Consider the following 144179-nt stretch of genomic DNA (forward strand, 5'->3'; position numbering starts at 1 on the left):
GCGTTGTCACCATCGGGTAAGTCCATGGGGCATTGCTATGGAGTGATCCTATGAAGAAGTGTTATGTGGTGACACTATGGGGCAGTGCTATGGGGCAGCACCCTGGAAAGATGATATGGGGTGATGCTATGGGGAAGAACAATGGGAGTACACTATGGGACAGTGGATTGGTGTGACCCTGTGGGGTGACACTATGGCTGCCTAATCAGAATGAAGAGAAGGACAAGGCATTCTATGAGCAGCTTCTAGAAGTTGCACGATCGCCAACACTCGTTCTCATGGGAGACTTTAACTTCCCTGATATATGTTGGAAATATAATGCAGCACAGAGGAAGCAGTCCAAGAGGTTTCTAGAGTGTGTGGAAGATAGCCTCCTTATACAGCTGGTACGAGAGCCTATCAGGAGTGGTGCCCTTCTAGACCTGCTCTTCACTAACAGAGAAGGACTGGTGGGAGCTGTGAAGGTTGGGGAGTGTCTTGGGCACAAAGCGACCATGAAATTGTAGAATTCTTTATTCTTGGAGATGTCAGAAGGGTGAGTGGCAAAACTGCTATCTTGAACTTCCAGAGGGTGGACTTCGACCTGTTCAGGATGCTTGTTGCAGGGGTCCCTTGGGAGTCACTCCTTAAGGGTAAAGGTGTGCAGGAAGCCTGGACACTCCTCAAGATGGAAATCTTAAAGGCACAAGAACAGGCTGTTCCTGAGTGCTGTAAGGTGAGCCATAGGGGAAGAAGAACGATGTGGATGAACAAGAAACTATTGTTGAGACTCCAGAAGAAAAACAGAGTCTATATCCTCTGGAACAAGGGACAGGCTACTTGGGGAGATTACAAGGAAGTTGCTAAGGTATACAGGGAGGAAGTTAGGAAGGCAAAAGCCCAACTTGAACTCAGATTTGTCACTGCAGTAAAAGAGAATAAGAAATCCTTTTATAAGTATATCAAAGGTAAGAGAAGAACCAGGGAGTATTTTCATCCTTTACTTGATGCAGCAGGGAATGTGAGCACTGAGGATAAGGAGAAGGCTGAGGTCCTCAACACCTTCTTTACATCTGCCTTTAAGAGGCAGATCAGTTATCCTCAGGGCACTTTACACCCTGATCTGGAAGTCTGGGATGCTACGCAGAATACACCCCCAGTGATTCAGGAGGAGACAGTTAGATACCTCCTCCTTCATCTGGACTGTCACAAGTCCATGGGACCGGACGGGCTTCATCCTAGGGTGCTGAGGGAACTGGTAGGGGTGATTGCCGTGTCCCTTTTTGCCATCTACCAGTGTTCCTGGTTGTCTGGAGAAGTCCCAGAGGATTGGAGGCTTGCCAATGTGATTTCTATCTAGAAGAAGGGCCGTAAAGAGGATCTGGGGAACTACATACCTGTTAACCTGACTGGAAGGGAGGGCACAGAGAGTGGTGGTGAATGGTGCTAAAGCCAGCTGGCAACCAGTCATGAGTGGCGTTCCACATACATGACCTGGATGAGGGCATTGAGTGTACCCTCAATAAGTTTGCAGATGACACCAAGTTGGCTGGAAGTGTCAATCTGCCTGGGGGTAGCGAGGCCCTACAGAGGGAGCTGTACAGACTGGATAGCTGGGCTGGAGCCAATGGGATGAGGTTCACCGAGGCCAAATGCTGGATCCTGCACTTTGGTGCTTTTTCCTGAAATCACAGAATCACAGAATCACCAAGGTTGGAAAAGACCTTCAAGATCATCCAGTCCAACCATCCACCTATCACCAATAGTTCTCACTAAACCATATCCCTCAACACAACATCCAAACATTCCTTGAACACCTCCAGAGTTGGTGACTCCACCACCTCCCTGGGCAGCCCCTTCCAGTGCCTGACCACTCTTTCAGAAAAGTAGTATTTCCTAACGTCCAGCCTGAATCTCCCCTGGCACTGCTTGAAGCCATTCCCTCTAGACCTATCACTAGTTACACGAGAGAAGACGCCGACTCCCAGCTCACTGCAACCTCCCTTCAGGTAGTTATAGAGAGCAATAAGGTCTCCCCTGAGCTTCCTCTTCTCCAGACTGAAAATCCCAGCTCCTTCAGCTGCTCCTCATAAGGCCTGTGCTCCAGACCCCTCACAAACTTTGTTGCCCTTCTCTGGACACGCTCCAGGGCCTCAATGTCTTTCTTGCAATGAGTGGCCCAAAACTGGACACAGTACTTGAGGTGCAGCCTCACCAGGGCTGAGAATAGGGGGACAATCACTTCCCTGTTCCTGCTGGCAACACCGTTCCTGATGCAAGCTAGGATGCCACTGGCCTTCTTGTCCACCTGGGCACACTGCTGGCTCATGTTCAGCCGAGCATCAATCAATACCCCCAGGTCCATTTCCTCTACACAGTCCTCCAGCCACACCGCCCCAAGCCTGTAGCGTCACCTGGGATTATTGTGGCCAAAGTGCAGGAATTGGCATTTGGCCTTATTGAACCTCATCCCATTGGCTTCAGCCCAGCTATCCAGTCTGTCCAGATTCCTCTGTAGGGCCTCGCTAACCCCAGGCAGATCCACACTTCCAGCCAACTTGGTGTCATCTGCAAACTTACTGAGGGTACATTCAGTGCCCTATCCAGGTCATCAATAAAGATATTGAAGAGGACAGGCCCCAGCGCTGACCCCTGTGGGGTAATGCTATATTGCTGTGCTATGGGGTGATGCTATTTGGTGAAGCTATGGAGCAACATTTTGTGGCTGCATTATGGGGCAGCGCTATGGAGTGTTCTTATGGGGTGACACTGTGAAGCAGTTCTATGGGTTGATACTATGGGGTGATGGCATGGACCAGAGCTATTTGGCAATGGTATGAAGTGATGCTATGGAAAAAGGTATTAGGGTAGCAGTACTGTGCAGCAGTCATACTAGACAGTGCTATGCAACAGTGCTATGGGGTGACACTATGAGGCGATGCCACGGGCCAGCGCTATGGGGCAGTGCTATGGGGTGACGCTATGGGGTGACATTCCAGGCAGCTCTCTGGAGCAGTATCTGAGTTGACATTATGGGGTGACGTTGTGAGGTAGTGCTATGGGGTGAAACTATGAGGCAGCTCTCTAGGGCATCTCTACAGGATGACAAAATAGGCCAGTACTATATCCTAAGTCTCTGTACCTCATCTTTAAGTTCCACCACTAGGCTGAGTAGCTCGTCCACCTGCTCACACCTCACACAAGAGGAGTCCCTGCCACTCTCCCCAGGCAACAGCAGGCTCAGACACTCCCTGCAGCCAGAGACCTGAACAGCAACATTTCTTAGCAAGCTCCTCGTCTGGGTTGCTACGGTCTTCTTAGAATACGTCCGCTGTCTAGTGGGGACCGTGTTTCAGCCTGTGGTCGCAGGGACTGCCAAGGAAAGCCGGTCTCCTGAGCAAGGAGGGACCAAAGCTTACAATTCTCACCACTAGACCCACCTCCCACACGCACAAATGTAGCACCCTATGGGAAGTGTGAGTTGTGCTCACTTACTGAACCTCCCCTTTCTCAGTAAGCAGAAACAATGGTTACTCACCTGGTGTGTTTCATGGGTGAAAGCTAGCTTCCATCCTCTTTGAAGCTATTTGAAGTTCATTATCAGGTGTGAAGGTTAAGGGCGGATGTTTAAACCGTGCTGCTAATGTGCCAGCTCCACCCCTGGTGACTCAGGAGTCTGTCCACAAGCTGCCAGCTCCCAGCACAAGTGCAGTGCTGTTGCTAGCCTCAAAAAAGCCTTAAAAAGAGCTTTTCGGTTGGCCTTTTTACTCCAGATCCCTTGCCAGTGCAGACTTACCTGCAAACTTACCTAATGGGATGCATTATAGGGCAACACGATGGTGTAACGCTGTGGGGTGATGCTTTGGGGGAATGCTATGGGAAGAAATATTGGGGTTACGGTGTGGGGCAGCACTATGGGATCACTCTATGGGGTAAGGCTTTGGGGCAGCTTCATGAGATCCACCTGGGAGTGCTGAGGGAAGTGGCGGAGGTGACGGCCAAACTGCTCTCCAAAATCTGTCAGCACTCTTGGTCAGCTGGAGAGGTCTCGGAAGATGGAAGAGCTGCCAATGCGATACCATCTCCAGGAAGGGCTGTTAGGATGATCTGAGAACTGCAGGCTGTCAGCCTGAGCATGGTGTCAGGTAAGGTTATGGAGCAGATTGTCCTGAGGAGATTGCACAGCGTGTGTGGGGCAGCCAGGGTAAGTGAAGGGCAGGGCCTGCCTCACCAACCTGATCTTCTTCTGTGATGGAGGGACTGCCTGGGGGTGAGGGAAAGGCTGCTGATGCGGTCTGCCTTAATTACAGCAGAACCTTCCACACTGTATGCCACGGTGTGCTCCTGGAGAAGCTGCAGCCCATGGGGGGTCGTCAGCTGGATTTAACTCCATTTACCACCACTCTCTGGGCCCGGCCTTCCAGCCAATTCCTTATCCAGACAAGAGTGTACCTGTCCAAGGCACAGGCTGCCAGCTTCTGCAGGAGAACACTGTGGGAGACAGTGCCAAAGGCCTTGCCAAAGTCTAGATAGACTATATCAACAGCCTTTCCCTCATCTACGAGATGGGTCACTAGATCATAGAAGGAGATCAGATTGGTCGAGCAGGACCTGCCCTTCGTGAACCCATGCTGACTAGGCCTGATCCCACGGTTGTCCCGCACATGCCGCGTGATCTCCCTCAAGACAATCTGCTCCATAACCTTCCCTTGTACTGAGGTCAGGCTAACAGGCCTGTAGTTCCCCACATCCTTCTTACAACCCTTCTTGTGACTAGATGGGAGTCACGTTGGCAAGCCTCCAGTCTTCTGGGATCTCACCAGTCAACAAGGAGCGCTGATAGATAATGGAAAGCGGCTCAGCTATCACCTCTGCCAGTTCCCTCAGCACTCTTGGGTGAATCTCATTTGGCCCATGGACTTGTGAAAGTCCAGCTGGAGTAGTAGGTCTCTGACTGCATCCTCCTGAATCACGGAGGGTTCTGTCCACACTGCAGCTGAGACTACCAGGTCAGAGAGTGGAGTTCCCTGTGGATAACTGATTGGACCTTTAAAGACAGACGTAAACAAGGCATTCAGAACCTCTGCGTTGTCCTTATCCTCAGTGGTCACATTCCCAGCCTCACCCAGTAAAGAATGAAGATTCTCCTTAGTCCTCCTCTTACCACTGATGCATTTGTGAAAGAGTTTCTTGTTCCTTTTTACCCCAGCGGCCAGACTGAGTTCAAGCTGGGCTTTTGCCTTTCTGATTTTCTCTCTACACATCTTAACAACTTCTCTGTACTCTCTTGGAGTCGCCCGTCCCTTCTTCTACAGGAGGTAGATTCTCTTTTTCTCCCGGAGCCTCAAGAATAGCTCCCTATTCATCCACGCTGGTCTTCTTCCCCACCAGCTCATTTTGTGGCTCAGGCGGACAGCCAGCTCCTGCGCCTTTATGACTTCCTTCTTGAAGAGTGACCAGCCATCATGGACCCCTTTACTCTCTAAGACTGAAACCCAGGGGACTCTCCCTACTAGTCTTCTGAATAATTCAAAGTCCTCCCTCCAGAAGTCCACGGTAGCAGTTTTGCTGTTCCCCCTCCTGGCTCCACCAAGAATCGAGAACTCAACCATTTAATGGTCACTCTGTCCAAGACAGCCCCTGACCTCCACACTTCCCACCAGACCTTATCTGTTTGTGAACAGCAGGTCTAGAGGGGCAGCTTCTTTTGTAGGCTCTCTCACCAGCTGCATCAGAAAGTTATCCTCCATACACTCCAGAAACCTAGACTGCTTCTTCTGCGCTGTGTTGTATTCCCAGCATATATCAGGGAAGTTGAATTCCCTCATGAAGACGAGGGCTGGTGATCACGCAGCTTCCGCCAGCTGCTCATAGAACACCTCATCTGTCTCTTCATGGTGGTTTCGCAGTCTGTAGCAGATGCCCACCAGGAAGTCTGCCTTGTCAGCAGTCTCATACTTTGGCCACAATAACCCCAGGCAATGCTACAAGCTTGGGGCAAAGTGTCTGGAAGACTGCGTAAAGGAAATGGACCTGGGGTATTGATTGATGCTCGGCTGAACATGAGCCAAGCAGTGTGCCCAAGAGGACAAGAAGGCCAGTGGCATCCTGGCTTGGATCAGGAGCGGTGTTGCCAGCAGGAACAGAGAAGTGATTGTCCCCCTGTACTTGGCTCTGGTGAGGCCGCATCTCGAGTATTGTGTCCAGTTTTGGGCCCCTCACTGCAAGAAAGACATCAAGGTCTTGGAGCGTGTCCAGAGAAGGGCAACAAAGCTGGTGAGGGGTCTGGAGCACAGACCTCATGTTATGGGACAATGCTATGGCGCAGTGCTATGGAGTGATGTTATGGGATGACACTATAGGGCAGTTCTGTGGAGTGCTGTTATGGGGTGACACTCCAGTAGTGGTCTGGGGCAGTGCTGTGGGTTGGCATTTATGGGGTGATGTTAAGGGGCAGCACTAGGGGTGAAATTATGGGGCAATGCTATGGGTCAGTTGGGATGACACTACAGGGCAACACTATGGGGCAGTGCTATGTGGAGATGCTATGGGGTGACGCCACAGGCTAGAGCTATTTGGCAACAGTATGGTGTGATGCTATTGGGCAGCAAAATGGGAAGAGATATTGGGGTGGCGTTGTGGAGCAGCACTATGGGGCAGAGCTCCAGGAAGTTGATATGGCGTGATTTTATGGGGCATAACCACGGGATGACACTATGGGACAGTACTATGGGGTGATGCTACAGGGCAGCGTTTTGTTGTGACCCTATGGGGTGACACTACGGAGCAGCACCATGGGGTGAAGTTGTGGGGCAGCACTATGGGGTGATACTATGGAGAGATGCTACGGAGCAGTTCTATGGGGTGACACTACAGAGCAGCACCGTGGGGTTACCTTATAGGGTGATGCTATGAGGCGACACTATGGGGTGACAATGTGGGGCAGTGCTGTGGGGCAGTACTTATGAGCCAGTGCTACGGGACACTGCATTGGGACACTGCTATGGGGCAGCACTATATTGTTTTACTATGATATCACCATTGGGTGATTCAGTGGGACAGTGCTATAGGGCAATGCTATGGAATGATTCTATGGGGTGGCAGTATGGGGCGACACTGTGGGGACAGCGTTATAGGGTGACATTATGGGGCAGTGATATGAAGCAATGCTAGGGGGTGATTCTATGGGGTGACGCTATAGGGCAGCGGTATTCATTTATCCTATCTGGGGACTCTGTGGGGCAGTGCAATGGGGTGATGTTATGGATGGATGATACGGGGCAGTGATGTGGAGCAGTGCTGTGAGGTGATGCTATATTGCTGTGCTATGGGGTGATGCTATTTGGTGAGGCTATGTGGCTGCATTTTGGGGCAGCGCTATGGAGTGATCTTATGGGGTGACACTGGGAAGCAGTTCTATGGGTTGATACTATGGGGTGATGGCATGGACCAGAGCTATTTGGCAATGGTATGAGGTGATGCTATGGAAAAAGATATTAGGGTGACTCCATGGGGCAGCAATACTGTGCAGCAGTCATACTAGACAGTGCTATGCAACAGTGCTATGGGGTGACACTATGAGGCGATGCCACGGGCCAGCGCTATGGGGCAGTGCTATGGGGTGACGCTATGGGGTGACATTCCAGGCAGCTCTCTGGAGCAGTATCTGAGTTGACATTATGGGGTGACGTTGTGAGGTAGTGCTATGGGGTGAAACTATGAGGCAGCTCTCTAGGGCATCTCTACAGGATGACAAAATAGGCCAGTGCTATGTGAAGATGCTATGGGGTGAGGGCCCTAGGCCAGATCCATTTAGCAACTCTATGGGGTGATGCTGTGGGATAGTGGTATTGGGACGCATTATAGGGCAACACGATGGTGTAATGCTGTGGAGTGATGCTTTGGGGGAATGCTATGGGAAGAAATATTGGGGTTACGGTGTGAGGCAGCACTATGGGATCACTCTATGGGGTAAGGCTTTGGGGCAGCATCATGAGATCCACCTGGGAGTGCTGAGGGAAGTGGCGGAGGTGATGGCCAAACTGCTCTCCAAAATCTGTCAGCACTCTTGGTCAGCTGGAGAGGTCCCAGAAGATGGAATAGTTGCCAATGTGATCCCATCTCCAGGAAAGGCCGTAAGGAGTATCCGGGAACTGCAGGCTGTCAGCGTGAGCACGGGGCCAGGTAAGGTTATGGAGCAGATCATCCTAAGGAGATCGCACAGCGTGTGTGGGACAGCCAGGGGATCAGGAACAGCCAGCATGGGTTGGTGAAGGGCAGGGCCTGCCTGACCAACCTGATCTTGCTGATCCCACAGCAAGTTTGCTGATGATACGATGTTGGGAGGATTGGCTGACACGCCTGAAGGCTGTGCTGCCATTCAGGAAGACGTGGACAGGCTGGAGAGCAGGGCAGTAAGAAACAAGATGAGGTTTAACAAAAGCAAGTGTAGAGTCTTGCATCTAGGAAGGAATAATTGCATGCACCGGTATAGGCTGCTGGAGAGGAGCTCTGCAGAGAGGGATCTGTGTGTACTGGTTGATGACAGGTTGGCCATGAGCCAGCACTGTGCCCTCGTGGCCAAAAAGGCCAACGGCATTCTGGAGTGCATTAAAAAGAGCGTGGCCAGAAGGTCGAGGGAGGTGATCCTCCCCCTCTACTCTGCCCTGGTAAGGCCTCATCTGGAGTACTGTGTCCAGTTCTGGGCTCCCAGCACAAAAAAGACAGGGATCTCTTGGAAAGAGTCCAGCGGAGGGCCACAAAGATGGTGAAGGGCCTGGAGCATCTCCCCTATGAAGAAAGGCTGAGTGAACTGGGTCTGTTTAGCCTTGAGAAAAGAAGACTGAGTGGGAACCTGATCCAGATCAATAAATATCAAAGGTGTGGGGGCAGAGTGGCGAGGCCAGACTCTTTTCAGTAGTATGTGGAGACAGGACAGGGGGAAATGGCCAGAAACTGAAGCATAGGAAGTTCTGCCCAAATGTGCGCAAGAACTTCTTTATGGTGAGGGTGACGGAGCACTGGAACAGGCTGCCCAGGGAGGTTGTGGAGTCTCCAAGACCCGCCTGGACGCCTACCTGTGTAACCTGGAGTAGGGAACCTGCGTTGGCAGGAGGGTTGGACTCGATGATCTCTGGAGGTCCCTTCCAACCCCTACGATTCTGTGATTCTGTGATTCTTCTGTGATGGAGGGACCGCCTGGGGGTGAGGGAAAGGCTGCTGATGTGGTCTGCCTTAACTGCAGCAGAGCCTTCCACACTGTGTGCCACGGTGTGCTCCTGGAGAAGCTGCATCCCATGGCCTGCACAGCTGCACTGTGTGCTGGGAAAGCAACTGGCTGGAGGGCCGGACTCAGAGAGGGAAGGGATCGTCCTGCTGTGCTCAGTTCTGGTGAGGCCGCACCTCGAGTACCGTGTTCAGTTTTGGGCCCCCCACTACAAGAAAGACATGGAGGACCTGGACCGTATCCAGAGAAGGGCAATGAAGCTGTGAGGGGTCTGGAGCACAGGTCTTATGGGGAGCGGCTGAGGGAGCTGGGGTTGTTCAGTCTGGAGAAGAGGAGGCTCGGGGGAGACCTCATCGCTGTCTATAACTGTCTGAAAGGAGGTTGTGGTGAGGTGAGGGTTGGCCTCTTCTCTCATGTAACAGTGATAGAACTGTGGGGAATGGCCTCAAGATGCGCCAGGGGAGATTCAGGCTGAATGTCTGGAAATGCTGCTTTTCTGAAAGAGTGGTCAGGCGTTGCAATGGGCTGCCCAGGGAGGTGGTGGAGTCACCAACCCTGGAGGTGTTCAAGGAACGTTTGGACGCTGTGCTGAGGGATGTGGTGTGGAGGTGAAGCGCTGCTGGAGCTGCTGCTCACCAGTGTGGAGGAGATCATTAATGGCATCAGGTTTGGAGGCAGCCTGGGCTGCAGTGACTGCCCTGGTTGAGTTTGTGATCTCAAGGGATGTGGGCCTGGCAAAGCCTGGGGTCAGGACCCTGAACGTCAGAAGAGAGAAAGAGAACTTCAGGCTGCTTAAGGAGTTGTTGGCAAAGATCTCCTGGGATGCTGTCCTTAGAGACAGAGATGCTGAGGAATGCTGGCTGCTCTCGAAGGGTGCCTTTCTGAGAGCACAAGAGCTCTCCATCCCTCTGAATATGAAAGCGGGCAGAGGAGGCAGGAAACTGGCATGGCTTAGCAAGGATCCTGCTGGGCAAGCTGAGGGCAAAGAAAGGTGCATACAGGTTTTGAAAACAAGGGTGTGTCACCTGGGAAGAATAGGGATGCCATCTGGACTTGCAGGCATGGGATCAGGAAAGCCAGGTGAGGTCCTGGGTGACTGGAGGAAGGGTCACTCCCATTTATAAGAAAGGGAGCAAGGAGGTCCCGGGGAACTATGGGCTGGTGAGTCTCACCTCTGTGCCTGGAAAGATCATGGAACAGATCATCCTGTATGATGTGCTTTAACGTCTTTATCAATTACATCGATGATGGAATGAGTGCACCGTCAGCAAGTTTGCTGATGGCACCAAGCTGAGCGGTGTGGTTGACACAGTGGAAGGAAGGGATGCCATTCAGAGGGACCTCATCAGACTCAAAAGGTGGGCTGGGGTGAATCTAATGAGGTTCAACATAGCAAAGTGCAAGGTTTGCACTTGGGCCAGAGAAATTACAGGCAAATATACAGACTGGGAGGAGAAATTCTTCAGGGTAGCCCTGCAGAGAAGGACTTAGAGGTCCTGGGAGTCCTGGTGGATGAGAAACTGAACATGAGCCAGCAGTGTGCTCTTGCAGCCCAGAAGGGAAGGAAAGGGAAAGGAAGACCTGGGAACTACAGGCCAGTAAGCTTCACCTCTGTGCCTGGGAAGGTCATGGAGCAGGTCCTTCTCCGCAGGGCTGCTCTCAAGGAGATCTTCCCCCAGTTTGTATAAATACCTGGGATTGCCCCAATCCAAGTGCAACCCTGCACTTGGCCTCATTAGGTTCTCATGGGCCCACTTCTCCAGTCTGTCCAGGTCCCTCTGGATGGCCTCCCTTCCCTCCAGTGTATCGACTGCACCGCTCAGTTTGGTGTCATCCGCAAACTTGCTCAGGGTGTACTCCATGCTATTGTCTGTGTCATTGATGAAGATGTTGAAGAGCTCCGGTCCCAAGATTGACCCTTGAGGGACACCGCTTGTGACCAGCCTCCACCCTGACACAGAACCACTGATCACAACCCTTTGGCTGTGTCCAGCCAGCCAATTCCTAATCCATAGAACAGTTCATCCTTCAAATCCACACCTCTGCAATTTAGGAACTATGACAAAGGCTTTGCAGAAGTGCAGGTAGATGACATCCATTGCCCTTCCCCTGTCCACCGAAGCTGTCACTCCATCATAGAAGGCCACCAGATTGGTCAGGCAAGGTCCGCCCTTGGTGAAGCCATGCTGGCTATGTTGAATCACCTCTTTATCTCGTATGTGCCTTAACATAGCTTCTAGGAGGATCTGCTAAACAATCTTCCTAGGCTCAGAGGTGAGGCTCACAGGCCTGTAGTTTCCTGGGTCCTCCTGTCTTCCTCTCTTAAAAATGGGAGTAACATTTCCCTTTTTCCAGACACCAGGACTTCACCAGACAGCCGTGATTTTTCAAATATGGAGAGCGGCTCAGCAACCACATCAGCCATCTTTCTCAGAACACTAGGATGGATATCATCCGGCCCCATGGACTTATACACGTTCAATTTCATGAGGAGGACCTGGACTTGCTCCACTGTTACAGTGGGACAGAAACCAGTCCCCACACTCTCATCTAGAGGCTCATGGTCCTGGCAGACACAGGAAGACTTGACCACCCGTGAAGACTGAGGCAAAGCACTCATTGAGTACCTCAGCTTTTTCTATGTCTGAGGAAGCTAGCTCCCTATTACCTTTCATTAGAGGGGTAACACTCTCCTTCGCCTGTCTCCTCCTGCCTATGTACCTGTAGAACCCCTTCTTGTTATCTTTCACGTCCTTTGCCAAGTTCAGCTCCATCTGCGCCTTGGCTTTCCTAATCCTGTCTCTACACACATGGGCAACAGCTCTGTATTCTTCCCAGCCTACACAACCCTGCTTCCACTTTCTGTACATTTCCCTCTTTTCCCTCAGTTTAAGCTGCAGGTCCTTGCACAGCCACAGCGCCTGCCTCCCCAGCTTGACTTCTTCTGCTGGGGGATGGAGAGCCGTTGCGCCCTCAGAAGGCTGTCCTTAAAGAGCTCTCAGCTCTGTTCTCTGTCCATGCCCTTAAGGACAGTTTCCAGGGGATCCCACTCAGCAGTTCCTTGAGCAGCCAAAGTTTGTTCTCCTGAAGTACAGGGTCCCCGCATTCTTTAAGATCACAAACTCCACCAAGGCATGGTCATTACAGTCCAGGCTGCATCCAATCTTAACCTTCTATTGCTCTCCTCTGCATTAGTGAGCACCAGGTCCACTAAGGCTTCACCTTGGGTTGGTCCATCTATTACCTGGATCAGGAAGTTGTCCTCGACAGACTCCAGAAATCTCCTGGATTGTCTGCGATCCACCATGCCACTATTCCAGCAGATATCTGGGGGACTGTGAGACAGCAGATGGTCCCCCACTGCTTGAGAAGCATCTTCCCCGCACCCTTCCTGCAGGGATGGCAGTGTATGACTCCACCAATCAATCCCCTTCCCACAGTCCCGGATGCTCCTCAGCCTTTCTACTTCCTTCTTTAGCTCTACCACCAGGCTGAGCAGATCATCCACTTGCTCACACCACACACAGCTGGTATCCCGGCTGCCGTCCTGTACCAGCAGCGACAGGGCCAGGCATTCTCTGCAGTCTGTGACCTGAACTGCGGCAAGGACATTCATGCTTTCAGTCTGAGTCTCCACATCCCTTTTAGCATGCGGTGATCATGGCTGCACCTCGGTGTGTCCACAGAGCAAAGACCTGTTAAGTGACCTGTTAAATGCTAAGTTCCCTCCTACATGGCAAGGTGCCCTGCCCTGCCTGCTCGCTGATCTGCTCGGGGTTTGCCCTGAAGATCACTCGCTTCACAGTGCCCTACGGTTTCTCCGCATTTGAACGGCCAACGTGATCCTCACACTCTAACCCCCTCTTCACTCCCTGAGGCTTTTTCTAGGCAGGGGGCGTGGATGAAGAGCCGTTGCCCTGGCAAGGCGCACTTCACGTCAGCCGCTCTCGCGAGAGCTGCCGGGCTGCTCTGTTATCTCGGCGTTCCCCGGATGAAGGAAGTGACTGAAACCGGCCTGTACCTCACTGTCAGTCGCTGCTGTTCTGGCAGGGACAGCTCTGAAGCAGCGAGCCTCGGCGATCAAGCTGAGGAGAGGCTTGATCAGAGGAGGTACATTCTCCTTGATAGTTCTCTTCTGACTAATGTACCTGTAGAATGTCTTACTGTTTTACACCTCACCAGGTGCATTTCCACCTGAACTCTGGCTTTCCTGATCCCATCTCTATACATCTGGACAGCATCCCTGTCTTCTTCCCAGGCCACCTGTGCCTCCTTCCACTGCGTGTACATTCCCTTCACATCAGTTTGACCAGCAGGCCCTTGCTCAGCCATGACAACTTCCTGCTTCTTCTGCTTCAGTTCTTATGCTGGAGGATAGAGAGCTCTTGTGCTCTAAAAAAGAGGTCCCCTGTAGTTAAGAAGGTAAGTCCTTCTTAATGCTGTCCTGTACACGGTGTTTTCTCTTTACAATGTCTTTTTTTTCTTATTTTCGGAATAAAACCAGATGATTTCTTAATAGATAAAGCAAACGTAATCCAGACATAAACAATATTCTACATTATGCCAGCTCAGTATACACTGTCAGCTGTTTTCAATAATGTTTGAAGTGATAAGTTTAAGAAATTGTCAAGAACAATGCTCCAGAATTTCAGATGTGAGTAACGAGCTTTGAACTAGTACACTGGCACTGCAAATCTTTTCACTTCATGAGGCTCTTCTTGTTCAACATGACATCACACTTGCTGAGAAACAAACTCTTCTTCTTCTTTCAAATTCTGACACAGTCACAGAGCTGAGGTTGGAAGGTGAAGCTTTTGAGGAGCACTGTAATTTACCATAGTGTCAATTCTGTGCTCTAAATTAAGGGTTACAGTGACAGTAACTATTGAGAAAATTAAGATGCTGGCATGGGAAGTCTTCTTTCTACTGTGGCAGAGTATTAAAATTTCTCAGTATAAGTATTTAGCATTAATAGATAAGTTTCAAGCATCAAAGTAGATGCAGAAATTGAAAGAGCATGTTAGAACATGAACTTATGCACTGAGCAGATAGTGCTGTATTCTGGGTTTGAGTGGAAGTTTTCACTTCAGTTTTCTTTCAGGGAATGGTTACTAATTCACAATCACATAGATGAAATGTGCTATATATTATTACTTAATTGAGTGGTGTACTATCAGACTAACGAGGGGGCTTTGGGTTTCATTTCAACCAAATTCAGTCTTGCTTCTCCAAAAGGGATTTGCTCCTTTAGGTATTATATGAAGGAGAATAAGCTCTAAAACACTAAGATATTTATGCCTATCTGTACATCTCTCATAGGTCTGTTAGTCAGTTGCTTTTGTAATGCTACCTTGGGTGGGACTCTTTCTCTGAAGGAGGTCTTTTCTCAAAGCAGGCCCAAGCAATAATTTTGCCATCAAGCCAAAAAGAAGCAAAGTTAAGAAAGATATTTGGTTAGTACAAAGTAAAATTTAATTTCAGACATTTTTTCTTTAATGAAACATTATATTGTTATTGAAATATATTACATTAGCATAAAAATAGCTTTTGAATGAGACTATCAGTATTAGTAATCATATATATATACTTCATAGTAGTTTATTTATTCAGCTGAGGCAATGCAGACAAAAATAATTGTGAATAAATATTTTGTTTACTGCACTATTAAATTATTTTTATTTAATTAATTATTATTATTATTATTTCTGGACCATCAAGACTTGTTTTAGGCTTAATATATTTAAATTAAACCTTTCTCAGTTGCTTTAGAATTCATGTCCTACATACTGCAACAGAATTTCTGGGCTGTCTTTGTGTGTGACTCCTTCTGAAACAGTAGCTCTTGAAACTCAGGAGACAGCTCTGAGGAGAACTTGGTATATGGGCTTGTATGTTTTCTGCTTTAATAATTTAGTTACTCTTTTTGGAGGCACCAGAAGGGAAAGTTTTTCTGTTATAGATTGGTTTTGACATGTATAGAACTCATCACACCCATATTCATGCTTCTATTTTTTTTCTCATTTGTGTTCGCACAGAAGTAGATTGTGAACCTAAGTAGGTAGTCAGACACATAAAATCCAGACTGAAGTCTGAGCAGCTCTCTGGCTTCCTTTTTTTTTTCCATCAGTAAATTTAAATATTTCCTTCTAGAGGGTCCTGTTTTAATCATAGGAAAAGGACAGAAACTACTTTGGTGAGAAACTGAGAGGAGATCTTACAGTGATGCCATGATGATTTCAACAATTGAGTTTTTCAATTCCACATCATTTTTTGCTGACCAGAACTGTGAATAATATCTTAGTTTTAAGGATTTCATCAAAAAAATCAAATGGAGTTTCCTTTTACTGCAAGTAAAAGATGCTTTTTATCCTCCCTGCTCACTTTTTTTTTTCGGAAAGATCAATAGCAACATGTTGCTGGCAAACCTCACTATTTAACTATTTTTTTAATTACTATAATGTGATTTCACTGGTTTTAGAAATGTTTAAATATTTCCAAAACTATCAGGAAGAAGAATTGGTTGCCAGCAGGGAGAGGGAGGTGATTGTCCCCCTCTACTCAGCTCTTGTGAGGCCCCATCTGGAGTACTGCGTCCAGGCCTGGGACCCCCAGTACAGGAAGGATGTGGAGCTCTTGGAGCAGGTCCAAAGGAGGGCTGCTAAGATGGTCAGAGGACTGGAGCATCTCTCCTATGAGGAAAGATTGAGGGAACTGGGCTTATTTAGCTTGGGGAAGAGAAGGCTCCAAGGAGACGTCACTGCAGCCTTCCAGTACTTCAAAGGAGCATATAAACAGGAAGGGGAATGGCTGTTTACATGAGTGGAGAGTGACAGGACAAGGAGGAATGGTTTCAAACTGAGATAGGGGAGGTTTATGTTAGATAGATAGGAGGAAGTTTTTCAGACAGAGGGTGGTGACGCACTAGAACAGATTGGCCAGGGAGGTTGTGGACACCTTATCCCTGGAGGCATTGAAGGCCAGGCTGGATGCGGCTCTGGGCAGCCTGGTCTGGTGGTTGGTGACCCTGCACATAGTAGGGGGGTGGAAACTAGGTGATCATTGTGGTCCTTTTCAACCCAGGCCATTCTATGATTCTGTGAAGAGGAATATAAACTCCGTAATCAGAGTTTAGTTTTGTCTTATCTGTCTTGTCTTCTCTATCTGGTCCATGTTTTGCATCCTTACCAAAACTGAATATGTCCCATTACTTAGTCATATACAAAGTACTTATCAGAATAATAGAATGTCCTACACCTAATATAGTTGGTAGCACAATTTGTACTGCAGCTTTAGTTTGTATTTATGCTGTAACAATTACTTATTTTACGTTTTGCCATAACAGTGTTATATTGCTCCTATACACACCATAACTGTAAAACATACTGTGCTTCTGCATTCATTTAAAGAGCAACTACTTGATAAGTACAAAGTAATTAAGCAATAAGACATGACAGGCAGTGCATTTCTGGGGAATTATTGCACTTCTTAGATGCCTTGAAAGATATGAGGCTAAAGGTTGAGTGACTTCAGTCACCTGAGAAGTGGAATAACCTCCCAGAAATGCATTGCTTACTGTGGTTTATTGCTATTATGAAATGGAAATTGTGAAATCAAAATAAGAGGAAAAGATTAGATCTGTGCATTTATGGAGGATTACTTATAGAGGTATGACATCACTGTCAGCTCTATATGGGTCCAGAGAGTTCTTAAAGCCATTTCAGAATTAGCACGTGAACAACAGGGCTCATCTGAAACTGCTACTTCAGCAGTCTTCATTATCATCTTTACCTAGACTGGCCCCCCAACATTTCCCTACAAAATCATTTCTGTATTCTCAGTACAGATTTGTCTCTGATACTAATCACACTACCTCAGGGGGTGTGGTTACTCTGAAATAATCATACCCCCTGGAGGATTAGAGGCATTTGGTTGCTTCCTTGCCTTGTAACACCCCAAGATCATTATCTCATGATAATCACATCTCCTGGAGTTGCCTTATTGCTTAAGTGTAACACTAAATTTTAATTACAATGAAATAGAGCTCTTTTGGTAGTTTGTACAACATCCTGTGTGCACAAAGCCAGATGGAAGTAATGCCTGGATTTTACTGTAATAGCATGTGGCGGGTTTGTGCTCCAGTGCAATAAATGATTATGTTTTTGATAAGAAAATTATTCCAAACTGAATCTACAGGACACTAGTATCCAATGTAAGATGGGCTTTTAATATTGTTTTGATTTGTTGCAAATTTAATTCCAATTAGAAACATACAGTGAAGAAATAAACTGATAACTTTCTACATCTCTTAAAGTAGACACACTTGCTACTGAATTGCACTCTGAGTTTGCTGTATATGGGGAGTATAATGCTCATTTTTTTGGACATTTCAAACAGTCGTCAGTGAAAAAATGATGTCTGCTTTGAAAATTAAGATCAAATATGATCCAGAATTTCTGTTTCTTTCAAAAGATTCAAAAAAAAAAAAAAAAAAAAAAAAAGAACATACCAAATTCATGCGAGAAATGCATTTCTCATTTTTAACTCTTTTCAGCTCTGAAGTTGAAAATACCATTACAGGGCCCATCTTACCAGAGGTTTCTTGAGAAAAGGTTGATTTTGTAAAGACATTTACATTTTACAGTTCACCAAAGAAGGGAAACTGTTAACAATAATTTTACTTAAGAAATTAAATATATGTATTTATTAAATAGTTTTGGTTGTTCCCACAGCAAGATCTTACAGATCTACAGATCTTAAAACACTTCCTGCATTGGGTAGAGAAGTTATCATATTTTATACTTACCAGATCTTCTACAAGACATTATACTTGGAGGTATTAAAAATGCACTTCTCCAAATCAAATAGATGAAAATATATAACATATGCGGAAGTCCAATAATTTAAACAACCACTACAACAAAAAGAAAACATACAAAATAAAAAATACCACATATGTTGGACTACATAGTGCAACTGAAAGCATCACACTTATAAATGATTCTGCACTGTTTTGATCCCAATTAGAACTACAATTGTGTCTTGAGGCACTTACGGATACATTTGCTGTTCATTCTTAGTGAAGTTCTTGCCATAACACTGCACTACTGAGTGCTTTCAGTGCTTTAAGAGTTCTTATTCTTCTATTATTCTTTTTTAGACATTTACATCAAAGACAATAATACAAAATTGTTTGTGAGGATAATCAGACTCCATGATCACAATTTTCATGTTTTATTTTGTTGATTTATCTTTCTGCACTGCAGCTTCAATAATTAAATGTTAACGCTGCACTTAGCACTTGAAGCTGCATGTACTATCATGTTTATTGTTCTTAGCATAACCTTTATTTCATTATTAAATCAGTGTGAAAATAAGAAGCTATTCTCTGCTATGATCACAGTTTAGGTGTGGAGTTCTTAGTTAATTGCTTATAATATAAAGTTTCAGACAGGTTACTCTGCCTCAGCAAATCTCCCTGCTAATCAATTTCTTTTGTCCCACCCAATGGCACTTTCTTGGAAATCAGTGACCATTTTCTGACAGACTAGTTAGAAATTGATTTTATGAAGATAATAAGCTTCTACATGGTCTGTTAAATGAGTGGCTCTCAAAGAAAGGAGACCTGATTGGTGTTCTCCATCAGGAAATGAGGAAATGTTTCATAATAAGGAAAAAAAAACCTAACAAAATATCATTTTGTAGTAGACCTCCCAGGACTGCTATGTGAGAGAAGTTACAAGTTAAATTGAATTAGTTTTGGTTTCATTAAATATCATTCTATTGGAATTATTTTTTTAACACGTTTTCAATGTGAGAGTCTAAGTCTTTCCTCATATGTCATGATTTTCTCATTGAAATCAGTAACTCATTTCAGGAACAGTTAGTTTTAACCTATTGGAAGAGAGACTTGTTTTCACTACAGCTGTGGGAGTGTGGAAAAACAGGAAAATCTGATCAATCCTTCTGATAAAAAATTAGATTGATTCTACAGTATAGGACAATGAAATTTAATTAGCTTTCTTCTGTGCTGAAGTTTGCGGTTCTGAGAAGGATCATTATATTGTCATAGTATTGATGATGAATTGCTTAATAGAGACTAGAGAGAGTTACTTTGGATACCCTGTTCAGGATCACAACAACAACAACAACAACAACAATAATAATAATGATGGTGAGGATGATGATGTAGCATTAGGAAACCAAATTATTAACTGTTGCACAAAGTAGCTATATTGTGAATATTTCACCTTTACCAAAGCTTCTTATCTTGTTCTGCTCTTGCGCATAGGTCAAATTATGCACTGCTTTGTGCTAGTTTGACAAGAACTAATGTGGATACTTAAATATTTTAAAGGCTGCACATTTCAGAATGATAAAATACTCAACTGCTTTTCCTTTCCTGTTGAATTTGTGGTTAATGGTAAAATAGTATATATATATATTTTTTCTATTGGTAATTTAACAACATACACTAAAAATCTTTTGAGGAAAATCAAAAGAGAGAAAATGTTTAAATAAGGCCACGTAATAACACTTTCTAACTACAGTTAGTTTTTATTCAGCCATAAAATCTATCTTTCATATAGAAACTCACTTACATGTCTTACTTCAGTGAAGGTTATTTGTAGACTGAAGGTCTTTTCTTGTCAAGATATGATGAATACCATGTGTGAAGACAGAAGAGCATCAGGACCTGTATTAGCCGGAAAACCCACTGATCTGTGAATAACCTAAAAAAGAAAACCTGAAGATTAGCAACGTCGCTTTTAAGAATGATCCATCAAATTCAACAAGCAGATTCACAGAGATGAATCATCTAGTTCCTTTTATTCCAACAATACAGTAAAGGTTATTCCCTCTCCTTACAAATAGAAGTTCCAAAATGAAGAGAATAGAGATTTGCAAGTCTTTTTCAGTCATAAGGCAATGATTATACATTTTTTGTTTGGTGTGCTTTTTAAAAATTTATTTATTTTTCAAATGAAAATATAGATATGGGTTAACCTACCCAGTACACAGCTAAGCAATTGTCAGCATCCATTTGGACACACTATTTCCGATGCATAAAAAGATGGTGATAGATGGATGTTAAGAATTTTTTTTTTCAGTTTCTTTAATTGATATGAAGATATAAATAAATTTAAGTATGGATATAATATAGATCTCTGTACATGCAACAGTATCCTCTGTTTGTACTTACTGAGGATCACAGAATCACAGAATTGTAGGGGTTGGAAGGAACCTCTGAAGATCATCTAGTCCAAATTACTGCTAAAATACGCTACTCTGAAAGTCCCTTCCAACTCTTATATTTACAAACTGGGAGATGCGACACTGGAGAACAGCCCCTCTGAAAGGGATCTGGGAGTCTTGGTCAACAGCACATTGGATGCGAGTCAACTGTGTGCCCAAGCAGCAGGAAGGCCAAAGGTATCCTAAGGTTCATCAAACATGGGATTGCTGGAAGAAAGTGATCGTCCCAGTCTACACTGCACTGGTGCAGCCTCACTTGAATACTGTGTGCAGTTTTGGGCATCACAGTACAAAAAGGACATAAAACTATTAGGGAGTGACCTAAGAAGGGCTACAAAGACAATGAAGGGTCTGGAGGAGACGCATGAAAAGCAACTGAAGTTAGTTCAAGCCAGAGCAGAGGAGACTAAGGAGAGGCCTCATAGCAGCCTATAGCTCCTAATTAGGGTAGTGGAGGGGCAGAGCTGAGCTCTGGTCTGTGTGATAGCAACAGGGCCCGAGGGAACGGCATGGAGCTGTGTCAGGGGAGGGGCAGCTGGGGGTTGGGGACAGGGTTTGCACCAGAGGGTGGTTAGGCTCCCCAGGACAGTGGTCATGGCTGCATGCTGCAGGAATTCAGAAAGTGCCTGGACAGTGCTCTCAGACATGTGGTCTGATTGTTGGGTTGTTTTCTGTGGAGCCAGGAGCTGGTCCTTGTGGGCCCCTTCCAGTTCAGGATATTCTGTGGTTCTATTAGTCTTTGTAACTAAAAAAAACTGGAAAGGAGGGAAATTCCAGTGATTGTAACAAGTTTAAAAAATGAAAAGGCCTTGAAATATATGCTGCATGGTCATATGTGAATGTAGAAGATGCTGTCAATAGTGCCCAAATGCAGGACTGCAGCAAAGTGAAGAACTTGAATTTGGCAGTGAAAGTCTATCTGCATCATTGATTTGAACTTTAGTTTAAACAGACACCCCTTCAATTTAATTTCCCATTCTCATGATGTTAAAGCAAGCTTGCTACTAAATAAAATGGAGTTAAAGAGACATGTTGCTTGATATAGCAAAACAATGAAACAATTTAATTAGGTGATAATGTTTCTGGCACTGGAGTATACACAGCAATAAACTGCCTTTGCAGTTGATTAAATGCTGAAGTGAAGCAGAGCGTGAAATCTTTCTCCCAGGATTGAGCTGCCTCTGGATCTTCCCATTATCTCTGGATCTCCCCACTCTTGCAAGGCAGTGGAGCTCGCTAATGATGCTCTTGTGATTCTCATGTACAGGTGTTGAGAGTGAAGCTTTCAGGGATCCTGGAGATCAGCAATTGCTTTATCTATTTGATTTTTTACATCACTATGTTCCTATAGGCAGTTCCCAAAGAGACTTCTCATTCACTGGTTCCCTTCCTAATGCTTTCATATGCAATGCAGTGAAGGTATAGTAATACATCCTGGGAGATACAGGCACCCAAAAGAACATATGCCCAGTGACAGGTTCTGTCCTACAAATTCTAAATTCTAGGCAAGAGTTTGGTTCCTTAACTTCCTCTACTTTTATTATTGGTAAACAAACGCAGAATAGCTTTAAACTGCTTTTGGAATGAGAAAAACAACTGAAATTTTAAGAATGGAAAGCTGCTCTCCTTCTTCATTCTGTTTCTGAAACAGAACTGCGTTTTATGATAACCTGGACTACAGATGATTACAGAGGATTTTGATGACCACTGTTATAAAGCTCTTCAAGACTACTCCAAATTATCTTTTTTACTCTGTGGAAACCTCCACTTATTTCTCATAACATAAGTTATATAAAACAAAACCAAAATTCCAATTTGTTTTGGTACATAAGAAGTTGAAATAACATTTGTATTGGACAGTATCCATTTCTCCCCCCAACTTCTATATCCTTTTCCAGAGGTCCTCTCTTTTGTCAGTACATTATTATGGTGTAGAAACATTTTGTAATAGAACACAATGAAAAAAATATTCTCAACTGTAATTCTGAAGAAAATATTTCCTAATGAAGATCATTTAAATTTCCTGTTTGAACTCCTGTGGATGGCTGCATTTCCTCAGAATTTTGCAATTTGCTATTAAAATACTCAGCTGAAAACTTCACTTCCAAGAAATGTCCTTGGTTCGGCCATTACATAATTCAGTACTTTTGAATACTTCTGGGAAGCTCTGAAGTTAAATTTTTATATTTAAAAGTCTAATTGCTGAGTTCCTAGGTGAGCTTTTTAAATGCAAATTCAGTACATCAACTACCTCTATTCCTCTTTCATTCCCATGATCATCAAATCAAGCACCCTTCTGTCAGTCCAGGCTTCCTTCAGATTTGTGACCTGAACTGAAATCTTAACAGCTCTTCCAACAATTAAATCTCTGACAAAAGCTTGTATTTCTTCACCACAGAATGGCATGTTCAACAAAATGGCATCCCTGGGGCCCAATCTCCATCTTTAAACAAAAACAGTTCTGGTTCTCTGGAGACATTATATTTATTGAATGTAAATGTCATAATAGCTTGACAGGTGTTCAAGCTTGTCTGAATTTTGCGATCTGAAGCTCTAGTGTCCTACTGCTGCCCCACAATTAATCTTATTGTCTTCATGGGGTCCCAGGGTCTATCTGCCCAGATAACAAGGGGCAAAATGACCTGTCAGTTAAGCTTAGAAAAGTGCTAAATCCTGGAAGAGCACTTAAATCCAGCACTTAAAAGGACCTTCTGTACGGAATTGCCTTCCCTACATCTCAACACTTTCCCTAGATAAGATGATGGAGAAAGGGCAAGAGAAAAATCAAAAAACAAACTTAATAACACCTTCCCATCCAGAGGCTATGATTTATAACAAGATTTTGAGAACATTCTGAACCTATTTCATGATGAATTACAGTATACCTTTACAAGTGACTGCTAAACCAGGAGTTCATGACGGTACTACTTGTGTTACTCTCATACCACTCCTTGTTCTGCCACTAAAATTTAAAATGTGATACATACAAAATAGATCTATAAATTTATATAGTAACTATCCCAACAAATGCAAACTCATTCTTAGTAACCATAAAATTACCTTCTGTTATCTATCACCCAGTGAATTATAGTTTCATCACTTACAACAGCCAGCAAAACTGAATAACGCTGCCTGCCTACTCACTATTTCACTGTTATATTCAGTGCAAGTGCTGCAGCTTGCAGAAAAAAAGAATAAACAACAAAAAAATTAAAGTTGAATATATGGTGTGGTAAATAACAGTTGTGTTACCAGCTCTGCACTGAATGCAATTTTTTAAAGTCAGTGTCTATTTCTTTAGCTTTTAAGTTGAATCACAAATAAATCAGTATAATTTTGGTCTCTAGATATGCCAACTGGGTTTTCACATTTAAGGAGCATTCCTTTGTCAAATTACTTTTATTAAACACTGAAACTGAATAAAATACACAAACCATATAGGTTTTAAATGGATACAAATTGATACAACTGTTTATGTGACAGTGCTGGAAAGGATAATCTCAGTGTCAATAATAAACCTTTCCCTTTAGTTCCTACTGTCGGGTAAGCTTCTCTACTATCGTTGCCTGAAGTGGAGGCTGTTCACTGTCATTATGGCATAACTTCTTGCCATCACAAGTGAGTGCCAAAGCCATAAAAAACCCGCTTCGTTTTCTTTAGGCTGACATTTTGGTCATGAGAAGTCTCACACTCCCATTAACAGAAGTAAGTACACTGCTTTGTGGTTTTTCTGGCCCATCACAGATAAGTGTTAGAGATATGAAAACTGAAACATCAAAGGAAGGTGTAATTAACATGCGCAGATAAAAATTACAGATGGAAGACATTCACTAATTTCATGTATGTTTGAAATTTTGATTGCCTGCTCATGAACAGAAAAGGCCAAATTCATCATCTGCATTATTTTTCACTCACTTGCTCAGCTCAGGTAGGAGCATGAATGCTGCACGTTACTAGGATATGAGCTGGTACAACAGAGAGCCCAGCAGTGGATCTAGAGTTTCTAGTCCTGCCTTCAAACAGCTTTTCTTCAAGAAAAAGGAAAAACATACTGGCATTTGGCTCTTAGAGTCTGCATTCTCAACATACATTTTATCTAGATTCTATTCCTTGGAGTATCTACTGTAATCTTGTTTTTCTCTAAAATGTGATAATAAACATTTCAAGCTGAATTTAATGATATATCTAGAGCTTATTCATTCAGTGTGTGATAAGAACCTTGCCTGCTATTCCAAATTTGCAAATAGAGCTTGACATCAGTCAGAAATCTAGGTCTTTCAACGTTAACATTTGAAAATTGTGAGCTGCCTGCTGTAGAGCTTTGATGATACGGTCTTATAAACAAATAAACTGGGAGGTCAAGCTGCCAGTGCCTCATATACAAAGAAGAACAAGAACGTGCTGTCTGAATAAAACTAAAAGTAATGTTAACTGATCTACTACAAAGCACCAGGAATAATTTAGCATTTTAACCAAGCAATTGAAAGAGCAGATGAATACTTTTGCTACACAATAGAGGGCTTAGATGTTTGGGCAATGAACTTCCATAATCCATACTTCTTTTCATTTTAATATTCATGTTTATTATCCAAATAGCCTTTTCTTATAATTTAGCAAAGCTCATTAATAAAACTTGAGACAAGCTCAAAGGACAGAATAAAATTCTCTCTGACATTAAGATAAAATGCCCATTACCAACCCTATTCTGATTGTTTGCTGTAATGTAGACGACTTGTATTTACTGCACAGAATTTGGCCTCTCCTTTCAAGACTGCATATCTTTGCTTTATTATGGTCATTCCTTACTTGTTTCTTCTTGCTTGATAAATCCAAATCTCTCTTCCCCCTCACTTTTTGTATCTTTTCATTATCCTTGCCTCAGTGTCATCCCTTTTATGCTTACATACATTCAATGTTACTGCTTTGTTGTTTGTGAGGTTTTTGTTTCTTAGTATTTATTTTTATTTTTAGAAAGAGAAAAGGAAAATTGAAAGGGCAAAAATTTGTTTTCAAAACTACTTCCAAATATTTTCTTGTCACCTGGCATGTTTTTACATCCTTTTGGTTTGTGTGGGGTTACTGTTTCTTGATAGTCAAGATAATTAAGCATGAAAATTCTGTGAAACATGAACTGGGCTGTTCTAATGAAGGACACGTGCAATGTCTCCACAGTAATATAGTAGCAATAGGTAATTAATTCTGAACTTGAACAACATAGTATCTGTAGCATTTGGACAAATCAGTTGTCACGATTTTATGTTTTTTGTTACCAGTATTCCACATCATAACATCACATAAAGCACTGGGAGCACTGGAAGGGCAGAGCAAGTCCGAGATCATCTCATGAGACTGAATGTGTACAAGTCTATTGGGCTGGATGGCATGCATCCCAGGATTCTGAAGGAGCTGGCTGAGATGGTTGCCAAGTCGCTCTCCATCATATTTGATGATTGAAAAGTCGTGGCTGTCAGGTAAGGTCCTGGGTGACTGGGGGAAGGGTCACATCACTTCCATTTACAAGAAGGGGAGCAAGGAGGACCCAGGGAATTAAAGGCTGGCGAGTCTCACCTCTGTACCTGGGAAGATCATGGAACAGATCCTCCAGGACAACATGCTTGATCACATGAAGAATGAGCATGTGAGCTGAGACAGCCAGCACAGCTTCACCAGGGGAAGGTCATGCTTAACCAATCTGGTGGCCTTCTATGATGGAGTGACAGCATTGGTGGACAAAGGGAAGGCGACTGATGTCACTTACCTGGACTTGAGCAAGGCCTTTTACATGGTTTCCCACCACATCTGTATCTCCAAATTGGAGGGATGTGGATTTAATGGATGGCCCACTTGATGGATAATAGATTGGTTGAAAAGCCACAGACAGAGAGTGGTGATCGATGGCTCTATGTCCAGGTGGAGGCTGGTAATGAGTACTGTCCCCCAGTGGTCTGTCTTGGGACTGATGCTCTTTAACATCTTTATCAATGACATCGATGACGGAATCGAGTGCACTGTCAGCAAGTTTGCTGATGGCACCAAGCTGAGTGGTGCTGGTGACACGGTGGAAGGAAGGGATGCCATTCAGAGGGACCTCATCAGACTCAAAAGGTGGGCCGGGGTGAATCTAATGAGGTTCAACATAGCAAAGTGCAAGGTTTTGCACTTGGGCTGGAAAAATCCCAGGCAAATATATAGACTGGGAGGAGAAATCCACAAGTAGCCCTGCAGAGAAGGACCTGGATGTTCCGATGGATGAAAAACTGAGCATGAGCCAGCAGTGTGCTCTTGCAGCTCAGAAAGCAAATGGCATCCTGGGCTCCATCAGAAGAGGGGTGGTCAGCAGGGACAGGGAGGTGATTGTCCCTCTCTACTCTGTCCTTGTGAGGCCCCATCTGGAGTACTGCATCTAGGTCTGGGGGCCCAGTACAAGAAAGGGAGCTGTTGGAGAGTGTCTGGAGGGGGCCATAAAGATGATCAGGAGACTGGAGCACCTCCCCTGCAAAGACAGGCTGAGAGAGCTAGGCTTGTTCAGCCTGGAGAAAAGGCTGTGGGGTGATCTCACTGCAGCCTTTCCGTACCTAAAAGGAGCCTACAAACAGGAGGGGAGTCAACTCTTTGAAAGGGTAGATGACAGCAGGACAAGGGGAAATGGTTTTAAGTTGAGGGAGGGAAGATTTAGGTTGGATGTCAGGGGGAAGTTCTTTACAGAGAGAGTGGTGAGGTGGTGGAACAGGCTGCCCAGAGAGGTTGTGGATGCCACTGACCCAGTTGTTGTGGTTTTGTGATTTTTTTTGTTGTTGGCAGTATTCCACATCAGAACATCATGTGGACCAGTGGGAGTTAATGAGTTAGTGTTCTGCTTCTGTTTACTGCCTTTTATGGGCACTTTGATTATCCTGATGGGAGGGGAGGGAGCGGCATATCTGGAGGACCTGGCGGGAAGAGGAAGTGGGGCGGAGCTCCAGACAGGGCCCGTGTGGCTGCCTCTCTCCCACTGGCCCCAGCTCTGCAGTCTCAGCTCGCTGGGCGGAAAAGCACTTGCTTTCCCTCGCACTGTTGTGGTTTGACTCCTACTGTGGGTACTTTTGTCCCTCTCATTTTGTTTGTTTTGGTTAAATTCAGTAAATTACCGTTTGTCCTCGGATGGTTGCCATTGTGTTTTCTCTTAGTTGAAACTATCTGCTAGCTCTCTGCCCTCCCCCTCTCCCAGAGCGTGCGGCCTGGGGCCGGCCGGGTCCGTGGCAAACCATTAGTACCCCTTCCTTTTTTTTCCTTCACCCCTTTGTCTCTCTCTCTTTTTTTTTTTTTTTCTTCTTTTTTTCCCGGGGCCTGTGCCCCCCTGTCGCGGACTTATATCTAGAGATAACCCTGTGACACCAGTCGTTTCCCCAGGTGCTCAATCTGGTTCAGTCTGGGACTTAACAGTTACCATATATTATCAATACAGCACTTTACACAGAGTCACCTGAGATACTGTCAGTATTAAAAACAGTTACAGAATCAAATAAATTGGGAAAACTAGGAAACAAGGAAGAAGCAAACACAAGAACCATTTGTTTTCTGCGTCTAGTTGGGCCAGCATCAGTGCCTTGCTATTGAGCTGAGCAGTTGTTTTCCGAGGGAGCATCTCAGTAACTGACAGGAATGAAATATTCTTTTCAACAGACCAATCTCCAGTGTTATTTACAGATTATTCATCACATTGCAGATAGAAGACAGGTTTTCAGAGGGAATCAATTAGGGTAGAGTCTTTAACAAAATTATAGTTGTAACAATGGCAAAACTGAAACTGCTGAAATCTTTTTTTTTTTTTTTTTTTTTTGTTCCTTAGATCATACTGGTGTCCATGGGAAAACAAGCAAAGAAAGCATTATAATGTCTCAAAAATATTAGAGGAATATAAAATGTAAAACTCTTCTTAGATGATTGCTATTTGAAAAAATTACCTTATACAAAACCAGGTAATTAATTATAGAATCATGGAATTGCAGAATTGCTCAGGTTGGAAAAGACCCTAAAGATCGTCAAGTCAAACCACAACCTAACCATACCATCCTAACTAACAGCCCTCCACTAAATCATGTCCCTGAGCATCACATCCAAACAGTTTTTAAACACGTCCAGGGATGGTGACTCAACCACCTCCCTGGGGAGCCTATTCCAGTGCTTAACAACCCTTTCTGTAAAGAAGTGTTTCCTGATATCCAATGTAAACTTAATCTGGCACAACTTGAGGCCATGATGTTATTTAATGATACAAAGGATCTCAGAAATGTAACAAAACCCCCTTTCCAGTTATGTAAAGTTGTTGAAATTTTCACATATTAACAACATTTTTAAGAAAATGAATGCTTCAGATAGCTTAAGAGCTGTCACTCTAATTGTAAGAATACTGAATCAGGTTAGACCAAATTCAAATTAATACCAAGGCAATTGTAAGATACTCAAAGGCATTTGTAAGATACTCAAAGTCATGATCTTTTCCAGTATTTCCCCAAAAAGCAATTTTCCTTTAAGTAAAAATGTTAACTAGCATTTTTGGATGTTATGTATTTTCTCTTTCAAAGTGTGAATATATCTTGCACTTAATGACATTGACTGAAACTTGTAAGGAATTAACACTTTAAACAAGAGCCTCAGAGGTGGGTGTTGCTGAGGGGTACATATGGCTGTTAGCATTCCAGTTCTGTAAATTAACATTAGTGTGGAGAAGAGAAGGCTGCAGGGTGTACTCATTGCAGCCTCCCAGTACCTAAAGGGAACCTACAAAAAGGAGGGGAGTCAACTCTTTACAAGGGTGGTTAACTGCAGGACAAGGGGAAATGGTTTTAAGTTGTGGAAGGAAAGATTTAGGTTGGATGTCAGGGGGAAGTTCTTTACAGGGAGTGGTGAGGTGCTGGAATAGGCTGCCCAGAGAGATTGTGGATGCCCCGTTCCTGGAAGTGTTCAGGGCCAGGTTGGATAGGGCCCTGGGCAGCCTGGTCTAGTATTAGATATGGAGGTTGGCAGTCCTGCATGAGGCAGAGGGTTGGAGCTTGATGATCCTTGAGGTCCCTCCCGACCTAGGCCATTCTGTGATTCTATGATTCTATGAACATACTTCTTATGGTTAAATCTTTCAAGCTAAGATGGAATTTATTAAAAACCAAGTTCTTCGCTTTTGTCAGAGACTTTAAGGACTGTGCCTGCTGAATACTCATCCAAATATTCAGAGAAGAAATTGTCCTACCTATTGGAAAATAAAGAAGATTTTTAAGCATCAAGTGGTCTGCATATTTAGCTCTGAAAAATAATGCCTCCTATTTATTTCTGTGGAAACTCCAATAGATAAAAAGAGCACAATAATACAGTATGATATTGCAAAAATTGCAGCTAAAAACACACTATCTTTCAAGACAGTTATTGCCATTACCTATGCATTTTTTACACTTGTAAAAATCTGTACCATCAGAGATTACCTAGTGTTTCAGAGCACCGTTGTTAGTAAAATGTTGCTGTAGTGGAATTCCAAGGTCACAGCCTGAACCAATGCTCCAGTGAGCTATGTGAATATGTGAGTGCCTGGAGCGGGCGGGGGGGGTTGTCTAGAGCCACCCCTTCTGTCTCCACCATACTTCCCGTGGCATCTGAGTCTGTGCAGGTCCCCCTTTTCCCCTGCCCTTCTCTCCTGCAGCGCAATGGTCCGAACGGGGGAGGGGGTCTCGTTCCTCAGCTTGTCCCTTTCTCCAAACTGTTACCGGGAGAGGTGAATTAATTCCTCTTTAATATTTTTTCATATAGCACCTATTTCTCAAATAAAGGCTCTGTCACTGTCTTTGTTTGCTCTGCAGTTGCCTACACAGTCCGTCTTTCATCAGTCTGAACAGATGGAAATCAGAAGGCATCAAATCCAGAGTATCTGGTGAATATGGTAGGACAGTCAAGCCAAGATTGGCAGTCTGCTCCATGATCTTCTAGCTGGTATGGGACCTGGTGTTATCGTGTTGCAAGAGAAAGGTTGTCTTCTCTGGCCTGACCCTGGATGTTGGAGACTTCAGCTCAGTGTTGTGATGTAGCAGTCAGAGTAGCTGATTTGCCCGGGTTCCAGGAAATTGAGAGGGATCACTGTCTCAGAAGGAAGTGCACATCACTATATCAACTCAGCATTGCATCTTTTCTTCAATGGGGAATTTGCATGTCACCACTCCATAGACTGTTTTGATTTCAGCTCATAGTGGTGATACCAGGTCTCATCACCAGTAATGATGCAATACCCGAAGTTGTCACTTTCAGCCTCATATTGGTTCAACAGATTTTCAAAAGCTTGCATGTGATGTTCTTTATGTTCCTGAGTGAGCGTCTATGGGACCCACCTGGCACAAACTTTATGTTATTCCAGTGTTGCCACCATTGTTTCCAATTCACGGAAGATGATACTCAGTCCTGTTCATAGTTTCTGGGTCATAATCCATCAATTTTTTGTGAATAACTTAATTGAGACATTCTTCATTCCATAGTACGGCAGTTGTGCATGGTCATCTGGTTGTTGCCAGTGCTGAAATGCACCACCCACTGCCTCACTGTGCTCAAATCCACTGTTTGGTCTCCATTGTTCAGTGAGTGTCAACCAATGCCAATGGGTGCAGTCTGCATGGAGGAATTCAGTGACACACCTTTGCTTCGTATGTATTTCCATGTCTGATGCCATTTTGTGAGATTATCCCTCTGCTGCCATCTGTCGCATGGCAACAAAATGTAACAGAACATTGATGGGAAGGTCCAACATCTATTGACACATCACCAACATCCACTCTGACATTGTGGGCCAACATAATAAAATAGGAGACATTACTTTCAGGGAAACCCTCATAAATATTAAACAGCTTCATTGAACAGAGTTGTGCCTCCATTTTAAGTTAATCAATCCAAATAGTCTTAATAGGCCTTGATATATTTTCCATTCATTTCACCATTGTTTTCTGACCATGTGTTCTACAAAATTATATTAGGAAAAGGAGAGATATTATTGCAGAGAATTACAGTTTTATCTGTATTAATAATAATAAAAACAAATGAACCTCTTGCACAAAACATATCGGTACAGTAATATTCTTTCACCTTTCAAAATACTTGCTGAAATACTCCTTGCTGCATCATAATCTCAAAGTCATGTGCAGGTATGCAACTGTGCTGTACTTAGCAATATACATAGAAATCATCTTGTGTCACTGCTCTGACCCAAACTCTGGTCTTTTTCAGGTCACATGCAAAATAAGATAGAATTCAATTGAATGATATTCTCCAGTATTCAAAATCAATAAAGATGCTTGCAATATCTAGTTAATATCTAAGACTATGTAAAGACAGATACACTTGAAGTGTATCTGTAATGCAAAAACTTTAACTAATTACAAGTGCTATCACAGTGTAGCTGAAAGGTAAATTTTGTGAGTTAGTGTTTTTGTTTGAGAAAAACTTCTGGTTTAGTTCTGTGTAAGTACACATTATATTTTATCTTTTGATTAATCTTTCTCAACCTACCTTCATCTGTCTGTCTGTTGTTTTGTCCACTTCGAGCTTTTGAGGAAATGACCAATATTTTACCTGCAGCTTTGCGAATGGGACCCAAGCTAGCTTTGATCCTTTTGAATAAAAATAAGATTAATACCAAATGTGAACCATATTTTCAGATGAATAAGTAACACTCAATAGCATCACTGAAAACAGATGACGAAGAGCACCACCCATTTTGTACCTCCCTTGTTTCCCAGCAGGAAAAACCCGAAGATGACCAGCAAACCAACTCTGCTTTATGGTGCATGCAAATCTCCAGATAAATGCATGTTACTGAATTGGATGCTGTGTATGTGTTAATAGTGTAACATATCACAGACACAGTAATTTCCTTAAAGAACTGATGTAGTGTTTAATGTAACTGAAGAATGCCCTTTTAATGCTATAGCAATACTGGAGATCCCATGACAAACATCTGCCAGCCTAACAAATTTCAGGCATGCATGAGAATGATGAAAAATCTTCAAAAAAACATATGCTTTCCAGTGAAGTGTCAAAGGTCTTTTGTAAGTCAGTGTATCTTAGTAAAAGAGGAAAGTTTTAATCAGGAACTGAACTGAATCATCTCTTAATGATGTTATTTGATTTTTGTGTCTCACCTTGTCCTTAAGCTTGCTTTTTCAGAACTATGTCAATATCCTCCAACGGTACAACACGTCAGTATCTGTTATTCTGGCATAATTTCTGATACATTGATGCTTATCAGTGTAGTCATGTAAGGCTCATCTTCCAAAGGGAAACAACTGAAAGATCATAGTATCATATTTCACAGTGGAGTGGCTGTCATCACAATATATCATGCGCGTGCGCAAAGGTCATGCTGTAAATCTGTTTTATTAGGGCCAAATTCTTATTGCCCCAGAACAGAGAAGAAAGCAGTACATGAGGGAATCACTAATGTTACAGAAGGCAAAGAAGTCACTCCCCACAAGCTATGTAACACGGCCATTGCTCCCTCTTGCTATATATTTGTACCATATTGTCACGGAAATGTCTAGATAATTGTGCCCGTGACAGGGGGCAGCAGGCCCGTAGGTCCCCTGGCCCAAAAATGGGAAGGGAAAAGGGCATGGGTAGGGGAGCTGGCCCCAGAAACAGAATGGCATCAACGGTCTAAGAAGGAAAACTTAATTTTACTAAATATGATATCGAAATGCAAGATAACACAATATAATACAATATCATTGAAATTGAGGCTAATAAATAAAATGAGAGAGAGAGCATCCGAAACTTAAAAGCCTACTTTGAACTGAAGGCACACGGCTGGGGAGCACACACACACACACACACACTCCAGGCAGCGAGCGAGAGGGAGCCAGAGAATGAGATCCCATGATCTCCTCCCATGGCTTATTTTCCTCTCTGAATGTGAAGTGACGTGGGATATGTAGTTCTTCTCTTCTGAGAACCAAGCATCAGGAAAGTTGTCAGTCCATGGAACTGGAGTATTAACTCTTTAATTGTGCTTTACATGATGTTATGATGCGGAATACTGATAACAAAATTATAAAACCATGACACGTATAAAAGAAAAAAAGAATTTTCTTATAGACTCTCATCTCCATAGAACCTCTTGTTCTGTGAAATATAAATCCATTCAAAGGTAGAACACTTTTAAAGTATGTTCTGCTTTCAGTACAGTTTATCTCCTTTTCTCATCTACAATTTCTCTAGTCAGTACCATCTAAGTGCTGGGTAAGATAAATATTTCTATTAAGAGGAAGTTGTTAAAATGATAAAAATTTATTCAAGCAGTAATTTTGATGCTCTTTCCCTCTCTGCTTGTGGATGTAGGTCTGCAAGACAAAGCACAGATTTCCATGTTTCTTCTCCGTTATTTTACAGACTATATATTTATATTTAGTAACTGTGGTTGCAAGCATCTTAAAGATAATGTTAATATTCTTCTCCATTCTTTTCCAGACTCTGCTGCTTGCTTGAGTCAAATATCCAGTTTTCAAATTTATTTATAAACATCTGACAGCTGACCTATTTCTGTAATGAAGGGAGCTAGTCTTTAGACTCGCTATTAGGAAGATATTCTTTACTGTGAGGGTGGTGAGACACTAGAACAGGTTGCCCAGAGAGGCTGTGGATGCTTCCTTCCTGGAAGCATTCAAGGCCAGGCTGGATGGGGCTATGAGCAACCTGGTTTAGAGGGAGGTGTCCCTGCCTATAGCAGGGGGGTTGGAACTAGATGGTCTTAAAGGTCCCTTCCAACTCAAACCAACCTGTGCTTCTAGGATTCTATATGACACTAATGAACGTTTCAGAGATAATTTTGCAGTCAGAGTCTAGAGCAGGCATTATCAGAGATAATCATTTTGTTATTTCTCACTTTGTGCTCCTGTTAGCTGATGTCACCAGTGGGACTTGAATGGACTGTTACTCAGGCATTGTTCTTCAGTAAGGCATTTGAATCACAGTCACATATCCATAATCTCGTTTTCCCATTGGTCAAACTTAAAAGAGGTTGAGAGCCCTTTGACTTAGGTATTTCTGTAATGACTGTTAAAATCAATTCCAGCATTAAAGTCTAAGAATGAACAATACATTGAGTGGAAAATTGATTAAATGGTCAAAGAACAGCCCTATGTGGCCTCGTTTGCTTTTTCAATTAGTGCAGATGTCACAAGTAGTCCAGGTGGCCCTCCAGCCTTCACAAAAATTGTCCTTGAAGCTTTGTGTTTTTTTCTGAGGCTTTCTTTTTGAAGAAAGATGATTTTGCATTGGAATTATCCGTTCTGTATATTTTCTTACTCCAGATTTGCAAGAAAGTAAGAATTCAGTAACATAAAATGTGAATTGCATTTTAAATGGTAAAAAAATGAACATGTATACTTCTGAAGGATTTGATTTTTTTATTATTGATGAACTCCATCTTAGTTTGTTTCTGTTCTTTGGGAATGATAGTTCATGCATGTATTTTCTAGAAAACAGCTGACAAGGAGATAGCTGATGGCTGCAGCTGTCTCAAATTGCTTCTGACCAGACTTCCTGGGTCTGCAGGTGAAGAAATGATGGGAACATGTTTGAATTCATTTAGGAGATCTCCAGTAAGTCATGTGATTAAGGCACTTAACTGGAATTTAGAAGATCTGAGTGTAATTCCAATCCCAGTTCTGCTACAGGCATACTATTTGATGCTGAGAAAGTCATCCTGGAGAGATTTCTCATGAGCTTTTAGCACCGGCCTAACTCTGCTCCCATTGACTTCTACATAAAAAGAGTTCCCAGCATATGTCATGACATGGCATATCATGGCTATATTGGTAACCTCTCACTGTGTTGTTTCTTAGAAACTAAAGGTAAATTAGGATGAATAATAAATTCCTATTTCATTACTTTAAATAAAAATTATGGGGATTGCATTAATTTCAGTGTGCAAATATGTAGGAGAAACATAGGAGACTGTAACCTTAGCAGTGCTATTTCTCTCTGCAGTTTCTGATTGCCATGTAACATTCATAACCACAAACACTGACATTGTCTGTTCATTTTAGCTATGCAAATAATTTAGTTATAACAGACAATAAGTTTCTTTTAAAATACTTTAATGTTTTACTAATCTAATGTTCCATGGTCAATTTTTTTTTTTTTTCATTTTGCCTTGTAGCCTAAATTTCCCTTGATACTTGTAATTATATTTGATTGTGATTATAGTGCAACATGCTGTATTTCTCAACCAGCTGACAATGAAGTAGAATTTCTATCTAATGTATTATTAAATGTAAAAATAAAGACACATTAAGATCTCTTATTTATTTCATTATTTTTGCAAATTCAGAAATCAACTGCTTGATTAAACTTAATGCATTTGAAAATATATAGTTTATAACGTGTATGAAAGTCTGCAGCCATAGTTGGGTCCCTCATTATGTTGTTATAATTACCAGCCAAGTTGCTGTAAGTCAACCTGTGCACGGACTGAATTTCTGCCATAATATTTGTTACAACAGAAAAGTACCTAATGGATTAAGTGGTTGGCCTTTCAAAAGATAGTGCTCTGCTTACAAACGAAGCCATGGTAAAATACTTCAAGAGCTTCCTACAAAATAATCAGATAATTCTTCAGTTTTTCACAGTTTTTCACAATGTTGTTTCTGAAGGGATATGATTTGTATCAAAGGCTGGATTTGTGTTTGGCCAGAGATTTTCTTCTAGGTGATTATTGTTACTTCTCATTTCATGGAAAGATGTGGAAGGTAACATTTCTCCTTCAGTAGATTAAGTTTTATTCCACTCTGGATAGTCTTTGTCTGAAAGAATGTAATGCATTTCACATTTACTAGCAATGCACATTTACAGTAAATCCTGACCTTTCTTTTTTGGAGATGTTGTCCTGTGGGAGATTAATGCATTTGGGTCTGATTCTTTATATTTGGGGAAAAATAAATAGAATTAGGGAAAAAAAAAAAAAAAGAAAAGAAAAAAAAAAAAGGCTTATTTGTGAATTATTTTGATCCTAGCATTGAATATCCATAAAATCACAGAATGGTCTGGACTGGAAGGGATGTTTAAGAAGAGCATGTAGTTCCAACCCCCCTGCAGGGGGGGAAGGGACACCTTCCTCTAGACCAGGTTGCTCAAAGCCCCATCCAGCCTGGCCTTGAATGCCTCCAGGGAAGAGGCATCTACAGCCTTTCTGGGCAACCTGTTCCAGTGCGTCATAACCCGCACAGTAAAGAATTTCTTCCTAGTATCTAGTCTAAATCTACCCTCTTCCAGTTTAAAGCCACTTTCCCTCATCCTATTGCTACCTGCCCTTATAGAAGGTCCTTCCCCAGCTTTCCTGTAGGCCCCCTTCAGGTACTGGCAGGTTGCTAAAGGGTCCCCCTGGGGCCTTCTTTTCTCCAGTCTGAAGATCCCAACTCTTTCAGCCTGTCCCTATAGGAGAGTTGCTCTAGCTCACTCACCATCTTTGTGGCCTTCTCCTGGACCCACTCCAACTCCTTAGTTATTACTGTTTTCCATAGGAAACTATTGTTGGTAATGAGTAGGCTAATTTTTTTCTGATGCTGAATGGAACTGTTTTTTTTTAACATCACTACAACGGTCATCTTTTCCAGTAAACTCTCTGATGGATCAACCAGTGCAATTCTTCGGGGATATGAAACTCCTGGGACTAAGACCTGGAATACTTGATCCTTACTGATGGGTGATAGGGATAGTTTATGAGTAGTGGAAACTCTAACCAGAATATTTAGTTCTGGTGCTAACGTCTTTCCTTGATTTCTATCGTAAGGTGAAAAGCTATTGCATGAGATCGCTCATGATGCTATGGCTAATAAACATTCAAAGTTAACCATAAATGAAATAAAAACACAGTTTCTGTTCATAGGGTTAACACATGATTTTGAGTCCTACAAGTATGATTTCAACTTTCTTCAACTGTGCAGAAAAACTCCAGATTTTACAGGAGATTGTGTACAGAGGGCATATCAGAAAAAATTGCAGTATGGTGGCCAAGTGAACACTTTTCTCTGTCCCAGTTCCTAACTAAGATTAGCCAGAAAGTAATCAGTCATTACTGGAGTCTTGAGATAAGCTGATCATCTGATATGCAGACAAATTATTTTTTTTTCCTTCCGTCTCAGTGTGCTGGTGACATCCTGTTGTGGTATTCACTGGGATTCCTGCCCTCAGTGATTTTCAGGTTGGTACAGACTGCTTTTCAGACTGACACAATGACTAGAAGGTTGGATTAGTGCTTACATGTTCAATAGTACATTGCCATCAGCAAACTCGGCCACCTTGCAATCCACTTACTCTTCCAAATGATGAAAAAAATACATTAACTCAATTGTAGTGCTAACCCCTGAGACACGCAGTTATTAATATATCTATTCTTTGAGGTTATAACTATTTATTTCCTATCATTTAATCACTTTTTAATCCATGACAAGCCTTTGCCCCTTACTTCATTGTTATTTATTATCTTTAATATTCTTTTATGAGAGACCTTTTCTAAAGCTTTTTGAAATCCAAGTAAATTATGTCCACTGGGTCACGTTCATCTACTGGCTTATTAATATTTTCAGAACTTTCTAATGCATTAGTGAGGCACAATTTTCTGTTACAGAAAGCTTGTTGTTTTTTCTCTTGCCAATATATAATTTCCCAAATGTTCCACTATTTTTTGTCTACTTGATTTTCAGTCACTGTAACAAATGATAATTCTCAAGATCTCCCCTAAATACTTTTAAAAATATAAGAAAGATGCTGACAATGTCCAGGTTCTCCGGAAATGCTGTGATTATTAAAGATGCAGTGTGATTTGTTTTTAAGCTGCTCAGAGGGTCAAATATTTTTTGAAGAATTTTCACTTTCAAAAAAAATCAGTGTATCTTCTCATAAAAATAGCAAGGAGAAGGAGCTTTCTCAAGTTATTTCTTTCACGGTGCTGAAATATTTATAGCTTCTAGGATAATTCAGACAATTCTTGCACTTTCTATCTTTATTTCTTTAGTAATAAATGTCAAGAAATCTAATTTTCATCTATGTATATCTTATTTCTAATTGATGAAAAGACAGGAAAAGGATGATTCTTGAAATCTTAGATTTAAACTGAGATTAGAAGACTTTGTAAACCTTTTTCACGAAGCACAGTTTTACTACTTGATCCCTTCCAAGAGATCAAGTGTCTTTGTCTCTTAAGGCCCTGTCTCCTATGAGAGATAGAGAGAGCAAAACTGTTCTAGGTCAGCCACATTAACCCATTCCTTTGTGGAGTCTTGTGTAAAAAAACACTGGTTAAAGAGGGAAAGAAACAGGAGAGCTTATGATGTTTTGTTTACCTGAGGAAGGCGTATTTCAGGAAGGGAAGACTATTTGATTCCAGTAGGGTCCAGAGAGAAAAGGGGTTAGAAGGACTGAGAAACAATATCCAAATAGTATATTTGCAGGTAGGTCAAACAAGAAGTTGATGAGAAGGGATTCACTGATTCCAGAAAGATGTTCTGTCTCACCAGTGATGGAATATAGTAAATGCAGAGTTCCTCCTCTCTCCTTATCCCTGAAAGTAGAGATCAGACAGTGATCAGAATAACTGGGACAGAATAACACAGAGTTATGGACAGTGCATGGCCAGTAGACCTACAAAAAATTTGTCCTCTTCTTCGTAGATGGAAAGGACTTATGATTCCTGCCATAAAGATGTTCTCAGTCTGACTCAGAAAAGTCATAGATAAAAAACTGCTGTTAATTAATAGTAATTGGGAAAAAGTGAAAGGATAATTCGTTCTCCAAGCATACTTACAGGGTGAAGCCAGAGCAAGATGCTGGAGCTACCTGGAACAAGAAGCTATAATTCATTCAGAAGCTTCCCCAGCCATTATTTTACTGGGACTAAAGTGTTACAGACCAAGGTAGAATGTATGGATTGCTCTGGCTAGAATATATGACTGATAGGTGGGAATTTGGGCCTTCTCTCAGCAGTATGAATCACAGAATGAATCACAGTACTCTGTTGACAATATAGCTACAACAGCCTACAGAACTGGAGTTTTGATTTAGCTGCCAAATTTCATGATTATGATATTTTTTTAGTTAGCTATCTGGTTTTGATCATGGAATTACCAGATTTCTCTGGTTTAAGTCTTATAAGGCTTTCAGGCACTGATAAGCAAATATAGATGAAAAACTTACACTGTGAGTATTTTTCCTTCCCGGAGATCTTCAAACATCGACTGGGTGTGGTCCTGGGCAATCAGCTTTAGATGGCCTTGCTTGAGCAGAGGCCTGGACCAGATGGTCTCCAGATGTCCCTTCCAACCTCAGTCTTTCTGTGGCCATGTCCAAAAAGTCATGTGGTAAGGACCAGCTATAGTGTCAATGCAGCAAAAATAGATGTGCCCAGAGAGTGCACACAGCGGAATATTGCCATGATAATTAAAATGATTTGTACATGCTCTGGAAACTTAGATGGTATTGTAGTTAACTATGGTGAGTATAAATTACAGATTTTGAATATTTCAAAATGTTGCAGGAGAAGTAACAACAGGAAAAGATACTCATTTGACTGGAAGAGTCTATGAATTGCAGTGTTTTTATGGTATTTCTTTGATTGTTTTTTTTTTTTTTTTTGTTGGTCTACGTGTGTCTGTTTGTATGTGTGCTTGTTTGTTTATTTGTTTTGAAACTGAAAAAGTACCAAACAATATAGGTAATTCGTTTGATTTCTTGTAAACCTCAATAAAGCTGCACATTCTGTTGAGGTCATACTCATTTGGATTGAAACATATAGTATAGTTTGTTTCCAGAGCTCCCATCCCTTTATCAAAACAACTTGAACTGATTTCATAACTTGCATGATGTCTGAACAATTCACATGTCTATACCCATGTCAGAACAGACTGTAGCAAAAAGCAGAGTTGGTTTCTATGACATATTATTTTAGTGACTGTCCCTATCAAAAGGCATTTGGGATCAGAGTAAATGATTGCATTTGGCAACTGGCTGACTACAACTTAATAAAACTGGTACTAATAGAAAGAATGTTTATTCAATTTGTCTTTTTAGGAGTGTGGCCTTATGCCACTTGAACAATATCAAATCCCCGAAGCCTGAGGATTTTAAAATGGTGATGGACAGGAATTCAACAACATGCAAGGCATGGTTCCCTAAGAGGTGAAAATTATAGTTGTATGTTGGGTTTGCTGCCAATAGAGCAAGAGAGTTTCTGAAAACAAGTTTTTAAAATTAGTCTTCTGTTGTTGTTGTTGGAAAGCTATGAAGAACCATTCATTAAAGGCAACAAAAAGTAAAAATTTCCTATGCTAATTGAAATCTTTCTCAATTTTATTTTTGGCCTATTTTCAGCATGTTCTGCTTTCTTAGAACAGAATCTTTTTATCAGGTTTGTAATTTTTATTATCTAGTAAATCTATAACTTAATTATATTTGATATAGCATTGCCAAATATGCAGAAATCATGAGTAAAACTTCCTGAATTCATTTTTATTTTGCTTTTTTTTTTTTTTTTTTTTTTTAATAACTTGTTTGACTTCTACCATTTAGTTTTAGGAAATGTTCTAATTTTTTCTGCTTAGTTATCAGGACTGGGAACACTGGAAACATGATATTTTTAATGAAAGTTAATAGCCTCTTAGCATAAATCTAGGTACTAGGTCTTTAAGAAAAGCATCAAATATCATGAGACTAATAATAAAATTGCAAGAGCTGGCAATATTGTTATCTGAAAATGAGTTAAGATTTCGTATTCTGCCAGAACAATAGTCATTTGTCTCCAATTTATCAGTAGCCTTTTAACTTTTACAGTTATGTCAGAGGTGTGGAAACATTTATTTTTATTTCTTACCTACAATTTACTTGTCTCTCTCTTAACGATGTTGTCTGGGTCTTCAGGCAAAGTATTACACATCAACTTGTCATTAAGTCACAGTTTTGAAATAGGACTCTTTATCAGTGTACCCACTGATAATTAAAGAATTAAAGAAAAATGCCAGTCCTCCCTTCCAAAGAAGATTTTTTTCCTTCTACTTGTTTTTCCCCCTTTCTCTCTTTCTTTTTAGTTTTTCTGCTGCTCACTCACTTTCCTCAGTCATTATTGTCCAACAGTTTTGAAAACAGAAAGAAAAATGACAGGAAAATATGTTTAAATGCTAGCCCAAGTGAAAAGAAAGTTGCTGGTATTCTTCCTTATATATCCAGGACAAATTTGTACTCTGCTAAGCTGGTTTATACAGGGTATATGAAGATATTACAATTAGTCAAGAATATTTCTCTTACCATGCTGGTAACTGTCAAAATGTAAGAACTATAGACCCAAGGTTTCAGATTTGTAATTTGTTATATGCACTACTGAAGTGCACGTGCACCTCACAAAACATTACTATTACTAAGTAAGCATCTGTATGCTTAAAGACTAAAGATTATATGTTTTACAGGAGACTATAAGCAGAGCTGACATGACTTGCTTTAGCCAGGACAGCAAAATGGAATTTGGCTGTGTCAGAAATGAGAGGCTGAACTTGTCCTGGTGCTCAGGAAATGGAGAGGGACAGGGATGTACAATGAAAAGATAATGATGAGGTAGAAAACCATAGCCTAACTTATTTTGTACTGTGCTCTTACTCCTGCTCTGACAATCACAGAATTGCTCAGGTTGGAAAAGACCTCAAAGATTATTGAGTCCAACCACAACCTAACCATTCTATACTAACTCTAACAACCCTCCACTAAATCATGTCCCTGAGCACCACATGTCCCTGAGCACCACATCCAAATTTTTTAATCACATTCAGGAATGGTGACTCAATCACCTCCCTGAGGAGCCTATTCCAGTGCTTAACAACCCTTTCTGTAAAGAAGTTTTTCCTGATATCCAACCCAAACTTCCCCTGGCATAACTTGCCATTTCCCCTCATCCTGTCACCTGTCACCAGTGAGAAGAGACCAACCCTGTTCTTGCTATAAGCACCTTTCAGGTATTTGAAGAGAGCAATAAGGTCTCCCCTCAGCCTCCTCTTCCCTAGAATAAACAGCCCCAGTTCCTTTAGTGACTCTTAACAAAACTAAAGTTTATTACCAGACAACAGACTAAAAAGTCATAAGAAACATTGCAAAAATATCTTGCATATTGAATGTAGAGTGGAAATCACTTCCTAATGTCATTTTTCTTCCTATTGACATTCTCTGTATATACCAGAAAGCAGTGTCACAATTGAGTAGACCTTTGAGGTACACAAGTACAGTTACTATTCATTTAAGAAGGAAACTTGCTTAGGTGCTGGATATTAGAAGCCTAGATTATTACTGCTTGGTTTTAATTCTATACTTTTTATAACACGTGAGATTAATAACATTCTTGGTTTTACTGCATACTGAAAAGACCTTCCTCCATTAAAACCACTAACAGTTCAAACATAAAGTTGGAAGTCAGATTCAGACATCATTTAAAATCTCTTGCAAATCCTGTGAAACCTCTGCTACAGATTTTCAGCACGCTGAAAAGAACATTTGCAACTGTTTTACTACAGATCAATGTGAAAAATTAATTAAAATATCTTTGAATTAGTAAAGAATATATAGCCTTCAGATTTTTGATTAATAAAATGGTAAAGTGGTAAGTCAGGTATATTCTGTATCATGAATATGTTCCAAGACTCATCTACTTTACTAGGTTATGCTTTCCATTTCTATTTTCAGTTTGAGTAGAAAACTATGTACAAGAAGACAATGCCAAAGAGCAGAATACAAGCACAGAGGTTCCTTTCACATCTTCCTGGTTATTTCTTCCCCTGCCATACTAATTTTCAATTGTTCAGATCACAAATTATTTGAGTCAGGTGCCAATAATTTTATATATAAGTATATATTTTATTTTATATGCATTACGTATTGGTTGCTCTGAAAGTAATGCCTCCTGTTTATTTCCATGGAAGCTACACCAGCTACAAAGAGCACAAGAACACTATTACACTATTTGGCAGAACAAATTCTCAATAACACTACTTTTCAACATAGTCACTGCAATAGTTATGCATTTTGACCACTGATGAATGGAAACCTGCATACACGCTTGTTAAAATCTGCATGGCCATCCTGAACGTGGCTTGTCTTTCACCCTTCTGTTGCCACTGCTGAAATGCACCACCCATTGCCTCACGATCTCCCATCCACTGCTTGGTCTCCATCAACACCCTGCAAGTGTCAATGAATGTCAATGTGTGCCATTTTTTCTGCATGGAGGAATTCAGTGACACACTTTTGCTTCATATACACTTCCATGTCAGACGCCATTTTGTCAGACTGCCCCTCTGCTGCCATCTGTCACATGGCCAACAACATGTAACAGAATATCAGTAGGAAGATTCAACCTCTACTGCTATACCAACAGTGTTTGCCTCTGACTTTGTAGGCCACTTGAACAAATAGGAGGCACTACATTTGGAGCATCCCTCATATAACATATTTATACACTATTATATAATATGTAATATGTGCGAACTATATGCATATTTTAAATATTTTTATGTATTTGAGAAGTGTCTTTGCATGCTAAGAAATCAACAACCACTACCCACAACTTTTCAATTTCTGTCATTTCTGTTCCTTTGGGATTTTTTGCATTATATTTTATATCATGTAATAAATTTTTATCCAAAGCATAATGTAAATATTTAAAGGATCGTAACAGTGAATACCTCTTAATACCAATTAAATGGAATGATAAGCAAATCCACAATGGATATTTTCCATTATACATGAAAACAGGAAGGAGCCCTGAGAGTATAAGGATGAGCAAAAGGGAGGTTCGGAGGTGAAATCTGCAATACCATAATTGGATCCAGAATCCTCTTCTGTTTTTTGTTTTGTTTTGTTCTTTCAGTACGCTACCTTGGGAAATGATGTCTAACTCTTTTAAGCATCACCTTCACCTTCCTTCACAGACTTTGGAGATCTGCGATTCATGTGGAGGAAGCATCTCTGGATAGCTCAGATCAACTATCCAATCTTGTAAATCTGTGTAGGGCATATAGCTAAAATTGTCCCTTCCATCATATGCCTTTCTTATATGTCAAAATATATCTCAGTTACTTGATCTACCAGAAGGCATCCTCAAAAGGATGTGATAACTGGAAGCAGGGTTCTCTAGGCCTATCATAAAGAGAAAATTTCCTTACTGTCATTTAAAGGCAGTGGTGGTTCATTTGCCAAGGCTGCTACAAGAACAACTGGATGCTGATGGCAGTCCTCCTATAAGAGAAAATAATTAATGAAAAATTTATGACCTGGATTGTAGAAATTGCTGCTGGATACTCCCCAGATACATTAAATTAATATAGCTGAAGTCTAATTAAGCCATATCTTTCTGTTTTCTTGCATGACTGGGACAATGATGCAAACTCAGCAGAACAGAGGAAAAGAAAGTTAGTTTGAAAGGATGAAGTTTGAAAAGAAAAAGCATGAATATATTAAAAGGCAAATGTAAATAAAGGAGCCACAGAAAATGCAAGCAGAGATTCTTACTAAGTTAAATTTCGTAGAAGTTTCAAAATCGTACAGAAAAACAAAAAAACAAAAAAACAACAACAAAAAAAAACATTTTGGCAACGAGGAAATAGAAATGAATGTGTCCTGTGAGGAATCTTGATATTGAAGTGAGTGCATTTGGGAAGAAAGTAAATAATACATGACTGAATTTTAGGTGTGAGGCAACAGAATGAAAAAATCTTTCTTCTATTATTTGAACTTTTAAAAATCAGCCTCTAGACACTGCTGTATGTTTAGAATTTACTTTTCTATTATTATAAAAGAAGATAAAATATTACAGAAATAAAACATACATGGCCTTAGGTTTACAGAATTGGTTGTTCTTGGATACTTATTACTTTGTTAAAGCTTAAGAGACAGTTGACTGGAAACTTTCATCACACTGGAATTTTCTTTCTCTTTGAGACCTCAGTGCTTTTCAGCTATCCTGAATATCACAGTACTGTAGATATTGTATTTTGTGTGAAGCCCTTTTTAAATTTCCAATATAATTTCATATTTTAAAAATCACAGAAACATAGAATTACTCATGTTGGAAAAGACCTCAAAGATCATCAAGTCCAACCGCAACTTAACCATACTACCCTAACAACGCTCTGCTAAATCATGCCCCTGAGCACCATATCCAAAAGGTTTTTAAACACATCCAGGGATGGTGACTCAACCACCTCCCTGGCGAGCCTACTGCAGTGCTTAACAACCCTTTCTGTAAAGTAGTGTTCCCTGATATCCAGTCTAAACTTACCCTGGAACAACTTGAGGCCATTTCCCCTCGTCCTATCAATGTTGTTAAAATGTTAACTTTTAACAATTTTTAATAATTCAGATATTCAAAAACACCTCACTGAGATAAAAGAACTATTCAAGACTATTCGAAGAGTAAATCTTTATTAATACTACACTGTAATCTTGAATGCATTACTTGATTTTTTTCTTCACAAGAAATAATTGTTATTTTAACAATTTAAAATGAATCTGGAAGGTTCTTTATGCTTTTGTTGTTCCTATGAAAAAAGAAGAGTATTTGTTTAAACAGGAGAGCTGAACTTCCCTTGTAGAGAAAGTCTTGATCACAGGAAACTAACACACTTGGAACTCTATTTGTCTTGAATCTGGAGCTTTCCCTGAAAGGGAAGCAACAAGATTTGAAAGATTTGAGTTCCCACTATCAAAAAATGATAAGAAAGTTTATATTCTCCTATATAGTTGAAAAGTTTAAAGTTTACCCTCTTAGGTACTCTTAATCCTCTCTCATGAACAGAGTGATGAACATCTAAGTTAAGGATCCCAGATTAGCAATAAATGTCATCACCAAGCAGTAATAAATGGATCTAAGAGTCACTTTTTTAGTCTTTTAAAAAAAGCACTGAACCTGAATACAAGCTTTGGCTTGATTTTCAGCTTTCTTTGTTTGATACTTACAGGCAGAGTTTAGCAAAGGAGGGTCAGAGTAGCAGTCATGCTCATGTTCACGTAAGCTGGGAAGATCAGAATTGCAGCACAGCATATCCTTCTCCCAGTCCAGGAGAAGCAGTTTATAGGACATTACATTTTTAACTCATGAATCTCAAGCTTTGTTTTGTTAAGTTTTCTTGTAGTTGTAGCGGAAATACGGAAGCTACTTATTTCCACTTGCTCAACTGTGTTTGTGTGGTGCTTATGTGCTACCCTGTGATTTCGTGTTATTTTTGTCTATTTAAGTGTTCAGAACATAGTGTGTTAAGTTATTTGGCTGATCAAGTAATGTACAGATAGAGTAAAAATGCATGAGTGATAGAATAGGGTTATAATAAATTTTTTGAGTGTAGTGACATATCTGTTGGCAATAAAACTACATATTATGTCTACTTTCTATGTAATTGCTCTTTGAAGTAAAAAAATTGCAGACTGAACTTGCTCAAACTTTCTGACACAAATTGCTTTATTAGATATTGATTTAAAATTAGAAGTGAAACTTCTGAGAAAAATGAACATTTTTTACTTGTCTTGACAATGCAAGAATGAATCCCTTACTTTTCTGAACTTCAGTTTTATTAAGTAACTTTCTGTAAGACAAGTTTCAGCAGATCAGCACAAAATTTTCTTAATTTCATTACAGGCTGTAAATTAAAATTAATGAGGCTGACACCCACAATTAACAATGAAAAATGCAGATTGTTATAATTACTTAAGCAATAACATTGCTTTACATAGAAGACTTAAGGTGCTCCACAAATTATTTACAAGTGTTACATAAAACACAAAAAATGACAATTTCAATTTATTTTGTCAGTATAAAAAACAAAAATCCTTACTAAAACCTTTCTCATTTGGGAATCTCTTGCCATGCATAATTAAGCAAATTTGATTGCAATTAAGCCTGGCTTCTACAGTGAAGTTTTAATTAATGCAAATCTGGCGCCTACATCTATAAGATTAATTTTCGTGAATTAAAAGAAAACAACAAAGCATATTTGAAAGAGCAGTTGTATTGTTGAAAGGATGGAATGCAAAATCTGATTATTTTTCAGTCTTCCATGTGGATAGCCTTTGACTTACACTTTAAGGAGGGATATTTTATTTTGTTTTGTTGTTTTGTTTCTCATGGCATTATTAAACAGGATCATAACAACAATTACACCAAGCTTCTCCTAAAGAATATCTTAAAATGTAATTGTATACATTTAGAAGAAGAAATGAATGATAAAAGCTAAGGGGTGAGGGCACCATTAAACTACTCAAAATTTTTTCTCTTGTCTCTAATTTGGGGCTTACAATATCATGGGAGTACTTGCAGCATTTTTGGATATAGTTCAGTAAGACCTGCTCTTAAAATCCGAAGTTTGGAATGACTTTTATTGGAAAGGAAGACCTTAGTTTGTCTAGCAGCCTGCTTTGAACTCATTTTTTAAATTGCTTTCTTTGTTTTTGGCTTGTTTGTATTTAAATTCATATCTTCAAAAGAAAAAGAAAAACCCTACACAGAGAATTCTATTCTTTCAAAATTGTCCTGTTAGAGTAACCTATTCTGTTATCATTCCCATATAAAAGAATTATTGTTTTAGAAACCTTATGACTTCTTTTGTTCTTAAATATAGTACTATTTAATGCTTCTAATTTTGTTGTTTGAGCAATAAAACTATCATATAGAAATAGACCATCAGTGAGAACAACATATATTGCTTTAAAAGCTATTATTCCTGTTGACATACGATAAGGTAAATAACACCTTTTTACATTCATGCTCTCTACAAAATGTCAGAAGTCAGGTAATTCCAAGGAGGCACTTATCCGACTGGCAGAAATGTTCTGTTTGGTGTGAAAAGCTTGTTTTTCCTTTCTTGAAATATATTCACATATTTTATTCTAATGTTAATCACCACTGTTCATTCTTTGTATGGTCTTGTTTTAAAACAAAATGTGAATTGGATACATAGAGAAGTTATTGCTTTCTTTCTGGTCAAGAGTGAGAATGCTGAGCCAAATCTGTGCTGGAGAAAAGATTCGGTGCCAAGCTGCAATATCCAATGGGAGAAAATGAACCACCAAAATACTTGCATGCAGACTGCTGTGTGTGTGACCCTGATGTGAAGATCTGTGAAAGTTAAATAATAAGCAATGTAATTTTTACTCCTAATGCAATTTCTTTTTACTTTCTTTGGTCTTTTATTCAAAACTCAGAAACTTCCATCCTGCTATGTGAAAAAACATCTAAACTGCTCATTTCCAAACATTACTTTAACAAGGGAATTTTTATTTTATACGTGTTATCCAGGAGTAAGTGCTGCCACATTTGGTTCCTTCAGTACAGCTATTATTACGATTCCCAAAGCTACCAAAGCAAGATAGTGAGAGTGCTCATAGATCAGTAGAAACAGAAGTAAGTCCAGCCTTACAAACATACACACTGGTTTTTGCAGCAATCAGAAATGATGTAGGTTGTTCTGAAAGTAACGCCTCTCATTTAATTCTATGGAAACTACAACAAAGAGCACAATAACACTATTTGATAAAGCAAATTCTCAGCTACATAACACCATTTTTTTAACATAGTCACCACCATTAGCTGTGCATTATTTCCAGTGATGAATAAGAGCCTGCACACCATGCTCCTAGAAATCTGCATGGTCATCATGAATATGGCTTGCCTTTCACATTGCTGTTGCCACCGCTGATTTGCACCACCCACCATCTCACTGTGCTCACATCCACTGTTTGGTCTCCATTAGCACTCCGCAAGTGTCAATGAATGTCAATGTGTGCCATTTTTTCTACATTGAGTAATTCAGTGACACACCTTTGCTTCATACACACTTCCACATCAGACACCATTTTTTGCCCCTCTGCTGCTATCTGTCACATGACAACAAACTGAGACAGAATATAGGTGGGAAGGTTCAGCCTCTATTGCCATACAACCAATATCTGCCTCTGATGTTGTGGGCTAACATTATAAATAGATGGCATTACTTTCAGAGCATCCCTTGTATTTCTAACACAAAGCAGAATAACAAGTGCAACAAGAAATCTGAGCTTTAAGATATATGCAGCAGCAATTACAGAAACAACTGAATTGTCCCCTGAAATCTGAGACCCTCAGAAGTTGCTCCTTTAATTAAATAGAATTAATTCAAATATGTCATGCCTTGCGCTTTCTCTGAAGCTGCTGGTGCATTATTTTCCTAAGAATGATGACCTAATTAAATAGATTTTGGCACAGACTCACAAAATCTGCACTTATTTCATTCACTCAGGAAAGACCTTTATAATTCTTTCATAACTGCAGGAGAAAAACTATTTCTCAATACCTCCTCAATGTATAATGAACATTAAACAGGAAATACCAGCTCAATGTGCCTTTATTATTTTTCAGATGTTGAAAAGGTGTAGAGCAATACTGGGATTATTAATAGGACTTGGGTGCCTTGGGGTTCTTTATAAAACTCAATCCAGAAGAGGAGTGTTCTCAACGTGTTTGCACAACAAACTGATGGAATCATTTCATGTATTTAAATCACAGACTAGACTAATTACTGGCATGAGAGTCTCCAGATTTTCCTGGACTGGTTTCTTAGTTCTCGTTTTGTTATCATTAGTATTTCTGATCTCTTCATTTTCCTCACTCCTATTGACTTTGATGTCTTGATTCATCACAATGTTATAAAACTTTCCGGAAAAGTTTTACTAACTGATTGTACGAAGGAAAAGGGAATCACAACTTCTTTCTCTGACAACAGTTTTAACCAAAGTAGTTACTGTTGTGTTTTGTGGGATGCTATTCTTTTCAAGAGTATGTAGTGTGCATACACATTAGCCTTGTTTAGAAGATGCTTACAAAACTGTTCTCCTAAATAACGGATGTGGAAAAATGGCATTCCTGAGAATCCTAAAAGTCACTGGGAAACAAAAAATGTGGGAAGTAGAAAAAACAAACCAACAAAAGGTCAACACCAACCTTGCTGATTAGCAATCCTATAAGACTGCTTTAAACACTGTTCTATAGGAACAAAATTATTCTGGTCTGCTTCTTTGATATTGCCCTTTGGATTCCTCGTAGCTCCATTTAACAAAGCAGTAGGAGTACATTTCACCAAAACTAGTTCCCACTCTGGTGGTTAGAATGAGTTTAAGAATGAGTGATACAGGAAATACTCAAGCTGAGAAACAAACACTGCACAATTTCTAGGAGCAACAGATGTTTTCACCCCACATTCAAAAGCATAAGGAGAAAAAAAATGAAGAAGGAGGAATATTGGTTTCAGTGTTTTTGAAATGATGATGACAATACTGGAATATTGCAAAGTTTGTGTGAGATAGATCCCATAAATGCTCACACATGAATAGAAAGAACACCATATACAAGTCTGTCAGGACCTATTGAACCAATATGAGGCTGAAGGTGACTTGGGTTTCAGTTGGAATCCAGTTTCCTGGGATCCAGACTTGGGATTCAGTTTCCTGGATCACATCATTACAGGTGTTGAGATGTGGTGTCATCAATATAAGATGGGGTCAAAACAGCAGTCTATGGAGTGGTGACATGTCAATCCCCATTGAAAAAAAAGTTCAAAACACAGCCCTCAGCAGATGAAGTCTTGTGTGTTGTCTTTTGGCATAGTGAAGGGGTGATCTCAATTTCTGGGAATCTCGAAAAGTCATTAATTCTGACCACTACATTGCAATGCTGACTAGGCTGAAGTCTCCAACTTCCAGTGTCCGATCAGCAAAAAAGACAACTCTTCTCCTGCAACAGATAAATCCAGGCTCTGTATCACTTTGAAGACTGTGGAGCACATTGCCAATCTTGGCTGAACTGTCCTGCCACACCCACCATATTGTCCAGATTTGTTGCCTTCTGACTTCAATCTACTCAGGCTGATGAAAGAAGAACTGCACAGCAATATTTTCCTAGCAAAAATGCCATCATAGCAGCTGTGAAACAATGGGTTGCTTCCATTGGCACAGATACTTATGAGCATGGCATGTTCTTGTTCACTGCTGGAGAAAAAGCACAGCTAATGGCGAGACTACTTTGAAAAACAATGTTTTGTAGATGAGAATGGCACCCACTGACATTCATCAACACTTGTTCAATGCTCATGGGGACCAAATAGTGGATGTGAGCACAGTGAGGAATTTCAGCAGTGGTGTGTTTCAGCAGCAGTGACAACAATGTGGAAGACAAACTACATTCCAAATGGCCATCCAGATTTTTACAAGCTTGGCAAGCAGGTTCTTGTTCATTGCTGACAATAGTTCAGAGCTAATGGCTGTAATTGTGTTGAAAAAAAGTGTTTTGTAGTTGAGAATTTGCTGTACTAAATGATGTTATTGTACTCCTTGTAAACATTGCAATTTCCATGAAAATAAATAGGAGGTATTACTTTCAGAGCAACCTATGTACCTTGTTTTGTACGTGCACTAATCAGAGTGATTGGAGTAGACAAGGGAGGTAGGACAAAATTGCCAGAACATAGTCTAAGCAACATAATGCAGTTGGAGAAGATGGGAATGAGAAAGGAATGAAAAGGATGGAAGAAGAAATTCTGAACACAATAGTAGAGAAGGCTGAAAAAATTATAAGGAAAAAAAAGGGAGAAAGTAAAGTCAATATGTAACACAGTACTTCAACAGCTATTCAGGACTTTGAGATGAAAAGAAGCAACTTCTGTGGTTGTGTTTCCATCAGTATGACATCCTTCCCAGCTCAGTCTGGAAGGGAAAGATTTTATATGTTAGGAAGGTCATAGGAAAGCTTCTTGAACAGATCTGCAATTGTATTAGTTTGTGTGGATAAAATTGCAATGTTCTTGTTTCTGTGTTAAAAACATGCTTTTTAAGATTGTTTGGTAAATTAACACATTGGATTCTGAAAAGATCATCATTTTTTTCTTGTTTCTTGATGGAACCATATTCTCACCATCTTAACTGTGAGTGAACCATTTTTTCCTGAGCTTGCTGGGAAAAATCATTGAAGTTTAGTCTTACAAAAGAATAATAACAGACTGTCACTCTGTAAATTACAGCTATTACTTAGCATTACCTTCTTTGAAAGTAATGTCTGAGAATTTTTATTTGTGCAGTTGAACATTTACACAAACTAATAGTGTATTTGCGCCTTTGAGATTTGCGAGTGCATAAGAATAACTGTGAGGACCATCTAAGGAAAACTATCTCCAGAAGAAAGTTAAATTTTAAAAAAATCTCAGTAGGTAGGTACAGAATAAGGTAGAAAGTCATAACATAACAGAGAAAATAGTACTGGTCTTAGTACCATGCATCAGTTTTAAAATCTAAGATTCCTTCATTATAGGAACATTGTGTGATAATTGCAATATACTTGTAAGATAATTTATCTTAATTCATTAAGTATGAAGAAGATAAACAGATAATCGCATAACAAAAAATACAGCTTTATTTTGTTCAAGTCTCTTGCCCTTGTTCTTTTTTTTAATACGATATCTTTTCTCTTGATTCTTCTCTGTGCTACAGTAATTCCAGTTAAAAGGCAAAAATGATAAATATTTCTTACCCAAGTGGAAAAAGAAAGGATTTAACTTAGTCCATTTGCTTAAGATTAGCTCTACATTCATTCACCTTAAAACCCAAAAAAAGATTTTAATCACATGCAATGTTTTCTATTATTTACTATTAGATGAAGCATAATATCAACAAAGTGAATTTCAAATGACTTTTCCATGCATTTTTAACATTGTTTAAAAGATGTATTTAGGGGTTTGTACACAATTCCTGTCAGCACTGTATTATTCAACATTCCTTGCAGATCACTTTCGTTCTTCCATCACATCCAGGGATCAGAAACTCCTAGTTAACACAATGGGAAAGTTTAGAGCAGAAGGCTAAGTGCAATTTGCTTTGAAGACAGCGATCAGCCATCTTGAGAAATGATATAAAGATCTGAAAATGTAGATCATGATTTTGAGTCAGTGTTCATGGATGAAGGATAAAAGAATGTGAGATCTTCCAGATAAGGTTTGGAAGTTACTGATAAGGTAAATCTGTGCCAACAAGCATTGTAACATTAGTGACATTAACTTTACAAAGTGCTTTTGTTGGAAAAATCGTTTGCTGATTGTGTTGATGCTTATAACCGACAGAGGCAAACATTTTAATGATAATTTGAACACAGTCTTGTAAGCATATAGAAAGCAATTTGATAGAAACTTGTGTAACACCATTAAAAGTAACTTTTCTGGAAAGCTGTAATTAGTTTGACTAGTAAAATCAGTATTTTTAAGCAATTAAATGTTCATGCTTCTAATGCAACATGTCACTAGATGTCACTCTGGATTCCATTATTTTATATTCTATTTCCACTTTTTTTTCTGCCTTTCTATGTGTGTGTACTTTCCCCACAACAAACCTGAATAGACAATGTAAAATGTGCATGAATAACACAGAATTGCTGACTGAATGTCAATTTTCTAGTGTGTGACTTCTATTGATCATTCATTATTGACATGAAGGTCTCCAGTGCCTCTGCGTTCCTCTTTAAACTCTTTCTCAGCTAAAATTTCCAAATAACAGAATGAGAAGGCCTTGAAGAATGGGATGATTCAGGTCTCTCAGGATGTTTTACAGAGTACTTTGACCTCAGGAAGGCATCGGAAATACTTTTTATAAAGACTTGACGACTGCTTGGAATAAAAATTTAAACACTGGGAAAAAAAAAAAAAAAAAGAAGACCCTCCTACCTAAATCGAACAGCTTTCATTGACTTTTTTTGGTGTAACTGTAACTGACTGCTTTTGGCAAACATAAAGGCTTTTTGAAATAGTTTTTTAAATGTATGCATTTCTCTCCCTTGTAGCCAATAAAATATAAATAGCATTTTCATGGTGACGAATGACCTGCGGTACACTATTCTATGATCACGGTTCCAGGATTTTACTTCTTTTGGCTTTGTATACATTAATTAAGTATACACAATCAGGGCTGAGTGCAGAGGCAGCTAAATAAACAAATGACACTGTAGAAAGGTCTTTCTGCATACTAATCATATCCTACATCTGCAAGCAAAAGCTCTATAAATCGATTTGCTCTTTCACATCAAAAGACAAACAGTGAGGCAAGTCAGCAGTTCCTTTGTCAAAGTCACAGAGATTGCTGTTCTTCACAAATGCATTTCTACAGAGCTGGATTCAACCATTTGATGATTAGCATTATTGGCAACTCTTCAAAGAAGATTCATCAAGTAATTTGCAATTGGATTGGTTGCCATTTTTGTGATTTTACCCCATGAAATTGAACAAAAAATGATTGACATTTGAATTCCTACTTGGAGGACAAAGTGAACCAGCGTAAGAAAAAGAGGCAATCAGATTCCCAAGAGGTGAGGAAGCTTCTGTGATGTCTGGTAATTCCCACTTGGACTAGATCAGATATGTCTGAAAATGAAATAAATTTTCAGAACAGAGGCAGGCAGGAAAACACATATTCCTGCGAACATGTAGAGAAATAAATAGGCTCAAAGTACTCATTTTTTAATACATATTTAATATATTTTCAATGTGTAAATCTGTGTTGATATGCTCTCTAAACATTCCATCCACCCATATTAAAAAAAAAAAAAAAAAAAAAAAAAAAAGAGGAAGAAGAAGTCTGTGTATTCACAGATTTTGGGTAGAAGAACTGCAGTCTCTTCTATCAGTCACAGATATGTCTTGGAAAATGAAAGAATAAGACAATTTGTTTTTGCACTTAAGTAACATAATTGTGTGAGAAACTGCAAAATGATATGATCAAGTGCAAGAACCATGAGGTTCTTGATAGCCTTACCCGCACACAGATTTCCATCTTAATAAATTAAAACACAAAACAAACTAACAAGAATCTCTGTAAAGAGTTTGTATTTTGCTTTCTGTTATTTCTTCTATCAGAAACATATTTCAGATCCCTCTCTGCCTGGCAGAATTACAAAGATGTTTGGCTAGCTCCTTTGGGTGCGCTTCTCTCTAAAAGAGGGGAAAGATGGAACTTAATACAGAAAGGTACAGATAGGAAAGAGAAGTTTAAATGAGCTCATTTGCTGATAGCTCCATAGCTCTTTTCTTTAGATTATTTATGTTTGTTTTGTTTATGATGAAGCTCATATTTGCATACTCTCATTTGTAATGTTTTTTTTCCAAATTTTTGATCAAAAATGCCTGAAGATATTTTCAGACAGACTTGTAATTCATTTGTCTATTCATGCTACATACACTCAGGTAAATCTATTCCATACATAGTTATAAAAGCTGAAACTTGCAGAAAAACGATACTGGGATGAGCCTAAAAACCCATCTCTTGAACAAATGGCTTAGGAGTTGGTGCAAATTCAGGAGTTTTGTTTTTTTTGATCATGGGGCAATTTACTCGGCACCTGGCATGATGGCTGCAAATGGAAGCAGCCTGTCTCCATGGGGAAAGAGGGTTCTAGCCGAGGAACTAGTGGGACTTACTGACAGGTGTTTAAACTAGGTATGAAGGGGGAAGGGGACAAAATGAGGACCGCTGGGACTGAGGGGGCAGTTCGAGGCTCCAAACAGAACTTGATGGGTGGAGACAGTGGAGTTCAAAGGCTTGGAGATGGGTGGGGGGATGCTGCTTCTCTTAAGTGCCTGTATACTAATGCGCGTAGCATGGGGAATAAACAGGAAGAGCTGGAGTTCTGCGTGCGGTCGCGAGGTCATGATCTCACTGCGATCACGGAGACGTGGTGGGACAACTCGCATGACTGGAATGTTGTCATGGAGGGCTATGTGCTTTTTAGGAAAGATCGGCTGACTAGACAGGGTGGTGGAGTTGCTCTTTATGTGAGAGAGCAGCTAGAATGTATTGAACTTCACTTGGGGGAGAGTGATGTAGCAGTGGAGAGCTTATGGGTGAGAATCAAGGGGCAGGCTGGTAAGGGTGACACTGTTGTGGGTGTGTACTACAGGCCCCCTGATCAGGATGAGGAGGCTGATGAGGCCTTCCATAAGCAACTGGATGTAGCGTCACGTTCCCAGGCACTGGTGCTTATGGGGGACTTCAATTATCCAGATATTTGCTGGACGACCAACATGGCCAGGCACGCACGGTCTGGACGGTTCTTGCAGTGCGTTGAAGACAACTTTGTGATGCAGGTGCTGGAGGAACCGACGTGGGGAGGGGTGTTACTGGACCTTATTCTCACCAACAGGGATGGACTTGTTAAGGAAGTAACGGTTGGGGGAGCTTGGGTTGTAGTGATTGTGAGATGATGGAGTTCAAGATCCTGAGTGGAAGAAGCAAAGCAATAAGTAGGATTGCTACCCTGGACTTTAGGAGAGCCAACTTCGATCTCTTCCGGGACCTACTTGGAGCTATCCCATGGGCTCGGGTGTTAGAAGGTAAGGGGGCCTCTGAGAGCTGGTCAGCATTTAAACAGCTCTTCTTCCAAGCTCAGGATCGGTGCGTCCCTGTGAGCAAGAAATCGGGAAAAGGTGGCAGGAGACCTGTGTGGATGAGCAAGGAGCTCATGCGCAAGCTCAAAGGAAAGAAGAAGGTCCATGAAATATGGAAAAAGGGTCTGACCACTTGGGAAGAATACAGGAATGTATTCAGGGCCTGCAGGGAATGCAATGAGGAAAGCTAAAGCCTGCCTGGAATTGAATCTGGCTAAAGTGATAAAGGATAATAAAAAAGGCTTCTTCAAGTATGTTAATAGCAAAAGGAAAACTAGAGGGAATGTGGGCCCCTTACTAAGTGAGGGGGGGGTTCTGTTAACGGGGGATGCTGAGAAGGCAGAGATACTGAATGCCTTCTTTACTTCCGTCTTCAGTGAAAAGGCTCTCCCGCAGGTTTCCCACACCCTGGAGGTTAGTGAGAGGGTCTGGGGAATGGGAGACTTCCCTTTAGTCAGGAAAGAGGATGTGCGTTTGAGTGCCTAGGCAGTACTAAGGTCCACAAGTCCATGGGACCTGATGGGGTACACCCACGTGCGCTGAGGGAGCTGGCGGAGGTCATTGCCGAACCGCTCTCCATCATTTTTGAGAGGTCTTGGATAACAGGGGTGGTCCCTGAAGACTGGAGGATAGCCAATGTCACTCCGGTCTTCAAAAAGGGCAAGAAGGAAGATCTGGGTAATTATAGGCCTGTCAGCCTCACCTCTGTCCCTGGAAAGGTGATGGAACAGCTTGTGCTGGATACCATCTCCAGACAACTGGGAGAAAAGGAGGTTATCAGGAGTAGTCAGCATGGGTTCACCAAGGGGAGGTCGTGCTCAACCAACTTGGTGGCCTTCTATGATGCTGTCACATGCTGGGTGGATGGGGGAAGAGCGGTAGATGTAGTCTACCTTGATTTTAGAAAGGCATTTGATACTGTCTCCCACGACATCCTTATAACAAAGCTGAGGAAGTGTGGGATAGACGAATGGACAGTGAGGTGGGTTGAGAACTGGCTGACTGGCAGAGCGCAGAGGGTCGTCGTTGGTGGTGCAGAGTCTGGCTGGAGACCTGTAACCATTGGTGTCCCCCAGGGGTCTGTGCTGGGTCTTGTTCAACATCTTCATCAATGACCTTGATGAGAGGGTAGTGGCCACCCTCAGCAAGTTTGCTGATGATACAAAGTTGGGAGGATTGGCTGACATGCCTGAAGGCTGTGCTGCCATTCAGCAAGACGTGGACAGGCTGGAGAGCTGGGCAGTAAGAAACCGAATGAGGTTCAACAAAAGCAAGTGTAGGGTCTTACACCTAGGGAGGAATAATTGCATGCACCAATACAGGCTGGGGGATGAGCTGCTGGAGAGGAGCTCTGCAGAGAGGGACCTGGGCGTCCTGGTGGACGACAGGTTGGCCATGAGCCAGCAGTGTGCCCTCGTGGCCAAAAAGGCCAATGGCATTCTGGGGTGCATTAAGAAGAGCGCGTCCAGCAGGTCGAGGGAGGTGATCCTCCCCCTCTACTCTGCCCTGGTAAGGCCTCATCTGGAATACTGTGTCCAGTTCTGGGCTCCCCAGTACAAAAAAGACAGGGATCTCTTGGAAAGAGTCCAGCGGAGGGCCACAAAAATGGTGAAGGGCCTGGAGCATCTCCCCTATGAAGAAAGGCTGAGTGAACTGGGTCTGTTTGGCCTTGAGAAAAGACGACTGAGAGGGGACCTGATCCAGGTTTATAAATATCTGAGGTGTGGCGGCCATAGCGGTGAGGCCAGTCTCTTTTCAGTGGTATGTGGAGACAGGACGAGGGGAAACGGACATAAGCTGCAGCACAGGAAGTTTCGCACGAATGTGCGTAAGAACTTCTTCACGGTGAGGGTGACGGAGCACTGGAACAGGCTGCCCAGGGAGGTTGTGGAGTCTCCTTCTCTGGAGATATTCAAGCCTTGCCTGGACGCCTACCTGTGCGACCTGGTGTAGGGAACCTGCTTTGACAGGGGGGTTGGTCTCGATGATCTCTAGAGGTCCCTTCCAACCCCTACAATTCTGTAATTCTGTGATTCTGTGAAAACTTCTGTCTAATATTCAAGTTCTTAAATTCTGTATGGTAAATGCTCCTGGGAATTAGTACTTTTACATCAAGGTAGTGGCATAATATGAAATACAAAGTCTGCTCCAAAAGTCATGCCTCCTAGTTTATTATGTTGGCCTGCAACATCAGATGCAGATGTTGGTCGTATGGCAGTAGAGGCTGAACCTTCCCAACAACATTTGGTTACATTCTGTTGCCATGCGAGAGATGGCAGCAGAGTGGCAGTTGGATGAAATGCCATCTGACATGAAAACATATGAAGGAAATGTATATCATTGAATTCCTCCGTGCAGAAAAAATGGCACTACTGACATTCATCAATGCTTGCTCAACACTTAAGGAGATCAAACAGTGAATATGAAAACAGTGAGATGTTTCAGTAATGTTGCATTTCAGTAGTGGTACAGTACTGTAAAAGGCAGACCACATCCAGATTTTTACAAGCTTGGCATGCAGGTTCTTGTTCATCGCTGACAATAGTTCACAGCTAATGCTGGTAACTATGCTGAAAAAGAGTGGTTTGTAGCTGAGAATTTGCTCTGTTAAATAGTGATCTTGTGCTTTTTGTAGCTGGTATAATTTCCATGGAAATAATAGGAGGCGTTACTTTCAGGGAAATGCAGAATGATAAACTTCAATACAAGGTAGAAAAATGGGAGAATTGACTGGAAAGTTGTTAAAAGACAGCAAAGCAGTTTAATTTATTTTCCACGCTCATTTACTTTAATTTGGTGTGAATTTGGGATTTTTTTTTAATCAAGTACTTTTTCCTCTTTTTTTATTTTTATTTTTTATTTTTTTCTCAGAAAAAATATTTACCAAAGCCAAATCAGTTCCTTAATTGTGAATTTTAACTGAAGTCATAGAATTGCTCATGTTGGAAAAGACCTTAAAGATCATCAAGTCCAACCACAACCTAAACATACCACCCTAACTCTAACAACCCCCCACTAATTCACGTCCCTGAGCACCACATCCAAATGGTTTTTAATGATGGTAACTCAACCACCTCCCTGGGGAGCTTATTCCAGTGCTTAACAACCCTTTCTGCAGTGTTTCCTGATATCCAAACTAAACATACCCTGGCACAACTTGAGGCCATTTCCCCTTGTCCTGTCACTTGTCACCAGTGAGAAGAGACCAACCCCGCTCTCGCTGTAAGCACTTTCAGGTATTTGAAGAGAGCAATAAGGTCTCCCCTCAGCCTCCTTTCTCCCAGACTAAACAGCCCCAGTTTCTTCAGTCTCTCCTCATAGGGCATATTCTCCAAGCCCTTCACCAGCCTTACTGCCCTTATTTGGACCTGCTCCAGCACCTCAATGTCCTTTCTGTACTGAGGTGCCCAAAAGTGAATGCAGTACTCGAGCTGAGGCCTCACCAGTGCCGAGTTGCCGAGTACAGGGGTAGGATTACTTCCCTAGTCCTGCTCACCACACCATTCCTCATATAAGCCAGGATGCTGGCTCATATTAAGCCAACTGTCCATCAGTACAGCAAGGTTCCTTTCCATGAGGCAGCTTTCCAGCCACTCCTCCCCAGATCTGTCGTGCTGCCTGGAGTTGTGATCAAAATGCGGGACCCTACACTTGGTCCTATTAGAACTCATCCAGTTAACCTTGGACCATCGATCCAGAGATCTCCTTGGTCACTGAGGTTTGCTGCTTCAGAGCCCTCCCAACCAAAACCACAGCGACTGACCAAGAGGTACATAACGGTTTCCTTTACCAGGGAAACACTGAGATAACAGAGTTGCCCAGCAGCTCTGGAGAGAGCAGCTGACATGAGGTGGGTGTTGCCAGGGCAACGGTGACTGTACCCACTCCCTCACCAAAAGCCTCAGGGAGAGCCACCACGCGTTGCTGCGTGGAGAGGAGAGGAGGAGTCAGTGTGTGTGTATCACGTGGGCCATTCAAACATGGAGAAACCATAAGCCACCCGTTCACGTGACTGCACAGTGAGGAGGCTTGTTATCTCACTGTGCAGCGAGTGATAAGTGCGGGGGCACCTGTTAATGGGCTGGTAATGTGGCATGGGCAGAGCCAGAGCTGCCGGTACAGGGCAGAGCAGATCAGTCACACCTCATTATAGCTACCCTAATAGTGCTACCTCATTATAGCTACCTAATAGTGCGGTGGAAAGCTACTGCTTGGAAAAGTGTGGAGACCCAGACAGAGGTCCCACAGCGAGATGCCAGTGCACAGGTCTATGGCTACAGTGAGTGCCAGAGCCTGGCCGTTGCAGTGCAGGGTGTCAGAGACAGCACTTGTGTAAGATGCAACCAGCTGAATGATTTACTGAGCCCAGTGGTTGACCTGAAGGAGGAGGTGGAGAGGCTGAAAAGTATTAGGGAGTATGAGAGGGAGAGTGATTGGTGGTGCCAGTCCCTACTGGCCCTGAGATTATGGCAGCTGAGACTCCATATGAAGTCAGTCTCCGTCATCCAAAATTATTAGCCCACATATAGTCAGAAGATGAACTGTAAACCTTGTCACAATTGTAAGCAAATCATAGTTTTCTTTCCAAACACATTTGTTGGAGAATACAATACTGTCCAAGATGGCTCCTGACCTTCACATCTCCCACCAGTCCTTCTCTGTTTGTGAACAGCAGGTCTAGCAGGGCACCTCCACCGGTAGGGTCTCTTATCAGCTACATCAGGAGTTTATCTTCGATACACTCCAGAAACCTTCTAGACTGTTTTTCTGTGCTGCACTGTATTTCCAGCATATATCAGGGAAGATGAAGTCCCCCATGAAAACAAGGGCTGGTGATGGCAACTTCTGCCACCTCATCCATCTCTTCACCCTGGTTAGGCAACCTATAACGGACCCCACTAGGATATCCATCTTGTGCCTCCCCATGATCCTTACCCATAGAGATTCAATCTTATCATTCCCAGCCTCAAGTTCAACAACGTCAAAGCTCTCTCACAGACAGCCACACCATCACTCCCTCATCCTTGCCTGTTCCTTCTGAAGAGCTTATAGCCATCCATTGCAGTATTCCAGTCGTGGGAGAGATCCCACCACATTTCTGCAATGACAGCTAAAGTCATAGTCTGCCTGCCATATAGTGGCCTCCAGCTCCTCCTACTTATAGTCCATGCTGTGTGTTGGTGTAGATGCATTTCATCTCACCCCAGTCCTGTCATCATTCCCCTAGGCTCATCTCTAGCAGGCCTGGTTTTATCCCCTTCCCACTTCATATCTAGTTTAAAGCCTTCTCAGTGAGCACTGCCAGTTCCTAGGCTAGGATCTGTGTCTCCCTTTGAGACGGGTGAGACCCATCCACAGCCATCAGGTCAAGTACCAAGTAAACCACCTCATGGTAAAAAAAAACAAAATTTGCATTTACACCAGACTCTGAGCTATGCATTTATGAAATATGTTTTCCTGCTCCTCTCAGTATCCTTCCCTACCAAAGAAGGGATAGAGGGAAATAAAAACTGCACGACCGCTCCATCAGCTACCCACTCCAGTCTCCTGAAGTCCTTTTTGATAATCTTCAGGCTTTTCTCAGCAACTTCATCATTGCTGGCCTGAACTGTAAATAAAGGATAATAATCAGAGAGCGAATCAGACCAGGAAGGCTTTTCCTAGAAAACCCTGACCCGAGCCCCAGGGAGGCAGCACACTTCCCTGCAGATAGGGTCAGGCTGGCATACAGGACCCTCTGTTCCTCTCAGCCAGAAGTCGCCTATGATAACCACCCTTCTGTCCTTCTTGGCGGAGGTGGTCTTGAGGCATGGACTAGATTGCCTTACCCTGGACAACCTCAAGGGTGGGCCTCCCACCACATCCTCACTTATCTCTCCCTTGAGTTTCAGAACCTCAAACCTATTACATAGGGGAACCTGGGGAACCAAGGTAGGTTTGAATGGGGGCTGCCTGTGATGCTGATCTGGGACCTGCTTCCACTCCTTCCATAAATTGCGTCCCTCTGCTCGATGATGGCAAGGGAGGATGTCCAGCACCATTTCTGTGTATCCCCCCAGTGTCTTTTTATCAAGTTCAATCCAATCTATCTTCTGCTCACACTCTCTAGTACTCCTTAATCTCTCCACCTCCTCCATGAGCTTCATCACACTGAACAGATCATCCACCTGCTCACACCTAACACAGGTGGAATCCCTGCCACCTTTCACCAGCACTCATAGGCTCAGGCACTCTCTGCAGCCAGAGACATGAACTGCCACATTTTTAGGCAGGCACTCTATCTGAGTTGCCACATTCTTTCTTGTGAGATCTCTCTGCGTAGTGGAGACCATGGCAGGATTTGTCTGGGAGGCAGCCGATAGGTGAGTCGGTCTCTCGAGTGAACAGAGATGCTCTTCCTCCTTGCCCTCCCTGTTCAAACTGCTCACACAAAATTCAACAGCCCAGATTGTTTTGCTTCTGTGCTGCCAGTTGTTCTGCTTTCGTTGCCATAAATACTCCCATAAGGCATTTGCCACCATCCAGGAGTCAGTGTAGAAATAGAGCACTGTCTGCTTTTTAGCCTGCTGGGTGACTTTCACGTCTACAAATTGACTTGATTCAACTTTTCCTTCAGTAACTTCTGCAGCTCACCATGTGGGATTTGGTAGGGCAGCCTTCCACCTCCAATGATTTCCCACTATGCAACAGGACCCATCAGCAAATTGGACACATTTCATTTTCTGACATTTTATCATATAGTGGAGTCTCGTCTGTACATGTCACCTCCTCTTCTGGTGATATTGCGAAATCTTTACCTTCAGGCCAGTTCATAATCACTCCTAAGATTCCTAGACAGCAGGGATTCCCTATTCGGGCCAATTGTGTGATCAGCGCAACCCACTTACTCAGGTGCATGATACATGGAGGAGACTCTCTCTTTGAACACTCAGCCCAGAACAGGCAGTCTGGGTGCAAAAAGGAGTTGCGCTTTGGTACCAACCACTTCCAAAGCTGCCTGAACCCCTTCATACGCTCTTTTTCAGTTGAAATATACCAAGCCTTGGATTCTCTCTGACCTTGATTCCAAAACCCTAAGAGTTGATCTCGAGTTTCTCCAGGCTTCTGCCAGAGGCTCCAAGTGGGACCAGTCACTCTGGCTGCAGTGCAGAGCACATTTTTTACATCTTGTCCAGTCTGGACTGGTCCAAGAACTTTTGCATGAACTTTCTCCTGTTTAACTTGTTTAAAGGCTTTTTTGTTGCTCAGGGCCCCATGTGAAAATGTTCTCCTTCCAAGTGACTTTATTGAGAGGATTTGCAAACAGATTGTAATCCAGAATATGTATTCTCTAGAAAACCACCACACCTAAAAATGCTTGTGTTTCCTTTTTATTAGTTGTTGAAGTCATAGAAGTTATTTTATTGATCACATCCATGCGGATCTGACAATGTCCATATTGCCATTTTACTCCTTATAACTGGATCTCCTGTTTAGGTCCCTTGACTTTACTTCCTCTTGTTTCAAGGCAAATGGTAGTGTTGTGTTTCCACCCCTGGAGCAGTCGATTCCATGTGCACCAGACACCCCTTCAAGTAAAATCAAACTGTGGACTGCACTCTGCTGCCAGAGGAATTGAGAAAAATGCATTAGTGATGTCAAATGTGGCATACCACTTCGCTGCCTTGGACTCCAGATCATGTTGGAGTTCTAGCATGTCTGGTACAGTAGCATTTAGCAGTGGTGTGACTTCATTCAGGCCTCCATATTCCGCTATTAATCTTCACTCTCCATTGGATTTTGCACTGGCCATATGGGACTACTGAAGTGTGAGCGAGTCTTGCTGATTAACCTTTAGTTCTCCAGTTGATGAATCATCTGATGAATGGGAATTGAGGAGTCCTGATCAGTGTGATATTGCCACCATTGCATTGTTTGTCTACTCCTAGCAACCCCAAAACAGAAGGGTTCTTTGAGAGACCTGCCAAGGTAGACAGCTGTTTAATGGCCTACATCTCCAAGGCAGCTATACCAAAAGCCCACCAGTATCCTTTTGGGTTCTTGAAGTGCCCTCTCCCAAAGTAATCTATACCAAGGCGATGTATAAAAAATTACAGCAATATTTAGAGAAACTGGAGATCTCAGTATCATCATCTTTGTTTGAAGAAATTGGGTACAGAGTATTTCACAAAATGCTGATTTCCCTATGTATTTTAAATCTTTTATCTATTTTTGGTGGGTGCTATTCAAATACATGTCTTCAAAAAGAAATTCATCACCTCTGAGATCCAGGTTTTGTGTAATACTACAAAAGCTCTTACGGAATATCATCCTTGGTGTTCAGAAAGTTAGTTCTTTGAGTATTATATCCCCAAATTATACTAGCATTAGACAAAGATTGTTTTTATGAGCGGAAGTCAGGATATCACTCACATTAATTGGCTAGGTCATAAAGCTATGAATTGATGAAACTAACTACTATTCTAAGGGGAATACTATCGTAATGGATTTTAAGAAGACATCTGATTCTGGGGATTATATTAGCCAGAGCTACTATTCATTCAGTTGCTGCTCAGAGATTATTGCAGTGCTTTGTATTTTCCTAACTACAGTAGTGCTAACCATTTTCAATGCTGTCTTTGTAGTCTTTGCAAACTCCTGACAATGTTTGCCAATCAGATGTAAAGTATCAGGTCATATGAATTACAAATGACAAACAGCTAGAATTTCCTTTGCTGTTGTAGCAGCTCGCCTCTGAAAACCTGTCCTGTTTATCTGGAGCACCCAGAGAAAAAAGAATCTATGCAGTACCTTACTTAGCATGGAAATACATCACTTCAGATCCCTGGGACCAGACATGGAGCATTTACCTTTCCCACCCAGTGCAGGTGAAATATGAGAAAGTTTAAAACTAGACTCTCAAGGAGGGTGCTGTTGAGCTTCTAAGAAAATAGGATTAGCTGGGATAGAACAAGGAATCAAAGTTAGTAATTAAAAGTAGAAGGATTTTTTCTGTATGAAATAGTTATTAGATAAAATATGTAAATAGTCTAACAAGTGATTGAGGGCCTAATTATTGGTTTAGATCGATATCACCTATTTTAGACATCTTGAACACTTGCTATTGATGATCACCTAGCTTCAAATGAGGAAGACTGTTTCCATTTGGACAGATTTATACAGCAGCAAGGGCACTTCCTGATTAGATGGAAGAAAACAATCTTGTCTTCCTCATGCCAAATGACAGATTTCTGTCCCTCTGGGTAGACCCTCTCTCTCAAAAATGGAACAAGGAAAACAGTATAGCTTCTACAAGGAGAAAAAAGGCAATCTTCAGAACAGTGTATAGGCTAGTAAATAAAGCAAATTCTTATTTTCTGATGAATGGTATTCACCTTCTTAGTCTCTCTAGTTCACAACAGATCTTTATGTGCAAGGAAACTGAAACTGAAGTCTCACTGCCTGCCAAGTGACTACTGATTTCATACCAAAATGTCCTGATCATTTACTTCTCACTGCAGTACGCTATATTCTCATACTGCCATGGATATTGAGGGTGGGGGATACTTCAACCCCTCTATGTTCAAAACACTTGAGGACACACACGAATATAGAATTTTTGGAAGTGATGTATGGCCCTCTTAATTCAAATACAGCATTTGTTGATCAAGATTTTATTTCCTTGGGGAAAAAAAAATAAAATGAACATCTGGAAAATTTATTTCCTCTCCTTTGTTCCTTCATTCATTCTTTCATTCCTTCTCCTCTCTGTCTCTCTCCTTGCTAGAACTCTCCACTGGTGTTCAGTTTTACTTTAAATAGTCTTTTAATGTTGATGCACAGTCATTTATTTCTGCTTCATGAATGTTGCAGTGTTTACTAGTTAGGTGTGGTGTTAATTTGTTTTCTAATGAATAGATGTCTTCTTTCATGAAGAGCCATCATAACTGGCTGTTGACTATAATAGAGGTATGGTTGTTGTGAGTACCAGAATTATCCTTCTCAACTGTTGCTTGAACTGTGCCAGGAGCTCCAATTTTGATTAAATAATAAGAAAACTTGAGACTGCTAAAATAAGCAAGAAAGCTTAGAAAAATTCATGTTTCAGAATTGAGATCAATGCCTTAAGTTAACTCTGAACTGCAGACAGACTTTTATGTTCTTACAGTTGAGCATGTACAAAGAATGGCTGCAAACCATCAAGTGTTGAAACTTGGGGCATGCCCATGATTGATGAAGTGGGTGGCATGATGCCTCTTGAGCCACATGAGTAGAGTAGAGTGCTATGGTTTATGTGCTTATACATTTTTATGTACTGGAGTTGACTCTAACTCTTTAACTTTTAACATGCCAATTAAATGTATGGCTTAAACATCCTCAATACCTATCTTCAATTGCAACCCATTGATTTACTTTCTACTGATGAATGAAGCTATTTTTAAAAAATGCTGGAAAAATCAAAGTTTCAAAGTGAACAAAATTAACTTGGATCTGCTTATGGAGCTACAGTAATGGGCAAAATTAGTCTTTCCCTCTGACCCCTTACAAAATGTAGAATCTTCAGAAAATACTTTCTTCTGTAGCACTTCCAAAGCTATATATATAGCTATATATATATATAAAACGTGCACATTTGTTCAAAAAAGTTACTAAATTACAAGTCTGTAAATTTCCTATTGTTTTGTTAACTTAAAATGACCCAAGCTTTCATTACAACACCAAAGGAAATTATATGAAGATGCTTAATGTAAGAATACTTGATTTTCTAGGGCTTTTGTTTGTGCCTAATTATTCCAGTAGAGAGAATTTTCTTAGGTGGTCAGAAATTCAATTGGTAAGCCTAAGTAGAGATGCACTTCTCTGTCTTCCTCGAGTTCTCTCCTCAAATATTTTTGAATTTACCTGCTTCTGTAAAATAAATGTTGACACATATTACTTCATTAAGCATAAAATAATACTGGACTAAACCTGTATCAATACTTAGGACAGCAGTTCACAAAAATTATGAGTAAAATGATTAGTTCAGCTCAGAATAATATACTTGTCTGTGGCTAGCTTATCTAATATCTTTTGTTGATATTTTGATTTTTGTTGTTTAAACATTTTCTTCTAAGGGTTATAGTTGATTAAGGCAGGTTATCACAGCATATACTGTCAGGTTTTGAGACGAGGTATAACAACGTATTTGCGTTGCTTTTTTTTGATAGCAAAGATATTATTTGTTATATGTTATTTGTTAAATGCATAATATTAGTATTTCATTTCTGTAAGTAGGCAGGAAATTATGGGTAGATCTGTACTGAAAATTTAAACTGGTAAATGTTCCATTATACATTATTTGTGAATGTAATTTTCAGTGCAGTATAACATTATTGGTAAGAGTTATCCTATTTTAGAATATGGATATCTTTTATGAACTGCATTTTGTCAATCGAGTAGAATTTGTTAACTGCTTGGCTTCTTCTTTTCAACTATGGTAACTTTGATTAATTAGAGATTTGTCAATGATTCTATCCCACAGTAGAAATAGTATTTTCACTTACATTTTTGGAGTATCAACTTACATTAAGAATTTCAGTTAATTCTTTTCTTCAGGTAAATGAAAATTACATTGAAATAATGAAGACAAGAAGAGCATGTTGTACATCAAATTTATATTTTCACTTATAGGATTTGCTCCATATCTATCTTTAAATTTTGGTGGCTTTTAAATTTATATATAGCATTTGACATCCCAGATAAGATGAGCAGTTCATTTGGTGGAACAGTCTGTCTCCAACAGGCTATTTTTTTTTTTCTACAAGTGGTCTTTTTAAGCTCAAAGAAAGCTATACAGAAGTCACCATTTCTAAGAGTTAAATTTTAACAGCAGAAATATTACCCTTTGCCCTCCAAATAAATCTAAGAATTTTCTGAAGAAGGTGGTTTTTCAAATTTCCTGTGTAATGGAGACTGAGAAATACATGCTGTATAATGAAAACTAGTAGAAGGCTCATCCATCTCTTCATAGAAGATGCAGTGGTCAGGAGATGTCATTACAGTGCCAGACAGCGTATTGTTTCTTTAAGTTAGATGTATAAAATTGTCTATCTTCTTAAGCCATTTTATCTTTTCTGTCTCTTTACCCTTGTGTGTTGTATTCATCTATCATCACTTTCTTCAATCCCTGAGACTTCAGGATTTTTCTTTTTGCTCACAAAATGTCTTCATCATTTCTGTGTTAGTCTTTAATATCTAACAATTGTTTTCCTACCCTCCTTCAGTCATTATAATGAACAGAAACATACTTTAGCTGCACATAGATCAAATATATTAGAGTCTTGTTTTGAAAGTATTTTCAAAGCCACTGCAGAAAGGCAACTAAGTGTTAAAATAGAAATTTCTTAACCTTCACAGAGCTTACTTTCACACACCGTTCACTTCACTCACTAACAAAATCATACCCTTGTTGCATATTTTCTTTTTATTGTCTTTAAGGGGGAAAGAATCCATCACCATAAATCTTAAATATCTCCAAAAATACAAGTAGAAATACATAAATATATGTAACAGATGCACAATTGCCTCCTGGGATGCATGTATTATGCATACAGAACTATCATAACATCCCTCAAACAATCACATTTTTTCTTCTGCTCCCTGTCTCTACACCCATCTCATTTTGGCAATGTACTTGGTTGTAATATGGACACTAAAATGTAACTAGCTCTATAAAAACATATTTACCAATTTTTGGAAAGTACTTACATATATAAATATAGAATCAAATGTATCCACCCAGATAAGAAAGAATAGTAACCATATAAAAGCAATTTCCTTTACCCTTTGGCCAATTCAGTGAAAACAGAACTATGATTTTTGAGAAAGAGTGGTCTTCTGGACAAATGAATGATCTAATTCATGTGGTACAATTTCACAGATTTTTAAAATTTTATAACTTCCCTTTTAGATATAAGAAAAAGAAATGAAATCTTACTTTTATTGTGATAAATCTCTCTAAGTTCTTTCCAAGTAGGTAGATAAAGTCTAGTGATATTACTGCTATACTGAAATGACTCACTGGCTCTGAATTTTAATATATTGGGAATGTCTTTGAGAAAATTTCAGTTTTGAGTTAACAGAAATGACCTCAAAGTTAATGTTTTACTTTAAAAATCAAAACAAAATGCATTGATATATTAATCTTGCCTATCACCTAATGAATGGAACAAGTCGCTCTGAGTTTTGGCAAGCTCTCAGATAGATGTTCAAATATTTTAATGTCTTATGGGTTAAATGCTTATATAAAGTTTACTGCATTAGATAGGACACTGCACATCACTAAGTGCCTAGTAGAGGAGCAATAATAATAATAATAATGGGCAATATGATAAGGTTTGGGCAATATGGTTAGGTTGCAGTTGGACTTGATGATCTTTAAGGTCTTTTCCAACCTGAGCAATTCTATGATTCTATGATAACAACAATTATTCAATAATTTCAGGAGGAAAATACACTACTTCTTATATGATGTTTTATTTCATTTCATTGTATGGACTAAAGGGGACATTGTACAGCCTAAACATAACTGTGTTGGCAGATTAATAATGTGTGTCATGAGAGACACAGATCTATTCCTCAGTATTTTTATTTTTAATTGTAATTGATTTCTAAAGATATATATGAGTTAAAAGATTTTGAGCTTTGTTAATTAGTATAGACATAATGCAGCCTTCCATATAAGCAGTAATAAAAAAGTGTTCACAAATACTTATGGTGAAATTATAACAACTTAGCAAATCATTTCTAAATAATGTTTCATTTTTTTGTATTAATATTGCATATATAATAATGTGTATGGAATTCAGATTAACTATGTTTAACATTGCAACTCTTCTGCCATACCTTTCTTCCTAAGTATGTGATATGAACCATGTCATTACAATCTTAAAGCTGTAACAAGAATGAGTTATGTTTGTACTATTTCCCATTCTCATTATATTCTTTGTCACAAAATGAATTAATGTTGTGCCATTCTCTGTTCTCATTACAATCTTTTCCTTATGAATGGGACATCAGAATTTTAATGTCTTTTGTAATCTTTGAGTTATAGGAGTGTGTTACACTACTGTGACCTTGTTAATATTTTGCATGGTGATAGGGTGGCCGCACACTGCTGTGTGTAAGCAAGCAGGTGAGGTTACATAGAACAGCCAATCAAGTGGCTTTGACAGTGGCTGAACAAAATTGTTCAGCTAACCTGTAGCCCAGGGACCTGCATGCATTCCTGCTTCTCTTGAAGACAGCTGACCTCAACAAAAAGTGTTAGTTCCCTTCCCAAATACGAATCAAATGTCAATATTTCAGCTTCTGCAAATTGGGAAGTGCTCACAAGAGTAAAAATGTGCAGGTGTATACACTTTTTCCAAGTCCTTTTGTTCTCCTTTACCTTCATGGTTTCCACAGCTTAAAAAACTCTCAAGTGCATTGCTCCATAATCAAAAGACATTGAGGCTTCTAACTCTTTTATTCTTAGATTCACAGAAGTAGGAAGTTAAGTTTTTACCTCTTTGCTGGATCTGATGCAGAGAGTATGTGACTGACAGTTAGAAAGTTTAGAAAGCTTAATAAATGTGTGTACATATTATGCCTGCTTTCCATAGCTTAAACTTGGATATACAGTTAAGTTACCAAACATTTTCAGTTGTGTTTCAACATCTTTCTGTCTTTTTGGAGGATCTCATTTGATAGAGGTTTGTTTGATTGTTATTGTTTTAATTAAAAAATATATATTTAAATCATAACATAGTCTGCTATGTCAGAACATTTTGCAAAGTGCAGGAAAACAAACAAACAAAAAAACCCAACAGTATAAATTATAAAGAAGCTTCATGTTTATTAGGTATGCTTTTCATGTTAGCTGATTCTTGAAAGCATTTTCCAGTTTACCCAAGCTAAATTATATATATGACAATGAATAAATGTAGATTTTCTTTTTTTTTTTTCATCCTATCTTGTAGTAAAGACATATTCATAGCACTGAGGAGATGTTATTAAATCTTGTTTTGTGAGAAAAATTCTAATTCAGTTAGGAAAATGTTAATAATCGTATGTTGAAGATATTGACAAGTAAATTGGCATATGTCAGTCACTGCTGAGTTGGAATACCACCAACTTATTCTGTTACAGAATGTATAATTTTCCATTTAACAGAAAAGTAACTATAAACAACAAATAATGTTTCACTTATGTGCTGCTGAAACCCATAACTACTAGATCACAACCCATTCATTCTGAGATATGAAAGTAGATTGGATTGTTTATGAAACTATCATTAAGAATTGTGCAAAATCCCTTTGACCTTGTAGAGAGTATGCAGATGAGAGCAGTTATTGGAGCTTAAGAATTTAGCTGTGAGTGACAGCAAAGAATATGGTACATATAATTCCTCACTGTTTGTACATTATAACTTTCAGTTCTGGAGTGGTAGTGGAGTGGTATAAGAAGCCCTGATCAGCAACGCTCTTGCTCTCTGCTTTTTTTTTTTTTTTTCTCCTTGCTGTTGATTTGTTTTTCTTGTTTTGTTTTGTTTTGTTTTGTTTTCTCTCTGGAACTCATCACAGTTTTTCTCAGCATCTCAGAAATGTTAAATTAATGTATCTTTATAGGATTCCCAGTAAGGCAAAGAAATTTGTTACAGTTGAAACACTAAACATAGATAAAATTATTAGGCTGACTTGCCCTGGTAGAGATATCATATAACTTAGTCTGTTTAAACATAGCCAGATGAGGGAAGAAAAAGTCAGGGAATGGAACCTAACCATTAATCAGTTAGGAACATGAGAAGTAGAGAGCTATTTTTATTATTGTTAAAAGAATTTAAGGGAGGCCACTTCTTTCTCAAAATTCAGAATGTGAGGCAGAAAATACACATGAGAGATTCTTTACTGGGGGGAAAAAAAAACAACAAACAACACTAAGAGTAGATCCAGGTGTAGATGAGGAACATTCTCATCAAGATTACATCCTCATCAAGAATAAGCTACATATGGATAAGAAGTTCCCTTCCATATGTAACTTATTGCATTGCTATGTTATCCCAGGAAAGTGGATCCAGGAAACCCAAATCTACCACATACATTTGGCTTTTCTGCAAGGAAATGGAAGGAATTGTACTCTGATACACGATCACAGAACAACATTACAGTTTTATGAATATACATTTTGACAGCTCATTGGTTGCTAAATGAATATCCTAAAATGTACCTAAATATTTTTCTTTTGTTTTTCCTTTGTATGGGTCTTTTTGCATATTCCGTGTGTACTCTCCAGTCCTTTGTATTTAAGTTTGTGTTCCTGTCAGCAATTAATTATAGAAAACTTAATTGTAACTTAACTATACTTAAAGTTTATAATACTCTTAATCTTTGGAGATTTTACTTCATTTGAAATGGGTAATAAGTTGGTCTAAATGAAGTTCATGTAACTCTGTCCTAAAACACTGGTCCTTAGAACATGTGAGGATGAAAGATCATGCATTTTGAAATTTGAAAAAGGCCTTTTGCAAGTTAAGACCATAATTCTGAGATGCTTTGCTATTTTGTTAAATGCATTAAAGCAGATGATTTATAATTGGTAGTTTTCAGCAGTCATAATTTGACTTTAATTTCCATACTTTGTGGTGGCCAGACCTAAGACTATTTGCTTTAAAGGAGAAATTCATTTTCTTCTGGTGCTACATCTTTTCTTATAAATAAACTTTTTTCTTAATACTAGAATCAGTTCAACTGATGATTGTACTAACGTTGCTAAGATATGTGGTTCAATAGCACGTATCTTATTTCAAAATATATGTAAAGCTGTGGCTAAAACTGAAGTAGAGCACTGAACTGCCAAAGCACAGTCTCCTTCTGCACTCTAAAGCCTGTCCTTTTTCATAAGGATTTTTATTTACATGATGGATGGCATTTTCTCTCCTACATCTTTTTCATCTGATAACCTCTGGCTTTTCAGAACTGGTGTGGAAAAACCATCATATAAGATAGGAGGATGAAGCACAAATGCGTGTATATACAGGAATTTGTTGTCAACTATCTGAAATCTGGGCTGATTGAAGGAAAAAGACCTAAACCAGGGAACAGGGTATGACTTCAGAAAAAACTGTTGTTTTCTATAGATCCTTTCTCTTTCATAAAATCAAGAAATGAAAATTCTCATTTATCTGAAGGGTTTATGCTTATATATCATTACTTCAAGTCACTACCACAAATCATAGAACAGCACAGTTTGGAAGGGATGTCACAAGATCAGGTCCAACCTCTCATGGGAAAAGAAAGCCTGGATGATATCATTATAGAATAATGGAATAATTGAATCATAGAATGGCTTGAGTTGGAAGGAATCATCTACTTCCAACCTCCACTCGCTAGATCAGGCTGCCCAGGGCCTCATCCAACCTGGCATTGACCACCTCCAGGGAAGGGACAGTTTGTTCCAGTGCCTCTCTCTCTGAGTAAAGAATTTCTTCCTAATATTTTATCTAAATATCTCCTCTTTTAGTTCAGTATCATTTCCCCTTGTCCCATCATTATCAGACCATGTAAAAAAGTTCCATCCTACTTTAAGTAAAAAGTCACTTACCTATCTTTATCTAAGACATTATCTAACACTGTACAATTACATCTTGAAAACCTCCAGCAACAGGGATTCTATTGTAGCCCTAGAGAACTAGTACCAGAAATTGATTTAGCTTTTGTGGAAAATGTTTTCTTAATGAAAAACAAAATGTTAGCAATAATTCAACATCACCTTTCTTTACAAAGGTAATTTAACCAATATTCTGTGAAAGAGAAAATTCTCTCAAAAGTAATCGCCAAATGCAACTATCTGTAGTTAAAAGTATGCTAACACTGCATTTCTCAGCATTCTAGCGTATTAAGTAAAACAACGAGTCTTATTCAGTTGAAATTGTGAGGGGAATTTAGATAAGCAGAAGGTAATTATCCAGGTTAAAATTTGGCCATAACACAGGAGCTGACACCTTCTATCTAGAGGTATGTAATCATGTTGCGTGATTTTCTGCAAGAAAAACTATGTAAAGCAGTGCTAATTTTCAATGCTCTTATGAACAATGTTTTGCAATATATGTTATTTTCAAGACTCCTAGAAGACTTTCTGTAATTGCTTTTAAGATATTTCTCCAGTGCAGAGATTTTATTATTACTATTATTTTTGGTTTTGAGAACATTTTCTGAAAAGCACAGACAGCCTCTTCAGCAAAAGAGCCAGCATTGTCAACCATTGATACAAAACCCTGAATCTGCTTTGACATCCCAGAATAAGCTTCTGGCAATATTATGTCTTTCTTTTAGATGTTTGGATAAATCACACAGCTCAGAATCTGCATCATATATTATGCCTAAGTTATAAACAAATGCTGCTGAGGTAAGGATATTTCTCAGTCCAATGTACTTTACTCACTGTTTTGAATCCCCAGACATCACTTGGCTGCATCAGTGAAATGTTTGCTCAAGGCTTGACTGTGTGTTCCAACAGGCTTACAGAGATCTTTCATGAGATCCAACCAAGCAGATGTCTGTATTACAGATGTCTGTATTATAATATTATTCTCTTCTTAAACACCTGCACTTCTCTACCCATAGACAGTAAAACAGTAATGGTTACGGTCATTACAGGTGTGGGCTGTCCTCATGTAACACCTTCAGTAAATAGTGCAGATTCCTCACTTAATGTGACTCATGGTTGCTGGCAACTGACCTGGACTAAAACAGAAGATTCACTTAGGTGTATTGCTACTGTTGAAATATTCACCAGCTCTGCAGCAGGCTTACTACTCTAATGGCTGTCTGTTCAACCTTTTCATTTGTTCATTTGGATCTCTGCACTGTACCTCTTTATTTTGGGTTCTACAACACCCAAAGCTTCAGTGTCTGCACCTAGGCAAAAGCAGAGGTTTGCTGGAGATGGTGATATGAGAGTACCACAAGAAAAACATTGTGTAGGACGATTCCCAAGCTACACAATAGGCAATAAGGAAAGATGCATAAGATTTTGTCGTTTTCCTATTTTAAGGTTCTTTTTCATAGTATTGAAAAATGCGTGTTTGTGAACTAAATCCTGAGCAAAAGAATAGCTTCCCCACTCAGACATCTAAATTCTTTTTTGTACTGTGGTATTTATTTCCTCCCGTTTTAAAAGTTGGATTCTGAGGAGAGCATCTCTGGAAGATGATTCATTTTGTCTTTCATGCATGGCATGAAATGAATGAATTGCATTTTGGATGTGTGCAGTTTCTTTCGTATTCACTATAAAACAATACTAAGATTCATTTAGTCATGTGGGCTAAAAGGCTAAAGACCCACTAAAAATTAACTATGGATAATTGAAATGCTATTTTGTTGTGTTATCCATGAATATATAATACCCTGAGCATCAAAACAAGTGTTTGGGATGTAAAGGATCAGTGTCATTAGACGTACTTTAGATGCTGGAACTAACATCTCCCACTCAAATGAAGTCCACCACCAGTGTCTACTTCAAATCCATTGTAGCTGCAATGTAAAAGCTATCAAACAATAAATTGCCTAGGAACAGGGATACTGCCTAAAAACATTATTTATCCAAGTCTACATCATATCACAACCACAAATGATTCAAAACACACAAACTGCAATTTCTCCCTAACAAAAGAAAGAAAAGAAAGAATAACATTGCTTATGTTAATTTCTATTTCATACTTTGGTTCACTTGATATGTTATTTGTGACTTCTTTGGGATTTAATATATCCCTTTGATTGCCATGTACCTTGCTTCTAGGAGAAAGGCAATGTAGGCTAGAAGTCAGAAAAAGAATTGCATAGGTGAATTAATGAATGCTCTTATTCATATGCAAGGTAGAATCACAGACGTGTAACAGTTTGTACAACAATAGAGAAGGGAGAGGTTAGTACTGATGACTATACAAGGTAGACAATTAAAATTATGGATGTGGAATGAACTTTCTTGTACTTAGGATTCAGTTTAAGTGAATATTAAAGGAATTGTTACAAGTTAAAGTTTTCTAAGAATATTTTTTGTTTGCTATGGTTTGGTTTGGTTGAAAGAAGAAAGTGGGGGTGGTAGTTCTAAAATCAGGTCTTTCTTTTGTGGGGGTTCTTGCTGCACCCAGTGAAAGGCTCTTCTGCAAGAAAATATGGTAGAAGATGGAATTACGCTGAAAGAAGTAAAATATCAGTGAACTGATGTATTCATATTTTCTGTAAGAAACATACAATTTAATTACATTTATAAATTCTGAGCTGGTGGGCACAGCGGGAACAGTCTGGAATAATTCTTATATATGTCCCTTCAAGTGGGGAGGTGAAAAGAGGAGATGCTGGACGATAACATTGTATGGCAAAACACAGTACCAATTGTCACTGTTTCAGGAAGACTGCTGCAGCAACACTTTTTGCATAAAGTTATTAGCAAGCAATAAATACATAGAAAGATATAATGATAATGAGCTTCTGCTGTAGATCTCAACACAAGATACAAAAGAACTTAAATTCACTGGGCTAGTATCACGGAGTTAACAAGATCAATTTACGCCCGTGACAGGGGGCGGTAGGCCCCTGCCCTCCCCTCCCCAGCCCACAAAATGGGAAGGAAGGGAGGAAAACAAAAACAGCAGCAACAATCTATTGAGGAAAACTTATTTTACTAACTATGATATCGAAATGCAAGATAACACAATATAATACAATCTGATTGAAATTGAGACTAATAAATCAAATAAAATAGGAGAGAGAGAGTTCCCGAGACCGATTCAAACCTGAAAAGCTTGGAACGGCCAGGAAAGCACCCTCCAGCACCCACTGCCAGGCAGTAAGAGACCGCCCCACCCGGAAGGGCCAAATTCCATGACTTCTGTAATGTATAGGGATAGGTGCCTGGAATTGGAGCATTAACACTTTAACTCCCAGTACACTACATGATGTTTTGATGCAGAATACTGAGAACCAAAACCAAAAAACATAAAACCATGACATTCCACCCCTTATTCTACATCACTATATCATGCTTAATTTATATATGTATGTATGAATAAACGAAAGTTGATTAAAATGCATTGCACACACATGTCTATATACATATACATAGAATTACCGACTGCACTCCCCCAGCATCAAGTTTCCTTGTGGTACACATTGAACATCCCCGTTTTTTTGCATTACCACCAAGTGGACCCAGGTCCCTGGGCAAAAACAGTACCACGGAGAGGGTTGCCCTTTCCAGAAGCTAGAAGAACCCAAACTGCCTTTCCCAACATGTTCTTTTACATGTACATGTACATACCGTCTACGGTATATAGGGAGCCGGATTGGGTAGGACCGTCACGATTGATAGATCCTCTGGTATTGACTAACCAGGTGGCTTCTGCCAAATGCTTCTCCCAGTGCTTAAATGTACCGCCTCCCATTGCTTTCAGCATAGTTTTTAACAACCCATTGTATCGTTCAATTTTACCAGAGGCTGGTGCATGGTAGGGAATATGGTAAATCCACTCAATGCCATGATCTATGGCCCAAGTATTTACAAGAGAATTTTTAAAATGACTCCCATTATCTGACTCAATTCTTTCTGGGGTGCCATGTCGCCATAGGACTTGTTTCTCAAGACCTAATATGATTTTTCGGGCGGTAGCATGGGGTACTGCATATGTTTCAAGCCACCCAGTGGTTGCCTCCACCATAGTAAGCACATAACATTTACCACTGCGAGATTGTGGCAAGGTGATATAATCAACCTGCCATGCCTCCCCATATTTGTACTTTTGCCATCGGCCTTCCCCCCAGTGTGGTTTCATCCTTTTTGCTTGTTTGATTATGGCACGTTTCACAGTCATGAATAACCTGTGCAATAGTGTCCATAGTTAAGTCTACCCCTCGGTCTCTAGCCCATTTATATGTTGCATCTCTCCCTTGATGGCCCGAGGTCTCATGGGCCCAACGAGCTAGAAATAACTCACCCTTGTTCTGCCAGTCCAGGTCTATTTGATCCACCTCAATTTTGGCAGCGCGGTCTACCTGATGGTTATTTTGCTGTTCTTCAGTAGCCCGACTCTTGGGCACATGAGCATCTACATGGCGCACCTTTATAACCATATTCTTTATTCGGGCAGCAATATCTTTCCACAGCTGAGCAGCCCAAATAGCTTTACCCTTTCTTTGCCAGTTATTTTGCTCCCACTGCTGTAACCACCCCCATAGAGCATTTGCCACCATCCATGAGTCAGTGTAAAGATAAAGTATTGGCCACCTCTCCCGTTCAGCAACATCCAAGGCCAGTTGGACAGCCTTTACCTCTGCAAATTGGCTTGATTCTCCTTTTCCTTCAGTGGCCTCTGCAACTTGTCTTGTGGGGCTCCACACAGCAGCTTTCTATCTGTGATGCTTTCCCACAATACAACATGATCCATCTGTGAACAGGGCATATTTCTTTTCATTTTCTGGTAGTTCATTGTATGGTGGGGCCTCTTTTGCACATGATACTTCTTCTCCTGGTGATGTTCCAAACTTTTTACCTTCAGGCCAGTCCATGATCACCTCTAGGATTCCTGGACGGCTGAGATTCCCCATCCATGCTCGTTGTGTAATCAACGCAATCCACTTACTCCAAGTGGCATCAGTTGCATGATGGGTGGAAGGAACTTTTCCCTTGAACATCCAGTTCAGCACTGGCAGTCGAGGTGCCAGAAGGAGCTGTGTTTCAGTACCAATTACTTCAGAAGCAGCCCGAACCCCCTCATACGCAGCTAAGATCTCCTTCTCAGTTGGAGTGTAGCCCTCTTCTGACCCCCTGTAGGCTCTACTCGAGAATCCCAGGGGTCGGCCTCGGGTCTCTCCTGAGGCTCTTTGCCACAAACTCCAAGTGGGGCCTTTCTCTCCAGCAGCAGTGTAGAGGATGTTCTTTATACCCTGTCCCATTTGTACTGGCCCTAGGGCCACGGCACGGGCTATTTCCTGTTTAATCTGTTCAAAAGCCTGCTGCTGCTCCGAGCCCCATGTAAACTCATTCCTCATTCGCGTCACATGATAAAGGGGAGCTTACAATGAAGCTATAGTTTGGAACATGCATTCTCCAAAAGCCCACTGCGCCCAGAAAAGATTGTGCCTCTCTCTTGCTATTGGGTGGAGACATGGCAGTGATTTTGTCAATCACATCTGTTGGGATGTGACGACGGCCATCTTGCCACTTTATACCTAGGAACTGAATCTCCTGAGCAGGTCCTTTCACTTTGCTCCGCTTAATAGCAAAACCAGCACACAGAAGAATTTGGATTATTCGCTCTCCTTTCGTGAAGACTTCTGCTCTATCGCCCCACACAACGATATCCTCAATGTACTGCAGGTGCTCAGGAGCACTGCCTTGTTCCAATACAGTTTGGATCAACCCATGGCAAATGGTTGGGCTGTGTTTCCACCCCTGAGGCAAATGGTTCCAAGTATACTGAACACCCCTCCATGCGAAAGCAAACTGTGGCCTACATTCTTCGGCCAAAGGAATGGAAAAGAAGTCATTAGCAATGTCAGTGGTGGCATACCATTTGGCTGCCTTTGACTCTAGTTCATATTGGAGCTCTAACATGTCCGGCACAGCAGCACTCAGTGGGGGTGTGACTTTATTCAGGCCACAGTAGTCCACTGTCAGTCTCCATTCTCCACTGGCTTTACGCACCCGCCATATGGGGCTGTTAAAGGGTGAGTGAGTTTTGCTGATCACCCCCTGATCCTCTAGTTGATGAATCAACTTATGAATGGGGAGCAAGGAATCCCTGTTGGTGCGTACTGCCATCTGCCACGTTTTTGTGGCAATCGGTACCGTTGCTCTTTTACTTGCAGCAACCCCACAACAGACGGATCTTCTGATAGGCCAGGCAAAACAGACAGCTGCTTAATGTTGTCTGTGTCCACAGCAGCTATCCCAAAGGCCCATCAATACCCCTTAGGATCCTTGAAATACCCCCTTCTGAGGTAATCAATACCTAGTATACATGGAGCCCCTGGGCCGGTTACAATAGGATGTTTTTGCCAGTCCTTACCAGTGAGGCTTATCTTGGCCTCCAACACAGTCAATTCTTGAGAGCCTCCAGTCACCCCGGAAATATGGATTGATTCTGTCCCTTCATGACTCGAGGGCATCAGAGTGCACTGTGCACCAGTATCCACCAGTGCCCTATATTTCAGTGGTTCTGACGTGCCAGGCCATCGAATCCACACAGTCCAATATACTTGATTATCCCTTTCCCCCCCCTGACTGAGGGCAGGGCCCCTCTATTCATTACCTGTGACAACTGGAGCAACTGCACTGGTGGTTGATCTGCTTTGTAATTCTTTCACCCGTGCTCGTAGTACAGGAGTAGCTTGGTCATGCCATTTTCTCATGTCTTCTCCATGGTCACGTAGGTAACACCACAAGGCAATTCGCGATGTATTGTTCCTCATTGGAGCCGGAAAGCGTTTGCCTTTAATAGCTGAGATTTTTGATGGTGCCCGTGAGTAGGGAGGTTCATCATCATTAATTAGTTGGATTCGCATTAGTTTGATCAGCTCCTCCATTAGACTCTTTTGATTATCCTGATCTTCATCGGGCATTTCTGATACTGGCACAGGTTTGTCACAATTAATCAGTAGAGACATTTGCTCCTGCTTTTCATTCAGTTGGTCCATTATTTGTGAGATGGCGGCAATGGAAACGTGAGTTGGGGGTAGCTGTTGTTCGTAGTTTTGGAGCGTAAGAATCAATTCAAAAACTAAGGGTATTCTCTCTTGTTCCCAGTATCTGTCATTAGCTGACAGTACCGGCATATCTGTCCGGTGCTGTTGTTATGAATCTCTGCCATATCTCAGGTGTCGTCCTCACTCTCTCAGGATCTTGTCGTGGGTGGTTAGGAACAAAGTTAGGGTCAAACAGCATTTCCACCACAGCCATTTCTCTCAAATACTGGATACCCTTTTCAACTGTATCCCATCTTTTCATCACAGACTTCAAGCCGTCTTTGAAGCGATACCTTTCTTTCATGGCTATTAACACTCGTTCCCAAAGGGTGGCAGACTCATCCAAACATTGACTAATTCCTCGGTCAATAGCTGGGTCTCTGGCAATGGCTCCTAGTTGGTGAGCTTCATTACCATCTAGAAACAAACTATTGGCCTCATGGTCCCAACAATGAAGCAACCAGGAAACAAGAGTTTCATTCGGGCCCTGTGTGAACTCCTTTCTTGAGCCTTGGATTTCAGTCATCTTCAGAGGCCGACGAGTAGTAATAAGGATGTCCTCATCATCAGTCTCTTCTGCATGTCTCTTAGTTTTTCCTTTTGCTTTTCATGATGGTGGTGGTTCTGAGGAGGGCCCCTCGCCTGGATCTTCCTCCACCTTCTCCTCCACTTATTCTCTTTTCCGTTCTAGACATGTGGACACTCATTTCCATTTCTTGCTTTCCACAGGAGCAACTGATATTGTTACTGGTGTCTCTTGTAACTGATCAGATTTGATTTGGAGATTCTCCATTTTGGCTTGAACCTCAGCTCGGAAACTCTCTCTCTCCAGAATAGTATTATATAGGGCGCGGTAAGCACAAGCCAAACCCCAAATAAGTTGTACTTCCTTAGATTTATGTAAGCCACGTGGTCCCTGACTCAAATACTGACTTAGTTTCTCAGGATCCCACAGGTGTTCAAGAGTAAAATCCCATGACATTGCGGGTCCCCTTGCTTTTAAGATCTTTCCTAAACCTCTCCATATTCCCTGCCAGTCAGCATTCTCTGGTTCTGGAGGAGACTCCTTCCCTTTGTAAAGGAATATAATCCAGGAAAGCAATAGCATGCACCCCAACATGAGTATTAATTCGGGATTCGAAAACCGTCTGACAAACCGATAAGGAAGCCTAGAGTCTGGTCTGAACATTGTGCTGTTCGTAAAATTAGCCATTCCATCTGGGATGTAAATGTCAAAATTCAGACCATACCACATTGCATATAGGTACCACGCAGGTGTCTCCGTCAGTGCCCTTAGTAGTTGTATATAAACATAATTCCACAACAAGTAATTATGGCCTTGATAATTTGCCAATAAGTTGAGAATAACATGACAGCTTGTAAGCCTTTACTCAACACCCTCACAATGAAAAGTGGGTTCATTGCTTGTGTCTATTAAAAAGAGGTTAATGAATTGAAACTGACAAGAGGAAGGAGGAAAAAGGAAAAAAAAAAAAGAAAAAAGGCACTACCCAGACTAAGCAGTGCTCAAAGTTTACAAATATCCCAGAACACTGGCAGCATGCCTAGTCTTTCAAGGTCAAATTTCCCAGCACAGAAACCTAAACTACTAATAATGCTCCCTAACGAAGCTCTCTAAGGGCAGAGAGAGAGATTCGTTATGAAGGCTAAAAAGCAGAATTGCCCGCATTCTCCACCAAAAATCTGTCATGGAGTTAACAAGATCAATTTACGCCCGTGACAGGGGGCGGTAGGCCCCTGCCCTCCCCTCCCCAGCCCACAAAATGGGAAGGAAGGGAGGAAAACAAAAACAGCAGCAACAAAATAGGAATAGGAAACCAGGACAGCTAGCTCATTAGAGACTGTCCATGACACTTGTAAGAACATAAAAAGAAACCTGAAACTAAATGTATACATTATATTCATCCTGGTTAGGGAATTTCAAAGGCAATACACAGGCTTTATAAAAGCACATTAAGAATGATATGCTACAGAGAAAGTACATACACTAATGTATGAGGGGAAGACACTAATGTCCTAGCAGCCTTCTGTGCCTATCATGAACATGCAATACTGTTACTAGATGGGATTAAATATGCATACAGAGAAATATACCTGTTAGTACTGGTACCAGGAGGAGATGTAGTTTACTGTTGCTTAGAAATTCCAAATATTATTAGTGTGCATGCACTGCAAGTTTATTTATGTATGCATAGGAGCACCCACTGAAGTCCTAAGTCTTGGGCATAGCAATTCTTTCCCAGGATCCTGAATGCTCTTGCGCCCTTTCTCATGAGATCTCTATCATGTGAAAACAAGCTGAATTTTATATTGATATTTATTCAGTGTGAACAGAGTTGTAAAACGTGCTGCTTTTATTTCCACTTCCCCTAGATGAGATCACTTCTGGCTGCTGGAGCATCTCCCTTACTCCATCCTGCTGTAAGGCAGATGAGTTTAAAGCTGGAGCAGCCGAGGGGAAGCATTCAGACAACAGCACAGCAGGCTTGGCTGGTATGTAGCCCCTAAAAGCACAGCTGCTCAGCTGAGGCTGTTCCTCCCTGTACAAAAACTTCTCTGGAACAAAACTAAAACCCCTCAGTCAGTACCAGTCTCACCTGGGATACAGCAGCTATCAGAATCTGCTCCCTTCCTCTGAGACGTGTGTCTGCCTGTATCCTAATTTGGAAACAACAGTGCTAGGTTGCTTGAGGTCACACGTGCAGAGTAATCACAGAGAAATATTTTAGTGTTATGGAAACAGTCCAAAGGAAAGAGAGTAGCAGATTAAATGTATGCAAATTTTAGTTTCGTACATAAAAAACAGCACAAAATATTTTCAGCTAGGAACATCATCATGTGAATTATGAGCTGCACGAAAATTATACGAGACAATTAATTGATGTCAGTTTTATTCTGATTTGAGGAAGTAGCTGACGGAATATTGGTGGGCTTCAGGTTTTATTTTCTATCTAAACTTTACATTAATAATTTGGAAGAGACAGTAAATTCATTAAGGAAACTAATGACAAGGACTGAAGAGTAACAAAAGGCATTCCAGAGAAATCAGGATAGAAAACAGGAATGTCAGTTACGTGCTGAGCTGATGTGAAGCAGCTAAACAAAAATAATCTGAAATACCAATTCAGAAAGGAAGACAGCAACTAAAATAATTTTATGTGGGGTGGAGGAATGAAATAATGCCATCTCAGTTTTGCAGAAAGTACCTCATCACAGACTATGAGGATAAGAGTTCTTTTCGCTGGGACTCCACTGTGATTCTATCTAAGGCAGTGCATTCCTTCCTGGCTATCTCATTAATCAGAACTGCGCTTTGGAAAGAACCAAAGTAATTAGATAACAAGATACTGTTGACGCTGGGTGGAGGGGGTGGAAATTAGTAAGCTAAATGTTGGAGACTTAGGTAGCAGTGTTTAAAGGAAGAACATAATACGTGAAAAATGTCCTGCAATTTCCAGACCTAGAAAAGAGTTGGCTGATCCCAAACCTGGCGCAACTGCACTAAGACTGGGGGAAAAGTGGATAAATTAAAGCAGAATAACCAGGTATATTTCCTGCCAGTTGTCTCTATTAGGCTATCTTCCAAGGGAAGCTTTTTCACTTGGGACATTAAAAAGAGGATTGGACAGAAATTTGTGAAATGTATTGTTTTATATAGCTTAATAAGTAGTTTTTGTCACTAACATGGGCCAAATATATCAATATTGCATACAGTTCCTGTTGCTATTAGGAACAGGTATTCAAGCACAGAATGTATCTCTGTGATTTTTCTACGACATCCTTAAGCGATGTGCCCTTGCATTTACCGTTTCCTAGAGATCTTTGATCTTTTCAATGGCTCGAGACTGGCTGTAGGGATCAGTGAATGCAGCATTGCTGAGTGACTTGTATTTGACATGAAATTTCTACCTGAGAGAAAAAAAACATGCTTGAGTATGTGCTGTTTCCAATTCACTGGACTTATTAGCAGTTTATAACCTGTGTTTGGTTAAGAATGTTCTCAGACACTACTCTAAAATGTTGCTAATCCTTTTCACGATTGTTTTTAATCATTGTGGGTGCATGCCATAAACCAAGAATAGGCCAGAGCCTATCTTGCCAGCTATTTTAATAATTCTCTCTTAAATAGGAGAAAATTTTCAGAAAGATTTAGCAGGTTCGGAAAAGGTTTTGATTTAATATTTGAAGATGGAGTTAGTCTCCTGCTGTGCTTTAAGCATTTGAAAACCTGCTGCAAAGTGGCATTTCAAAGACAGCTTAATATTAAATTCAGTTTGCAATACTCGTATCTAATTGTTGTAAGAACCGTTGTTCTGTTAATAAGTGGCAGAATAACAATGTTATTATGTTTGGCTTTCACATGCATTTTTAGACCTTTGTTAAAGGACATTGTTCTTGCAAAGGCTTTCCTCAAAGCAAAGAAAAACATTTACATATACAGTAGATAAACTCCTACAGCTTCAGAGCAGGCCGGGTATTTATCATCTTGTGCAGAACTGATTTGAGGGCTATTCTGCTCAGTATTCTCAGAGTACACATTGTATTCTGATTTAGGCATTGGCTAGTTCTGTTATCCAAATGGCTGCATTATGAAAATAGAGTGTTCAAGAATATGCAATGATATGAATAGGAAAATATGCCGTTTTTTACAAACAGCATGCAATCTAGTCCTCTGTGTTTTCTTCTACAGCAGAAGTAATGTAATAAAGAATTTTATATGACTTCAGCGCTGATGTTATTGAGTGATTTAAAACCATTTTCCCATTGTAACTCAGCTGTTCTGCATTTTTAGAGATTGTTTTTATCAGTATTACTGAAAATATCAAGAGAGCTGTTGCAGGAGTGACACTGGCTACTCGCTTCTGTTGGATGGCTTTTATCTGGCATAAAACTATTAAGCATACAGTCATTATGAATCATTAATAGCCTGACAGCAAAGTTGACTGCATTGGGAAAATCAAGTCGGTTTTATTATTCATTAAGACATTCCTGAAGGAGATAACTTTTCACAGAAAGAATAGACAATAGAATTATAATATTTCATACTTATGAATGTGGTCATGTGTTAAACTACTTTACTTTCTTATAATCAGATTTTTTTCAGTTACTTATGCTAATCACTTAGGTAACATTTTTATTGTATGCATCTTTCTTAACTCAAACCATCTGTAATGTCTGAATTTCTTCACAGTAGTAGGCTATAAACACCTTCACATATTAAATTTTAGTTAGCTTCTCAAAGGAATTTTCTAGACGAAAATTAGGCCAAATATAAGTTTGAATCCAGTCTGAAGACAATGTTTCACTTTGCTCTTTACATATGTTTAGTTCTTCTTCAAAGAGAAAAAAATCTGAGGTTTTGAAAATGTGTGTAGAGTTGTGATGCAGAAGAAGTTCCAGGAAAATAATGTGTTCTAGTGGTTTGATGTACATATTCCAATACTAACAAGGGTACTGAGATATTTGACTCTGCTCTCAAAGCAGACTACTGACCCTATAGTAGGGTATTGTAGAAATGTATCACATTCCAGCTCTCCTTAATGGTAAAATCTAAAAAATTTATCTGAGATTTGTGAACTCAGCCTAACTGTCAGAGATAGTGTGGATTCAATTCCACGAACATGGACTTCAACTGCCCATATAATGCCCTTTCAGAAAGAAAAAATATCAAGAAATGACTTCTGTGTATTCATACATGTACTCACTCATCATATTGTATTGATCATTGTGGTCCTTTTCAACCCAGGCCATTCTATGATTCTGTGACTCTATGATCTCGATGTCTTCATTTTGCTGTTTTCAGAATATGAATTCCAATACCTCATAAGGCAACCTAGAAGTCTAATGAATAAATTGTTTTGATGTTTTTGGTTTATAATAGAGAAAATTTTCCGTGTTCCCAAAGATAGTAACAACAAACTTAGTAGATCAGACTGCCTCATATGCATGCACAGTGTTTTACTCCTGGCTTCCCATTTGGCCTGGTTTCTGAACTTGTCCAGGAAGATGAGTTGACATGACTATGCATCAAAATGTATCTGAAAGGAGTAAAAAAATTCAGTTGTCCTGCCTTAAGCATTAAATGGCAGCTTAGAAAATTGGCTGTTATTACAGAACCCATTAGATTGTTCAAGACATTGTTCAAGACAATATGTGGCCAACATGATTCAAAACATCACCTGATGTTAAGGTACATTTAGAGCAATTAGGACTAATATGTCTGGAGTTCTAAGGGATGAATACCTGGTCTCATCAAAGTGCTGTTACATAGCACCTTAATATTAGTGAATATAGGTAATCCTCCAGTCCATAACAGGCTTCCTTCACAGGTACAGAGATTAAATTACTAAAATAGCATTACAGAAAAGCTGGCAGATCTTAAGAACAGTCTGTCTGCAAACGGGCTATGTTTTTTCACTGTCTAGTTCGTTACTTCAGCTCTTAAGATCTGTTGCAGAGAACTAAATCTTATAGATGACACCATTTGTTGCTTAGGGCTGCTCTGTACGAGAGATATCTCTAAAGGAAGTCTTCTGTTCATCTACCTCAAACAAGGATGCCCACACAAACACCTTGCTTCCTTCCCCCCTCAAACTTTAATTTTGATCTTCAGAATAGCTCTGTTCACTGTTCACTGACAGATAATTTCTCAGTCTTTTCCCTTCCTGCTCTCATTTTCTTGCTTTTGTATTGCACTGTTGTCTTAAATATTGTATTATGACACTACATGATACCATATTTTACAGTATGAATATTATAACATACCACCTAAAATTTCAGGGTACATGGTACTACAAATATAAATAGCTCAGAAATTCCAGTCCCACCAAATAGTTCTTACAAAATATAAATGGATTACACACAGATCCTGACAGATCAGGAAATACAAGAAAGCAACAAGACAATACTGGTAAGTATGATACGCAATTTTCTTGAAAGTATAGTGCATTGTGAACTGGCACCTTAGGTCCATCTCTGAGATTTAAACAAAAGAGTAGACTGTGCAGGGCTTTGGAGATGAAAAGAAATATTTAAACTTTCATTTAATAGAGAAGAGAGAGTCACTGAAGAATTCCAGCAGCTGACCAAAATTATGAGTTAGGTAAGCACATCAGTTTGGAGAGACACACATCAGCCAAGGAAGCATTTGGCAAGATCGATGGTGAGGACTTTTGACTTTGTGCATATTAAGGCAATGAGCACCAGCAAAAGAGATGAATGGGTGGAAAATCTGTACATTAGAAATATCATGCAACAAGAAACTGCCAGACTTGTTGAAGACATTGCTAGAAGGTTAATGATACTTTAGTCATCAGTGACATTGGGATTATGGGCCTGAGTGACAGTTAGGATGCAAGTATTCTTCACAGTGATTAGAAAGCAGATAAAAGGGAGGGATTGCGAGGGAAGAATATAAATGCTATTTCAACCATGTTCTGTCATTGTTCCCTCTGCTGAGGTGAAGAGGCTTCACTGTCTCTTACAACTTCACAGTGTGCCTGTGACAGCTCATCCAGGACCTTCTATTTAATCATTTGCTTTATGCTTTTTATCTGCCTTTTTAAGCAGTAGCCCATCCCTCCTTCCTTTCCCACATTCCCATCAGAAAGCAGTTAAAGTTCTTGACCTCTCAGCTTCTCTCCCCAGCTGACACTTCAAATCCATTTGTTCTTCTCTCACTATCTCATCCTATAAGATTGTAGAAAATAATTTTGAACTATTTGCTGCAGTCTGTACACCGATTGTTTTTAACAAATTTTCTCCCCTACCTTGACTTCAAAGCTTATTGAGAACTGCTGTATTCAAAACATAAATAGAGGCACATGATATAAAGTGGAGCAGAATGTAAAAATTCACAACAGAATCACCATGTTATTGCTAGGACCATCCAAAGAATCTATAAATCTGGATTTTATATCTGCAACACATAGGTAAAACTAGGTCTGTATTTCATTTTAACCTACCTTCATTCTAACCATTCCTTATGCTAACTGTAATGTCTCCGTCTTGACAGCTAGTTTAGCATTAAACAACAATAGAATATTTCATTTCTGTAGTTTACTTGTTAAAATTCATATTTGCTTGTAACATACTGAGAAAGACTTTTAATCATTTGCTGTCAAAAATGCCAGGAGGGTTTTTACATCAAGAATTGGTAAAGTCAAAAGATTCTTTTTAAGTATTACAAAAAATTTATAAGATATATTTTCATAGAGTCTGGAAAAATTCCAATAAAATATATAGCTTGAAAAAGTAAGGAAAGAATGAAAGGTACATTCCATTTTGCAGATCCATTTCTCTCCAGACATGGTGTGTATGTGTGGTGGGACAAGGGTTAAGCAATGAAGACAGGAGGGTTTTCAGGCCTGAGAGAAGAGAGGAACTTGGAAGGAGGAGCTGCCTGAGTTCAGCTCCTGCAGGAATCAACATCAGAGGGGATGCAAGTGGGGTGGAAATGGGAGCTACCAGATGCTGCCATGCACAAACAGAGATGAAAGGTCTGTGAGGGAGTGGGGAGGAGGGTGAAGAAGGAGGGAAGAACAATGAGTTGAATCACAGTTCTCACTGTTGGCAAAACAATATTCTCCACAGCATTCTCTCACAGCCCGGGCTGTTTCTTCACTGCCCCTCAACTGTAATTGTTCTAAGAGATATATATTTAAAAAAACAACAACAACAACAAAAAAACCAGTGAAACCATTTTGTGCCACTTTTATTATTAAAAGTAGTGTTTTATCCATTTGTATTTATAGAACTTCTATGCCCAGGAGCCTTTGGGCACATAACAAAATATAACTAAAATGCAGCTTCATTTTAAAAAAGGCAGCATGGCCCAATTAATTCCCCAATTAATTAATTTATTCTACATTGCTTTGAATTTTGGTCTAAGAATTTTATGTAGGACATTAAAAAAAAATGGTTCCACTGACAAGACAGGTAATTATTTTATTCAATGATTTTTCTCAATGCAAAGCTATTAATAGCTGTATTACTAGTGGGGGGCCAAATTCTGCCTTGAGGTAAATCCAGTACCATTTCAGTGACTTCAAGGAAATTATTCTTTTACTGGAATCAGAATTGTGGTGTTAAGTGCCCAGTTATTCATATAAACAAATTCTTCCTTTTTTCTTTTTTCCTTTTTCCCTTTTTTCCTTTTTTCCTTTTTTTCCTTTTTTCCTTTTTTCCTTTTTTCCTTTTTCCCTTCTCTCCCCTCCTTTCCTCTTTCCCCTTGCACTTCTCCTACCTGTTTCTCTTTTTTTCTTTTTCTTCACTTTCTTCAAAAGTAGAACTTAGGCCTACATCACAAAAACAAACCTGAAAGAGGGTAAGGGTATATTTTCTCCTCCAAGAAAAGGAGGATAAATAATCTCCTCAACTCTTCAAGAAGCACCTACAGAATCTACTATATGTACACAGAAACATAGACAGGCCTTGACAAGACCTCAGATACAGTTCCCAGCACCACAAAAAATGACATATGAGATGAAAGAGACAAAGGAAATGCAAATGTGTTAAAATATTTAATATTTAATGTACAAAGATCCACATGCTTTTCCCTCCACCCAAATCCATAGCTTTGTGGACATTTGGTACAACTACATAAGTAAGTATAACAAGAAAAGTTTGTATATTCTTTGATTGTCCTTTGGATACTTGGAAAAGATTTGGCAATTGCAATATATTGTCAATATACTGTCAGTTTGGTGGTGAGTCCTCATTCTTGTAAAGGGAAGAAGAGCTAGGGAATGAGAACTGATCTGCTGCCTCTTGGAAGAGAATTCACATCCATATATTTTCATGTGCTCTGTTATGTTTGAATAAGGCCTCATTATCAAACAACAATGGTATTACGTTTGCCATAATTTACTCCCTTATTTTGAACGTGGTTCACAAACATGCCTAGACTAATGTTGATAACCAAATGTCAGACCACAAGGGAAGTTTTTCTTTCTTTCTTTATGGTAGTAAACTGAGACAAATTGGCACCATCCCTTAGAGAACAGGGTTTCATATTTTTTCTATTGCACTGAGAAGGTCTGCACCATAATGTATTATCAGGAAGTCCTGCCTTATCTGTCATGTGACAGACTCGTTCACAGCTCTCTTTTCAACTTAGCAGTAATAAAAGGTCTTTTTTTGTTAATAACTTCCTGCATACCTTCAAAATATAAATAGCAAAAAAAGTTGATGGATTCCCAAATTTGAACTGGAGTGTAATGCTACACCAAGAGGAATTGTGATTTAATAACTTGTTAACTTGGGACTAGTAAAATTCATTTTCCAGTATCATTTTAGACTGCTCAAGTAACCTTGAACAAATCCCTCTATCACTCTCTTTGTCTATCAGTTCTGCACAAGATGATCTTTGTTCCTCATTTGTACAACAGAGGCAATAGTCTGTCTTTACTTGGCACTATAAGGATAAGTACAAAAATATTATACAGCTCCAGGGGAAAGAAAACAGCATAATTAAGTATAGAGTAAGCAAATACTTGCAAAAAAAAAAAAAAAAAAAAAAAAAAAAAAAACCAAAAATGACAACAAAGAAACCTTAAATTCCATATATGCTCTTTCTTATCTCCAATGCTTTAGAAACAGAATAAGTAGAAAGTACATCAGTTCCCCTCATTTGTAGAATCAGATGTTATCAACAATTTTATTAAAAATTGACTACCTATTTAGCAGATCTAAATCAATATGAAATGAATAAAGAAGTTTTCTTTTCCATTTATTGTTTAAAATCCACTGTGGACACCATTTATCAAAATTGAAATGCAAAGAAATTTGCCAGCTCTAATGAATTTACAAACATTTTAAAATAAGCAGACAGCGAAAGTGTATTATTCAATACAAAAACCCTCAAGCCACTAAAACAACAACAACAAAAAATTGTAGAATACAAACAATAATAAAAATGACAGGAGTTCCAAAACTGCATTAGCAATCACTACAGTCATTATTTTACTATAAATCAGTAAAGCAGAGTCTGTGATTCACCCACTGTAGGTTGAGTATGGTCTGCAATGTGTTTCTTTACAGACTGTAGTGGCACCACTTCAGATCAGAGTAGTTCTTCCTTCAGAACATTAAGATTTATTATCATGCAGCCCACCAAGACTGTCTGGTATCAAGCCTTACCAAGGGAAGAGCCACCCCTGATGTATATGGATCACTGAAAATAATGTCTCTTATTTCTTTTCATGGAAACTACAACAGCTACAAAGACCACGATTACACTATTTGATACTGCTTTTCAACATGATCATTACCATCAGCTGTGCATTTTTGCCAGAAATGAGCAAGAAAGAGCATGCACTTCACACTAATAAAAATCTGCACCAATGGAGATGACCACTATTGTTGTTGCCACTGCTGAAATGCACCACCCACCACCTCACTGTGCTCATATCCCCTGTTTTGTCTCCAGCAATGCTCAGCAAGTGTCAGTGAATGTCAATGAGTAAACTTTTCCTGCATGGAGATATTCAATGACGCAACTTTTCTCCATATGTGCTTCCATGTCAGATGCCATTTTGTCAGACTACCGCTCTGCTGCCATCTATTGCACAGCAACAGTGTGCAATGGAATATGGGTAGGAAGGTTCAGCCCCTACTGACTTACCACCAACATCCACCTTTGACACTGTGGTTCAACTTAATAACAGGAGCCATTACTTACAGAGAAAATCTCAAAAATAATAATAAAATCCATCCTTAATGTCACCATAGAAATCTGACAGAGGGTGTGCCACAGTTACTTCACAATGCTTGCAATCCAAATAATACGTGGTGTTGCATGGGGACTGCAAGACACGCTAAGATACATTTATTGCCAATTATTTTATGGGAAAGATTACAAAAGTACTGCACAGAGTTTGTGCTGAACTCACTCTGGAATCTGTGTTGTGACATTCTAAAACATATTTGACACTTGCAGTATGGAATGTGATGTTCCTGAGTTTTTAATTTTTGTAATACCCATATTGTGAAACCTTTACTGTGCATCCAGTTAAACTAGTTCTTTACGCATGGGTAAGTCTGTACTATGATTTTCAAGAAGGAATTCCACTCATTTCAAAGTGACTCTTGTATGTGTTCCATACAGTTGTTTTGCAAATAATACTGTAAATGCACAATAGAATTGAAGATAATAAGATTTTACCACCCTAGAAACTAATGAACATGCTATTTTTGTGGCTGTTTTGCTGTTTATTGAAGCAGAGTTAAGTGCCCCAACTTGTTACTAAGCTGACTGTGAGCAATTACAACGGTTGCAATTATGAGTTACCATGGAAACTTCCCTGGACAGTAGGTTAAGGGAGATGATCCTCCCCTTCTTCTCTGCCCTGGTGAGACCACTTCTGGAGTACTGTGTCCAATTCTGGGCTCCCCAGTTCAAGAAAGACAGGAAACTTCAAGAAAGACAGAATCCTGCAGAGGGCCATAAAGGTGATAAAGGCCTTGAGGATCTCCCGTATGAGGAAGGCTGAGAGATCTGGGACTGTTTAGTCTGGTGAAGTGGAGACTGGAGGGGATCTTATCAGTGCTTATAAATATCTAAAGGACAAGAGTCAAGAGGATGAGGTCAGGCTCTTTTCAGTGGTGCCCACTGACAGAACAACGCGAAATGGGCACAAACTGGAACATGAGGAAAAACTTCTTTACTGTGAGGGTGACAGAGCACTGGAACAGGCTGGACAGAAAGGTTATGCTATCTCCTTCTCTGGACATATTCACAGCCTGCCTGTATCCTTTCCTGTGTAACCTACTGTAGGGAAACTGCTTTAGCAAGGGGTTGGACTTGATGACCTCCAGATGTCCCTTTCAACCTCTATGATTCTGTGATTCTGTGAAATAGGAATCATTACTTTCAAAGGAAAAAGTTGAGGATCCCAAATAAAAAGCTTTCATATCACAATCTGTATTTTTTTCATTTCCATTAACATTTATTTCAGTTGCTCATTGCAAAGAATTCTCTCAAAGTAAAGATATGGATATGGATCCGGGCTGGCTGCCAAAAATCTAGGGTATTAGCAGATTGCTTTTTCCCTTTTTGCTTGAGTCACAAAAACTTCATTTTTGTGAAGTTAAACTTCCTGAAACAGGTCCCTTGAATGCTTAACTCCTACACACCTTGAAGGCTTAAAAAATAGGCATTTTAGTGGTGTTACCACTGATTATCAGCCATACTAATTAAAAACAATGTCAAACTTTTGAATCATTCCCTAAATGTCATTTTCAAAATACCAAAATGATGCTGCAATGTTTGTCAGTCACTGCACAGTTTCACACCTTGTCAATGAACAAAGTGTTCTGAGACACCAGTGAACTACATAATCTGATATGTAGAGTCCTAATTTGGATGGAGCCCCGCCTTACTCTTTAGATAGGAATTAAGAAATGGGCAGTGAACCTCCTGCCAGACTAGTCCCTTCTACACCATAGGTGGTGATCAAATAGATGGGGTGTGGCAAACATGATTATGGTGGTCTTATTCTTGAGATTCAGTGCTCATATGATTCACATAATGCGTATACAAATACAGTGTAGAATTTGCATGAATCTACTGATGTGAACTCAAAACCAATTTTGGCATTTTTTGTGCTTGACTGAACTCAGATAATTGTTATTATTTTTTAGAATCTAAAAACTTTACACATCTATCCAAAAGTGCTCTTTGGTAGTTTTAGAATGTAAAAGCAGAATTGGTAAGGACAGAATACTCTGTATCATCAATGACAAACACGAAAGGGAAGATTTTATGTCCTAGAGACAGCTGTGAATAAAGTCTTTTAAGTTCCTCAGAGTATCCCTTCCTTTTTATGACAGCTCAGAAAGGATGCAGTCTTCTATACTTTCTGCATCACATCTGTCAACTTTGTGTGGACTATCTGTATTATTTAAGACATCAAAGATGTCACTGGTCATATTCTTTCAAGCACTTGAATAGGCACCTGCACCTCTCCCATAGTGTCATTCATAGGATATATTCTCAAGCTTTCTATAAATGAAGTACCATCTTCAGGCTAATGCCTACACATATGGACACCACTATGTGTTAAGAATGTTCACTAACTTCTTCTGTATGCACTGCAAAATTTATTAGTGTTCATAAATTTGAGCACCTTCTGGATTTTTTTCCTAAAAACTGTTGTAAAGACAACACTCAGAAGTTGAAAAGGACAGTAATTATGAAAATTGAGTTCTGAATATAGGTCTCTATATCTTTGCTTCTAATTTGGAAAACCATGATGAAAGGATTTAGAAACTTGTAAGTATGTAACTTTATTGCAAGCACATTAATAAAATAATGCAAATTTTCTGGATCACACAGTAATTTCTATAGTGTTCTCCAAAATGTACTATCTAAGATATTAACCATGAACCAGGAATTGGACAAAGTTCACAATGAAGGGGACTTCTCTTCAGAGTGAAATACATTGTTGTTGCAAATGTGGACCAAAAACCTGAAGAACCAGTTTTCATTTCCTTCATTTGTGGATAACAACAGAATAACTAGTTCATCTTAATTTCTGAAAGATGAAAAACAAATCTTGACAGCCACTCATGGTACATAAATAGAACATCAGCGATAAATTATAAAATAAATAATTTTCTTCAGTGAATAACGAGCAACAAAAATTAACCATTTCATTTTGTGTTGGTAGAAAAATTAAAAATGTACCAAACTAAATTTCCATATTTGAATTACAGAAAATAAATAACAAGTACAGCCTCTGAAGCTATAAGTTCTGGGCTAATTTGCAGTGTACTTGTCCAGGTAAATGAAAGAAACAAATACATACTGAATATTCCAGTAATTTTTTTTTAACTTCTGTGTGGGTTGCTCTGAAAGTAATGCTTCCTGTTTATTTCCATGGAAACTACATCAGAACTTAATAACACTATTTGACAGAGCAAATTCTCAGCAACAAAACACTGCTTTTCAACATAGTTGCCACCATTAGCTGTGCATTTTTGCCAGTCATGAATAAGAGCCTTCATGCCGCACTCATAACCACTTCATAACAATAAAACCAGAAGAGGTGACCCACTGCTTCACAGCTGCTATGACAGCACTGTTGCTAAGAAAATGCTGCCCATGCAGTTCATCTTTCATTTGACTGAACAGATGAAAATCAGAAGGTACTGAATCTGGGACAGTTCAGGCAAGGTTGGCAGTATGCTCCACAGTCTTGAAACCTGTATGGAGTCCTGATAAATTTGCATATGGTGCTCTTTCTGTTTCTATGTTAGCATTTTTGGGACCCATGTGCTGCAGACTTTGGGATATTCCAATGTTACCACCATCATTTCCAGTGCATTGAAGATGATATTCAACTGTACACAGTTTCCTGGTTGTAATCCACTGGTTCTGATCTAGATGCTCTTTATTTCTTGGTATGATAGCTGTGCATTCCCGTCCGGAATATGGCTCATCTTTCACGTCGCTATCATCACTGTTGAAACACACCACCAATTGCCTCACTGTGCTCACCACCACTGTTTGGTCTCCATAAACGTTCAGCAAACATCAATGAATGTCAATGAGTGCAATTGTTAGGGAAATTATGAGTGCACATATATGTCAGTACACGGTGTATACTTCATAAATGTATACCTCAGGGTGCTTTTGCACTTGAGGCAAACTATAGTTAAAGAATTTGTACTTCTAAAATGTTTTTCTTTGCAAGTTTGTGGGTTATATTTCACTTAAATGACAGTCAATACATTACTTTTCAGCAGTATGATTTTAGTATATAAAATCTGCCTTGGTTTTGTCTCTTACTACAATATGATTGTGTTGTAATCAATATAACCTGGTGAAATGTGGTCTATGTTCTCAAAGTGTATATCTATAACAGTTTCAATGCAAAGCTTTGCTCACTGAAGGAGACAATTTCTATAATACATACATAAACATGAATAATGCTTTTATTTATTTATTTTTTTTTTTTTAATTTATTTACTTCTTCTGCAGTTTAAGCATGTTTGAAGAATAAGAACCAGAAAACTCATCCTCTCTCACAAGAACAGAGGTTTCAGAGGAAGGAGAGGAATGTGATTTTTTTTTGTGACCTAGCGGACAGCCTAGCACCATCTTTGTCAAAAGCCTTTTGTATATTCTCACTGCAGCTCATGACATCCAAAGCAATGTCTCAGTATGCAAATATGTCTAGAAGATGTAGGAGCTTCCAGTTTCAAATACATTTCATGTTTCATAACATTTTGCAAACATTACAAAGCTTTTTGAATGAATATCAGGGGATCAGATAAAACTTCACTGATCACTAATATCCAGTAATTCTCATCAGAAGTACTGAGGCAATATTTAAATTTTTTTTCCTCTGTCCGCTTCACCTCCTTTTGGCAAAATAAATAAATAAAAAATCATGATTCTTATCAAATGCTAATTCAAAAAATGACTGAGTAGATGATGAACACACATCTCCACTTTTTTTTTTAATTTTATTTATTTATTTATTTATTCAGAGCTGGCCACTCCATTATTTATAAACTGTGAATAAAACCATAAAAGTTACCTGGTACTAAGTGGCCTACATCAGTTATGTCTTAAATAAGGCAGACCTTGAAAACCCATGAGTATTTAAATACCTATGATTTGAGTGCAGGCAGAACAGAAATGAGGCTTTCAACTCCATTACAGATTTTTGGTTCTATCTTTTTTCTCTGGAGAAAGCTGTCTGGTAGCTCTCCTACTACTGTTTTGTCCACTTAGCCTGGATATACATTTCTTCAAAACTATAACATAAAAGACAAGCTTCCTCAATTTTCCTTGGTCCAAGACACTAGAGGATTTGTAACCATTTAAATCTATCCAACTAAATGTTGGCACACTTCGTGTTGCTTGTTGCTACCTACTGAAGTCAAGAGATATGGTTATATTGATGTGGATCTAGTGCAATATGGAGGTCAGTCCCCCAAATATCCCCACTTACTGTGTTTTGGGTCCATTTGCAACATGGTATCATGTGAACAAGCCAGAGACCATTCAGAATGAACTCAGAACTTCTATACATCAAACACACTCTTTAGATAGACATAAATTTGTATTCATGGTGAGGAAATATAGTTAAGGTCTTCAGATTAAGCCCAGTTACAAGAGGAGACACCTAGACTTCAACTAGGGAGCTTCCAGCAAAAACTGCTCTGACCTACTTAGCTGCTCCTGTTGTGATTAACTCCTGGATAAAACAAACACAGGCAAGAGGAGTTTTGACATGTTCCTTTGGATGACCACCTTGTATTTGGGAAGCCAAACAAACTGTCGTTTTCAGAAATCAGAACAGATTTGTTAAATGATACAAAATAAATTTGCTTTGGAACAAGCAAAAATCAGAGCTGTTTAGAACATACATTGTTTTCAGAAGATGACTGATTTCTACATTGCGCAAGTTAGAAATCCCTTACTTTATTCAACTGCTACAAGAATCATACAGGTTCACAGTATATAGAACATGAGTGCTAAATGTGAGGGGAATTTTTCTCTTGCTGGTGTTTTCTATTGATATGCCTCCTTTTATTCTTTCTTCAGCAGACTGCCTAAGTCTTACTGTAGTGAAGAGCTGTGCTCTAACGCACATGAAGAGTCATCTGCACGTCTCTCTCTGCGGTAGCTGTTGCTTTTTTCATGCTCACTTGTAGCATTCATCCATTCACAGCTCTGAAAATGCAGTGCTTTAAAGATCCTCAGAGTGGAGCTCAACCACAGCCTACCAGAATCAGGCTCAGGCACTAGCACCTTGGTGCAAGGTCACTCGAACTCCCTCCCCTTGTTTTTCTGTTTTATCCCAATGGGAATTCAACAATACAATCTTGAGTGGAGTGTTCAGACTATGCCATTAGCTTATTGAGTAACTGCACCTGCTTTTAAACTTTAATGATGCATTTTTAATATGATAAATGTATTATACTTCAATGGTTTTATATGCAGGTCGAATAAACTATGAGATTTGTTACTCTTCAAATATTACTTTCCAAAGAACAGCCTTATAACTGTATAGCTTATGTAGTTGCACATGTGCCTGGTAGTTTGAAAATTACTGTGGTTCTGTGCCAGTGAGCACAAGTTACTTTTGACTGCAAATGGGTAGTTAAGTTTTTGGAGAACTTGAGGGCAAAATCACCTAGAATGAGTTTTGGAAGGAATCGGATAATTTAGTTTATATGGTCACTGGGGGATGAGGAGGAGATTTTTCTGTTAGTTGGTTAAAGCAGGATTCAGTAAAAAATTTCCAGTGTTTCATACAAATGGATTGGTTGGAATACATTTGTGATATATGTAAGGTTCTCTTGTACTAGACAGATTCTGAAGAAAGAATTTGAAAACTATGATAATTTTTTTAAATTTTATTTTATAAAGAGAAGCAGTGAGCAATAAAATATATACTTTTTAATGTAACTGACAAGCTACATACATCACCATAATACTGAGATGTAAGATAAAAAATAGAGTTTTGCTCAGGAAAGTCATGTCTATTAAAATATTTGCATGTAATTTGTTTCATTACTTTACTTCAAATGAAGAATACTTGGCGTAGGAAATATTCCAAAATAATTTCATGGAATAGTTTTTCACTTATTACAGAGCAAATAGATTCTAGCACAATTTTCTCCACCCTGCCTTGTCAGATTTATTAATGCTGACCTGCAGTGCTTCTACACGGTTAAAATGAGTTGTTTGGACTTACTGCTGATTCTCAGTTGTAGATTTTCTCTTAAGAAATTTAATAAATGCACCACAGGGATAAAAGTGCTTAGTTCTGGACACTTATCTTCAATAAATTAAACTGAGACCAGAAGCCCAATATTGTTTTAGAACACTGAGTTCCAGGTTTGGTTATTTTGTTTGTTTTGGTATGTTTTAATAAGATTAACTACCCTTTGTCTAGGCTGATTCTTTTCTTCATTCCAGTGGCTAACAAGGAATGGACAGTCACTGAATTACCTGAGCAAGAGATAATATCTAGGAATATTATCCAGCTGGCAAAGAACTAATGTTACTGTTTTACACCAGCCTCCAGGCAGAAATGGAGTCAAACATCTGTCACACTGCAGCATTTTTCATCTGGCTAATGGCCTGTTGGCCCTTTGTGCCAACTAGTGTAACCACAGGCTACTTTAAACTATTTCAAACTTCTGCAAGAATTAAAGGGTCTTAAACAGGCCTTAGTTTTTGTCTTTCCACTATTCTCCATCAGCAATGGCTACAATGGAAAATACTTCAATAGTAATAAACCTTTCCTTTTTCTCTTTTCCTTTTTCCTTCCCTTCCCCTCCTTAACTCTTTCCTCCCTTTCCCTTCCTTTTGAATGTATATAAAATCTCTGCCAGAAAATATCTGGACTCGTGCATCTCCAGTGGTTGAACATTTAACTTTTCGTTAAAGCCTATGAGATTAATCATCTCTTGAGTCACAGCATAAGAATAACCACAAATGCAGCCCATTTGTTTACCATCAGGTGCTTCGTTAGAATAAGAGCAGACATATCCTTCTTAAAGGGTGGCTGACCAAAATCGCACTCAGTGGCACTTGTTCAAATTGGTCATACCTTGGTCATTCTCTTGTTCCTCTGTCTGTAAATGATGCTTTCCTCTTTAGGCTTAGAGGTCTGGCCCATAGTATTTGAGCTCTAAACCAAAAAATGCAAATTTCTATTAGTTGAAGTTTAATTCTAACACATCATGAGCAATTTGCAATAGGAGTTGGTTTGATCTATCTGTGACATTGGATTAATTCTCTTTAAAACATGTTTCTGGAAATTTTGAACTGGAAGACTGTATACAGATTAGAAGAAATGTGAGTTTGCTTTCATTCCTGAGAGTTATTCAGTGACATTTTTCATTAGGAAAACTGAAACTAGATTTCACAAACCACTATTTACAGTTCAAATCACCTTTTTTGAGGGTTGGAGTAAATTAATTTGGGGCAAGGGAACCTGTGAAATTAACACAGAATTTCTTTCTTCAAAAGTTTTGATGTGATATAAGTCTGTTTTCATAAGGCAGCCTTTATATTTTCACACTACTAATGAATGAGTGCTTAATTGCCACAGTGAAGCTGTCTGGGGTTACTTCCCAGCACAGTCTTTTTCCAAGGCTAGCTGGAATTCTGCTTGTATTCTACTGTTGATTAATGGAGATTGCTGGTGTTAAACACAAGTAAATAAGAGCCCTCCACACCAGAAAGTGTGGAGTTCAAGAAATATGTAGTGCCCTCCTGTAGTCAAACAATTCTCTTCAAAGTTGACAGTGGATCAATACAGTATCTTCTGATATATCCATAAGAAGTAACCAACTGTGTTCGATGTAGCTGGCTACCAAATATCACCATTTTCCCAGAAAAGCAATTTAACTGCTTTTCCCTGACATTAGAAATCAGTCTGCATTTTTCCTCCAGAAAATCTTGAAGTGTCCCATAATGGGTTGGATACGTTCACTGGTTTAAAGGCAAAGTGAACTGCTGGGATTTCCAAAACAAGAACTTGCCAGAAAGTTTGAAAGTGGCCATTCTGACAGCTGTTTCTCAGGACTCTTTTCTGCATATTATATTTTTCCTTATTATAAGCCAAAATATTTTCTCTTTTTTCTCAAAATGGAAAATAGTGTCTGAGATCTTGTAGACATTGAATAGCTGGGATTTACACAACTAGGCCTAAATCTTCTATTCCTGATTTCCTGGCTTGTCAGTTGACTAATCTATTTTAAAATTTTCTTAGAGAAGAATTTCTGGATAGTCTGATAACCCTCGAGGTGGGAGGGGAACATTCATTTTTCCTGGCCTTCTGCAGCACAAGGCATTCAAACTCTGAGAGGTGCTTGTAATCTGAGTAAGAAATGCCAGGAAGGATCCTTTGCCAAATAATCCAGAATGTCTGCCATCTATACTCTATCTCTGTCTCAGGCTGGTGGGCCTATGTTACTCAGATGTGCAGGTGCAATGTGCATGTGTCTCAGTTCACAGTATCTGAAACGATTGTAAATCTTTGTGACGGCTCTTTACAGTGGTATTTACATGAAAAAAATGAGGGGTTTTGAAGTGAGATCATGTTCCATTTTTAAAAGAGCAAGATCTATTGAGATGATACTGGAGGACTAGATAAGGTGATGAATCTGATGCAGATTTGCTAGTTTTGTCTCTTGAACTGTCCCTAGAAGGTCCCAGCCTTTGCCTGTGAGAGCTAGTTGAAGTTGTGTAAAACTATGGCAGGGGGAGAACAAACAACTAAAATGAGTGATTGGAGAGCGTTTGAATTGTTTTCCTTCTCAACTTTTTCACTGCAATATAAATATTCCAATAACACGTGACTCTAAGGCTGCCCAGATATTGCAGTCCATGAGCCTTACTCTCAGTCAATGGATGCAGGTGCAAAACTTGCAATATATTATTTTTGGAAACAGCACATACTGATGTTTATGCAATTATATGCTTATCAGAATGTATTATTCATAGATAATTTTGAAAATTTGGAGATTTTGTGTTCCTTAGAATCATATAATCATAGAATTGCTCAGGTAGGAGAAGATCTTGAAGATCATCAAGTCCAACCACAACCTATCCTACCCTAACTCTAACAATTCTCCACTAAATCATGTCTCTGAACACCACATCCAAACAGTTTTTAAACACATCCAGGGATGGTGACTCAGCCACCTCCCTGAAATAGAAAAAAATTCTCATGAGATGTAAACTATTTTCCAACAAATCTTGAAAATCTGAGGAAGATTTCCAGTCTTTGCATGTTTATTAACAAACTGTAGCTCTGTAACTTTTCTCTAAAATTTAGAAGATGGAATGCTTTATATAATAATACTCAGTGCTTAAAGTTAAATTAAATTTACACAAAGTACTTAGTCATATAGATAACCACAATGACACACTGGCTTAATTGTGAGACGCAGATGCTGCTTACATAGACATTTACTTTTATAAACTCTTGAATTTTCCAGAAAGAGTAAAATTATAATCTGACATGTTAGCACTTGTTTGATTACATTCCCCTGCAAATATTTAAAAGTGAACGTTATCTGAATCTCTTGATATCTGAGTTTGCTGAGACTTGTCATCAAATTTTACTATGATTTGAACAACAAATAATATCAGATGAGATTCCTTCATCTGTACTTGAAATAAAAATGCAGCAACCTTAAATATCAAGTATTAAAAAGGAACCTGACTTTTTATTATGTTTTTGATGCTACTTTTGAAACTCACCTCCACTTACATTTGCTTGTAGTCTCAGCTCTAACTACAGTGAAGGGAAGGAGAGATACCTCTAGAGAGTAATTCGTTCCAACCTGAGGTCTGTTGGATGAATTACCTTCTAATAGTATCTATCTCTTCAAAGACTAATGAAGAGATAGGTGGTTCTCAACTTTTGATCTGGCAAGGGGAAATAAAATAGCAACCCTATTGCCAGAAGAATTGCTGACACGAGGATTCATACTGCTTTTGGACAATCTGTGAGATCCACAATCTGAAAAGAGTTGAAAACTGTAAATGGACTCTTGATGACACACTAAGACTGAAGACCTATATTTGAAGTTGTGATTATAATGGGAAATACTGATTTATATCCAATTGCTATATCTTGTTGTTGCTTTATGAAAAATTAAGGATGGACTTTTGGGAAAAGTAAAATATTGAGAATCCATTGTAAGCTTTTTGCTGAAAATAAATGGGATATTGGGGAGATCTTCACTTGTTATACTACTAAATGGTCCATAAGTCATTTTGGCCTTACTGGGACTTTTGCCAGACAATACATCATTCTTTTTAATTAAAATACTAGTACTACCCAAAAGCACTAAAGCCATTATTTCTTTCTTTTCTTTTCCCATCAAAACTTTCAAAAAATCTCGTCCTTGTCAGTGCAGTATGTTACATTGACTGAAGCAGAGCCATAATTTTGTTCCTGATATAATCCCAACAAGAAGATACGTTTTACACTCTCTGTACATGTATTTACATATGTGTCTATATATTTTTAACAAGATAGATTTAGAACAATTGTATTTTATTTTGGCATGGATTCTCTCCTTTATATAACAATCATGCAATGTTTCTTTCCATAAATTCACTCCTTAAACAAATAATTTATAAAGCACCATGTCTCAGGAACTGTGTTATGATTAGTTCATTTAGACACAACAGTTTTCATAACTGCCACTGCACATTGAGTCTCCTATGTTTGCTTTGGACAGCAAGCTGCCAACTACCTGCAAACGCTAGCAACTTTATACAATTTGTTTTTACAAAAGGTCACCATGCAGAAAATCTTCTGTAAGATATGGCAAGTCAGATTTCATATGCGGTATCCTCATTGGAACTGAGGCTCAGGTTTGCTGTTTCTGTAATACTTGTCAAAGCAACAGCAGCAGAGACAGATATGCCAGTGAGGTTGTTCTATTCTTTCACTATTTAATTTTACTGCACAGTTTAATTTCTAATCTTGTTGAAGTCCTGTGTAGTTCCTACAGTTAAATTAGGTCTGATTGTAGGAAGAGAATATTACGTTAGATTTTAATCTCAGTTGTATTCAGAGCAATTCCATCAACTAAAGAGAATATATTTACTTCTACGTAAATGAGTTCAGATTCAGACTCTCACTGTTTGTTTTAATTTTTGGAAAGAAATTTAGCAGTTCACATTGCTACCCAATAATACTCCTTTTGACTCCACAGAAGCAAATGTGCTTTTCTGCTCTCCACTATTACTATGGCATATTTTTCAAGATATCATATTAGTCTGTTTCATACAGATTTCATTGTGGGGTTTTTGTTGTTGTTGTTGTTTTATTGTTGTTGTTGTTTTGTTAGCATTTTTGTTTTCTTATAAAAAGTTTTGTAGACAGCATGTATATGTCCAGCTTAAGATAAATCAGATGAAAGAGATGAGACTTAAGTTGTATTTAAAAGTATCTAGGTGCTCATACTGAAAAGATGACTTTTTCTAATTCTCATATTCTTCCCTCAGGCTTCTTTCCTCAATATCTTTGCTTTGTTCTCCATTACAGTCACTAACAGTGTTGCCCTTTTGAGACACAATTCTGGATGGGCCAAAATGTTCTAGTTAGTAGTACAAATATAAATATATATATTTATTTAAATATATATGTGTATATTGCCTCCAGTATAGCAGTCTTGTCTACTCATTTAACTGTGATTGTAGGCTAGAATCTTCCTCAGTATTTCTGTTGGAGTTGTTTTTTTGTGTGTGTGTGTTTAATTAGTAACAGATGAAAAACAGGAGAATGAAAATTGACTCTTCAGTCAGCTGATTAAACTTTTCACCCTCTTGGTACCAGAGCTAGACATTCTTGCAGTGAATGCCTTGCTGTGTACAGAGTCAGATGAAAGCAACAAGAACCATTATCCACATTCAAAATATCCTGTAATACATTGGACAGAATCTCTCAGGCATTGAGGAAAATGAATGATGTCCATCCATAGCTTACAGCAAAAAAATGATCAATTTAAACCCAAGAGAAGTAAGGTTCTGTACTTTGCTGTTTCACATATTTTGTGTACACAGATTTAAAAGAAGTGCATTGATTAGTTCACTATTCTGACACTGACACTGTTAACATTTATACTCATAGTAACAATGTAGATTTATGTGACATGATGCCATTAATGAGAACATGCACAAACTTTTTTTAATGTATATCTCATTGTATTTCAGTTACAGAATCATTTACTACATCAAAGAAAAGTTTAAACCAGAGAGCAGAGGACATTCCCACCCACAGCAGCCTCAGACCTCCTGGTTAGAAAGTGGGTGATACAACCTTGAATCAAGGCTGTTAAACTTCAATCAAGTTAGTGTCTTGTTTTTGTTATGGGCTCCTGCCCCTACACCCAGTCACACAAGGTTGCTCCCCCTTCCCATCGGAATTTTTTTCCTTCAAACAGAACTAGCATTTCATTCAACTGAGGAAGTGAAAAATTACTGAAGGAATCAAGGGGACCTGGAGAATGAGGGGGATTATGAAAGAGCAGGAGTCTGAATGTTTTAGCCAATGACAGAATGAATGTTCTCAAAAGTAGCATGCCCACCTTGGGAAATTTTGTCACTCTTACAGCTTCTTATTCCTTTCTATGTTCAGTCAGGCCTCAGTGTACTACTTAGGCCAACAGATGAGCTGTGTGTGTTGCAATTTTGTAAGTAAGAGAGAAGGAAAACCTTTAGGCAGATGAGAAGGATTTCTTTTTCTTGGTTTGATTCAAATTGATTGCCAACCGGACTTACAAGACAAAATAACAATCCTGGGATCATTATTCTAAATGTCTTCAAATTGAACAGGTGATTAACTCTGGTGAATCCTCCAACCACTAAGGTATAAGAAGAAGTGGAACTTGCTAGCAAGTATTTCCAAAAAGAAAATGGTGAGCTGTGCTTGATCTAAAGGACGATGACACTTACTTTCTGTAGCAAGTTATGATTATGTGTGGACAAAGAGGCTTTTCTGGAGGTCAATATGATGCACTTATTCTACAATCCTCATGCTGATGATTATTATTTTGAGCTGGACTTCAAGGACCTGATTTTTAAGACTAAATTCCTTGCTCTTAGGTACATAGTGTGCTAGAATAAATAAGAATTCAAGTGAGGACTAATTGGCTTACTAGCCTTTTGCTCAAGTCTCCACATTCTAGAGTGAAATAGCAGAGTGAGCATTAGAGGTTACATTCCTTTAATGCTTGGAGTTATGGATGTGCTGTAAGAGCAGCTGAGAAGGAATGATCCAAGACTTTCATAACAATCTAGGGTGAAGATCATGAAAGGCTGCCTCATCACATCATTTCATTTCTTCTCCCTTGGTTACTTTATATTTCCATGTCCTTCAGAGGGACATGTTTGATTGTCAAAGTGCTAGGAGTCAGAACGGTATGTTCAGCTTTTTTGTAGTCTTGCTCTTTAAGGTATCCACTTACAGTTTTCCATTGGCCACTCATAAAGTGGGTTACTAGAACTTATTTATAGCAGCTGATATAGCTAAGCTAAGCTGAAGAGTGTTTTGATATTCTTGACTTGAAGATACTGCAAAAAATGCAAATCATTATTGTTTCTCTTCTCTTCATCATGAGACCTCTTGGCTCCAATTTTACCACCGTGTGCTCTACTGTCTCTCCTTACAATTGTGTTGTATTGTTCTCCTTGCTCACTCCTATCATCTCATCTTTCCTTCCACATCAAGGATCTTTTCTCAGTAATAGTTCTGGCATTTGGGCATAATGAGCATGCCCCATTCAGAAACATAATAATATTAAATCACTATAAAATGCAGCTATCATCGGTTCAGCTCTGGATGTCATTCCCAACAGTTCAATAGAATATTCAATAGAATAGATGATGATGGACCTGATTCCTTTCACTAGTGTCAGGCTTACTCCTATATATTTCCATCGCATTCTGTGGCATTTGGCTTATTTTAAATGAGTAGTAATGGAAGGAAAAATTGTTAGAAAAAAAAAAAGTACTACTGAGAGGAAAAAAAAAGTGAAGGCATGGAAAATTAATACTTTGAAGTGTTTAGTCACACATACAGCATTTTTAGCTCAACTTGAAGTTTCTCACTTGCTTGTCTCCACATCATAATATACTCTCCATTAGTGAATTCAGCACAGGAGAATATGTTACTGTACCAGATTTAATGGCAGGATTGTATTTTTTAAAAAGATAAGCTGAGTTCAGATTCCAAATTCAGAGTGTTCTGAGTATTTAAAGTATGTTCTTACCTGTTTCTTGATCATCATTTCTGGTCCAAATGTAGTATTTATCTTTAGTCCATGGTGGTCATTACTTTCATGTCTTCCTTTGATTACGCTCAAAAGGAGGAAAAGAAAAAATAAGTAGTGAACGTGAAAAGCTAAATGAGCAGAGATTTTTAAATTGTCTGTGTCTGATCAAGTGTGAACAAATGGTCAGTGGGCTGCATGTTCTTTTTATTTCCTTTAGCCCAAGCAGTGAAGTCTCTCTTGCAACTACGGAATCTCCAAAGGCCTAGAGAAAGCACAGGAACACTGATGATAAAGCATACAGTGCAGGTATTGATTTTTAAAACAAAAGGAAAGTTTGCAAGTTTCAGGAACTCTTAGAAGTCCATACTTACTGACAAAACATTTTAGTTTTAACAAGCATTTGTGTTGTTAGTACAATGTTTTTCCATATTTCCTGTGAAGATTACCTGGCAAGCACAGGGGTGCAAGAAAATTCATGGTATTAAATTAAAATGTTCACTAGCTTGGGTTTGAATAGTGAGTTAGAGAGGAGGATGTTTGCTAGACTTGTGTCAACATACTCCCAACATTTGCTATATACATAAAACTAAGGAAATATCTTTATATGCTCTGTCCAAATAAATTTGCTAATGCAATCTCAATGTAATCACTTTTTTTTTCACCGAAAGAAGCCTGCTAAAATTTTCTAATATTTCTTAGATGTAAACAGCTATCAAATTATGAATTATTAAAAAGTATCAAGGAGCAAATTCTAAGAAATTAGAATTAAATTTATTTGTGTTGCCGTAATATTCAAAACCAACTTCTGTTTTTTAATGAAAGACACCTCCCTGGAAGAATGATAATCAGAGTGGACTCAGGCTAGACTGGTCACACAACTTACTGAATTTTTTTACAGAGTTTTTTTAAAGACATCACTGCTATGATAGATAAGAGAAATTCAATGCATGTACTACACTTATATTTTAAAAAGGCAGCTGACAAGTTTCTATACCAGAGATAAATTGCTTAGGTAAAGTCATGGAACAGCAAGAATAATAGGGCAATGGACAAAATGCTGTTATATTAGCAGAACACAAAGGATATGTAAAGATAGACTTTTCATCCCATTAAGGAAGAAAGAAGAGGATTAAACACATGGACTAAGAATGTATTTGAAGAGCAGTTGTCTAGATCTCCCAGACTAGATTGTGTGTATGACTAGAAAGGGAACACAGACTTCAAATAAATACATTTTTATGCTTATTCCACTCCTTACAGGGCAGAAGGTGTATAGACCTGCCATGGGTAGTCAGGCAGATGGAATTTAGATCTGTTGTGTTTGTCATTATTGGACCAAGGTAGTGTTTATGATGATAGATAAACAGTTATTTAAACAAAGACAAACAAGTCCTCTAAGCTGTCAGTGATTTTAACATCAGGCAAGCAATGACTAATAGAAGGTACTTCCAACTCTTCTTATGTACCACACAGAAAAACAACAGGCATCAATTTTCTTCCCAGCAGCAAGGAATGATGAGGAAGGAGTGTCTGAAGCAAAGGAAGGCTGAACAACCAAAGCCATAAGGAAAGCAGCGGGTCTGCAAGTAAATAGAAATACATAATGTACATGCTTACTGGTGTACAGAGCACAGGAAAACCACAGTATGCATGCAAGATTGTCTGATTCCTTCCCTCCAAAACCACTCTGTAAAAATCCTTCACTCAGTCTTCGTTCATGGTGCTCTTCTTTATTTCGTGAGGCAAGTAAGAGTGTTCCCTTGAAGCAAAGCATGTGGTGTACAGGAATAAATGCAAATGAATATTATATATTATAATATATACATATATATATAACATACATATTATATTACATATATATATTATATTTTAATAAGTATTACGTTAGCATCCTTCTGATGAGAGGAGCTGCATTAAAGTAACTCTGATAGCATAGTATAATGCAAAGAGTTGAATATAAAACAACAACGGGGAAAAATGTTACCTCCAGCCCTGAAGGCCAAGCAGAATGGGGCCTTGGGTAGCATGATGTAGTTCTTGATCTAACAGTTGGCAACCTCCCCCACAGCAAAGGGTTGGAACTAGATGATTTTTGAGGTCCCTTTCAGTCCAAACCATTCTACGATTCTAAAGAAGAAAGAGCATCTGTGTGATCAAGAAGTAGGTATGCCTGCTTCAGGAGAAAAAAATACTAATGCAAAAAACAAAAGGCAGATGTGCTGGTCTGTATAAGACTGCATGTTCTTATGTTGTTATTAACTAATTGTAGGTGGCTGAAGTATGTAAATAAAGGTAAAAGGAATTCTTAGAGTTGCGTGGACAAATGAACAGGATAATTATTATAGAAGTTGTATCTCAAAGCTTAATGATTTTTTTGCTTAATGCAAAAGTTACATCAGAGTAACATTAAGAATTAGATTTTAACTGGAAGATTTAAACTAAAGTGATTTTTTTTCAAAATCCCTCACAGTATCCCCATGAGTATATGCATAACAATAGACTCTTTCATTATGTACAATGTTTTTGCACCAGTCACTGAATAATAATTATTGTCTACTGTAGCTTCACCCCAGCCTATCTGGAGTTTCACTATATTGTAGTAGGAAGTTTATTTCTGAATAGGTAGCTCCTCAAACCAGATGCTAAGAGGATACACAGGAACATGAGGGAGGATTTAAACTAGTAGAGAGGAGAAAAACCAAATGTGTGAGAACCATTATACAGGCCCTGTCAAAAATGGGGAAAGAATTAATCTGAAGAGGCAAATGGGTGGACAAGGTGACAACAATATCAGAAAATAAAACACACCACAAAATACCTAGTGAGGAGAAAAAAAAAAAAAAAAAAAAGATCAAGAAGAAGAGAGAGAAGGAAAAAAAAGAAAAAAAGAACTCAATATTTGAAGGAGTAAATTCAGGTAAATATTTGAAAATAATGAGGTACTCATGGGTTTTCTATTATGTGTGTATGCAAATTCAAGAAGCATAGCAAAGATAACATCAATAGTAAGTTATGGTTTTAAAAAAAATAATGACTGGTGTATCACTGTATCTAGAGTTATACACCGCTAAAAGATGTAAAGTACAAACAAATCTTTTTAGACACTGCTTGGAAATTTAAGCTCTAAATAAACTGAAATTTTAAGACGATACATGCAAATAAATTGGTTCCCGTGTAATTGCTTTCTAGCATGTGTAGGTAGGTATAGAAGGACATAATGATGTTCTTTGTACAGATATAAGTGTTATCTTCAACATTTAGTTTACACCATACAAATGGCTTACATAGATAGGTTAAGCTGATTTGCAGATGTTAGTAGTTGACAACAGCTGTATCTAGTTTTCAGTGGACTATAAGGTTCAACCTACATCATTAAAAGCTTTTGAATTCATTTATAATTTACATATTTTTGCTCCAAAATGTTAACAGCCTGTGGCAGGAATGAAAAGTTACCAGTCCAGAACCACTTCATCAGAACAATGGGCTTGAGCTAGGTTTGATGGAAGTTGATACTCAAAGGCAAAGCAAGTGTCTCAAAAGCTTTTTCCACCATAATTTGCATGAATTAAAAAATTGATGAAACACATATCTTTGGAAGGCATACCATATTTGGGTGATGTGAGAGAAGAGAAGAGGTTAAGGGAAAATCCCTTCTTTAGATCAGATTATGGATCAGAGAAAATTGTAAAATGAACACAAGCTAGGCAACAGCATAAAGGAAAAAGTGGAGCAAGGCTGAAAAAAAGATGGTCGCTATCCTTTCCTGCACTGTTCCTACAATTATTTTTAACAGCGATTTCCAAGTTATGTTGTTACAAAAGAGAGGACAAAACAGGATTAATTTAGGGTAAATAGACTTATAGGAGCACAACATCAGCAAAAGAAACAGTAAAGCCTCAGAAAGATAGTAGTTTATTGATATTCTAGGTAGGCATTGATAAAAGTTTTAATGAATTCTGAGCCTCATTGTTCACAAAGGAGGACTGGGAACAGATGCCAGAAAGACACATAAATTTTACAGCAGAAATGGAAGGCATACTGAAGAAACCAAGATCGTGCCAAAAGAGGTGACCTAGAAATTAGAACATTTAAAGACTGACATAACCAAAGGACCATAAGGTACACATTTGATGAAGCGTCCCAGAAGAGACTGGGAAACCTTTTGCAAATTTATTTATAATCTCTTTGGAATTGAAAAGGGCAAAGTATCACATATTTAAGAAGTGATCTAACTAAAATCTAGAAAGATGAAAGGTGAACCAAATATATTAAAAGATAAAGACATAAATTATACAGATTTTCTAAAACTATACAAGGCCACACGTGAATTTCTCAATCATTCAGAAGCACATTTCTATCTTAAAATCATATGAATGTTTATTTATCTACTAACACTTTCAAGCTTTAAAATTCTGTGCTCTTTCTCTGTTAATGAGCTCTGTGATATGACAGGTGATCAGTATTAGCATACATAAACACTGGAGACTTTACTATGCACTTCTAACAGTGAGAAGGCATTGAAAACATTGGATCACATCCTCTGAGAAAGAAAAATCTGTAAGATGTCAAACCAGCAACCTAAGTTGTAAGCTTTGCTCCTCCTCCTCTGAAGTCCCACCGTATATTTGTGATTTTGTGACTGTGTCAAGGCAGGGAAGAGTAATTGAGCCATTTGCCATTCAGTAAGCCTTGGGAACATATAATCATTTGACAAGACTGAAAAAATGTTCTTAAACATATGCAGCCATATAGTCTTAGTTGCCTGGAGGTGCTTTTAGTATTTCGAGTTATTATCCATGTCTTTGTTTCTAGCCATGTAGCTTTTCGAGGGCTGAGTCTGACACTGACAAGTACTGTCTCTATAATCCACATTCTCCTATACCTGCAATGTGCACCTGCAGGGTGCTTGAAATGACTGTGATTCCCAGTGCAAAACTTTTGTTGCTTCAAAACTTTTCTATAAAAATGTGAATTGTAAAACTGTTAAAACTTTTTAAAAAGCAGCTCACCAAACTTTTCCCTCATCTCTGATTTTATCAGAGGAATTTCCTATGATGTAAGCCTTTAATCCAGAAGTCTTATGAACTTAATTAAATTCAACAAAAAAGCAACTGTGACACCTATGGAATCAGGAGATATTGTGCTTAGCTTGCAAAAAAAAAAAAAAAAAAAAAAAAAAGCTTTTAAGGAAATTTAAATGGATTAAAAGAAACCAAAGCTATGGAAAAGTTTTATCTTGAATTCCTAGCAAAGTTTTTTCAGAGACAACCTAAGAGAAGTTTGCTGCAGGCCTGATGATATATGGTACTGGCAGTATGTTACTTTAATGCTGTAAGAATTGACATGTATATTATAAAGGGTAGTTATAAGTTCTAACAGTTGTGAACAAGGGAAGTGTCAGACAAGTATAAGGCCGAAGTATCACTATTAAGACAGATTTTATTCACCTTATATAGAAGTAACCCGAAACACAGAATGTGCCATAACAGGCTGAAATTTGATGACTGTACAAAACTGGAAAATAAGTCAAAATGAAGAAGGTGGACACTAAAATAAAGAGCAGTTGGGAAGGCTGAGATCAAGGACAGATATATGGTTATGAAATAATACAGAAAAATGTAAGACAAAGATACTGAAGATGAAAAGAAAGATTTTCAATTTTCAAACAGCAATATAGAAAATCTAGGAGTATTGGAATATATCATGAAAGTCTTTAACCCATTGCTTATAAGCCGTAAATTGTAAGAAAGTGAAACCAAGGCCACGTAAGAAGGCTTGTGAAATGTAACCGAATGGGAATTATTTGACTGATACAGAAATGGGGCTGAGAAAACTATTTTATTGGGCATAAACCCCACAAATAATTGGTTAAAAATTCCAATAAGGAAATTCTGATAGCGACTAAATTCTTTCATGGGGGAGATTTCATTGAGATCAACAGACTTACACATAAGTCTCCATAAAAAGTAAAGATGACATAACACAGGTAGCTTTCATTTGTTTTTAGCCAGCATTCTGATTACTCTAATGAAAATGTCATGTAATTTATTATATTATATTGCTCAATTCAGTGAAGACAAGCTCACTGCAGTTTAGCTTTCGTGTAACAAATGCTTCCCCCACTGCTCAGAAGATTCAGGCAGTCTTTTGTTAGAAGACTGCATTGAACTCTACACCTAATCTCTTCATATCTCGTCACCATACCTCTCTAATAGGTAGTTCCCCAGAAACAAGTTGTCCAGGGTTATACTCACTTTTGGGAATGTTGCACGTGGGAATATATTATCCACAATCCCAGTGTGCCTTCAGTTGGTACAGCAGCACTGAGTTACCTCTGTAGGAGTTAGGAAATGCGTCACTGAAGGCAAGGGAAGATGTGTTTCTCATTGGCTGGTTCTTCATCTGAAACCTTCTGGCCTCCTTTCTCCTGTAAATGTCCTGGGGTCACATAGCCCCATAGTGGTTGCTCTTTCCATTCCCTCGTCAACTGTGCGTCTTCTCTGAATGTTTTTCCTTTTCTTCTTCTGTTGAGTTTATTGTCCCAATTGTGAGTGTGAGACTTACACTGTTGTTTTATTCCAATGATGTAGACTTGTGAATTGAATTTGTGGTGTATATATCCCAGTACGCTTCCAATATGAACTCTAATCACAATAAGCCAAATATATGGATGAAAATGTGACGAGTATTCCTGGTTCCTTTGTTCGTTTTTGGATATCTATTGTTGTCATGTACACATGGATGAAACACAAAATATAAACGAGATAAAAATCCTGGGCTGACTTCAAAGTATCATCACTTACTTGCATGCTTCTTGCATTCTGAGAACATGATTTACAAACAGCAAATTTCAATGAAGCCTAATTCACAATGCAAAGTCATTAGACACATTAAACATTTTGCAATATTTTTTATGCTTTAACTGTAATTAATAAGTGTGTTTAACAGATTTTTCTGAAATGCTACAGTGGACAATGCAGAGAAAAGGCAATGGCTTTTTTTTAGAGGGAGAGGTTTGCTTTTTATAGTAATTGGGATATAAACACCTAAAATCAGGATTTTATCTGAAAAGGGCAAGCTAACCTTACTAATGGTGATTACTCACTGTATAATAGAAAAGGAAATAAAAGCTTTTTTATAAAATGTATCAAATCCTAAGAGTGCTGTTAAACTCATTAAAGAAAAAATGAAGTTAGAGAAACTGGTCTTATTTTTTTTCACTCCCGGTAGAGTTCATTTCTACTTCAACAACTAAGCCAAGGTCACATTTAACTCACTTCAATTTCACCCAGTGCACAAGCTAATGTCAATAGTACAGCTGCCATGCAGAGCTAAAGACTGATGGTTAGACAAAGCCATTTACACAAGGCTGGGTCTTTCATCTTCTCTCAGCTAGTGACATAAGAAAGCACTGAGGTTATTCTCAACTAGAGACTAAAACTGGCATATTAGAAAAAATGTTATTCTCCTTAGCTGTCACACAAAGGATCTGAAGAAATGTAGAAATGTTTTTTTCCTTGGTCATCTAGGGAGATCACAAAGTGACTCTAATAGCCTTCACTCTGAAATTTTCACATGGTTTAAGTGATTGCCAAGTCTGATATTTTCCATTTACACTTCATTGCCATCAGAAAAAGAAAAAAATCAATATACCTACCTACTCAAGTGTGTCACAGGATGAGCTTATAAAAGAAGACATCAGTCTTTTTAGGGCATGAAAAATATACTTATTCAAATATATCTTATTTAAAATGACATAAATTGCAGTGGTTAGTCAAGATTCGATTTCCTCTAGAATATAAGACTTAAAATATTCCCCAACTTGCCAAGGAATAAGAATCCTTCAAACTGTTGATATGTACAAATGTACTTCCTTCTGTTGTAAGTTATACCCACAATGGTGTACCAATATTAGTGGCTATCCTTATGAATTTTAAAGGAAAGGTGAAACCTAACACATTATTGGATTGTTCTGAGATGGAACAAATAACTGGAACATTGCCAAAACATGGGAGTGAGATTTTTTTTCTTTTCAATTTTACTATGTATGTGGATTAGAGCTGCCTTAGCTTGTTGACCCTCATATGTTTCCATGTGATGTTACATGGCTCTGACAAGCTCATACACCTAGAGAAGAGCTATTTCTTCTTCACCTCCTATAGCTGTTACATATCTTATCTGTCCCATTAAAGATTTCTAGCAATTCTCCTGTAACATGTGCAGTGCTTTTTTTCAGATTAGTAAGTTTATAGGTACAATGGAATCTTCCTGTCAAGATATTTGCCTGCTTGACTGTTATCAAGAACCTTTGACAAGTGAGAACCAAATTTGTCCCTCACTGTTTTGTTCTCAACAGAGGCTGAAAGGTTCACCTTAATATGTCATTTCAACCCCATTATCTTTTCTACCTTGTTTTAGCACCTCTTTCTGGCAAAGGGAGTGAGTAAGATGTTGAAGGACTGAGGTGATATTTCAGGCTATCTCCCAGCAAGTATTAAATAACAATGAAAATGAGCAATTGAATTTAGGCATTGGGTGGGTCACCTCAGTGGTTTTCCCATCCTCAGCTGTCCAATCAGCTAAAAAGGTAGAATCACCAGGGTCAATCCCTAAACTCTGTCCCCCGTGTGGTAGCACAACATACCAACCATACAGCTACTAGGCCATCCCCCACAGTTACAAGTATTTCAAGGTCAATTTATCAATTTAACAGCTTCATCTTCTTAATCACTAAACTTCTGTCTCTTTGAGCTTGTGCTGAAAGACTGTGGCTGCTAATTAAAATGGAGCTTTACTAGCAAGTACACAAATTAGATCCTGTCAGTAAGTTTATTCTAACTATTGGTCATTTCTAAATGCCTTTTTAATCCCCTAATTTTTACATTAAAATTCAAAAGCCTAACAATCTTAATCACCCCTACATCAAATTCATCATTAAGAACAGGAAGCCAGATGGTATAATTTTGATTTACCGGACTTCAGCGTGAATTAATGTACTGAGTGCCGATAATGAATACATCAAACCTGATACTGCAGAAACCTATGAATCTGGCATGTTAAATTAATAACACACTTTGCACAATGAAAGCATGTAAGCTCATATAAAACTGAGGAGTAATGGTCCCTTTTATTTTAAATGGTCTTTATTAGCCTGCAGTTTTGACTCTTAAAAAAAAGATGAGCATTATGCTTAAGAAAGTCTTGTCTATTTCATATCTGTTCTTCCTCATGTAGGCATCAAGTAAAAATAAAAATCTGTATTTAATTGTAATCTTTTTGGTTTTGAAAGATAAACTGGAGGAGAACAGGTCCCAGTGATTTGACTGAATCTATTCAGTTTATGTTGAAATTATGGGTTAAATTTGACTGGCATGATGGAATTCAATTATTTCAAGATGTTGTAGTATAGCATTGTTAACTGTTTGGACCTACTACTTGAGTCCACAGCAGATCATGCTATTTTTTTTTTATCCTTTCCTTTCAAATATGTATACCTTCTCTCTCTAATGAAATTTTATGGTCAATATGAAAGTGAATAATGCTTTGTGGAAATCGAGGATCTAAAATTAGTGTATACTGGAAAACAGAACAAAACAAAACAAAAAAACCCAAACATATAATAAGCATTCAGAAAGAAAAATACCAGATAACTGTGGTCTATGTGTACCAAATATTCTGATTATCTAGGTAGCATGCAACATGGAAGTGGTAAAAAGATTAGTTTCTTCGAAACAGAATAGATGGAAAGCAATATTAAATATTCCAAATCATTTGAACCAGTGAGTAGTTTGTATTCTAGCAAAAAAAAAAAAAAAAAAGGTTAGGTGGTGCTGAAATTATTTAAATGCATCACTTCTGAGTGTATAATTTTACATGTACTTAGTACAAATTAAAAATATGCCAGACATCAGATACTCTGATGGACCTAAGAATAAGAAGATGCAACCTAATTACAGTTCAGGCCAAAGGCAAAATTATCTTTCACTTTAATGACATCCGAATTGTGTCCAAATGCTTACAAGAAGATCTACAGTTTCTGTTTCAGATACTTACTGGCAAGACAAATAGAAGTAGATTCCCTAAGTACAAATTTGAGCTCTGATACATGTCTGAGTTATATAACTTCCAAATGAAATAAAGTTTGGAACAGTTTTATACTGAATTACCTAAAACACACAAATACAGACTGATAGACCATCAGCCAGAAAGGCAGGATGAGTGCAGTCTCTATTTTGGAAACCAAGTCTCTCTTCCGTAAAAGCATTTAGAGAGTTAGAAAAAGCCTACTTCAGGCCTGAGCAGGATAAAGCTGACTGAATAGGTTAACAGGAGCATAAACACTCCCCTGGCTTTATTCTGTCTCTCAGTCTCTGCAGAGTAAGTGAATGTTTCAATAGTCTCAATGTAGCTGTAGGAAATATATTCAATATAGTGTGGGTAGGATAATAGCAGGGAAAATGTTGCAAACCTGAATTAGATTCTACTTTTCAGCTAGCCTTGCTTATTGCACAAGTGTGTTCTTGCACTTACAACCATGGCATATAATTTGTATTGCTTAGAGATAAACTGTTAAGATTGATTACTAAACAAAACAAGTCTTGCATTATGGATTTGCCTAGAGAGGACATAAAAAACCTCTTATGCCTCTTCCTTTTTCATTTTAGTGTTTTCACCCTTCAAAGAGGGAATACTTTACTAATATTGAGGGTGGAGGAGTAAGATAATCATTCCCCCAAAAGAAATGCCTGCTGCAAATTGTTCCAGCAACTTGAACAGAATAAGTCAGTCTTCCCCAGATGAAAATGTTTCTCACTCTTAAATCTCTAGCTGAAGCTCATTTGACAAACCTATTATAAAATGAATAAGTGTAGCTCTGTGTGATTTGTCCATTGTCAACATGTTAACACACTTTATTTGAAGGTAGATTGATGAAGGGTGGCTGAAGGAGTTTACCCTTCTGAGTTAAAGAATAGAAAACCCTTTTTTCTTAGTATTTTTCTTTTTTTCTTAGAAGTTCACAAGAGTAGATATACAATTATCCTCGACTTGCTGATGCAAAGGAACAGAGCATTTAGTTTCTTGTCACTGTCTCTGAAATTCCTAAAGGTACAATTAGCATTTCATTTGACATAATGTTGAAAGGTTCATAGATTGATCTTCCCTAAAATGCAGCAAGAATTTTTTGAAATGCAAATTTTGACATTTATTAACTTTTATTCCAGATCTGTTTATAGACTGTAAAACTGTGCATACATTTAACTCGAAGAAGCTAAAAGGACAATGTTTAGGTGGATACTCTGTGTTATAATAAAAGTCTATTTTATTGTTTCAACAATGAAATTTTTATTATCAGAGATTTATGATATCAGCACAGCAGTTTTTACTGCATGATTCACAGTGTTTTTATAGATGTATATTCAACAAAACAAGGAGAAAAATTGTACTGCAGTACTCTCTCTCAGGAGTGCTTTTCCCCATTGAAATAATGTCAGCAGTTTTCCACCTTCAAAGCCCTATGTTTTCAAATCAATTAACAATTCTAATTGTGCTGGAACAGTTGTTCACTTAGCTTGGCAAATGGGACAGGAAACATTATTTCCTTTCTTTGCCTAAAATGAAGAATTTAATCTTCTGAACCATATTTAACATATAAAAAACACACTACTGAAAAGTTAGGCAGTTTGGAAAGTCACTCAACTGTAAATGTTTTTTTCTCAGAGTTCAGGCCTCGATAGGATGGAGCAAGAGCTCTACAGTTTCCCTTCTGGGTGCCAGCAAACCGTCTTAGGATTCATTTTGAATATTTCAGGTGAGATTTCTATCTATCTAGACAGCTGTAAGAGTTATTGCTTTTGCAAGATGGTAAAACAAACACTGATTCTGACTGAACTAGTGATACCAGAATTCAGATACATATCTTGTTACAAAGGGCTGACATAAAGTAATACGATATGCCAGAACCAAGACTTAAAGGCCAAATTTACATTCCGTTTTATTTATATACATATATATTGTGTGTTTGGAAAAGAGCATAGTGCAAGATATAATTACTATGACTTCATGTAGAGGCTTAACATTGAACTGTTAAAAAAAATGTGCCCGTTTCTTCTGCAAACCCCAAAGCAATTTACCACATAGGCAAAAAAATATTACCCCATTTAACAAATGGAACAATCTCATGATAGAATATGGAATCATTGAACAAGCCGTTTCCAGAATCAAAGAAGTCAAAGATCTTGTAGCTGAACATAACATACAGTGCTCTATACTGAACAAAATGAGAATCCATTAGCAAAAAACACATACAAATATGAATTTAAGGTTATATGTCTTGATTTTAAACTAAGACAGGGGAGGTTTAGGCCAGATATTAGGAGGAAGTTTTTCACACAGAGGGTGGTGACACACTGGAACAGGTTGTCCAAGAAGGTTGTGGATGCCCTATCTCTGGAGGCATTCAAAGCCAGGCTGGATGTGGCTCTGGGCAGCCTGGGCTGCTGTTTGGCGACCCTGCACATAGCAGGGGGGTTGAAACTGGATCTTTGAGGTCCTTTTCTACACCGGCCATTCTATGATTTGATGATACAACACTTGTATTATTCAGAAGGTCACAAAGGCAGGAATAATATGTACTGTTCATATCATCAGAAGTACTCAGTAGAGATTATCTACATGAAGGATCCAGTGAGAGTTAATTCACGTATATTCATGTTAATCTTAATCTTCAGTGCAATCTAAGCCATCTTCATATATGCAGCATTATTCTAGTTACTGTTTCCAACAGGATACTTACTCAGATCAGTTCCAAGAAACAACGAGAAGAAAATTTTTATTTCTCTGATTATTCTGTTTCTTTTACTGTTTTTCTGTGCAGTCAATTATTTCTCCAATAGTTATTTTATTATTAGTATGATGGTGCATTTAGATAGGAGGTCAAAGTGAAAATGACGAGAAACTTTTAGGAATAAATTAGGAATCCAGTATCTACAGTTGAATTTATTTGAGTATACATAGACAACTGGGTGGCTTTTTTTTTTGTTTGTTTCATTTTGTTTTGTTTTTTTGCTCCTCTGTTTAAAACTGATGCAATAGTTTGGATTTTGGCACTTTTCTGACTAAGCTTAGTAGTTCATTGCTGATATGTACAGTACTTCCATATTGGACAATTTTAATTATTCACAGATGAGGAAACTGTCATTCGTTGCATCTGCTAGAGGAATGTATCATATGAAGATATTGAATACGGTATCACTCTCAGGTCTCTGACTCAGAGCCTGAGGCTTGACCCAAAAGAGAATAAATGCTAGATGAAACTCATCAGAAACTTGGTTTACTCAGGTGGTGAAAAAAATGTTATGAAAAACAGGTACTCATTACTTACTCACCATTCATGAAATGATTAGAATATTTAGCATGGATTAAGAACTTTTGTCTATCCTAGCAGTATACACTGCTTAGTACAGCTTGATATCAATTGTCTATTTTGTAAATGATGGATTAAAGTATAATTATTCAGAGTATTTAGTCATTGTGACTACAGCATCTAAATTCAAGAAAGCCTGCCTACCATCCAAGACTGCCACATCTTCACATTTTCTGTCCCCTCAGTGATGATGAGTAGTCATAACATCTGAACTAGGTAATGATAGGAGACAATATCAATGTGATTTACTCAATAACTTTGTCTAAACTGATAGCAGAGATTACAGTAGAATACAGAATGTGTGTGCTACTTCAGATGTACAGCCATGTGATGGTGATGGTCCATCATCACCCTGACTGATGATATTATTGGATCAGTATTAGTCACAAGCCTAGATTTAATCATCCTACATTGAGACTTAGGAGGAAGTATGATCAAAGCAGCTCTCTTAGACATATTTGTTGCTCATTGGGTACCTTAATGTATCACTTTCCAGGAACAGCAGGAGACCCACCAGTGCTCTAATTTCTGCCTAATTTCCTTTCATTTGAAAACTGAAGCCTTTCTCTAAGTTTTCTTCATGCTGAGATTTTGTCTCAGCACTACCAAGTTCCTCACAGAACACAAGGTAAAACATTCCTGAATGAGCATAATCTTTTTCCACTGCTTACACTCACTAGACCATTCATTCAGTTACTTCCTTCATATGCTCTTGGGAGAAGGCTCTGGTCACTTGGTCTGCAGCATTTTCTAACATCTCCTCTAAGTATGAATGTCTAGAGCATCTATTCTAGTGGGTTTCTTGCCCCTAATTGTAGAACTGTTGCTGAGTATTAGATTAAACAATCATTGACTAACATGCCAAAATATGGGAGATAGGAGAGATAGACCTTAGAATCAGCAATCAGTCCTACTTACTGGGTGAGAAAGCTATACTCCCTTTTTCTTTCTGGCACAATAAATCTCATATCTGTATTGATGCAGTGTTGGAGTATCTTATAAACAGGTTCAACTTCATCCAGCATACATTTATCTTTGAATACTGAAGTTTATACAACAGAAGTGAGGAACAAAAATAGTGTCTCAAAAGCTTTTTTCTGCATTTCAGTCAGCTGATGTTATGTAATACAATGGCTACTCAAATAGTGATTTATTATTCTGGCCCAGAACATTAGAGATAGATGTTGGTGGTACGGCAGTAGAGGCTGAACCTTCCCACCAATATTCTGGTACATTTTGTAACAGATGGCAGCAGAGAGGCAGTTTGACAGAATGGTGTCTGACATGGAAGTGTATATGAAGCAAAGGTGTGTAACTGAATTCCTCCGTGCAGACAAAATTGCACCTGTTGGCATTGTTTGAGGAATGTTCATAGAGATCAAACAGTGGATGTGAACACAGTGAAGTGGTGGGTAGTGCATTTCAACAGTGATGTGAAAGGGAAGCCATGTTCTGGACAGCCATGCACACCTATCACACCAAGAAATGAAGAATGTCTCTATCAGCTCATCCAAATGAATCAGATTATGACCAGGGAACTGTATAAAGAGACAAATATCATCTTCAGTGCATTGGAAATAACAGTGCAGCATTAGAATAACACAAAATTTGTGCCAGGTGGGTCCCACAAATTCTCACATAGAAGCACAAAAAACACCATGTTCAACTTTCTCAGGACCTGTTGAACCAATACAAAACTGAAGATAATGGTCTTTTGGATTGCATCATTACTGGTGACAAGATGTGGTGTCTTGAGAAGGAATTAAAATGGCTGTTCATGGAGTGGCAACGTGAAATCTCCATTGAAGAAAAAGTTCAAAAAGCTGCCCTCAGCAGGTAAAATAATGTGCACTATCTTTTGGGATAGGGTAGGGGATGATCCTTCTCGATTTCTTGTAACTGGACAAACGATCAACTCTGACTGCTACCATGTGACAGTGACTAAGCCGAAAGCTTAAACTTCCAGAGTCAGAGAAGAAAATCTTTCTCTCATAACACAATAAGGTCAGGTTCCATACCATTCTGAAGATCATGGAGCGCACTGCCAATCTTGGCTGGTCTGTCCTCCTACATCCATTGTATAGCCCAGATTTTGATATCTTTGGATTTCCTACTGTTTGGACTCATGAAAGATGGATGGCATGGGCAACATTTTCCTAACAACAATGCCAATATAGCAAATGTGAAACAGTGGGTCAGTTCCACTGGTGCAGATTTTTAGGAGCATGGTATGAAGGCTCTTGTTCATCACTGGCAAAAAAGCTTAGCTCATGTTGGTGACTATGTTGAAAAATAGTGTTTTGTAGCTGACAACCTACTCAGATCAAATAGTGTTATTGTGATCTTTGTATCCATTGTAGTTTCCATGGAAATAAATAGGAGGCATTATTTTTAGAGCAACTTATATATATCTCCTGTTCTTACCGTCCTTACCTCTTTCTTGCAAACATTCTTAGGGAGGCTGAGTAATGCTTCTCCGTTAGAGGAGATAGATTTGTATTCTTAAACAAAAGATAATGGTAAAGCAGGCTTCAACACTGAATACTTGTGGTCCACATAACTTAATGTTGAGTTAACACCACATTTTTTGTTGCCTGGAGGGTAAATCTACTCTATAGGATGCTACTCTTAATGAATATAGAATCTACCGTTCTGGTATTCGTAGCCTTGAGTTCTCACAGCTGGGCACTAGTCCTTGGCCCCTTTTTTAAAAATTTATGAATACAGGTATACTCAGATTGGTTGCAGTGCTATATTGTGAGTTCTATTGCTGTTCTAGATTTACTTTTTTTTTCCTTTCCTTTTCTTGTATCTAAAGTACCATGAGCACAAACACCACTGTAAAAAGCATCATCGTGATTTGGGATGGCTTATTCTTGACCACTCTTCGCCTCTTTAGCCTACAAGTCATTCTTGCTATTCCCTTTCTTCCTATTCTTTTACCTGAGAATAACTGATTTCTTTTGATGGGAAGTTTGATTGATGTTGTCTTGGCTAGATATCTGAGCTTTTAGAGTTTTGCTTCAGTGTTTTTAGTGCTTTGTACTGTTGTAATTGTATAGCACTTAAATATTATAGGCGCCAGAGAGAAGATTAAATAATTAAATTATATGGTATGAAATATTATCATCCTTTGTTTTTCTTTGTATATTTTGGTTTATGTAGTGAACAGCCTACATTTTTCAATTGATATTTGTTAGATGTTTAGCATAATAATAATTTGAGGATTTCTATCCTGAATATTTTTAAATTTTTTATGCAAGGTATTGTGTGACATTCATTTCAAGAAGATTATTTTTCTTGTCATTTATTTGTTATAGTTCAGTGTAATGGAGATACAATTCATAATATTAAGATAACATGCTTATTCTCCTTATTTTAATCTTTCTGTTTTTATCTAAAATAGAGAATTTAAATAAAATATTTGTTTCCCCTCTGCTACTCATGTTTATTACCAAAGTTTTATTTTATGGAAATGTTTTATCTTCTATGAACTTTTAGTCATTTTACATCAATTTAAAAATTGCATTCCTGCACCTCGTGCACAAATATTCAAATATCTTGAATATTCTGATAAAAAAGCTAAAATATTCAGCAGAATGGTACATGAAGCTTAATAGAACCTATCCACCTTTTGTCTGACTTGTTCTCTCAGAGAAACTACAATGGTGACTTGGATAATGATTGCATTGTTTTTTAGATTAGAGCAACAATAAAAAAAATATATTGAAAACTTGTTGTCGGATATATAACAAATGTTTTTAATTCAGTTGAAGTTAACAAGTAATTCCCTTAACTAGGAGATTATTGTATGATTATGACAGATGTGAAACCTTCTTTAAAAATTTACCAACATATTAGAAAAACTAATGTAGTTTTCATGAATTAATATTCTAACTGCACAAGCCACAGGGCATCAGTGCAACAAAAATAATGTTTTATTAAAACATGTATACATACATTCATAGAATCGTAGAATGGTTTGAGTTGGAAGAGACCTTAAAGATCCAACACCCCTGCCATGGACAGGGTTGCTAGCCATTAGCTCAGGCTGCCCAGGTCCTAACCAACATGGGCTTGAACACCTCCATGGATGGGACAACCACAGCTTTTCTGGGTGGCCTATTCCAGTGTCTCCCCACCCTCCAAGTAAAGAGTTTCCTCCTAATATCTAATCTAAATCTCTCCCATTTAGTTTAAACCATCCCCCCTTGTCCTATCACTATCTGCCATGTAACAAGTCTGTCTTTTTCCTGTCTGTCTTCTATTTATAAGTTCCCTTTAAGTATTGGAAGGCGGCAACAAGGTCTCTCAAGAGCCTTCTCTTCTCCACACTGAGCAAGCCTAGTGTCATATCTAAGAATAGAGAGTTGAAATTCTGGTCCCAAAGTCTGATACCATGCACCTTGTACAAAACAGGAACCACTAAAGACAACTTGAAATCAATGAACTTGATTTTTCTTTAGAAAGTACTCTTGAAAAACTGAGGTAGACTACAGCAAAAGTATGTCAACTGCTGTCTTAAGAAAGTGCCTAATGGCAAACGAGAAATGAGAAAAGGGTATTTTCTCTCAAGACTTCTACAGTTAGTTCAGCAACTTCTTTCAAGTTTCCTGTTTCCCATTGTTGTTTCATTGGACTTTTCTAAATGCTTCTGCCGAGACTGTGTTTTGCATACATTGTGTTTGTGAGAAATATTGATATTCGCAAGTGGATTTCTCGGTTGAATTAATTTGATGGTTATTAATTCTGTAATTTAACAAGTATGTGCAGATGTGAGTAGGGACTTTGGTCAGTTGTTTGCACACAAAAATCAGATATTCATCAATCTTTTAATTTACTCATATTAATAATGCAAAATGTTAATTGTAATTATGATATTATGTATAAGTTTAAATGTCAATAAATATTCATAATTTCAGAATTACATTAAACGATTGGGGTGATGGGAGGAAATATAAATATTTCTTCCATAACTCTAGAGCGGACAGAGCAAAGTGTGAGGAGAAGCAAGCAAAGTTTGGAGAATTAGAGAATTTGGCTGGAAGGCCTTTGCTAGAACTTTTCCCTTCTGGGTGATCTCTACATAAACATTGCTCACTTAGACTGTGAACCAGAGAATATGCACATGCTTCCTTTCCTTTACTTAAGAAAACTGAATTTCAGAAATTCAGCCTTCTTATAGGTGTTTTCAGAAGTAAATATTGTGAGGGATAATTTTATTATGGAAACAATGATTTAATTTTGTTTATTTTTTAAATGCACCACCAGCACTAAATGATGTAGTATTGCAGAAAATAATAATGATAAAAAATATTAATTTTAATATGTTAAATTGTTCTTTACTGTTTTCTTGTAGTTGTGTATTGTCTTCATCTGTTCTGAGCACTTGTTACCGCCAGCACAATTCTGGTATATATATACATATATATAAAAGGCCACATATAAATGTTCACTACTGAATTATTGTGTATAACAGGAGTGTGGAAACTTCGCACCTGTCAGTTCTGGCTGATTTTCAAAACTGTGTGCAAGTGTCAAAAAAAAAAAAAAAAAAAAAGACCTGCCAGTCTGTGGTAGTGATTAAAGTCTCACTCAAGATCTTCAACGATTTTACAAAGGGTGCTTATCCTTGAAGGGTAATTTCTGTATGAATTTGTCCATCTCAGACCTAACATGTGAAAAAGTTACTGCCTGAATTAGGGATGAAATGATAGCTCCGATGACAGTAGTACAGCACTGCCCATTTTGTGGCTAATACAAAATCACACAGGCTAAAAGACAGGCCCTATTGAAATCAGTGTGAGTTTTGTCATTGATTTTTGACATAAATTATTTTGCTAAAGTGGATGTCTCTACTGGTGACCAGCATTAGAATAGTAAGGTGCTTTGCTTTTAACAAAGCTGTTTACTGAGAGGATAATGAACTGTTTGTGACTTTAAGTGCCTGAATTATGTGTCCAGACTGGACTTCCTAGTTCTGCATAGGTCACAGAATTTAGTGAGAGATGGGTTACATGGTCCACTCAAGAGAGTGATTCAGGGCACCCACGTTAAACTCTTTCTTCAAAGTGCCCTCTGAAGAAGCCTGCTTTTCTCTCTGCTTTGCTGTACATATAGGTGACCAGGGAAGATCACAGACCTCAGGTAGCTGTTGAGTTCAGATCATAGAAATAGTGTGCCCAGCCAGATTACTTTGGCTGTGTACTGGAGAACATCATATCCATAAATAGTTGAGTATGTATGTCATTGTCCTTGCTTCAATTTGAAAGTAGAATTAGTGAATTTTCTCAGTTAAGGTTGAGAAATTCATTGCTGAGAGAGAAGGTCGTGAAAGTGCCAAATGAAGGTTGGTGTTTCTTATCAACCACATTTCTTTGCTTAGGAGTCTGAAGAAAGCCATGGCATTAAGCTTAGCGATACACTGAGAATCAGAGCTGGAGTGGTTGCCAGGGCCTCTTGTGCTGTAGTGCATTGAAAGCATTCCATTTAAAACATTTTGGAGTATGTATTTATCATAAAGAAAGTCTATACTGATTACACAGAATCCGTGCATTCACCAAACCTATCACTAACCTAAGCAGGCACACTGCACAGTATGTGGGTGTGACACAGACCATGCTGAGGTCTGTTTAAGTTACTGTGTCCACAGGCATTTAAAATCAGTATCAACTTAAAACACAAATCTCTATAAATGCAATCTGTATTCTGTAGGAGGTATAACTTCTTGAACACCAACAGAAGCTTTCAAACACTGACATTATTTGGCACATCTAGGAATGCTCCATAAATTACAGTTAAGAAAAACGCATGTGGGACTTAACACTGAGTAACCCTATTTTAGTTTCAGAAAGGGACAAATCCATGAGCCTTGCCTATCTCCCACATTCCTCTTAGCTGGGCAACAGTTATGTATTTACAAGATCTACTAAATTTGGAGATACTGGGTAAAATCAAGCTTGTTATGAAGAGTGGAATGGTCTATCCCTTCAGCAGAACTGAGACTTTATCAAACCAATTTTGAAATCTGAAAAATGCATCCTTCATAGGACTCAGTCTTGAAGATACTGTTTATCCCACGCATCTAACTCCCACTTTCTCCTCAAGAGAGGTTCGGGGGTTGGGATTTCTATTTGTCTATCTTTTTCTATTTTTTTTTTTTCTATTTTTCTTTTTTTAACGGTAAGAGGGATTTTTCCTGGACCCTCACTCTGATGTGAAGGAGTGAACTGCATGTATCATTAAGATCTATGAGCTGAAAGAAATAACAAATTTTGGCCATTACTTTCTCCAAACCATGTTAGCTTACACAGATTGTGTCTGGTTACAAGTTTTTTAGCTGCACATCTTTAACATGCAGTTTGTTTCCTTGGGCTGTCCTTTAGTTTAGTCGGTTTTATGCCAGTTTTTCTCCATATATTAAGTGATAGAAAATAAAAGCAAGAAAAATCTGTTTTATAAGGAGAATGTAAGAATTTTCAAATCTACCATGTCTGTAGTTTAGACTTCAACTGTATTCTAGGCATAAATACCAGAAATCATCTAAGGTCTCTGCTTACAATTTTCCTTTAGAAGACATGCTGATTATACCTGACTTGTTTTTCTATGTCACTGCAAAGACAAAGCAAATGCTGATTAAAGCAATTAAAACTTTCCTTTGTTTGCAGAAAGAGATGTATTCAGATACGGCTTTTTTCTTTGTAGACATATTAATAAGCACCAGCAGATTGAAATGAAATCTGTCATCAGTTATATTTTCCCTTAGACTAACTGTCTACTTCACATACATATTAAGGAAGATTTGTTACCAAAGCTTCCTTATATGTTTTCTATTTGTTGTTGTAAAATGGTAAATGTTGAAATAACACTAGATCTATCAAACTGATAATATAATGCAATACATCTGACAGCTGAAGAGAGGAAAAAAATGTAATGACTTATATAGTATTTGGAGTAGTGTATTTTTTTGTTGTTATGATTTTCTTCAAAAACACAACTGTGCTATTTGGGTGTCTGCCACCATGGAGGGATATAAAGCATTATTGTGGATGGAGGATTCAGCTTTTGCTGAATATAAATTAAATGCTGTGTAAATATAAACATCAATTAGGTTCTGTCACTTGTTAAATATTTATTTACTAAAATGATTTAAGCAGAAAAGCTTGCTGAGGAGAAAATTGTCTGCTTCTCTCTGCACACTGCTGGTACCTCTTAGGAGCTTGCTTTGTTTCTATTGTTTTGTTATTTATAATCTCTTATGTGTGGTTGCACTGGTTGCTGTTTCAAGCAGCTGAAAATTTAAGGTGCGTTTCTCACCAACGCTGAGTGGAATTAATCATGTAACTCCCATTAATACTAATGGGAATTAAGCAGATAAATACCTTCTTGCATTAGTGGATAAGTAGACTCCCATTTTCTAATGTGACATAGACTTCATCTGTGTGACCAGAACATGGTTGTACATAATAAGATCAGTACAGTGTCTAAATGCAGAAGGCAAAAATAAAAAGTCTGAAATATATTTATTCTTCTATTTTGATTATCTCATCAGAATAAACTGTCAATAGCTTTCAAAGGATGGTTAGTTTTACACAAACTCATGGGGAAACACTGTTAAGTGGCATCATCTCTCTACACTCTTGGCTAGAAGGTATATGAGAAGATAGTTATGACATTCAGTAGTCCCCCATTTATCTCTCATATTAACAACATTATTTAAAAATAGATTTCCTTTCACTCCTACTGTCATCAAGTAAGTACATCAGAATAAAGTCTTGTGAAATAGAAGTTACAGAATGAGTCATTTATACCACTGAAATATCCACATCATCATTTTTCTTTCCCAAAAGAATAATTCTTTTACCCTCATTTTCTCTTTGTGTTATGCTGGATCTCATATTTATTCGACTGAGATGAGAATTATTTCAATAAGAACCTAGCTATTTTTAAGAAATGGCTATTAAAAAGCAGGAAAAAAATCTATTCCTGTTCTGGAAATACAGATTGATTGGAAGCAAATATGGTCCCACAATGAAACTTTCTAGTTTATGGCTCAACTTTATTTCAGTCTGGGTTTAATCGAGAGAATGCTTCCATCTTAGGTACAAAAATGAGTGAGATCAATTACAGTGAAATAAGACACTGACAATTTCAAAACAAGCATTACAGCATTAAATCTCATTTGAGGAAAACCAGATCTTTGGAGCCATGCAGGCAAATCAAATTGATTAAGCTTTAATTGATTTCAAGACTAGGTTTATACCTCTTCCTAGATTTACTCTCCATAAGTTTAGTCAGATCTTCTTAAGTAGAACTAATCATGTCCACAGAGAACCAAACTAATCAATACAAACCACACCAAATACCTGAAGAAGCCAACATTACAAGTGTCCAACAGCTAGGTGCTGAATTGCCATAAATACTAATTCCCAAATTTTCTATTTGCATCTCTATTTAAATTTTCAATAATGATAGCAATCACAAAAACCATTTCAAAATTCTAATCAAATGCCTTCTCAGTGCATTCATAAAATGAAATGCTGATGCAGCACATTCTATATAATTGAGATACACTTAAACTTGGAAGTCCGCTTAATCAGGATGTCTCCCTGGGAACAATTTAAGTCCAATGATAGTTAATGGCAATGACTACTGCTTAATGGGGATGGTAATTCTGCTTAATTGAGATTTCTTTCAGTGATGTAGTAGTTCATAGCTGTACACTTTTAAATAACTGAGACTAATTTTGTTATGTTTTATGTTTTACTAAATGTATTTTAAGCAAATGTGATGAATTACATGGAATAACATTTGAAAAATGTTAGTTTGTAGCAAAAAAGGCCTTTAAAAATCTATCTGTGGCAAAATATGTAAAGCACAAGGACATATATTAGAGGATATTATATCTGAAGATGGTAGTGTTAGAGGAAATGAAAAATTTGGCCTGTGTCAGGTTTTTTTGTTGTTTTTTTTTCTTTTTTTCTGTGAAATCACTGAAACAAATAGTTTTAGTTGAAGAGAGCTTGAGAATTCAGTTTTGTATCTAGATCAGTGTCTTTTCAAGCCTGCAGTGTCAAAAGACTGGGGAGTAAACATAGCCTAAAAACAGAGCTATAGCAGTAAGTAAAAAAAAAAAAAAAAACCAGCAGAAACTGCATATCCACTGTGCACTTGTCATGGAGGGCAGGAGAAGAGATATCTGAAATGTCTTTGTGGATGATTATAATAAGATCCTCTCAAAAGTAGTGGAAGAAAGTGGAAAGCAAAGTGCTTAACATGTAGCTATTTGGGTGAAGGCCAGAGTGTAACTGATTAGCAATGGACATGGATAACTGGAAGGGTAGAAAGCCTCCATGGGTTGATTTTAGAGAAAGAAGATGTAGGAGAGAAAGAAGATACAAATCCTACCAAAATGAGTCATCTTTTTAACCACATCTTGGAAATTAAAGTGGAATTCAATGTTGCATTTGCTGTTCTTAATCTAGCAGCTGCATAGAACTGGTAATGAATTGCATTTATTTGATCTAACTATGAAGTGAATTTTGAAAAGTCAGATCAGACCATTGTCGTTGCACAAATAGTTGACGAACATAGCCATAAATGCTTAAGCAGACTACTTTGCACCTGTATTCAGCATACCAAAGCTTTCTAATGGTGGTATCCAGAGCAAGATCTGGAATGTAAAACTTCATAAAATTTGATATGACTGAGTAGGTTATTGTTACAGCAGCTCAGCCATACAATGAATTTTTAGAACAGTTCAGTTAAGTTCTGCTGAGATTAATGAAGCAACAGGTTATTATTATGAAAAGGAAAGGTTAGGAGGACACAATGTTAAAAGAGGGCTTCTCTTTTGGGGGGCAGCCAGACACTAACATTGCAGGAGTTGTTTATGATTTTTAAAAAGTACTTTTCTACAGTGGATTCTGCATACTGCAGAAACATTGCACAGATGTGACAGTTAATAAGCATTTTCATCAGCTTTATATTAAAATGCTTAAATCTTTTAAAATCATTTGTGTAAATATAGTGCTTTTATGACTCTAGGATTGTGTGGCTCAGGAGGTTATAACTCTGTCGCATTTCATAGGCAAACTATAATTGTTTGCCTATAGTTCTGTAAATGGTGCTCAGTTCCCATCTTCACCTTTTTCCAATTCTTGCTCTGTCCTATGCTGTGACTGCAGGTCATACAAAATTTAGTGTGGTGGTTTTCTGATGTGCAGAATTACAAAGAAATGTGCTGTGGTCTTTAAAGATGTGAAAACAGAAGCATGTTCTGCTTAATAATACAATTCCTTCTACTGTTTCCTATTTGATAGCTGCAGCACAAACTCTTTGAGGTGGAATTTAAAATATGATCCTCTGTCAAGGATACAAAAATCCTGAATAATCTGTAGCAAATCAACAACTTCCATATCATCAGCAAAGGAAGATGGTTCAGACTTGTTGAACCCCAGTTATTATAGGCTTGAACAACTCCTGATATAGAAGAGAGATATGCATGATTATGCAGGCAAGCACAAGTTAAGTAAGGCTGACTCCTGCTCACTGCAAATCTAATTGACAATTTTGTTGCCCTTCTCTGGCTATTTAAGAAAAGTAGTGAGGTCAATGGTAATGACATGTCTCATGGTTGGAAAATGCCACCCACTTGGTTTCTTTTTACAAGGCATTGATTTCAAACTTCTAACCTCAGCTTTGCTGAAGAAAAGAAGATTTTAAAGAGCCTTGCTGAGTTAATTTCCTGCTTGTGAAAGGTGACTCTGGCTGACAAGTGCAGAGACTTAAATATTCTGTTTTCACAGAGGAGGTGTTGTATTCTTTGTTTTTGAATTATGCTAGGAGCTCAGTGTCTTCTTCCCCATATTTATCTATGTATTTCCACCTTGATCTTTCGAGACCCCCAGATTCCTAGGTTGAGCAATTCAATATCTTGACTAATTCCAGAAACTTACAAATAGGGCCCTAATTACATTAAACAAGGTTGTCAATAGATTTTTCAACACTTCTCATTTTGAAGATAATTTATTTTCTTGTACTGTATTATGATTAATAAAAACAAAACAGAAACAGAATGAGGATAAAAAAAATATGCAGCAAAGACTTCCATCTCTGTAAAGAATGTCAAAAATAATTTGCTTGAACAAATGAGTCTTCTCTTGTCATAGATGCCAGGAAAGTTTTTTGAATGTATACAGTATAAAATACTGTTTATTAAGTAAGAAAGAGACTCAAACAGAAACAGTTTCTCTGATGCCAAAAAGAACAGTAATAAAATATGCCAGTTACTCTTCAACCACTAATGAGACTTTATGAGGAATATTCGTTAACTGATTTCTGTATACAATTAATAATATTTATAAGCAAGAAATTTACCATTTTATAGCTTTAGAGGCATGGATTATTCCTGGTGTGCTGAAACTAGGCACATGGTTAGGAATGGCTTAAATGAATTTGTTTACTATCGGGTATAAATGAAGAAGATAAAACTTACAGATTTTAATTTTTCTTTAGTCAGACTAAAGAAAGAGATTAAACCTTGACACTTCAATCTTTATCTTAACCCAGAGTAACCCTGAAATCATGGCCTACAGGGATAGGACAGCATCGGAGTACCTCTCCCACAATAAGGTCAAATGATTTGATTCCATGTATTGACACTTTGGATTCAGCTGGCACTCCAAGACTGGTGAAATTTCTATGGTAAGAACCTGTTTTTCCATCACTGGCTATGTGAAATTGTAGTATTGCCTGTTAAAGAGCATTAGATAGATTGTGAACAGAGATTACAAGATCTTCTAGAAGTATATATTTTACACACATTTAGCAATTTAGAACTGTTTTGCTGAAGGTGAAATGTAGCTCCCAGCTGTAGCTGTACATCTACATTTCGGTTTGCAAAGACATGTGGTCATGTGTTGGCAATTTGTCTGCCAAAGCAATTGATGGAATCTAGACTGTGGCCAGCAATAAAGGCTCAGTTTGTTTGGACAAACATAAGTGACTAGTAATATCTAAGATGCTTGAGACTGAGACAGCCACATGTACTATCAGATGAGGCACAAAATCTATCTTATTTCAAATAAGGAAACTGGGTCCTCCAGATGACTGAGCTAGTGTCTGGGACTGTGAAGATGTAAAAGTTTGGTACAACAAAAACAACTTCAACAATACCTGGAATAATGCATGTCATAATACACAACAACCTGGGAAATGAGAGAATTGGACTCACTGAATTCACTCAATGCAGATACAGCAGGGCACAATCCAAGCGTGGGTCCAAGTGTCATTATTTTCCTCTAATTGGATTTTGCACTAGATCTAGTCCTGTAAAATGAATTTGGTTTGGGCAGGGAAGGAACCCTGTGGTAGGTCTGCCCATTTTCTTGCTCTGCCAGGTAGGTCAGCGATCTCCAAATGGAGGTAATTATGTATACCGTCAATGGAAGAAATTTAACAGAATGAGAAATATATATGTCACAAAGAAAATCTGCTCATGGACCCCAGCTCTGTTTCAGGTTTAGAAGTGATAAAGACATAGGAATGCAGCATGGAAAGTAGGCTAAAAATATCCTGCTTGGAAATCTCTGTTGTGCACTCCTTGCCCTCACCAAACCTTGCCCTCACCAAAAACTCTGGATCCTTCCAGAATAAGCTCTCTCCTGCATGAGAATTTGAGGATTAGTTACAAAGTCTTGAATATGCTTTAAATACTATCAGCAAGGTTGCAGGGGGATAAACACAAGAGTTTTAACAGTGGACTAACTCCCTTCTAAATTGTTTATCTGTACTCTCTGCCTTTTGGAGCATATTTGTAGGTACAAATAAATTCATATCACTAAATTTACTTGCAAGATTTCCTGAATAGAGTTCTTAACTTCACTTCTTACTTTACAATTTTAGCATTGTTAAAAAAAAAACAAGTGACAGACAAGGTTTTGTTTTGTTAACACTGATGAAGATAGTCACCTGTGTATATTGGATAAAATAACAAATATTTAATTGAAAGACAGTTCAGAATGTAGACATGCCCATAAGCACCTATGAAAATGTAGTTGTTTCCATAAATATGTGCCAGGTGAGGAGAGGTTATCTTATTATTCTGTAGAACAGTAGAATACTTATTTTATATATGCAGTTCTGCCAACTCATAACTGAAGTCCCAGCCCTGAGGTCATGTGAATGTGTTCAGATTTGATTTTGAATGGAAAAAGGAAGTTTCTAGCTCACAGTTAACAGTAAAGCTTGAAAACAAAAATTTTAAAGACCTGAAAAGAAAGCAAAGAGATAAAATTAAATATTTGTATATGTATATGTGTGTGTGTACATTATCTATATACATACATGCCCACATATTTTTAACTTATCAGTTGTTAAGATCATCTTGGTTTTCCTCAAGGTCATAGCTCACAACCTTTTATAGTGCTATTTAGTAAACCTGTGTCTATCAATTTCTTGTGCAGAGCTATATATATATATATATATATATAAATTGATGAATGTACTTCAACATATCTAATAGTTAAATATTACCTTAAGCACACTGTGAAATTCATTCTCCAAATTGCAGGTTCCCAGTGTGATATGGAGATATGGTTTTACTGATGTGAACATCAAAACCTGTAGGATTGTCTGTATTATAAAAATAAGCTAGTTTAAAGTCTCACCGAACTTCAGCAAATAAAACCTAGGCTGTGCATTTACTAAAATGAAAAATATATAGTCTACACACATTATTTTATTGTTTAAATGGTTCTCATTCATGTTTCATTTCAATAATATTTCCCCAGCTTGTAAAGCTTATGTTACATAGAGCTCCTCTTTAAATTCACAATGCATAAAACTGCCAGGTGGCCTAATAACAGAGTGCATTAACAGATTGAACTATAAATCAGATGGTTGTGTTCACATACTGTAAAAACACCACCATTTTCTTTCAGATCTCAGTTTGTACACAGATTCCTCAGAGAGTGTGATTGCTCTCAAATATTAAAAAAGTGCACATAGCTAAATTTTAACATTAAGATTGATTTTATATTTCAAACATAAAATTGTGCTCTTCAATCCTACCAGAAAATGGAAAATGTGCAGAAAATATGTCATACACTGTGACAGAAATGGAAAAAAAAAAAAACAAAAAAAAAAAACTGAGTTTGAACATAATCTGTTTTTACTGATTCCGCAGTAGAAATATGACTCCAAATTGAAAGTACAGTTTTCAGTCTTTGTTACTACTGAAAAATTCATGACCCAGAAGAACTGAACCCATTCAAAACTAAACAACAACAATAATAGATTAAGATCATTCCTGGTAAGGGTATCATAGAAAGAGAAAAGTTCTTCCTTATGTCTAGCCTAAACCTCCTCTGGTACAACTTGTGGCCATTTCCTCAGGACCTGTTTGTTGCCTGGGAGAAGAGGCCCAAACCCTCCTCATCACAGCCTCCCTTCAGGAAGTTGTGGAGTGCAATGAGGTCTCCCCTGAGCCTCCTCTCCTCCAGACTAAACAATCCCAGCACCCTCAGCTGCTCCTCATAAGACCTGTGCTCCAGACCCCTCACCAGTTTCCCTTCTTTGAACCTGCTCCAGAGCCTCAATGTCTTTCTTGTAGTGAGGGGCCCGAAACTGAACACAGTAGTCAAGGGGCAGCCTCACCAGTGCTGAGAACAGGGGGATGATTACCTCCCTGCTCCTGCTGGCCACAGTATTTCTAATGCAGGCCAGGATGCCATTGGCCCTCTTGGCCACACGGGCACACTGTCAGCTCATGTTAAGCCAAGCATCAACCAATACCCCCAGATCCCTTTCTTCTTCACAGTTATCCATCCACTCAGCCCCAAGCCTATAGTGCTGCACGGCGTTGTTATGGCCAAAGTGCAGGACCTGGTACTTGGCCTTGTTGAACCTCATCCCGTTCACCTCAGCCCAGCGATCCAGCTTATCCAGATCCCTCTGAAGAGCCTTCCTAGTCTCAGGCAGATCGACACTGCCTCCCAACTTGGTGTCATCTGCAAACTTACTGAGGGTACACTCAATCCCTTCATCTAGATATTAAAAAAGATGGACCCCAGTACCAACCCCAGGAGGGCACTACTTATAATGGGTCACCAGCTGGACTTAACTCCATTAACCACTATCTGTTGGGCACGGCCCTCTAGCCAGTTCATTACCCAAAGAAGGGTATACCTGTCCAGGCCACGGGCAGCCAGTTTCCCCAGGAGAATACTGTGAGAGATCGTGTCAAAGGCTTTGCTGAAGTCTAGATAGACTGCATCAACAGCCTTTCCCTCGTCTACCAGTCTGGTCACCCAGTCGTAGAAGGAAATGAGGTTGGTCAAGCCACAACCTGCCTTTCATGGACCAGTGATGGCGTATCTGTTAATAGTTTCTGATTAATACCTTGTCTGATTTCCAAACATAAACTTGTCAGCGAGATTCATTTCTATTTCTTGAAATAAAACATAGTGAATTTATTTCCACAGGGCTAGAAACAACAGAAAGAAATTCTTAAATATTCTTTTTCTTTTACACTGAATATTTTATTTTGTCATAATGAGAAATACTGATTGACACTGAAAAGGCTATAATTACCTTTCAGAAATCTTTAATAATAGGAAGAGAATGCAATCTGTATATTTGTATATATTCATATCTCCTATCCACATCTATGTAAAAATATTTTTTAAAGCAGAAATTGTATTTTTCTGATTTTTTTGGTTTTGGAATAGGCAATGGCATGAATGAATGAAAACAGTTCAAGCGTAACATCATGTGATCATATTCAAAGTGATCTCAGGAAGTCTTTTAGTCCAGTTTTCTGCTCAAAAGAGGGTCAGCTGTGATAAGCTCAAAACATGTTACTTAGGTATTAATGCCGTTTGGTTGGTTTTAAGACACTGGTTACTTCTACCACTATTTTTGAGCATTTACCGTTATTATTGCTATTAGTACAATATAGGCACAATACATTTGTGGCTAATGGAATTTAGCAGGATTGTTGCAACTGCTTAGCAAAAGAATAAAATTGCAAAATCACATCTCAAGGAAAGGAAGGTAAGCTCAGGAAAAAAATAAATATAAGTATTGATTAATAGATGGTTTTCCTTCATGTTCCAAGCCATGTGAGATATCCCTTTAAGAGGAAATATTTAGAAAAATAAAGAAATAAAAAAAAAGTTTTTTGTCATGTGAGAAAAATATATAAACCCATACCCCAGAGACACTCATCAGTTAGAAACTTGTCAGAAGTAGAGTACCAGAAAATAAGTGATGGCTATTCAAATAATAGTGAAACAGAATAGCTGTTCAGGATGTCAAGATAGAGTCTATCTATTTTTTTTTTCCCTCTATATTCAGGGACTATATGCTTGTAAAAGATGTAGCAAATACTGAGAACAAATGAAAAAAAAATTGAGAATTATGTTGTGGGTTTTAAGGAAGTAGCTCCTATAGCTTTTTAATGCCTACGCTTTTTGTATGCAATCTCTGGATAAAGACTTGATCATAGAATCATAGAATCATAGAATCATAGAATGGCCTGGGTTGAAAAGGATCACAATAATCATCTAGTTTCAACCCCCCTGCTGTGGGCAGGATTGCCAACCACTAGACCAGACTGCCCAAAGCCACATCCAGCCTGGTCTTGAATGTTGATAAAATTTTTAAAATACTTAAACTATTAAGAATGATTTTATTTTTGATAGTGCTAAATAGCTTAAGCTCTATGATTTTCAATGTTATTTTTGAAGTTTCGGGTTTCTTATCAGAGAGAGAATAACACGAAAATCAAATAATAATTTAAGGCAGAAAATTCTTTAAAAATCACTGACAAGTTTAGTCCCAATTTGAAGAGTATCCTGTACAATGTATTTTGACAATCCCTAAAACGCTACATCACGTTTTTCAGATATTTTTCCTTGAGGATATTTGATTTTCATAATGTGCAAATGTGTATTTCAAGGATAAACATGGAATCAACCCCCAAAATAACAGCATAAGACAGTGTTGAAATTCTTTTACTGGTGTTCATATGTAAAAGTATATTCTAGAAAAAAAAGAAATTCATATGTGTTCATCTTCATGTCAGATCAGTCAGAAGTCAGAAGGCTTCACCTTCAACATCTAAAGAATATAATCTCAGGATAGATTACACAATCAAATATCAAAAATTATCTTCTTATTTCACTCCGGGGTGTCAGTTTCCTGGATATTCACATTAGTTCACTCCTGAATTTTTTTCCCCACTATCTTACTTTGCCCTTGGAAGAGCCCATCTGGAGTACTGCATTTGGGCATGGGGCCCTCAGCACAAGAAATACATGGAACAGTTGGAGTGGGTCCAGAGGAGGGCCACTAAGATGATCAGAGGGCTGGAGCACCTCTCCTATGAAGAAAGGCTGAGAAGGCAGGGCTTGTTCAGTCTGGAGAAGGCTTTGGGGAGACCTCATGGCAGTCTTCCATTACTTAAAGGAAGCTTATAAGCAGGAGACATTTTACATAGATAGATTGTGATAGGGAACAAGGTGGAAAGGTTTTAAACTAAAAGAGAGGAAATTTGGATTAGATATTAGGAGGAAATTCTTTATTCAGAGACAAGCGAGGCTCTTGGAACAGATTTCCCAGAGAAGCTGTGGATGCCCTACCCCTGGAGATGTTCAAGACAAGGCTGGAGGGGACCCTTGGAAGCCTGGTCTTGAGGTTGGCAACCCTGCCCATGGCAGGGGTGTTGGAACTAGATGATCTTTGACTCAGACCAAACTTCCAACCCAAGCCATTCTATGATTCTATTATTCCGTTGTCTTAGTTCCCTTCAAATTAAAATTGGCGTGGTTTTAATGATAGTTTGTGCCAGGATCTTTCCCAAAAGTTATACAAGACAAGACCAAGGCAGACTTGGCTCTCTTTGCCATGTACAGCTCCAAAACTCTTCCTCATACACAACCTTACACTCTCCTCCCAGACATTAAAGTATGAAATGCAGCCTCAGTTTTCTATTATAAACACACAGTCATGTTAACCTGCAATACAGGTTTCACACTGTTACAGACTTATTGCACTACATAAAACTAAAGAGAAAAATAGTGTTCCAGGTTCACAGGAGAAATGCACAAGGATAGGGATCACCCATTAATAAGTACAGTGTATTGTGAATGGAGAGAAGCTGTTTTAGATGAGTCTTTCATTGAGCAGTGTGAGAGGACATGTCTCATGCCACTCAACGTGAATAAATGTGTTTGCTAATAGATTCATAGGAGTGGATGTAGTAATTGTTAGGAGTACATATTGCACTGGTCTAACTTAGTGACTCTTGCTTTTCTCATACTCAGTGGCCATAAGCTGACTTGTTGGGATTGTGGCAATAAAGCTATAAATGCCTGGGGTGGATGAGATCAATTCTATAATCGGTGTGAACTGTGAAAATGTAAGGAGCATGCACCTCATTTTTTATGTAATAAAATCTCAGAATTAAAATTAAAAAATTAAAATTAAAACAGAATACAGTTTTAAATATAAAAATTTATGCAATTAGTAAATTGAATAAAAAATGGCTTAGGAGCAAAAAGTGAGATATAAGAGAAGCACTAAAGCAAATAATTGCTTGTTTGGGGAATTTTCTTGAAACAAGGTGTTGATTATCATTCTCTAAACCCAGAAGCTTTATTTAATTTAGAAATTCTTCGAGTTCTAGTCTCTGTCATCTTCCTCTATCTACTTAAGGGCCTTTTTTTTTTCTTTTTTTTTTTTTTTTTGCAAATAATACATTTTAAATAAGACTTTCTAAATCCACTGTGCTGGTTCAAATCATAGATGCACAAGTTAGGAAAGGTTCTCTGTCAGTCACATTGCTTCCTTTTCTGATTAACAGGGAAAATGATTAGGGAACTGGGATACATTTCTACACTGTAGATAAACTGTTGTAACACACTAATACAGAAGCAATGTCATGAAAATTTTCTTTTGTCCAGAAGACTCAATCTTAAAAAACAGCCACTGGGAGCTTAAACAATCTTATTAAGTGAATCTAATTCAACCACCAAACCTTGTGTTTTGAGTCATTGTTTGTATAGTTACCCCATAGATACACACCTGTCTGCCAAAGAATTGTAATTGAAATGCTTTTAGACTCACAAGGTCATTTGTGGTTACTGCTCTTGTTGGGACCCTGAAGCATGGGTTGGAACTGCACAAATGAATCAGGCTTGTAATATGCAGTCTTCAGCTCTTTACCATCTGACTGTACTTTGCTGACGTCTCTCCTTTGGTTTCTATACAGAGAACATTCCCGTATAGAAGAAATCTTAACATTAGATGCAACGTTAAGATGAAAATATGATAACCTCAGAGTGGTGATACACCCACTCCTGATACAACTCTGCTTTTTTCCATTCTTGTAATATTCATCTGTAGTTTCTCACTCTAATGTGGGAAAATTTTGGGTACAAAGCTATCTTTAAAAAGCGGTTGATATTTACAGTTACATGTGTTACAGAGTAATGCCCTTTAGCAATACACAACATGAAATTTAAATAATGAGGATCATAAGAAAACATAGAACAAGGAAGAAAAAAGTTCAGTTAATGACTTCAATTTGTGATTGCTCAAGCCTTTATTGAATTTTTCTTTTCTTCACTAACAAAAAGTATTTATCCTGGAATATATAACCCAGAAAATTATTTAAGAATTCAATTTATCTGTATAATAAAAATAACCAGAATCCTCAGCATACAATACAGGGTCATCATAAATCTCAAACAGTAGCTGATGTCCATGTATTGTTCTTGGGAAAAACATTAACCCTCTGATGCTACCCCATCCTTATTGCAATTAACCTCTCCTTCCAAGTCCCTAGAAGTGTCTGACTTTTCCTTTCTTATCCCTTAATTTTCTTTCTAGAGTCTGTACTGATTTCTTTTTTAAAACATCTAGACATGGAACTTAGAAGATTTAGTAAATGAACATAATGGGTTTGATGTTCCTCTAAGCCAACAAAATGTTGATGCATAAATTAGATAATCTAATGATGACAAACTAGGGTCATTAAAAATAAATAAATAAATACATAAACCCACAGTTGTGGCATCCAGTGCTCTTCCTTTTGTGCTGCATTACAGGGCAGAAGGTGCACCAATTAATGATGCAGTGATAAAGCACGCTAAAATGGTTTCTGAGATATATTTCTGCTTCTTCTGCTTACAGTTTTCAACTAATGCATTTTTGATGTCTAAAATTCAATGCAAGTATTTATTCAGCATCATTTAATTTCTTATTATTTTCCACTCTTTTGTCAATAGTGCATTTGGAAAGCATATTGTCAGTGTTCTACACGATAAGATTCTTACTGCTGATGTCTTGACAGAAATTGGGATATTGACGCCAAATTGTGGGTATTGATCTAAATTTGTTTCTTACCCGTACTGAGCTATAGAGGCAGTATACACAATGTTGATATTAATGCTATCTTATTCAGTATATTTCTGGGCCAGCATGAGACTTTTAGTTAATGAGCCACAGATCTAATGATCTAGATCTTATCATGGATTATTTAATTGTTATTCATTATTTGCTTTCAAGAAACAATTCAGATTTTTTCCTTGATTTCATGGAAAGAATATAACTTATAAAAAACTTAGGAAACACAAGGATTTCAGTAAAGAGATCTGTGAGTGTATGCAGATCTTGTTGCTTGCTGCCTCTGGATGTATGAAGGTCTGTGCACCAACAGCACGCCACACTGGTAAGAGCTGATGGATCTATGTATAGCACGTCCAACAAGTAGCAACAAAAGTCAGTGAGAAGAAACACATGGCTCAGAATGTGCAAGTGAAGTGTAGCAAGTATCACATGTGCTTACAACCAAACTATTTGCAGGAGACCTGTTATTTTTCAGAAATTGGTAAAGTCATGGTAACTATAAAGGGAAAAAAAAAAAAAGTTCTAAAGAGGTAACTGAAAGCAAGAAAACCTAATTCGTACAATGGGCTGGATCTTACAGCAAACTTTCACGCTAACCTCTAGCAGAAATTAGTGTCCCTGTTGATGAAGGAATAGTTAGAAATAATTTGCACAGACCTAAAGAAAACTGACAGAGAAATGCAAAGCTTTGCATTCAGTGCAAAACAGTATAACTGAGACAATTTTTCCCTGCTATCAGAAGGTAGGGTAGTTGTAGATTAAGGATGGAAACAATATGATCTGTCAAATGTATATAAGATTTCCTTATGGAAAACTGGAAAAACAAATAGAAATATTCTACAGTCACCAGCTTGTAGTATCAGGTAGAAACAAATATCAAAAAAATA

General features: G+C 38.7%; 2 long non-coding RNA genes across 5 annotated transcripts; one reads left to right on the top strand and one right to left on the bottom strand.

The window, feature by feature from the left end:
* The first annotated feature begins 13160 nt into the window (after window positions 1-13160).
* On the top strand, window positions 13161-35768 carry LOC146545722 (uncharacterized). Its single transcript, XR_014880945.1, has 3 exons — window positions 13161-13315; window positions 25732-25929; window positions 30286-35768. It is a non-coding gene; the product is annotated as an uncharacterized LOC146545722 (long non-coding RNA).
* On the bottom strand, window positions 31289-78027 carry LOC104917474 (uncharacterized). 4 transcript variants are annotated; one of them, XR_014880947.1, is made up of 8 exons: window positions 77723-78027; window positions 52131-52216; window positions 44656-44728; window positions 39656-39792; window positions 38806-39023; window positions 32608-32751; window positions 31976-32076; window positions 31289-31426 (listed from the first exon to the last, which is right to left on the bottom strand). It is a non-coding gene; the product is annotated as an uncharacterized LOC104917474 (long non-coding RNA). The 4 variants fall into 4 exon arrangements; XR_014880949.1 differs by lacking the exon at window positions 39656-39792 and having other exon boundaries at window positions 77723-77982; XR_014880946.1 differs by lacking the exon at window positions 52131-52216 and having other exon boundaries at window positions 77723-77981.
* Window positions 78028-144179: the final 66152 nt, after the last annotated feature.

This window comes from Meleagris gallopavo, chromosome 1 (genome assembly GCF_905368555.1).
Source record: "Meleagris gallopavo chromosome 1, MGAL_WU_HG_1.1, whole genome shotgun sequence".
NCBI classification, from domain to species: domain Eukaryota; kingdom Metazoa; phylum Chordata; class Aves; order Galliformes; family Phasianidae; genus Meleagris; species Meleagris gallopavo.